We start from the raw sequence: 126,170 nt of genomic DNA, 5'->3' as shown, positions 1-126,170 counted from the left end.
TAAGCTAATTATTGAAAACGAAGTCGCATGCAATCGACAGCAGGACCCCTGTAAAACATGCCGAGTTGGCAATCTCTTTACTGTGGAAAAGAAACCTATAAACTTAACGAATATTAATGTTCATTGACTCTAACAGTTAGTTTTATTGCACAATCAGACATATTTCTAGATGTACGCACCTATCCGCGATATCTGCCAGACAAGTAACTCGCGACACCCTTTTTTCCGTGACACCGGAACAAAATTACCAGCTGCCGACACTTTAACGGAACGTTAATAATAGGGGTAGAAATTTGCCTCGGCACCTCCAGTACACAGTAGATTGTCAACAAAACGTGTCGGGGGAGCTAAGGTCGGCGTATACGATTTATCTCGTAGTCAGTGTAATGGACTTTATATAAGAGAATGGTGACATAGCAGGCTGACTCACAGACTATTATTTTTCGAGGAGGCTGAAAAGATGGAAGTCTCGGCGGATGGCGATGTCGTTCTGAAAAATAAACCAAGGAAGAAGTCTTGTCTTGAAAGACTCAGTGACGGATTAATTAGTCTGCTGGAAAGAGCGTTCTACAGGTAAATAATCATGCTGCTATATATTGTAAATAGTTACGTCATTTCTTACGTATTACGGGTATTCCGTGGGACCTTTGTCAGACAGGCGAGTGTTGGTTTTCTCCTACAAAATGTAAATTGCACATATCTTAGTCATAGGCTAGGTCTAAGCTTAGTACTTGTGGGCATCTATGGCTAACAGTAGTATAGCCAGCTAAAAGCCAGCGGACTGATGTGTAGTTCAGCTATTTTATTAAAGATGCACATCACTGTAAATACATATGTAAAGTTTTGTGAAATAACTGAAAATATAACTTCATATGCAATATATAAATGTAGCTGGATTGGACTGGGTCGATCCTCAGTGACCAGGTACATGTATAGCTCAGTCCTGACTAAGTCAGTGTTGTTATTTTTCGGGTCAATCCAAAATATAAGATGGCCGCCATAGCCAACATCTTGAAAACACATTTTGATCTTCTTCTCAAGTTCAAGCAGTGCTGTTTAGCTGAAACTTGCATGAAATGATCCCGACCTGGTACCGGTCCTGACAAAGTGTTGTTGTTTTTTCGGATTGATCCGAAATCCAAGATGGCTGCCATCTTGAAAACACAATTTTAACTTCTTATTCAGTTTTTTGATGCTGTGAAACAGCAATCATAGGTACGCTCAGCAAGCCTGAGCCCATCAAAACAATAATAACAATAAAAAAATTAAATGCTGTTTTGTTACTTTCACACCCTAATTGAAGGTACAAAAAAAATGTATAAGATAATTAAACCCACATGTGCAATGATTGTAACAAGTTTATCAATGTCTACAATTACGCAATCAGTGATGTTTTCCTATGTTTACTTACAACTATTTCGTTTTCATCTCCGTTCAGATCTTGTGTATTCACGAATATCACACACACCACCTTCTTGATTTATTCCTTCGCAGTAGATTTTCTTAGTTTATCTATCAAGTTGAATGATACAAAATTGATGCTATAAATGATGATTATTTATATTCGTTTTAATGATTTATACAGAAAATAAGATTTAAATGTGTTTGCAAAAGTCTTTTATTTGGTTGACGGTGCGAACTATATCTGATGAAATTACTACGCCCTCTTCCATCTAGAGATGTGAAAGCTTGAGTTGCTTCCTTTTAAACATCATTGCTATTAGGCCTAACATTCATGACAGGAATTTTTTATTTATAGCTACATTTTAATAATTTAACTAAGATCAAATCAAACAAAATAACATGTAGAAATTATACATGAGGTGTCAATCTCTAGTCAACATTAATTCCATCTTTTTTTCTGAAAACATGTACGGCCTTTACATTACTATATTATCGTAGTAAACCAATTTACTATGCTCTCTTCCATCTAGAGATGTGAAAGCTCGAGTTGTCATTAGGCCTAACATTCATAGCTATATATATTACCATAGTGAAAGTGCACTAGAAAGCACTTGCTGTTCGACTTGCTCAAGCTGTGTTTAAACAAACATACACAACATATTTGCAACAATGTTTCATTACATCAAATGATTGGTAACCAAATTATGATTTTTATTTTTGAAGTCGGCAAAGCAAAGTGATACACATGCAAGCAGCCATGTTAGTCTTTCTAACAAGGATAGCAATTAATACAGACATTGTGAAATTTGCCGGTCCGACAGACATGTCCGACAAAATTTGACTCGGACCCCCTATTTTAAAATCCAGTCCGGACCACAGGCGTCTGCTGTTATTGAGTACCGGAAGTCGGTAAAAATGGCATCTCTGAAGTATTACACAGGTACTGAACCTGGCAAAAACATAAACAACATAGATAATAATGAAAACAGCTGCCTGGATACTAATAGCAGGAAGTTATCTTCAGCTTAAAAAATTGTCCGGACCGGCTTCGGCAAATTATTGAGTACCGGAAGTGCTCGGTAAAAATGGCATCTGCTGAAGTATTAAAAGGTACTGAATTGGACAAAAACATCCTAAGCTGCCTGATACTAGGTACATGTTATAGCTTCCTTAAAAGCAAAATTCACACTAATGTTTTGGTGCAAAATTTTGGTCAATCCAAAAACTATACAATTGCCATAGAAACCCTGCATTTAGCCAAAAACATCCCTTTTTTAAACACTTTTATTGGGTTCTAACAGGAGATCTAAAAGTTGCCCCAAGACTTTTTTTTATTCCCAAGCGACAACCTTGAGTGAATTTCATTAATTGAGTTGCCACATATTCGCAACAACCTAGGTAATTCTTACAAAATTGAGTAAGGCTTTTTTTCGGATTGATCAACAAAATGGCCCTAATGGCTGCCAGCCTTGAAAACCATTTTAACTTCTTATTCAGTTTTTTTCATGCTGTGTATTACAGCAATAACGTAATAGTGTAAGCTTCAGCAATCCTGATCGGCCCATTAATGAAAAAACAATAAGCTGGCTCTTTCAATAAACAATTAAAAAAATTGGTTAAATGCTGTGAGCATTACAACAAAACACCCTAATTGAAGAATGTACAAAAAAAAGTTATGTTAAATAATTAAACCCATTTTCAGATGTGCAAAACTTTGATTGTAATGGCAGATTTTGGGTAATTGTAACATACGATTACGCAATCATTGAATTTTTTTGGATCCTATTGTTTACATTTTTAAAACTGGAAAAAGTATTTCTTTTTTTTCCGTTTTGATCTTGTGTATTCATTTTTATCACACACAACCTTCTAAAGCTATTTATTCTTGAAAAAGATTTTTGTTGTAAATGAATTTATCTATCAATGGCAAATGGATTCAAAATTTTTGATGCAAATTATTTTTTTTCTCTTCAGATTAATTTATTACGTTTTGAATGATTGTAAATTCAGTTTTTAAGATTTAAAGTGCTTGTTTAAAAAGAACTTTATTTGGTTTACGATTATTGTGAAAGATTATTAAATCCCAGTCAAAATTTCGAACAATAAAACTGCTCCAGAACTGGGAATGTGAATAAAGATGTGACGACTTTTGCAAAACCATCTTCTGCACATAAAACTGACATTCCTTTATTTCTTAGTAAAATTCCAATATGAATGCTAGAGTTTCATCTAAATTCAGGTATCCTATTATAGCTACATTTATCATTAGGCCTAACAATCATAGCTAATATATTTACGTAGTGAAAGTTGCACTAGAAAGCACTTGCTGTTCGACTTGTCTCAAGCTGGGTGTTCAAACAAACATACACAACATATTTGCAACAATGTTTCATTACATCAAATGATTGTTGTAAATAGGTAACCATATTATGATTTTTATTTTTGAAGTCGGCAAAGCAAAGTGATACACATGCAAGCAGCCATGTTAGTCTTTCTAACAAGGATATCAATTAATACAGACATCGTGAAATTTGCCTGTCCGACAGACATGTCCGACAAAATTTGACTCAGACCCCCTATTTTAAAATCCAGTCTAGACCGACCGTCCGGCAATTATTGAGTACTGGAAGTCGGTAAAAATGGCATCTCTGAAGTATTACACAGGTACTGAACCTGGCAAAAAAATAAACTACATAGATAATAATGAAAACAGCTGCCTGGATACTAATAGCAGGAAGTTATCTTCACTTAAAAAATTCACACTAATGTTTGGTCCGGCAAAATCTTGTTCGGTCCGGGTTACTCACAGTCCTTGCCGGTCCAAATGTCCGACCATTTTTTTCAACTTTCGCGATGTCTGTTAATAATCCAGAAATCACAATATTTCTGTTGTTATTTATATGGTGGTTGAATCATATTTAACTATAATAGAATAATTAAATTTTGCTTTTTACAAGCATTTTCATTGGCTTGAAAATTTACTTTATCAGCCCTTAAAGGAAAAAATGGCGTCCTCAGCCGCCATCTTGAAAAACACATTTTGAACTTCTTAAGTTCTACTGATGCGATTTGGCTAAAACCTGCCTGAAATGATCCTGATATGATCTTGACAAAGTGTTGCTTCATCTCTGGTTGATCTCAAACCGAAGATGGCTTCCATGACACCATATCTAATTAATTATCATTATGACTATTGCCAGGTAGTCAGATGATCGTTAAGGCCTTTGGGCCTGTTGTTTAGAGTTAATTAAACAATTACATATTTACATATTAACATTTATAGCTAGAACAAATTAACAAATTTGAATTTCAAAGTAAATACTGTATTCAACTCATTAAGCGCTCAGGGTGCTTAAAAATTGGAAAAAAAGGGTCAGTAATTGTTTAAAAGGACTAGATTTTGGACTATATTTCATTTTTTGTTGTTGTACATTTACATCTATCTATAGTTCCACAAAATTGTTGTACAAGCACATAGTAAACCATAAACATTTTGCAAATGAAATCATGGAAATAGAGAAACTAACACAATTTCCATAGAAACAATTTGCATTTGAATAGAGGTGCCTCAAAAAGGAGGGAGGGGCGATTTAAGGAACAGGGGACTTTTATTGGGTTTAATACGGTAACAATATATCAATAAAAATGCCACCCAAGATACTTTATTTTTATTCCCAGAGCGACAACCAATTGAGTAATTTCATTAATTGAAGTTGATGTAAGATATTCGCAACAATCAAAATCAGGTCAATTCTTATAAAATTGAAAATCAAGGCTTTATCTTTTCTTATTTTTATTATCATAATATATTAAGTGTTTACTGTGTATAAGGGTTTATTTCCAGCTCATTTTAATCCCCTCCGTCTGTTCATCCTCTTGGTTTCCGTGCAATAATCCATAGATAATGTGCCAAGATGAGTTCGCCGGGCATTTTCAGTTATGGCCCTTTGATTAATGAAAAACAATATTTTCAGCTGTTTCTGTTTACTCTCGCAAATATTAATGGATTTTTTTTCAAAATTGGTTTCATGGTTAAATGTTTTGAGGCCTTAGCCAAGTTCGATCAGGATGGACCCTATTTGGCAGAGTTATGGCCCTGTAATTAACAAGAATTGCCATTTTCAGCTGTTTCTGTTCAATAACTTTAGCTATTACTATCAGATTTTCTTGAAACTTGGTAACATGGATAAATGACTGAGGGCCTTGGCCAAGTGTGATCAGTATTTTGATTGGATCCTATTTGACTGAGTTATGGCCATTTGATTAACGAAAAAATGCTATTTTCGCCTGTTTTGGTTCACTAACTCTCGCAAATAAAGCTGTTTTTTCTTGAAACTTGTTAACATTGTTAGGGTAAATGTCTTTGGGCCTTGGCCAAGTTCAATTGGCACTTTCATTGAACCCCATTTGGAGGAGTTATGGGCCTTTGATTAACGAAAGCGGGGAATCTAAATTCCATGAATTTGCTTGTTTTAATAGCAACTTTTCTATTACTGATAACAGGCAATAATCAAATAAATAAAGTAATTTTACCATAGAGAATTATTGGCTTTTATGTGGAATGTAAGAGAAACTACTTGTGTATCCCATCTGCAGTAGTAAAACTTCATCAAAGTCAAATCTTCTGAAGTACAAATTAAAAAATGTGACATTTGACTAAATAATGAACAGGTATCTATAGTACCTTAGACAGTTTATTCTTAATCATTATTTCTGTTTGCAAAGAAACCAGAGTTTGGACTTTTCGAGTTTCTTGATTTTATTTCATTTCTATCCCATAGGTGACATTACTAGTAGTATAGTAAAGATTGGAATTGAATCTAGTGCAATTATACAATGTAGTTGTTGTTTCTTTGGTGGTTGTAATGTTGTTTGTTAAACTATCACTTTTCTAATGTCAGGGCAAGTGGATGTAAGAAATCTTTTATGTTTTATTTTACGAGTAACTGGGAAGAAACCAGGTAACAGACAGAAAAGTGTTTGTTTTCAGGCAAAACTTCAGATTTGGTAAATTTCATAGTCTCTGTCCTATAGCCTCTACACTTCTTGTTATTGGGTATTTAGGGTACAGGTTCACCAAGGTGCATCAAGCTTCAATAGTAGGTCATCATGACCTATGTTTTGATCTTTGACCTACTTTGGTGATAGTAAGCTGTTAAAACAGAAATGTGTGACTTTGGTACCCATGGAAAAGCATTGTAACTCGCTATTTCTTCGTGTTTAATTTACAATAGCCTGACTTTTTCACCACAAACCGGGACTATGTTGTCTACATGTTTATTTTATGATTGGCTGACCTCTTTGTTAGAGATTGGGCCAATGTTATTTACTTGTTTATGTTATGGTTGACCTACCTCTCTGGTACAGATTGGGCTATGTTATGTTTATGTTATGGTTGACTGACCTCTCTGTTACAAATTGGGCTATGTTATGTTTATTTTATGGTTGACTGACCTCTCTGTTACAAATTGGGCTATGTTATGTTTATGTTATGGTTGACTGACCTCTTTGTGTTACAGATCAGGCTATGTTATGTTTTATGTTATGGTTTATGACAACCTCTCTGTTACAGATTGGGCTATGTTATGTTTATGTTATGGTTGACTGACCTCTCTGTTACAAATTGGGCTATGTTATGTTTATGTTGTTTGTTCCACCTGGTTGTACTGATGGCATGACAACCTCAGATTGGGCTCTCTCTGTTACAAATTGGGCTATGTTATGTCTTATTTTTCTGTTATGGTTGACTTGACATCCTCTCTGTTACAGATTGGAGTAGTATTATGTTTATTTTATGGTTGACTGACCTCTTCTCTGTTACAAATTGGGGCTATGTTGTTATGTTTTCGTATGTTTATGGATTGACTGACCTCTCTGTTTACAGATTGGGCTATGTTATGTTTATGTTTATGGTTGACCATTACTGACCTCTCTGTTACATGTTTATGTTTATTGGTTGACTGATCTATGTTATGTTTATCTTAGTTATGGTTGACTGACCTCTCTGGGATATACACTGACTCTTCTGTTACAGATGTTATGTTTATTTTTATGACTGATGTTATTGTGCTATTTTTTTTCCATGTTATGTTTGACTGACCTCTCCTGTTACAGATTGGGCATGTTTTTGTTTACCTCTTCTCTGTTTAACTGATTTGGGCGATGTTAGAATGGGCTGACTGACCTCTCTGTTACAAATAGGGCTATGTTATGTTTTATGACCAACCTCTATGTTACAAGGTTGGGATATGTTATGTTTATGTTATGGTTGACCTGACCTCTCTGAGGGTGACATGTCATCTCTGTTACAGATTGGAGTCATATTTTGTTTATTCTTATGAGTTGACTGGGGCTATCTATGTTCGTGTTAAGTGGTTGAACTGATGTTTTTATTGTTTATTTATTTTATGGTTGACTGAAAGACCTCTTGACTGTTACAAATTGATTGGGCTATGTTATTTTATGTTATGTTTGACGGACTCTCTTACAAATTGGGCTATGTAATGTTTATATTATGGTTGACTGTTCATCTCTGTTACAAATTGGGCTATGTTATGGTTCATGTGATGGTGGACTGACCTTTGTTACAGATCTGGAGTTGGGCTATATTATGTTTATTTATGGTTGACCATGACCTCTCTGTTACAATTGGGCTATGTTTATGTTACGAGTTATATGGTTGACTGACCTCTCTGGTACAAATTGATTGTATGTTGACAGTTATATGTTATGTTTATTTTAATGGTTGACCATCATCCTCTTTGCTACACAATCTGGGCTATGTTATGTTTATTTTATGCTTGACTGACCTCTCTGTACAATTTGGGCTATGTGGATTAATTGTTTATGTTTTATGGTTAACCGAACTATGTTGTACCGTACATGTTTATTTTTTACAGATTGGGCTATGTTATGTTTATGTTATGGTTGACTGACCTCTCTGTTACAGATTGGAGTATATTATGTTTATTTTATGGTTGACTGACCTCTCTATTACAGATTGGAGTATATTATGTTTATTTTATGGTTGACTGACCTCTCTGCTACAGATTGCGCTATGTTATGTTCATCTTATGGTTGACCCGACCTCTCTGTTACAGAAGTGACTATGCTATGTTCATGTTATGGTTGACTGACCTCTCTGTTACAGAAGTGGACTATGTTATGTTTATGTTATGGTTGACTGACTTCTCTGTTACAGATTGGGTTATGTTATGTTTATGTTATGGTTGACTGACCTCTTTGTTACAGATTGGGCTATGTTGTGGCCAGTCACCCAATTCTCACCATTTGTGAGTGTATTCTGATATGTGGGCTATGTGCAATAGGGATGAAGGACTTCAAAGAGACGAATGCAGCAGAGAAACTCTGGGTGCCAGCTACTTCTCGAATCCAAGATGAGAAACGGTGGGTGACGAACAATTTTCCACCATTCACACGTTATGCTTCAACGATTATCACAGCTGACAACATCCTCACCCCTTCGTCACTTAGAGCTGTAAGTAACTCATTATTATCAGTCAGTGTTTCAGGAAGCTGCACAAACAACATATTGTTCTAACCATGAAACGCACATTACTTTTCACACATTACTTTTCAGCCTGCCTCATAAAGAGAGGGGGTAATATAAGTGGGTTATTGAATTGCACTGGTATAGGTGTTGGTCAATACAATTTAAATGCAAGTGCTGAAATGTTTTTATCTGTAAAAAACAACCATTAATAACAATAACTGACACAATCACCATTATGCATTGCTATATGATTACATGTGTTGTTTTGGATACAGCTATTTTGATGTTGAACCTTACGAGTCAAGCTTTGCTGTTTTCAAACAGCTTTTGTTTGAACATCATTTAAATTAAGTTCATTTTGATATCACAAAAGAAAGCATATAAAACTTACTCATCTCAAATTTTTTTGCCTCAAATGAAAAAAATTGTACAATTCATTACAGATGATGGCTTTTTACAAGTCTGCTAATTCCATAGAGAGTGGTTCACATGATCTACAATCAATGTGCTTTCGGTGAGTATTCTAGTGTTGAAACTTTCTTGAAACCTTAACTATTGTTTTTAAAGACTGAGCCAGTTAATTAGTAAAGGAAATGAAAATTCCAGATTTAAATGTCAAATATGTACATTTTCTAATTTATAATTGTCGCCTGCAACGCAAGGACAACACTTAGGTATCACGATGTCGGCTTCAGCATTGACGGCGTCCGGGAAACAGTTTCCTTACGATAACTTGAGTATTTATTGTCCGATTTCAACCAATTTTGGTATATTGCTTTATAAATATCAATGAGATCTCAAATTAGTTTGATAATGATCAAAATCTATCAATATTTACAAGAGTTATGGGACTTTAAAATTGTCAAAACAGATGAATACATGGTTTCTGCTTGGTTATACTGTAGTATTTATTGTCCATTTCAACCAAATTTTACAAATTATTTTATATCAATGAGATCTCGGATGAGTCCGATAGTAGTCAAAATCCATCAATATATGCAAGAGTTACGAGACTTTAAAATTGTCAAAACAGATAAATTCATGGTTTCCACTCAATAACTTTAGTATTTATTGTCCGTTTTCAACCAAATTTGGTACATTGCTTTATATTAATGAGATCTTAGACAGGTTCAATACTGGTCAAAACCTGTCAATATTTGCAAGAGTTATATGACTTTAAAACCATCAAAACAGATAAATGTATGGTTTCCTCTCGATAACTTTAGTACAATTGTATTTAATGTCTATTTTCAACCAAATTTGGTCTATTGCTTTATATTAATGAGATCTTGGAGTGGTTTGATACTGGTCAAAATCTATTAATATTTGCAAAAGTTACGGGACTTGATAACTTCACCTAATTATTAACAATATTCTCAACTGTAAATAACTATTTTTTGTGATGCTGTGGAGTGGACACATCCACTTCCATGGAATTCTTGTATAAGAATATAAGACTCTTTCATATGTGGATATGAAGGATAGGGATATTCTACCCGAGAGTCACAAAATGTAGTAAAACCCGAGGTTTGCTGAGAGTTTGACCTAAAACACCCGCAACATTTTTGTGATCCCGAAGGATCCACATATAAGGATGGTATTTTTCTTTCATACCTTTCTTTCAACACAAATTCCGTTGTTATAGCATATTTTAATAGTAAAACCGGTTTGCATATTTTGTGAAAAAAAATGTGAAAATTATACAGAGGAAAAAGAGATTTTGTTGACTGCCGTGACGTCACGAAGCTTTATTGCATGGTGTAGTTTAGCCATGCAATACAGCCTCAGGCACCGATGAGTGTATTACCCTAGACCAGCCAGTATTACATGTGTAGGTATGAAAGAAAACAGCCTACCGTTTTATAGCCTTTCATCTCTGGCCAGCAGTGGCTACTGGTCATGTGTTGGTACCATATATTCAGTTATTAAAGTGGGTCAAAATTTTCGCGGTTTTAACTTAAAATGAAAAAAAAAAAAAAAATTCAGTGGTTTAAAATTTTTGCAATCATAGAAATATTCAGTGATATTGCAAAAATATCACCCCCATGAAAGTAGGTAAGGATACCATATAGGTAGATACCGTATAGGTATCTGTAGGTAGATACCGTATAGGTATCTGATCTTCTTTCAGTAGCCTCTTCCATCTCAAAGCAGCAGTGACATGACCAAGAGGTTAAATGTATTAGTATACCTCAGTTTGGAGAATAAAGAAACATTAGTTTTTAATATCGGGTTTATTATATGTTAGAATAAACTGTAAGGTCTATCACACATTTAAGACATTTAAGACAACAGACTAATTACCCCAGTAGATAGTTGTCTGAAGCAAACTGTTAACGTACTAAAATCAATAACCTTACTAATACAGCTATATCCAACATGGAGGCCACACACAATAGCCTTTGTTAAGCCAGCTATGGTAGTCAGTAGTACCTCGACCAATATTGATTGATGCCGAAGCAGATCAGCCGAATTAATTAAAGCTATAATTGTAATGTTGTTTGTAATCTTAAATCTGACAGCCTCTCAGATTGTCCGCATAAAATGTGTAAAACAGCTAAAAAAGCAAATATTACATTCTTGTCTAAACTAGAGCAAGATTAATTTAGATTTCAGTTAAATATTAATGCATGAGCTCAGAAACTTAATCCAAGATCTAGTTGAATATAATAAACTCATACCCAGTACATAATATGTATTTATTTTAGTGTCTGAAGAACCACAGGTCTCAAAAAAATATTCTTCACTCTACAACTACTACGTCATAAGGAAAAATTGTCTCTCTTTCAAAGCTTGCTGCTATAAATTGACTGATCCTGTCTGGAGATGAACTCCGAGTCCTAAACTCCACTTGCTACATTACCATTTGATTGGTCAGTGTTGTGGATGACCACCTCATTAATTGGTGTGTTTGATATAGACAATTTGTTTATTGGAAAAGAAAAAAAAAATTTGAATTTGAAAATATGACACATTGAAGACACTTTTAGAAAGACATTTGCCACACCATATTTGGACAAATACCGGTATATATTTGTATATGTATAAAACGTACTAAGGGAGTGACTTGTGTACAGTACAAACACTACCACATGAATAAGAACCAAGATGTAGGCCATGTAACTGAAAACAACTTTTATTGCTGCATGTTTAACCCTAGCAACCAATATAGGCACTTCACACTTGCTGAAGTCATATGTGGCGTTGTACTGCTGCGTGTACATGTTTAATTTTCGGCCTACCAAATATAGAACTGATGAGTGTGTAAACTATATAATCTAATTCAAAACCTTTTGTCTTATTGTTCCTAACTGTTTATAGGGGCTAAAACATACGTGTCAGGAAACCCATAGATTTGTTTCAGGAAATAGTAACTCTAACGTGGCCACCACTTCAGCTTGCCATTATTGATAAGAAGTCAGGACTCCTGTTAAGATGTGTACATGAGTAAAATACCCATTAAAATTTGTCAATTACCCCTAAAGATGGTATGAATGGGTACTTATTATCCATTCAAATATTTGTATTATTAAGCAATTCTATTATTATGAATGAGCTTTTATATCCAGAAATAAAATAAAAAGAAACATAGTAACATAAAAAAAAAAATTCCAGTCAGGCATCATCAGTGTCCTTGTTCCAGATGGATATTTGCACAATTGCTGGCTTGTAACCGATTACAATAACCATAAAACTTTTCAGACATATCTCTATTAAGTTTTTGGTTCTCTCAGAGATCAGGGTTGTATTCCTCCCACCCTTTTCAAAAGTGTGAATACAATTACCCACACCTCCAAAAAATATCTGGGGCACTGGGAAGTGTTGCATGTTTGTGCCACAAATCAAACCTCAACCCCCCCTTTTTTGAAACATGGAAATGTTACTATTCATTGTCGTTTGCGTTAACTTTTACTCCACAGAGTGGGCCCAGTCTGTCATGTCACCAGTATCCTAGAGCTTTGGTACTACAACGAAGACCTAATCAATTCACTGACTCAGGACGACATCATTCAGAAAATCAACAACGTCACCATCAGGTTGGTAGTTCTACCACAAATCTATATAAATTCCATGACAATGCAGAATTCAACATTTTTACTCGAATAATTTGTTATTTCAACTTGTCTTTAATATACATAACAAGATCTATCCTCCTTCATAATACATATAGGGTTATATTTGCTGTGCTGATTTCCCCCCGGGGGCCCCATGTGTCCTTGAGTTGTATGATTTCCCTGGAGGGCCCCAATGTCCTTGAATCCAGTGATAATTTCACGGAAATTGTCCTTGAAGCAAGTGTCTGTAGTGTTGTGAGTGATGGTAGATTAATGGTCCTGTTAGGAAGTCTGTCCGAGCTATGTTAAGAACGATTTAGGGTGGGATTCTAACTCTGATTCATGCGGGCCATACAAATGAATTTTGCTTTCAATTCGTATTTCAAGGTAAAATCTGTTGATTAATATGCCACACTTCTGTTCTGTATCTCACACAACTCCGAAAAAATTGGTTTCATAAAAAAAAAAGTGTTCAGTATCTTCTGTATTTTATAGTTGTATATTTTTGCAGGGAAATTTTTTTTCGCTGTTTCATTTTTTGAAACTTATTTGCAGGAAAAACGCTTACACCTTTGTTGATCTAATAAACTCTACTCATTATTTTACTTGTCATTTTTTATTTGCGGATATTTATGATGGTGAACGTCTCCTCTAAATTTGTCAATGTTCTTTTTATAACTTGACAAACTGTAAACAATGAGTAGAATACAGAAGCAAATATTGATCACTAAAATTGGTTACCTTTTACAACAATATGTGATCTAATTCAATATCATATGTCATATGCCACTAACCTTTTAGAGCAGATCTAATATTGCCCACAATACATGTACCATATTTAACCTCAAAAGGGCGCCTCCCCTAATAAGGGCATCTTTGCCTTTTTAGCCCACCATCATCAGATGGTGGGCTATTCAAATCGCTCTGTGTCCGTGGTCCGGCGTCCGGCGTCCGGCCGTAAACAATGCTTGTTATCACTATTTTTTAAAAAACTGCTGCAGGGATTTTGTTCAAACTTCATATGGAGGGTCCCCTTGTTCCATAGTTGTGCCATACAGATTTTGTGGCTGATCGGAAAAACAAGATGGCTGTCAGACAGCCATCTTTGATTTTGGCAGTTGAAGTTTGTTATCGATATTTCTTGAGAACTGCTGAAGGGATTTTGTTCAAACTTCACATGGAGGGTACCCTTGGTCCCTAGTTGTGCCATACAGATTTTAAGGCTGATCGAAAAAACAAGATGGCCGCCAGGCGGCCATCTTGGATTTTGATAGTTAAGGTTTGATATCACTATTTCTCAAAAAGTGCTGAAAGGATCTTTCTCAAATTTAATATGTAGGTTCTGCTAGGGTCCTAGTTGTCCATATTGCATTTTGGGACCGATCCGTCAACAAGATGGCCGCAAGGTAGCCATCTTGGATTTTGTTATTCAAAGTTTGTTAATCGCTATTTCTCAGAAAGTCCTGAAGGGATCTGTCTCAAAATTCATATGTAGGTTCCCCTAGGGCCTTAGTTGTGCATGTTGCATTTTGGGACCGATCGGTCAACAAGATGGCTGCCTTATTTTGATAGTTGAAGTTTGTTACTGCTATTTCTCAAAAGGTACTGAAGCGATCTGTCTCAAATTTTATGTGTAGTGTGTTTGAAAAAGTTTAAAAAGTCGAGAAAAGATCCATCTTTCCATTGTCAGATATAGATCATTCTTTGGTGGGCGTCAAGATCCCTCTGGGATCTCTTGTTTCACTAGGTAGTGATTAAGAAGAGATGTTAATAAGACATCAATTAAACATGTTTCTGTATCTGTCATGACCTAGACATTTGTGCTTTTTCAAGACTAATGTTTTGTCAGATACTAAAACCTTGATTTTAAACGCCAGTTTGCCATCTTCATACATAAGGATTGACTAAAAAATATTTTTAGGAGAAATCATAGTAATAAGTTTAAAAATTGTAATGATTATTATGCATGTGTAATGTGTAAAATTTTCTTATTCTAATCAGCATAAAAATCAAATGGTGAAATTGATTTTACATTTATTTTCAATTATAATTTTAACAGAAAGAATGCAATCATACTATTAAAAGTTGATGAAATAACTGTACCTGAGTCAAGTTTGTGATAAACTATAAAATGTACCGGTATACATGATTTAAATCTGTGAAAAACATGTTTAGAAAAAGTCTTAACTTGCCCACATGTGGTGGATTTCTCATGATTCTGTCTGGCAATTTTGCCCTATTTATGAAGAAATATTCAGTAATATAGATTCAGCTCGATACATAAGACAAATTTCAGTTAATTTGAGACAAAATGCAGATGTTATAAGCATTACTCTGTTGCGAAACTTTGTTTATCAACTCCTTTGAACGGAAGACTACTGGATTTTAATACAGTATAACCCCTCTAACTCGAAACTGGATTCCTCGAATACCCCCTATTTGTCGAACTGGTCGTACGGTCCCGACCGCATCCCTATATAATCTATGTAACAAAACCCTGGATAGCTCGAACAGCTATTCGTCGAATACCCCTTATTCCTTTAACAGAAATATGTTCCCGTTTCATCAGACACATAGTATTTACCCATGTATTCGTCGAACAGGTGTTCGGCCCTTGAGATTGTTTTACCTGTGTCACACCTGACAGCACCGACCAACATGGATAATTGCTCATGATCTTGCATGTGTTCATACAGGTGGCATGTCAAGCCTTAAGGTAATAAAGGGATTAACAGTGTCATTATTACCTACCACCTACACGATTGCAAGTCGTTGTTTGATGCTAACTTTATTTGAACATTTCAGAAATTGATGTTTCTCTCGAGTCGTAATATACGAATGATCCGTGTTAATAGAAAGAACGCATTGTGAAATTACAAAAGAGGCAGAAGATATTTCTGACATCTGCCTAATTATAAAAGGTTTTTTTTTTTATTTCTTTGTTGGTTTCATTCAACAGGCTAACACAATGTTATTTATTGAAAGATGTAAACGATATGCAAAGTACATTTTATCAGTGTGTTCCATATCTTTTCCCGTAAATTGTATTTTGTAACTTTATTCATAAACATATGTTACGTAACATTACGCTTTTACTGAACAGACATCTATAGATATCATTTCTTATGTCCGTAAATATGCTGGTTAATAACTTTATTGTGAGTATATATTTTGTAAATGCTTTAAATAATTTGTGATGAATAAATAATAGAAAATGTACTCTTTGTTGATCAATATGGATTGTACATTGACCTAGAATATCTTATAGATGACGATCGCTTACTCTGCTGTGAATGACATTTGATTAAGGGCTTTCTCGTAAGCATTTTAAACGCTAAATTTATGTTTTACATATTTTTCAACTTGATACCGTTATCAACAAAACACTTGAATAAAGAAATCAAAAATGATGAAAGATAGGGTAATTAAAATGTCATTGCTGTGCATTGTTTGTCATAGTTTAATTGAGACCGGACATTTTGACTGTCGATCGTGACCAACCTTGGATGAGTCGAATACTCCGTATTCCTCGAACTATTGACCTGGTCCCCTGCTGTTCGAGTTATAGGGGTTTTACTGTTAAAGTTTGTTTCACAAAATTAGAAACCTTAACAAGGACGCCCCCTTTCGTCCATTATTAGGTCAAATATGGTATGGGTTATAATCTTATGTTAGAGTGTCGATCAGCTAGACAATTAAGAAATCCTGCATCATGATCATAGATACATTCTACAGTTAAATGTTACACTTGTATAGCCATGCCCAAAGTTTTTCTGAATCTTTAATTGGAATTTTGTTTAGGCCAAAAATATCTCCGATTCCTTGATAGCACAAGTTATAAAGAGTTGCATAATTTGTCACAACATGTAATTATTATGATATATATGCTGTGAGTCATAACTATGCGTTCATGGTAATATAAATGCTGTATCTCTGTTCACAGTCCAATGTATCACAGTAAACTTCATCTGGGCTCCCTATTGGGTCAGATGTGGCGTGACTCGGACGGCCGGATTATTGGAGCCAAGGCTGCCTCTCTGTTGTTTCTGCTTTACGATAAACCTGAGGTAAGTAAAACATCCAGTCTGATATTCAATACACTAATATCACAGTTATCAAGGGCCACATTTGTGAAAAGGAACGACCTTGACATTTATACAAGAAAAGCTGCCAAGTTTGTTTAAATGATTGATCTTGACCTTAATTCCAAATCACATGGGTCAAATACACTGATATTGTAATCACACATATTAAATAACCAAAAGGCCCTTAGACCTGATGTATGCTTGATTGTACTTCCAACAATGATATAGACCTTAAAGGTTGGTTTTGCCCAATGAAACATAAAGACTCTGAAATTGAAAGGAGTAGATATGATAGGACCAGTATTTGGCCTTAATTTTTCAGGTCGAAAAAAATTAACTCTGATCCCCATCAATTTCATATCAATAAATACTCTCATACTTGCCATTCATTAAAACATAATTTTTTATAACCATGTACACGATGTGTCCCACCTATGACGTCATCAAATTGATGATTTTCCTCTTCTCGCCAAATTTTGCTAGAAATTCATCATCTTTAGGTTAGAAAAGGCTTGAAATGGATTTGGCTGCCACCTTGGAGCAACTTTACATTTTGCATGGATATGCGTAAATACACGATACACAACGTGTGAAAATCTCTTTCTGCTCCACGAAGGCGGCCACATTCATTTTAAGAGAAAACCACTCAAAAAGTATGATTTTTCAAGGATTTTTGTTGATGACGTCATAGTGAACATAATTGGCTCATGCGGGATATTTTCGAAATGTAATGTGTTAGCAAATGTATTCAGCTGTTATATGGCAAAATATGTTGTTCTTTACTGGAGAATTAATTTTGAGGCCATATTCGAGCCTTAACGTACCTTCTCCTTTATCATGTTCATAGATATAATCTTCAGATCATTTTTAATGCATACAGCCAACAATATGGGTGGTCAGTTGCCTAGCTTGACCAGGAAAATACTCCTCTAAAAAAAGGGCGAAGTCAAGCTTTACATAGAACATGACATATTTTTAGCTCACCTGGCAGCTTATGTCATGGTGCGGCGTGCGTCGTCTGTCGTCCATCGTCGTCCGTCCGTCTGTCCGTCAACATTTCCTTTAAATCGCTACTAGTCATAGAGTGTTGCATGGATTGTAACCAAATTTGGCCGCAAACATCCTTGGGGGAAGGGGAACAGAATTTGTATTTTTAGCTCTGACCCCCCGGGGACAGGAGGGGCGAGGCCCAATAGGGGAAATAGAGGTAAATCCTATAAATCGCTACTTGTCCTAGAGTTCTGCATGGATTGTGACCATTATTTGGCCACAAACATCTTTGGGAGAAGGGGAACAGAACTTGTATAAATTTTGGCTCTGACCCCCCGGGGGCATGAGGGGCGGGGCCCAATAGGGGAAATAGAGGTAAAACCTATAAATTGCTACTTGTCCTAGAGTTCTGCCATGGATTGTAACCAAATTTGGTCACAATCATCCTTAGGTGGGAAGGGGAACAAAACATCCTCTGACCCCCCCCGGGGGCAGGATGGGACTGGGACCCAATAGGGAACAGAAATCGCTTTTATAATGCATGGATGACCCCACAAACATCAATGGGGGCAGAAGACTTGCATAATTTTTGGCTTCTGACCCCCCAGGGCGGAGGGCGGGCCCAATAGGAGAAATATAGGTAATCCTATAAATCGCTACTTGTCCTAATCTTGCATGGATTGTGAACCATATATTGGGCCACAAACTTGCATCTTTTTGAAGAAGGGAACAGAACTTGCATAATTTTTGGCTCTAGACCCCCCGGGGCAGGAGGGGGAGGGGCGGGGCCCAATAGGAGGAAATAGAGGTAAATCCTATAAATCGCTACTTGTCCTAGAATCCTGCATGGATTGTGACCATATTTGGCCACAAACATCTTTGGGAGAAGGGGAACAGAAACTTGCATAAATTTTGGCTCTGACCCCCCGGGGCAGGAGGGGCGGGGCCCAATAGGAGAAATATAGGTAAATCCTATAAATCGCTACTTGTCCTACAATCCTGCATGGATTGTGACCATATTTGGCCACAAACATCTTTGGGAGGAAGGGGAAACAGAACTTGCATAATTTTTGGCTTCTGACCCCCACGGGGGCAGGAGGGGCGGGGCCCAATAGGAGAAATAGAAAAATCTATAATTTGTATTTTCCTAGAACTGTTACTTGTGACCATTACCAAACATCTTTGGGAGAAGGGATACAGGAACTTGCATAATTTTTGCGATACCCCCCCGGGGTGCAGGATGGGGGGGGGCTTCCCATTTAAATCCTATCACAACGCTACTTCGTTCAGCCATGGATTGTTTACTTGGCCACAAACATTTGGGAGTGTGGAACAAACTTGCATAAAATTATGGCTCATGGCTGAAACTTCGACTACAGTTACAATATATCGGCAGCCTTCATTTGCATTTAGTACTTTTCTGGTCTGACTGACAATGAGCGATACATAAAACCAAGGATTTCCTTCAAGGGGCAGGATTTGTATTCAATTCACATCAGTTCATTTTAGAAATGCTTTTCGGATAATGCAATCCAAGGTGATCGCAGCCCTCATTTTGAAATTTTGTGTTCACTTGAGGTATTTTGTTGAAACATGATATGATAATTTTTTCATCTTCTCTTTTTTTTCTCAATCTTTTCTTTGTCGGATTTTACAAAAAAAATATTTATTCGGTTTGCCGAAACCTACTTTTAAGTCAAGGTTACAGGATATAATTGATTTCTCAAAAAAAAACACACAAAAAAATGACCAAGAGATGTGAGGATCTTGTATTTGGCCTGTAATATGCACCTTATGTTCAGGTAGCAGGTGAGCCATTCAGGTCCTGTGAGCTCTTGTTAAAGTTACTGTTTACTAAGGCTACTTTCAATTTTATTATTAAATTATTGCAAAAGAAAATGGATTGAACAAGACACAGTATCTATCTAAATCCTCTCCAAATTGTAGTTTTTTCTGTTTGTATTGTTCCATTTCATATATCATCCATACATTATTTTTTGCAGTGGAAGAAAGCAGCCATGGATTGGGAACTCCAGATGGTCAGTCTTGCTAAATCAGGTCACAGTGACCTAAATGAAATCTTTATCTACACCACTAGAAGGTAAGAAATTTGAGTTCCCTCTCTCTATAATTATATCTCTTCTAATTGATGTTTTCTTTCATTTATGTATCGCGTTTGATTCTTATCAATATTCAACATCTTCCTTGAGATCATTGCATGTTCAGTCCCCAACACATTATGGCGGCAGTTTCTTAGGTGAAAATCACCCCACTTTACATTATTGATGTGAGCATCTGGTGTTGTATTCAGTGAGAAAACCTCACACTAATGAAAGGTGAACTTGGCTCAAAAGACTGTTCAAAGCAAAAAAATAAAACATAGCAACTGTCTCCTTTGCTCTTCTTTTACTGTTATTGGTTTTTATCCCCAGCTTTCACCAAAACGGAGGATATTAATTTGGGTCCGTCCGTCCATCTGTCTGTAAGGCTAGGTTTCCGTGCAATAACTGCCACAAATCTTAAGCGATTTTTTTGTAACTTGGTCACATGGTTAAATGAACCAAGGGCTCAGATGAGTTGCTTGGTATTTTCAACAAACCCTATTTGGCAGAGTTATGGCCCTTTGATTAATGGAAATCACCATTTTCGTCTGTTTCTATTCAATAACTTTTGCAAATATTATCCAATTTTCTTGAAACTTTGTAACATGGTTAAATTTCTTGGGACCTTGGCCCAGTTTGATTGGCACTTTCTTAAGACCCTATTTTGCGGAGTTATGGCCCTTTGAATAAAGAAAAACGGTATTTTCATGTGTTTTTGTTCAATCAATGTCACAAATATTACCAGATTTTCTCGAAACTTGGTAACATGGTTAAATGTTTCAGGTCCTTGGCCAAGTTTAATTGACACTTTAATTGGATCCTATTTGGCGAAGGTATGGGCATTTGATTAACGAAAGTGGGGGATCTAAATTCGAAGAATTTGCTTGTTTGAAAACTGTTAACTGCAATTCTATATTGTGGTTTACTTTGTATCAGAACTAAAGAAGGTAAAAAAAGGAGTTGATTAACACATTAGTGAACAACTAAGACAAATATTTCTTATTCATTATGTATTAACTTTTTAAATGTTTATTGATATTGTCGATAATGCAAAGGCAACATGTAGGTATCAATTTGTTTTCTGTACTACGTTTACTTGTGTATGTGGTCACTTTGGGTGATGAAACTCAGGACTGAAGGTCAAAGGTCAAGGTTGTTAATACAACAAATATAAATTTCATATTCTTGGGACAAACCAAGTTCCTTTAGGCAGATCATTCTCAAAATTCATGGACACCTTCATTTTGGAAAGTGCTTGTATGGAATTGTTTTCTAAAAATCAAATAAAAATAAAAATGCATACACCTGCTAACAAAGATAGGCAGATTGCCTTGATTATATAAAAAACCATGAAGAGTGTTTTCTCTATTGTATCTATGTACTACGTTGTTGTTACTGAAACCCTCTATGTTAAGTACCCCAGTACCTCTTTTTTGTTCTGATGCAACCAATGATGTGCTAAGTTAAGTGACATCTGACAACTGGTATATACACAGTTACAAATTGTGACTGGTCATGCGACTTTTTGTCCATTTTTTTTTTAATATTTCAAAGATATGTAAAACTTTTGAATTGGATCATTTGTATCATATTGCTAAACCAATACAGCAATGTTACAATTAGGATTAGATTTATACTAAAGTAATTGTTTTCTGACTGAAATGGGGATTGTGAGCTATTGATGGTCAAATATTGTAACAGTAAATAATATCAGGAAGCTTTTACAATTTAACCTGATGATAGATTTTCTGTGTTGATTCTTGGTTAGATAATTTGCCAATTTCATCCTATTGTCAGTCTTAACTTTATTTTTTGTTAGAGTATTCTTGATAATATAATTTACCATTCCATGTTATTGTCAGTTTTAATTTTCAAATAACTTTTAATCCATTTTTTCTGAATTTTTCTTGTGTCAGAGTTGAAGTGCATGGTACTGTTAGGTTCATTGGTTTTAGAATGCTCTAATATCCAATGTTGCTATTAAATTTATGTAAAACGGAAAATTTCAAGATCCAAATAAATTCTTGACTTATGGTTTTAAACTTGATATTTCCCATATTAGCTGCAATATTGTAGCTCTAAAGACTTTAGACAGATAATGGTGTCGTCTTTAGAGCTACAATTGGTCTCTATTCCTGCTAATGGAGCAAAGAAATGATTATCCAAACCATTATTAAAACGCCTGTAGCCATTTTATCGTATTTGTTTTATGTCACTTACCTACCAGGAAATAATACTTAACTGTATAAAATATAAAATGCACAAAAAGGATTTATTTTTTTCACATATAAATTTGAAGGTCCTTTTGAAGGAAATTTTTTACGGCAGGTCTACAATTGTGAATATGACGTCTTGTGAGCGGTACGATAGATATAAAGAAAGGTCGTTATGTTTGTTATGGACAAAAGTAACATATAAATGCATGTATACGCTTAGAATAATTGACAATTTTCAAAAAAGTATAGAAAATTATGCCTGAGTGATTTTCTGAGGCAGTGCTCCACTACGACACATAAGTACCATTTCGTACCCGGCCGAATGGTATAGTAGGCTGGGTACGTATATTCGTTCTACCCATATATAAATCAATAGATAGCACCGGCCTACTGTGCTCTAGTTCATAATATTTAACCCGAGGTGGTGGTAATCAACAAATGTTATATTGCACGAGGCCGAAGGCCGAGTGCAATATAATATTTGTTGATTACCATCACCGAGGGGTAAATATTATGAACTAGAGCACAGTAACCCATGAAATATTTGTTTTATTACATAATCACAAGTTTTTCAGTTGAATATTATTATAAAATGAATACGACAATCACTTAACAAAATCATCAGCACCGTACCGTACGGAAAAGCTTCAAATCCTATTGAAGATTGACGTATAAACCACGTACGTCACGTTGTAACTCCGGTTTGGATGTCTTATTGTCTTCTTTAACAATATTAGACCTGCATGCAGCCTTTTGATCTAATACATTCGCCGTGTCCGTCCTCTACTCGATAAACGTCTACATGACGTGCTTGTTTCGAGATCTATAAAGCTAGCGCGAAATTGAACGTGAACCTTTGTGACGTCATAATAACGTAACTCACTGTTACGCGCGATTCCTCGGAGGTTTTCTACAAAACTAGACAACAACAGCGAGGTGTTCCTAAAGCCGTGCAATATAACATCTCGAACCGTGCAATATAACGTTTCCATGGAAGCGTGCAATATAACTTCGAACTGTGCAATATAACAAGGTTTTATTGAACGGTCGGTGTAATAGTTGAAAAATATTATATTTCTTCATATATAGGATTGGTGTATTCGTTCTACCCATATATAAATCAATAGATAGCACTGGGTTGATTTTAAAAAAATCTATACTTTAGTCGAAAGATTGAAATTGAGATAAATAGTGAATTTAAAGGTAGATTGAATCTTGGTGTCTAGGATGTCCAACAAGATGTTTCGAATCCTGACACTAGGGTGTAAATATTGCACTCTTGTGGTACGCTGTCTAACCTAATCTGAATCATCATTTATCCTAAACTGTCACCTAATCACTTAGATCCATTTTGTACTGGCACCCAATATTGGGTTTAACACAGAAACACATTGGCAATACTGTCCACCAGTGTGAATCTGTGCAGCTTCTGTGATAGGCACATGTTACTGATGTAAGTTGTGATTTTATTATCATTGCTGTTATTTACCAGAAGGTGTACTTTGTCTGGGTTAAATACAATTGTCTGAATTGGAAGATCAGACCTACCACTCGATCTTGGTTAAGTACAGGTATTAGAAATCCGACTGACCACTTGATTGTGGTAAAGTACAGGTATTAGGTTATCAGACTGACTGTTCATTCAGGAGTACATGTGTACTCAACATACTTAATACTTAGAATTGTTCTGTCTGTAGATTAGTACACCTTTCACTGTACATTAGTTTACAACTAATCTACAGGTCCAGGTAAACTAATGTACATACAGTGGAAGGTAGAGAGCAACACTGTATGCAGCATTGTAAAACCTAGACAGGTACATAACAAATAAATCAAATCAAATTTGACAACATTAATGTAATACAACACTTGAGTCATACAAATGATAACAGATTTGCTCTTTTATATGTATTGAAAATCGGCATAAATACAACTACATTAACTACAACACTACAAATTACTCCTTGTGATGAAAATCTTAACTCCTTAGTATTTCAATAACACTTTTACATGATGTTATGATTTTCAATAGTAAGTGCCGGGCCTCAAATTGTCCATTATGTTGACAAGAAATTACTTTTAGTAGTTATAGTGCATACAATGGTCTTGTTCCATTAACAACTTGGAGAAAAAGTGTGATGCATGGGTGATGGCTGTGTATTTAGTACTTGAATGGTTTTTCGATAGACTTAAGCACCAGATAACCCCTTCATTACCACGGTAACGCTGACAGCATTAATGACAGCTGTCACCTAAACATAAATTTCCTAGTACAGTATACAAGTCTATAAACAAATCCCCTTTACTTGAAGAATACACATTTAGAGTTGTCAGTACATTCAAATAAATAAGAATTATATGTGTCTATAAGGAATATAAGTGTTTTGTATCAATTCCCTTGAGCTATCTTATAATTGAACAAATGTGCATTGTACAGGAATTAAACTCATTCTTTTTTTTTTGCATCTGAGATAATTGTAGATATAAAGATATTCTCCCTGAAACAAGGTGTGCATACACCTTTAAGATAAGAGAACACTTTCTGTGGAAATTCACACAGGGGGGCCAGTTCAATGAAAATGGATGTTGTCATACATTTTTTGGATATGGTGGAAGGACTGATGAATATACCTAACAGTTATGTGATTTTTTTCAGAAAATACGTTATTTGAAAAATTATCGAAAAATCAGGATATTTACTATAAAACAGAGAAAGGGACGACAGTCGCCATAGTGAAATTTTTACCCCCGCCTCGATTAAAGTAATTTTTAGCCCACCATCATCAGATGGTGGGCTTTTCAAATCGCCCTGCATCCGTGGTCCGTCGTCCGTCGTTCGCCCTCCGTCGTCTGTCGTCCGTCCGTAAACAATTCTTGTTATCACTATTTCTTAAAAACTGCTGCAGGGATTTTGTTCAAACTTCACATGGAGGGTCCCCTTGGTCAATATTTGTGCCATACAGATTTTGAGGCTGATCGGAAAAGCAAGATGGCCGCCAGGCAGCCATCTTTGATTTCGGCACGTTGAAGTTTGTTATCGATATTATTTGAGAACTTTTGCAGGGATTTTGTTCAAACTTCACATGGAGGTTACCCTTGGTCCCTAGTTGCGCCATACAGATTTTGAGGCTGATCGGACAAAACAAGATGGTCTGATCGGGAAGAAAAATTAAATTTGTTAGGAAGTAAAATATATATATTCTTGTTCATTCAACCTTCACATATGTGGTTTAAGAACACGTTCACAGACTTTTGAGTAATGGTATCATGGAAAAGGTATCCTGATAAACCTTGTTTACTGTGTTTTACAATCATTGGGTATATTTTTTGATAAAAAAATCCATCTCTTTAGTGCCATAATCAGATTTTGGAGGCTGACCTTGCATTAAAGCAAAGTGTATGGTTGAAATGAAAAGAAATAACCGATTCATGGTTCCAAAAGAAATAAAAACTGCCGCTCATTAGTTACAGAAATTCATACAATTTTGTGAAAATGTCGTCAATCACATGGCGAGCATTATATAGATTTTACTCCAACAAGACGAATAGAAAGATCAACAAATGTTTCACTATTTTCAGCCAGGCCGAACGGTAACAATCAAGGCAAATACTGAAGAAATCTTTCTCAAAAATTTCGACATGTAGGTTCCCCTAGGGCTCTAGTTGTGCCTAATTGCATTCAGAAAGTGCAGAAGGGATTTTCTCAAATTTCATGTAGTAGTTCCCCTAGGGCCCTAGTTATGGAAATTGCATTTTGGGACAAATCGGTCAACAAGATGGCCGACCGATGGCCATCTTGGATTTTGATAGTTAAAGTTTGTTACCGCTATTTCTCAGAAAGTACTGAAGGAATCTTTCTCAAATTTCATATGTAGGTTCCCCTAGGGCCCTAGTTGTGCATATTGCATTTTGGGACCAATCGGTCAACAAGATGGCCGACCGATGGCCATCTTGGATTTTGATAGCTAAAGTTTGTTACCGCTATTTCTCAGAAAGTACTGAAGGGATCTTTCTCAAATTTCATGTGCAGGTTCCTGAAGAGGTCTAGTGCATTTTTGGACTTATCGGTCAGCAAGATGATCGACAGGTAGCCATCTTGGATTTTTAAAATTGAAGTTTGTTACTGCTACATATCTCAGAAAGTACTGAAAGGATCTTTCTCAAGTTTCATATATAGTATGTAGTAAAAGTTTGAAAAGCAGGGAAAAGATCCCTCTTTCTGTGTCAGACATAGATCATTCTTTGGTGGACGCCAAGATCCCTCTGGGATCTCTTGTTTAGCTACATGTAGTAGATGTTGTTTTGTTTTGTTTTAACTACACTAATACTGACATGTTTACCCAAAGTCAACTCAAGGCATACTGATCGTCGCCAATACTGGCAGATTCCATTGTTTATTTGTGTGTGATCATGAGTTCTATTCTATCTTCGTTTACGTGTTTGTATAAGAATTAACGCTTATGAATGAGATACCTACTAATTTCAAACGCAGGTAAAACGGCTATAATCTGTTTCACAAAAATAGAGCTGTAATACTTAAAAATACTTTATGGCAGGAAAAGTAATGAAAGTAGAACGATTGTCTGATCCGCGAAAGTAATCTCTGCGAACTTGTTTTGAAACGGAATTCGAGAAATTAAATAGCTACGAATAAAAGTTGGTTTACAGTATTGGAACGATCTCGGATGAGTTCGAAAATCAGCTTGATTCAACAGTTATTTTACGGAGTTGTTGCCCTTTGCACTAATAATTATTATTGGATCTTGTGAATGCGATAACTTGAGTAAATATAAACCAAGCTTCATGAAACTTTGTATGTAAACTAACATTGGAAAAATCTTGGAAGAATTGGAAATCAGCTTGATTCGACAAAAATTTAGGGAGTTATTGCCCTTTGCAATAAAATTATATTTTTGACCTTATAAATGCAATAACTTAAGTAAATATAAAACGAGCTTAATGAAACTTTGTATGTAGACTGACATTGAAAATATTGTGGATGAGTTCGAAAATAAGCTTGATTTGACCGTAATTTATGAATTATTACCCTTTGCACTAATAATTATTGTTGGAGCTTGTGAACGAAATAACAGGCCGCCATCTTGGATTTTGATAATTATATAATCAGAGATTGTTACTGCTATTTCTCAGAAAGTACTGAAGTGATCTGTCTCAAATTTCATGTGCAGGGACCGTAGTTGTGAATATTGCATTTTGGGACTGATCGGTGAACAAGATGGATGACAGGTAGCCATCTTAGATTTTGATAATTGTTTGTTACTTTTATATATCTCAGAAAGTATTGAAAGGGTCTTTATCAAATTTCACATGTAGTATGTAGTAAAAGTTTGAAAAGCAGAGAAAAGATCCCTATTTCAATTGTCAAACATAGATCATTCTTTGCTGACACCGAGGTCCCTCTGGGATCTCTTGTACTAAGTATTGCACACATCAATTTCTGTTTACAGTTTTGATGATGAAGGTTATGGAGCTGTGGATGCAGATGTGAACTTGTTATCTACAGGATTCTCACTAGTAATGGTCTATCTTATCCTAACTCTCGGTAGATTCAACCTCGTACATCAGAAAGTAAGTGGATATTCACAAAAATCCTCACTCTCTTGTATCTCAATAGATGTCTCACACATTCTCACACCACAATTCATGTTTTACAATGCTCACCTGACACCCTCACATCTTTTTTATGTGTCTCACACATGATCAGTCTCCCATAATCTCACACACACTTGTGTCTCACACATACTCACGTCTTCTGTCATCCTTATGTCTCATACACTTTTATGTCTCCCATATGTAATCTCATACACACTACACATACTCTCACACCCTCATGTCTCTCATGTCCCCATGCCATGACACCTTAAACAACCTCATAACTCACACAACCTCATGTCTTGCACTATTGTATGTCTCATCCATCTAATGTCTCCCACATTCTCATGTCTCACATTCTCTCAAACATACCTCTATGTCTTGCAAACCTTCACACAACCTTACACTTATAATCTCTCCAATCCCCTCTCTAAACTGTATACAGACCTAAGCTTCTATATATACTCATGTATGTTTAAAGACACTTTAATGTGTACAAAGATGAAAACATGTTGATGTGTTGTATGTGGTATTTTAGAGAAACTAAATGTGTATGCCCCGAGTGCAACGTGTATATGATTGTAATATTTTCCTACTGTATAATTGTTTGTTTCAGTTTTACCTGTCCATGGCTGGCTTGCTCAGTGTTGGATTAGCTATAGGATTTGCCTATGGCCTAGCCATAACCTGTGGTATACTATATGGCCCTGTCCATGCTCTGATGCCTTTTCTTCTCCTAGGTAAGAACTCATCAAGTATAACTTATGATTTGTTCAGTAAAATTATTAGGTTTGAAAAAAATGATTTCATGAAAAAAAATCTACATGCTACAGCAATTTCCATATTTATTTTTAGACTGTTATAGAGGTATCTCCCAAAAGGACCCCTGTCACAACACACATCATATCTATAGACTGTTATAGAGTTATCTCCCTTAAGGACTTCTGTCACCACACACATCATATCTATAGGCTGTAATAGAGTTATCTCCCTTAAGGACTTCTGTCACCACACACATCATATCTATAGACTGTTATAGAGGTATCTCCCATAAGGACCCCTGTCACCACACACATCATATCTATAGGCTGTAATAGAGTTATCTCCCTTAAGGACCCCTGTCACCACACACATCATATCTATAGACTGTTATAGAGTTATCTCCCTTAAGGACTTCTGTCACCACACACATCATATCTATAGGCTGTAATAGAGTTATCTCCCTTAAGGACTTCTGTCACCACACACATCATATCTATAGGCTGTAATAGAGTTATCTCCCTTAAGGACTTCTGTCACCACACACATCATATCTATAGACTGTTATAGAGTATCTCCCATAAGGACTTCTGTCACCACACACATCATATCTATAGACTGTTATAGAGTTATTCTCCCATAAGGACCCTGTCACCACACACATCATATCTATAGACTGTTATAGAGTTTTCTCCCTTAAGGACTTCTGTCACCACACACATCATATCTATAGACTGTTATAGAGTTTTCTCCCTTAAGGACTTCTGTCACCACACACATCATATCTATAGGCTGTAATAGAGTTATCTCCCTTAAGGACTTCTGTCACCACACACATCATATCTATAGACTGTTATAGAGTTATCTCCCTTAAGGACTTCTGTCACCACACACATCATATCTATAGGCTGTAATAGAGTTATCTCCCTTAAGGACTTCTGTCACCACACACATCATATCTATAGACTGTTATAGAGTTATCTCCCTTAAGGACTTCTGTCACCACACACATCATATCTATAGGCTGTAATAGAGTTATCTCCCTTAAGGACTTCTGTCACCACACACATCATATCTATAGACTGTTATAGAGTTATCTCCCTTAAGGACCCCTGTCACCACACACATCATATCTATAGGCTGTAATAGAGTTATCTCCCTTAAGACTTCTGTCACCACACACATCATATCTATAGACTGTTATAGAGTTATCTCCCTTAAGGACTTCTGTCACCACACACATCATATCTATAGACTGTTATAGAGGTATCTCCCTTAAGGACTTCTGTCACCACACACATCATATCTATAGGCTGTAATAGAGTTATCTCCCTTAAGGACTTCTGTCACCACACACATCATATCTATAGACTGTTATAGAGGTATCTCCCTTAAGGACCCCTGTCACCACACACATCATATCTATAGACTGTTATAGAGTTTTCTCCCTTAAGGACTTCTGTCACCACACACATCATATCTATAGACTGTTATAGAGTTATCTCCCTTAAGGACTTCTGTCACCACACACATCATATCTATAGACTGTTATAGAGTTTTCTCCCTTAAGGACTTCTGTCACCACACACATCATATCTATAGGCTGTAATAGAGTTATCTCCCTTAAGGACTTCTGTCACCACACACATCATATCTATAGGCTGTTATAGAGTTATCTCCCTTAAGGACTTCTGTCAACCACACACATCATATCTATAGCTGTTATAGAGTTATCTCCCTTAAGGACTTCTGTCACCACACACATCATATCTATAGCTGTTATAGAGTTATCTCCCTTAAGGACTTCTGTCACCACACACATCATATCTATAGCGTATATAGGTATCTCCCTTAAGGACTTCTGTCACCACACACATCATATCTATAGACTGTTATAGAGTTATCTCCCTTAAGGACTTCTGTCACCACACACATCATATCTATAGACTGTTATAGAGTTATCTCCCTTAAGGACTTCTGTCACCACACACATCATATCTATAGGCTGTAATAGAGTTATCTCCCTTAAGGACTTCTGTCACCACACACATCATATCTATAGACTGTTATAGAGTTATCTCCCTTAAGGACTTCTGTCACCACACACATCATATCTATAGGCTGTTATAGAGTTATCTCCCTTAAGGACTTCTGTCACCACACACATCATATCTATAGACTGTTATAGAGTTATCTCCCTTAAGGACCCCTGTCACCACACACATCATATCTATAGACTGTTATAGAGTTATCTCCCTTAAGGACTTCTGTCACCACACACATCATATCTATAGACTGTTATAGAGGTTATCTCCCTTAAGGACTTCTGTCACCACACACATCATATCTATAGACTGTAATAGAGTTATCTCCCTTAAGGACTTCTGTCACCACACACATCATATCTATAGACTGTTATAGAGTTATCTCCCTTAAGGACTTCTGTCACCACACACATCATATCTATAGGCTGTAATAGAGTTATCTCCCTTAAGGACTTCTGTCACCACACACATCATATCTATAGACTGTTATAGAGGTATCTCCCATAAGGACCCCTGTCACCACACACATCATATCTATAGGCTGTAATAGAGTTATCTCCCTTAAGGACTTCTGTCACCACACACATCATATCTATAGACTGTTATAGAGGTATCTCCCATAAGGACCCCTGTCACCACACACATCATATCTATAGGCTGTAATAGAGTTATCTCCCTTAAGGACTTCTGTCACCACACAGAGTTATCTCCCTTAAGGACTTCTAGAGTTATCTCCCTTAAGTCACCACACATATCATATCTATAGACTGTTATAGAGTTCCTTTTCAATGTATTTTCGTGGATTTGAAATTGAATGGAAATACCTTTGAATTTAATTTGCAAGAATTGTGGAAAATATTGATTCGTGGAGATAAACTTAATCAAATTTACCTTGAGCATGATATATTGCGAAAATAGATTGCACACGAAAGAAAGTTGGTTTACATTAACAGACTTATCTCCCATTTACGGTATATACAAAGAGTTAGGAGTGGTGTCTGCCAGTACTCGTTGGGATTGGTATAAGGCATGTGCATGTGGTATAAGACAAGGTTTAAACCAGGAAGATGCTTAAATAGTAAATCAGCTGATAAAAACAATGGCTCTTGGGATTAGGAGACTGGTGTATCTACCAGCCACAATGCTTCACACCTACTATCCCTAATTCAGTCTATATTGCATTTGATGAGGCATGTTTAGTAGATTGAGAGGTTGTATTTTTGTGTAGTTTTTCTGTTATTGGTTTTCTGTCTACATGTTATGTGTTTACAAACACCTAAAAAGTCCAGCATATGCTGCTAGTATACTAAGGTTTTTATCAGAATAAAGTTTTAGTCAAACCCATATATGAAACATCCACTAAAAGCAACAGGGGCCAGAAGAACAGTGCATAAAGACTAAATAGATGTCAAGATTTCAAATTGCCTATCGTTTACATACATACATGGTTACTTTGATGGTCAGACCATCTGTCTGTCCTTTCATCCATCTGTCCATTTGTAAACATTAGCTAAACAGTTCTTGTTACTACTCGAGTGTCCTTTCTCAAATTTTCTCCAATATTTTTTTCAGGATCATTTGGCTTAAACAAGAAAGCAAATAAGTCTGCCCCCTCCCCCTCCCATGTCTTATGAATAGGTCCATCTCCCCCTGGATGTTCTGCCTCCCCTGGGGGTTACCTTCCCCTGTAGATGAACTCCTTTTCCAGACCAATTTCTCTGTATGGATGCTTCTACATTTGTATCACCTAATGATGAGTATAAAGAAAAGGTTACCAGATATATTTGTGTTAAGTTCACTTTTCTTCCATTGCTAGGTATTGGAGTGGATGACATGTTCGTGATAGTAGAGGCTTGGAAGAACTTGACCCCAAAGGAACTGAAGCTCCCCCTGGTGGACCGCATGGCACTGTCGCTCAAACATGCCGGAGTTTCTATCACTGTGACTTCCATCACTGACGTTGTAGCTTTTGCTATTGGTGCTTCAACGGTATGTTCCAAGATCCACCTGTTTATATAGCATCAACCAACAAACTGACTTACCTACAAGCTTTGATTATACCATTGTGTCCATTATTCTTTCATCTTCCTTTAATTTGGTTCTCATTGAACTCACCTTGATCTTTTCCTTACTCTGAGTTTAACTTTTAAAAACCAAAGTTTTTAAAGGATGACTTTTGTGGAAAAGATTCATATATGTATATTTAGTTTAAAATCAAAAAACAAAATGAAAGTATGAAATATTTCAGAATTTTGTGATCTGGTTTTAAGAATATATATTGTATATGATTCAACCATTCTTTAATATTTTGCTGTTAAATTTTTTTTGCTATCATAACTGTATAAAAATATAGTCCTCCTTCGAAATAACCAAATATGTGGTATCTATATTTCCTACAAGGTCATCAAGATCAAATTTAATTTTTTGTTAACATGATGGAAGTGACATCTGGATGTTGTTACGGGCCAATATCTATGTAATTTACTGCTATATATAACAAGGTTATACATGTGTGAGAGAGGTTTCTAACTCTGTTCCAGGTCATCCCTGGACTTAGTGGCTTCTGTATCTACGCAGCCCTCGGGATTCTGGCCCTGTATGGTCTCCAGTCAACATTCTTTGTGGCCTGTCTGACCTTGGACCAGAGGAAGGTGGAGGCTTCACGAGATGGTTGTATACCCTGCTATGTACACAAAAACTACACCCCAAACTCCTTCAGTCAGTGGAATATCATGACCACCGCTTTCGAAAAGTACATTGGGCCTATTCTGATGAAATTTCCCGTCAAAGTACGTACTTAAAGTATGATAATTTGTGTAAATGACTGTGATATTAATTTGTAGGATTTTGTATTGCTTGTGTCGGGCAATCTGATGTGTTAATCATTGATCTAAATAACACAAGTGTAGCTGGTTTTAATTGTAAATAGTGATATGTTTGCTTTCCAGCTTTGCATTAGAGAGAATTTCCTTTTAGCTCAGTAGGTAGAGTGGTGAACCAGTAAGTCCAGGTTCGCGGGTCGAGCTCAGTTGGCAGCACAATACTCTTTCCCTGTTACATATTTATTTTACCACTGCTAAACATTTTACATTGAGTTACAAGCTATAATGTACTGAACCATAGTTTTAAAATTTGATTTAACATTTTGAAAAAAAGACCTCTTCAGATGTAAATTGTTCATATTATACCAGCTTGTTACAGGTTCTTGTACTTCTAGTAAAGCAATACTACTTCTACTTGATGTCAATATTTGCAGGTCTTCATAATTGTAAGTCATACCTTGTTTCAGGTTTTGGTGTTACTAGTCACATCTGGTTTGCTTGGTGTAAATGTTTGGGGGTTCTACCAGCTAAAACAGGACTTCAGTCTAACAATGTACATTCCATCAGACTCCTATGCCCACAAGTTCGCCATCGCTAGAGAGAACTACTTCCCTTCTGATGGGGTCAACACTGCTGTGTATTGTAGTAAGTATCTCAATTTAAGAAAATAAAGACCAAACACACAGGGTCCAGTGTAGCAGGATGTTTAAGATGTTCCGAAATTCTAACTCTAGTCCTCCATTTCTGGGTAGGTCCAAAACCAGTAAACTGCGTAGAATTCTATTTCCTGTAGATAGTGAGTTGCTTTCAGTGGTAACTTGGCAGAGTTTCGTCAATTTTGAATTTAATTGTGAATGTGGAGGGTCATTTAAAGTAGACTTGTTACACTGGATTTACTGTTCGTTTAACAATGGCGACTCCAACCAAACCTAGACAGGCCATGGCCACTGAAGAAAAGTTTTAGATCAAGTGAAAGTGATTAAAATGAGTGTAAGTGGATGACCCGTCATCTGAATTCTGATCAGTATTAGTTATTCTATTAAGAGACCACTCTTTATTAAAACACCACTTTTCAATTTCCCTTGGGCGGTCTCTTATTACAGATTGGACTGTACAAGAAACTAGTCGTTTCTTTAACTTGTAGAAGATTTTGAGTACCACAAATAACTAGTTGTTTCTTTAACTTGTAGAAGATTTCAAGTACCACAAATAACTAGTTGTTTCTTTAACTTGTAGAAGATTTTGAGTACCACAAATAACTAGTTGTTTCTTAACTTGTTCTTTAGTACACAAATAACTAGTGTAGAAGATTTTAGAAATTTTGTACCACAATTCTTTAGTTGTAAGATTTCGAGTACCACAAATAACTAGTTGTTTCTTTAACTTGTAGAAGATTTTGAGTACCACAAATAACTAGTTGTTTCTTTAACTTGTAGAAGATTTTGAGTACCACAAATAACTAGTTGTTTCTTTAACTTGTAGAAGATTTTGAGTACCACAAATAACTAGTTGTTTCTTTAACTTGTAGAAGATTTTGAGTACCACAAAAGTCGTGATTTACTTGAGAAGATGTACAATAACATTGTAGAGGATCCATACATTGTTAACGGGTCTGTCAAGTTCTGGTTCACAGCCTTCAATGAATGGTTCGACATGATGAAGGAAGACCCTTCAGTGGCCCCATCCATGAATGGAGGTAGGTACTACTATACAAAATGAAGCTCCTAAACTTTAATTAGTTAAAGTTCCAGTAGGTCAACCTGATTAAAATACTTATCCTTTTTCTCACGTAATTCCATAGAGGATCTGACAACACCCATTCTGGGTCACATTATTATGAACATTCAAATTGACCAATCAAATTACTACATGGTGTATGTACTCCCAAATTTCTTGATGGGGACAATATAGTTGTGAGAGCCTTCAAAATTATTAGCTCGCCTATTCGAAGAATAGGGGGAGCTAATGTTGTCACCCTGGCGTCGGCGTCAGTGTTGGCGTCCCATTTTTTAAGTTTTTGAGCAAGTTTCTGTTTTGTCATTGTTTAAGCTTCAACTTCTTCTGAATAGGCGAGCTTTGCTGTTCTCAACAGCTCTTGTTTTTGTATATGAAGTTATTTTACCCATAGAGCACATCATAGCTATTTGTTTATGTATACTGTGATGAAAAGATGCAAAATAAATTTTACTGTCCAGATATCTATATCAAATATGTCCTCATGCAAAAGGAATCTCATTTCACATTTATTCAATGGACATGTAGATTCCACATCTGAAATACATTGTAAAGCACATTAAGCAAATAAGTTCATAAGTAGCTAAACGTTGCATTTCTGATCAAATCAAGTTTACAGTTGTTTTAAAGAATATAAAACATAATTTTGTTGAAGGAACAAGTGAAGTGTATCATAGTTTTCTTCTTCTTTCAGTATGTTACAGAATATCATTGTAATAATACCAGATAACTAAATTTTGTGTTTTGAAATATAAGTTTGTGTTGGTAAACTTTAATAGAATAATAGTTGAAATGAAATTCCTTTCAGTGTGAATGAGGTGCAAACTTTTGTGCATTTCATTTAATCACAGTAATGTGGATGGCATCCCCTCATACTAAATTCCATTGACAATTCCTATTTTATGTTTCAGATGTTGAGTACCCTTATTCTAAAGCTTGGTTTGCCCTACTTGTACACAGATTTCTCTACCATACACCCCAGGGTCAAGCCTACAGACAGTTTATCAAGTTTCAGAATGCCTCCACGACTGGAAACCCTATCATCCTGGTAAGTCTATACAGGGTTAAAAATTTGTGGTATTAATCTGTTAAATAAATAAAATTTTATAGCTTTTTCATGCTAAAGAGATATAAAAGAACAATATTAACCTTCAGAAATCTCAGAACATTACACTCAGTGTTTATGAAATACAATTATAATGGCTTTTGGTTTCATCAAATTGTAGACTAATAACAAACAAACAAATTTGTGTTAAATCTTTTTAATAATACCAAGGTTTTTAAAAGCTTTAAATTAAAATTGAAATCATATATCATAATAAATTTTGTTTTCTGCCCACCAGTCTTTTAAAAAAAAAAAAAAAAAAAAAATCTAGATCCTTTTATCATTTTGTAAACATGCTATATAATAGGTTAAATGGATCTAAAAACAAATTGTTAGTGAATTTCAGTAAACAAAATCCCTTCAAAATGACTACACCAAAATATCCTGTACTTAAGAAATGTCCACATTTCATCCATTGATCTTACAGGGGACTTACTTTACACTTCAACATACCTATCAACCGGACTCCAAGTCAGAGATCATTGCCATGGAGAGCTTGAGACATATCTTAGACAATTCTGGCCTACCAGGGGGAGGCTGCTTCGCTTACACTGATGTATACCTCACCTACGAAACAAATAAGGTATTTCACATAGTTATTTGATATATTCCATTGCCAGTGTAGTGTTGGCAAGACTTAGTAGAACTTTTTGCAAAAATGTACTGTTGGAAACATTTCCAATATTGTGCTTGTAAGTGTAAATTTACTGGATATCCGTAATAGGAAATCTTTTTCTAGGATCATTAAGGTTTTTTAATTAAAACTGAAACAAGTTGACAGATTTCCTAAAATTCCTTGACTAAAATGTATTTTGCCAGCAGTTTGTGAGCTGACATGTTTTTGTATTCCTTTTTTTCCCCAGATCCTACAGCGAGAGTTGTACCGGAATCTGTTACTGGCTGTTATCTGTGTGTTTATTGTCACACTGATACTGATTGCAAACTTTCGCACAAGTCTCATCGTCTTCACATGTGTCATCTTTACATTGGTAAGGGTCAGGGGTCAAATGGTATATGTCATTTCCACCTTGGTAGTGTTGAGTAGAGTGTAGAGATCAAGGAAAAACTAGAGATCATCTCCACATATCTAGATAAATGACGCATGCAGTTGTATCCAACAAAGATGGGGATGGGGTGTCAAAGTTGAGATTAAAACTGCAATGCTCTGGTAGGAAAGATGTTTAACATTCAAATTCTACATATTTAGCTCCACAGCTGTTGTGAGCTTAATTCAACATTATACACTTTCAAAGTGCTGTTCATTGCTAAAGCTATATCATTGGTTTTTCTAGGTTTTCTCTAGGAACATTGTCATGCATCCTTAATTGGCTAATGTTACTTATAGAACATTAACTACAATCAAAGAATGATGTCATTAATTATTGATAGACAATTGATATAGCTTATAATATGAAAATAGTTTCGTTGCTTCATGTTGAAGAATCAGGTCTCCACTTTAAGCTATATATAGATATCATTTTTTGAAGTCATATAATTACAATGAATCTGTTTAAAATGATGTTAACATCTTATATTGGTGTATTTCAGGTGGATGTGGCTGGCACACTTCACTTTTGGGGTGTTACCATAGATACCGCCAGCAGTATCCTGCTCACCCTGTCTGTTGGCCTAGCAGTAGACTACTCCGCACACATAGGCCACATGTTCATGACAGTACAGGGATCTAGACCAGGTACACATCATCCTTCTAAGACTGACATACATACTGTCAATTTGAATATTTTGAAGATTGGATATTTTGACGAAATTTTATTGATATGGGCAGATTATATTTTGGTTAAATTTGCTGTTTCCTTGTGTTCTGTGTCAGATTTGATGCTGATGCAATTACCAGGTACATACAGCTTTTAAACCCTTATTGCACATATTAACAATCTGATTACGTACATTTCTAGGTAATTATTAGTAAGACAACATGTTTCCAGTTTGGGTTAAAAATCAGACTTGTTTCCCATTTAATACTGAGACAACTAACTCAACATAACAAAAATAACATAGCTAAAATTAATATAGTCATTTTGCCGCTATTGTGCCTTGCTCCAAAAAACCCAAAATGTTACCATATCCAAAAGCTTTGAGGACAATGCCGTCTTTCAATGTTTGATCACAGTGTCCACACTAGAAATGAGCTTTCTACCTTACAGAGCGTGTTGTGGCTACACTAAAGAAGATCGGACCAGCAGTATTCAGTGGTGGCTTTAGTACATTTCTAGCCTTCCTACTGTTGTGTAACAGTTATAGTTACGGGTTCTCTCTGTTCTTCAGGGTAAGTTGTCATAACTTTGCAGTTGCAATTGGTATTCTATTTCTTACATTGTAATAAGTCACATGATTTACGTTTAATTATCTTGTGGTTTCCTTCTCTCACACTCAAAATAGTTTTTCTCCCTCACACTCAAAATCGTTTCCCTCCCTTACACTCAAAATATTTTCCCTCCCTCACACTCAAAATGCAAAATGGTTTCCCTCCCTCACACTCAAAATGCAAAATGGTTTCCCTCCCTCACACTCAAAATGGTTTACCTCCCTCACACTCAAAAAGATTTCCTACCGCACAATCAAAATGGTTTCCCTCCCTCACAATCAAAATCGTTTCCCTCCCTTACACTCAAAATATTTTCCCTCCCTCACACTCAAAATATTTTCCCTCCCTCACACTCAAAATGGTTTCCCTCCCTCACACTCAAAATATTTTCCCTCCCTCACACTCAAAATGGTTCCCTCCCTCATACTGTCCTTCCTTCTTGCCCAAAGTAGCACTCTTACCTGATACCTGATACCCATTGTAGTTTCCCTTCCTTAAACTATAGGTAGTGTTACCCCATGCTAGTCATCCTTGACATGAAACTTAGTTCCCATTTCTCGACCTTGGTTCCCATAGTATTGCCTTTCCACAAATAAATTATTAGTTTTGTACATTTGGTTGTAGGTGTTTTTCACAGTTGTGTTATTTGGGCTGTTCCATGGACTAATCTACCTCCCAGTGGTGCTGAGCTGGATCGGACCAGAACCATATGACACTCACGTAACAGTGGAAGACAGAGCAAATATTTATATTCCAGAGTGTAAATGCCATAGCCAAGGACAGACAAATCATATAGATCCATCAGCACAGGTGAGTTATCTCCCCTCTATCCTTACTATCAAACATGACTTTATAAAATAACACATTATTTTCTTTTACTTTCAAGGGATTTTTGTTTTAGTAATAGATAAGGGGTAATATCCACCATTTGTCAATTATAGAATTATTTTGTATTTTTGCGGATTTTTTTTGTAAGAATTTCAGTAAAATAGCTTAATATAGAGTTTAATATACAATTATTCTCTATGTATAGAAATAATGTGAAATAATTTAACCTGACTTTGTTTATGTTTTGTAACTATCTAGACATTGATTGATGACTACAACACAAGGTTTGTGTGTGATTTTGTTTGTGAATGACTTAATCGTGATGGTGATTTACTGGGTTGGACTTAATCTGTTACATTGGTTGCTATGGATACAATGACTGCATGTCTTTGTGGTTTTCTTTGATTGGAGGAAAAGTACAGACAATATTTCAATGAATGTGGTGTGTGTGGTGAAAGTGCTTCAAGGACGAGGTATTACATTATCCAAGTTATCCTTATGAAATAGTTATAAAAATAACGGTTGATTAAGGAAAATTATATTTAAAATAACAGATTCCAATATTTCAATGTAAAATGAAGAGATATCTGATAAATTGACATTTTAACAGTTATAAATATAAACTTTATTTTTTTTAAGTCAATTGTTAAACAATATAACTTATACAAACCACTTTCGATGGCATGGATAAAAGCTTGCGAGGGCTTTTAACCAATTAGTTATAGATTCATCAAATCGAGGAATTCTATCCTCTTTCTCCATTTTGGTTGTGACCTGTGTCCTATTCCACAGTTTAAGACGATCATTAAAGGACATCCAAACCCCTTGTTGTTAAATGTTAACTTCTGATAAAACTTTAAATTAAATTATCGACAGGGGAATCATTGAGAAATTAAACCCAAACAATCTTGGTCAATGAATAGTGTGTTACTAAATCTCAGCGACAGAATAACTGTTTTTGTGTGAATAATATTCTAAATATCCCTCAAATATTTATCATTTTTATGTGAACGATATTCTTAATATCCCCAAAAGGTTCATTATTTTTGGTGTAAATGATATTCAAAATATTGTCAAAGTATTTATTTTTGTGTGAATGATATTCTAAATACATATGTATCACCAAAATATTCATAATTTTCATATGAAATGATATTCTAAATATTCTTAAAAGTTTAAGTATTTTTTTGAGTGAATAATATTCTAAATATGCCTACAGTGATCATTATTTTTGAGTGAAAGATATTCTGAATATCCCCAAAATATATGCATTTAATTTTTTGTGTGAACAATAATCTAAATATCCCCAAAATATTAATTATTTTTGAGTGAATAATATTCTTAATTTCCTTAAAATTATGAAGTGATCATTATTTTTGAGTGAATAATATTCTGAATATCCCCAAAATATATACATTTAATTTCTTTTGTGAACGATAATCTAAATATCCCCAAAATATTAATTATTTTTGAGTGAATAATATTCTTAATTTCCTTAAAATTATGAAAAGGTAGCTTTAAGACAGAGTGATGAGATATAGTAGAAGTGGTTGTGGGAATATCATACCTTGGGAAGCATGTGCTTGTGTTTTAATATTGTAAGTGGGAAGGAGAGGTTGGTGTGATGAAAACTTTGTATTTTACTCACAGAAATCAACTCTGCGGTAAGTACGACCATCACCAGCGTCATTTGGACTCATCAGACAGACAAACTCAGTTGGTTAAAATGATATTCTGTAGAACCAAAATTCAAAAAATAATTTTTTAAAAAGATGACTACAAAAATGTATTACAAATATCATGGAAATTTTTTTCATAATACAGTATTTTATGTTTGATTTTGTGTTCTATTATACTTCATGTCATTTTAACCAACTAAGCCGCAAACAAATGCATTATCTCACTTACATTTGCTTGCATTTATTGACGTTTTGTTTGCATTTTACTGGTCTGTTTTCTTTGCTTTTTGAAATTTTGTTTGCATTTGATTTTTACTATGTTTCTGGTTCTCAATTTTCTTGACCTATATTTAAGTTTTCCAATGTTATTCTTTTAGTAATATTTTATTATTGTTCTTTACCTTCATTTCATTTACTTGTCTGTAACTTTTTCTGAAGTTATAGCTACCGTAGTGTTTTTACTTTTGTTCTTTAATATCTTCTTGTTATAGGTCTCTCTAACCACTCTTGCCATGGCACAGGACATTTAACACGTTTTCACCACTTGTTCATGTCCGTTACGTTCAGACAAAAAAAAAAAAAAAATCTGAACTAAATTCATTTCAACTTTCCTTTAATGTAAAAGTTAAAATTTGCATGAATTGTGTATTTGGTTGCCTTGGTAACCAGGTAAATAACAGAAAATTTTCAGGTTGCTGATACTCATTAAAAACTTTATAAAAGTATATGATATGATATACAGTTGGGTTGAATGTTACTTTTTAAGCTATCTGTTCGTACAGTTCTAGTACCACATGGGTAAACAGGTTTCTTAACACTCCCATCACCAGGAAAATAAGCATGATTGTGCATGTAAACATTCCCTACTAGTATAGTGGTTGTTTTGAACAGTTATGAAAATGAAGAATCTCTTTATGAATATGTTTGTCATTGGCATCTCATAAAATCACCATCTTCATAAATAGGATGTCCTTTGACATGTTTTAGATGCAGTAGCAGAATAGAATATAACATAGGTCTGTCAAGTTTTCTCCCATATTTAAAAAAAATCAGATTAGGAATTATTTTTATAGTGTTGACAATTAATGGCGTCCTCGACATTAATCTCCGCATGTATCAATGACATCATTGTCAAGCACGTGTGAGCTGTCTTTTCCCTAGCAACCGCTGGATAACCCTTTCAGGTATGGGAGAATGTGATATCAATACATACCCACAAGGGCAGATAACTCTGTAATATATGTAATTACAGAATAGAGGGTATATACACAGAATAGTTTAAACACTGTATCAAAAAAGTACTTAGTGTATAGGGATTTAAAAATGCTACAAACTAAATCTATGAGCTGGTACATTATATCTGCATGGTTTGACTGCTAGTATTGTTTGGTTTGTGTAAGTGAACAAAATATATGGATTGTCTATGCTTGTTGTCTATTATTGTAAACTATTGTATCAGTATTCACTTCTCATCAACAAACAAATTTCATTTCCTGTCAAACAACATCCTAGTTCCTTAGCCTTATTTTCAGCATATGAATTCCACTGCTTTCAATCAACATACAGTATCTGTCCGCCGTCACTTAATACACAAGTTCTACCCCCACTCATTTAAAAACACACAATCCACTCTATTCCTGTCAATAATCATATAATGTTCCACACCTATCAACCCATCAAAAACTCTGACCTCTGCCAATTAACAAAACACACCATTACCTGTCTTTCAATACCATTTCTAGCCCTGTTGATAATACAAAAGCTTCATCCCCTGTCAATCAACACAGAATCTCAACCCCATGTCAGTCAACACAGAAGATCTATCCCCTGTCATTCAACACAAAAGCTCCATCCCCTTGCCATCAACACAAAAAATACCCTTGTCATTCAATGCAAAACTTTATTTGTCATTTAGGACCCGAAACTGCTTAAAGTTATCATTTAGGAATTATATTCTTTTGAGATTGCTTTTACTAAATATCTCATACTGTCTTGTTTTCTTGCTTCAGGTGCCTTTACACACTTCATATTACCGTAGAAATAATAAGATCTAAAGTTAACAAATTTCATCACCTTTTGTCGTACATGTTTTTAGATCTATAAGACTGCTTGAAGTATATCCTTTGAGAAATATCTGGTATTGTAACAGCTAGCTGATGTATCAAGTTCAGACCCTATGGGTCTCCTGTACGCACCATTTCAGAAGTAAACTGTCTGCATGATACAAGAATTTTATCATTGATAGCACATTTTGCACATAAGACAGAAAGTGATTATAAAAACAAAACAAAACAATGTTTATTTTTTCTATCTGATAAGCATAATGAAATAAAATGAAAAAATGATACTGTACCATTTTGGTTGATAAAATATGCATTTGCTTTTTGCTGTGACAGCTAGGATCAGATTTAGCACTTCTTCACTACATTTGTAGGGAATCAAACGATCAGGAAGCTTTGTGGGTTCCACAAGAAGAGGTAGTTGTTGTGGACAATTTGGAGTCAGAATCAACGACAACAGACACAGCCAAGGCCCCTCTTCTAAACAGGTAATGTGTTATATTGAAAAATAGAGTTACAAGATAACAAAATAATAGGATTGGATGTCTTGAAGTCACAAATACTGGAAAGTCGGACTAATCATACTCAAACCATGTCATTTTCCCATTGAAACTGTTGTATTACAGGACATCAGAAAATTTTAATGAGGGATGCCAAGATCCTTCTGAGACATCGTGTACATAAATTTAGGTTTCCAGTCAGTAGATGCAACCCTTCCTAATTAGTTACTATCTGGAGATTTTATTAGTAATTTTCATAATTGTATAATTTCTAATTATGTGTGGCTGTCAAAACAGAAATTTAATGCACAAAATGAATGTAACGTTACCTTTTCTTTTTCCAAATAATGTCCCTTTCAATACATTCCCCTCTATGCACACTTATATGCATATCGTAAATATGTTTTAATGTTCTATTTGTATAGCTCAAAGGATATGATAACCCCACAGGACCTTCAATCATCTCTGACAACTTCCACTTCTATACAACAATCAAATACCATGGAAACAAGTCCCAACCAACAGAAAAGGTAAGGCCACACCACAATAGATACATGTTGTACATGTACAAAACATGGAAGGTAAGGCCACACCACAATAGATACATGTTATATGTGTAACAAACATGGAAGGTAAGGCCACATTAAAATAGATACATGTTGTACGTGTACTCAACATGAAAGATAAGGCCACACTACAATAGATACTTGTTGTATGTGTACTCAACATGAAAGGTAAGGCCACACTACAATACATACATGTTGTTCATGTACCCAACAGGAAAGGTAAGGCCACACCACAATACATACATGTTGTACGTGTACCCAACAGGAAAGGTAAGGCCACACAACAATAGATTTATGTTGTACGTGTACTCAACAGGGAAGGTAAGGCAACAGCACAATAGATACATGTACGTGTACTCAACAGGGAAGATAAGGCAACACCACAATAGATACATGTTGTACGTGCACCCAACAGGAAAGGTTAGGCCACACAACAATAGATACATGTTGTATGTGTACTCAACATAAAAGGTAAGGCCACGCCACAATAGATATATGTTGTACATGTACCCAACATGAAAGGTAAGGCCACACCACAATACATACATGTTGTACGTGTACCCAACATGAAAGGTAAGGCCACACCACTAGAGATACATGTTGTACGTGTACCCAACATGAAAGGTAAGGCCACACAACAATAGATACATGTTGTGGTAAGGCCACACCACAATACATACATGTTGTACATGTACTCAACAGGGAAGGTAAGGCCACACCACAATAGATACATGTTGTACGTGTACTCAACAGGAAAGGTAAGGCCACATAAACAATAGATATATGTTGTACATGTACCAACATGAAAGGTAAGGCCACATAACAATAGATATATGTTGTACATGTACCCAACATGAAAGGTAAGGCCACACCACAATAGATATATGTTTTACCTGTACCCAACATGAAAGGTAAGGCCACACCACAATACATACATGTTGTACGCGTTCCCAACTTGAAAGTTAATTAGGCCACACTACAATACATACATGTTGTACGTGTACCCAACATGAAAGGTAAGGACACACCACTATAGATATATGTTGTACGTGTAATCAACATGAAAGGTAAGGCCACACCACAATACATACATATTGTACGTGTACACAACATGAAAGGTAAGACCACACAACAATACATACATGTTGTACGTGTACCCAACATGAAAGGTAAGGCCACACCACAATACATACATGTTGTACGTGTACCCAACATGAAAGGTAAGACCACACAACAATACATACATGTTGTACGTGTACCCAACATGAAAGGTAAGGCCACACCACAATACATACATGTTGTACGTGTACCCAACATGAAAGGTAAGGCCACATCACTATAGATATATGTTGTACGTGTAATCAACATGAAAGGTAAGGCCACACCACAATACATACATGTTGTACGTGTACCCAACATGAAAGGTAAGACCACACAACAATACATACATGTTGTACCTGTACCCAACATGAAAGGTAAGGCCACAAAACAATACATACATGTTGTACCTGTACCCAACATGAAAGGTAAGGCCACACCACAATAGATACATGTTGTACCTGTACCCAACATGAAAGGCAAGACCACATAACAATACATACATGTTGTACGTGTACCCAACATGAAAGGTAAGGCCACACCACAATACATACATGTTGTACGTGTACCCAACATTGGTAAGGCCACACAACAATAGATACATATTGTACCTGTACCCAACATGAAAGGTAAGGCCACTCCACAATACATACATGTTGTACGTGTACCCAACAGGGAAGTTAAGGCCACACCACAATAGATATATGTTGTACGTGTACTCAACATGAAAGTTATTCAATGTAAAGTATTAAATTGTGTTACATTTGTAGGAAGAAGATATCTCCAATTGGTTCAGATCCAACGAATGGGGTGGAGATGGAGAAGAAAGGGGAAAACACGAGGTGAAAATAAATGATTATATTGATTTGATTATATGATAGGAGGGAAGACAGTATTATGTTGACAAATCAGTCTGATTTCCTATACTTCTTGATTCCACTTATAAAAACTATAAACTAAAGTATAACTATAAGAAATATACATCTGTATGCAAATAAATTCAGCTACAAAAGAAAGCCATCATATTTAGATTTGTAGCTATTAGTTCAAGATAAAATCAAGATTTAATGACAAGCATATTACACAACATTCGACTGGTTTATTTACTATATTTATTTGTACTTTAGACAATTATCTCTCCTTAGTTGGTCTGTGCTACCACTGCAAGTTTAGGTCTCCCAACATTTACCTATTTTTGTATATTGCTGACAATTATCTCCCCTTGGTTATTCTGAGTAACTGAGTCAAATTTTATTGAAATGTCAAATGGAATAGAGTGTCTCGGTCTACTGTCATGATCTTTTCATCACCAGTTTTTAAGGCTCGATACAAATTTCAAATATTTTTCAACCATTGCCCGAGTTTTTGTCCACATATAAGCCACAGAAGAATATAAAGCACTCTCCAGATTTCCAGGTAAAAAGGTGCGACTTATACTCCAAAAAATACTGTATCTCTCATTGGTTGGTCTCTGTCACTACTGCTAGTTTAGATCTCAAAAGTTGATCAGTTAATCTGTATTTCAGCCAACAATCCCATACAGTCCCAGTAGGACAATTCTCAGAGCCGGGTCAGACCCAGTCCCCTCCCAGTATCGTCAGCAAGGGAACCTCCAGAGCCACAACACCCGACTCGGGCATACAAAACGGACAAGACAGTCCAGCATTGTGAGTTTGGTGTTGAACAATTTCGATATTTAAGGGATAATCAACAAAATGGAATATCACTAAATACAAAAGATATGTTACTGATTTGAATGGATAAGCCTTTTGTATATCTCTCCTTGTCTTTGCCCTCCTACCTCTTTATAGATTGTATATATTGTTAATTGTAACGTAAAAATCAACACCATCCCCCACACACACATGCACACATCCCACACCCACGTATAAACTTGAAGTGTTCAATTGTTTAATCTATGTATACATTTATCTAATATTTATTTGTACAGAAAGACTCAGGACTCAGATATTCAGAACTCACCATGGGTGGTGAGCGGGTCCCAGCTCATTCTTGCCCCCGGGTGGAACGACAACATATCTTCGGAAAACAAACTTCCTCAACGCAATGTCATGGACAAGAAACAGACATCCAGGTGAGTCCAAATTTAATCTGATTCTTCATAACTACAATCCCATAAAGTTTAAATCAATCGATCGAAGCAAATCAAATTGAATCATAAATATGATCATTTTCAAACAAAGATCCCGGAGAGTAAAACTTTTCATTTCGACTTTGATCTTAAAAAAAAGTGAAGTAGCAGACATGAAGTGTTAGGAAAACTAGTTAGTCATGTTGAAACTTGCCCCTTGCCTACCAGAATAACATCCTAGAATGAGGCCCACTGTATCCCATTTCTTTGAAAGCCAATGAAAGTAAGTCAATAAAAATGAGTTGTTAGCATGAAGGGCTTCCATGTTATGTGCTGTATTTAGGAAACATGGTACGAAAGATACCCCTTCCATCTTCCACTTTTCCCACTTGCTACTCTACTTGACTTGATTTAGGATATTTCTTGTATGCCCCTTGATGATGTTAGAATGATAACAAAAAATAATAAATGCACCAGTATATATTGATACTATTTCGCAGGTAACCTGTTTAAAGCCTTACTTACCTTGTCTCCCGTGTCTTCGTTGTAGTATTATGGACCCCACAAAGAAATTTTCGTCTAATGCAGACCAATGACATGTGGACATATGCCTGTGGAAAGAAAACGAAAAGGGCTTTTCGACATAACAGAGAATTTTTAAGTCTTTTTAAATTGTTTTATGTTCCCAAGAAAGTGATAACATGCTTATGCATAACTATTTTTGCTAGAGCATTGGAGTCCTCTGTGTAGACAAAGAAAGGAAAGTGCAACCTGGTCTAAAGTAGTCAAAGGCCAGCTCAATGGTCCAAGGGTAGTATGTATGTCACATTGTCTCCATTGAGGGCCATGATACCTTAGGTGTTAGGGCGTTTGGAGCACTATCAGGAAAGCAGGACAGATCTGCTGCTACGATATCTAGGGTAAAATTTGATAGGGTAGTGGATAAGGAGGGTTCTAGTCTAAATTATACCTCTTCATTTACACAGCCAATCTATATTCACCCGCTCTTATGTTTCTTTACAATATGTTTTATTTACGACTTCACGGTATTTGTTATAACAAGTCAAATTTATTTATATGTTTATTAGAGCCTGTTATCTGAATATGACCAATCATAGTGCTAATTGAGAAGCATGATATCTGATTGGTTTAAGTATAATCAATTAGCATGCAGCTTCAGATAGTTTTGTTTCAATAGTTACCAATTAGTTGGTATTCACAAAGCAGATTAAATTACATTTAAAGACATGATCCATTGTTGGAATGAGATCAGCCACATTCTTAAATGTTTCTTTTGTTATAGAAAAGGTTTTGGACTCTAAGAATATTCCCAACTATAAAAGCATTAGGACTAACAGTCACTAATCATACTAATATTTGTATTTTAACTTATTGTTTTGCAAGTATAGCAAGTAAATGCTTTGTCCCATGAAGGTATGTTGAAATCCACCTTTGAAGCCAATTCATGTGGGTATTTCTTTTGAATGAATGGTTTTCGACAGAACACTTTTCAAATAATGCTCATTTTATCTCTAATATTCTTTACTCTTTGTTACTGTCTCTCATTATTTATTTTTTTATGAATAAATTATAATCTATTTGTCTTGTCTCGCCTTTATCTAATATAATCCAATGCTCACCTCATTCTCCACTTATGAGGATATTATCAATTCAAAACTTATATACAAATTATCTCTATGAAATAGAGAAGAGGACAGATATCTGTTCTGGTAACCGGTAATGCATTACATACTGTAAACATACATGTTTTAGCGGTAATGTTATTTTCGCCTGTTTCACGTCAGAAATGATACCGCTAATTGTATTTCTGTATATTGTTTATATATAGCCATCAGATTAGGTGATAGCGCGAATGATTCATTATACCAACCTGTTGAAAATTACGTTATGCTAAAATTTGTTTGCGCTAAAGTAAGTGCATTTACAGTAGACATATTTTCAATTTGGTGTCACTTTTATTATCAATTGTATGCAGATGCAGTTCAATTTTGTGGATTATGTACAACATTTTAGAAGCATTTCTGAAATGCGGTGTTATACTACACTAAGAGTTTATCGAATGTTATGTAGGTTCTTGTCAAGATATGATCTGACTCCATACATGTATAAAGATAATTTCATATCATTGAATTGTACTTCTCATTTTACATTGGTTCTCAAAATAGGGAAACAGTATGAAATCCGTAATCTTAGAAAGATGAAGGAGAAAAGTAGGAAAATGGATTATGGATGTATTCATTAGTTATGGACAGTGCGAAATACTTTTGGAACACATCCATTAAAGAAATATCACAAAGGTAAGCCTTACAAAGGTATATAAACAATTAAACAAATAAATTATAATTTTTTTATCATTTATTCATCTCTAAGGTGAATTTTCATATGCAGGTAAAATTTTCATACTGTGTATGCTTTTGAGGATCTTTTGATTGTATTTATGTAAACTTTTCTTGGTTTACGGAATAGTTCTAGTTTTAGGGGTAGAGAAGCATTCCACTATCAGATTGTTATCGTACAGAAGGCAGATGAACGGGGCTTTTGTCTCATGTAATCATGCATGTGTGATTTTTTGAAAATCTACCGATTCTTGAATATTTTTAAAACATAAAGCTCAACATATGAATGAATTATTGGAGCATTGATGTATATATTACATTTTTAACTGTATTATGTTGACATGGTAAATGTTATTTTCATTTTAGCGTATGTAATGCCAGCTTTCCACTGTGTTAGTATACGTCAGAAATGAGGCTTTAGGACATCTTCTGTCATACTGGTAATGTCTCATGTCTGATGTCGGGGTCTATGAAAAACTCCGAAAATTATACTCAGAGAAGTTTCTCGACTATTTTCAATATTATCACTTTATGAAGTAGTTTTCGTATATTTTAAAGTTTATATAGCCATCATGGTGATAGCGCGAATGATTCATTATACCAACCTGTTGAAAATTACGTTATGCTAAAATTTGTTTGCGCTAAAGTAAGTGCATTTACAGTAGACATATTTTCAATTGGTGTCACTTTTATTATCAATTGTATGCAGATGCAGTTCAATTTTGGGATTATGTACAACATTTTAGAAGCATTTCTGAAATGCGGTGTTATACTACACTAAGAGTTTATCGAATGTTATGTAGGTTCTTGTCAAGATATGATCTGACTCCATACATGTATAAAGATAATTTCATATCATTGAATTGTACTTCTCATTTTACATTGGTTCTCAAAATAGGGAAACAGTATGAAATCCGTAATCTTAGAAAGATGAAGGAGAAAAGTAGGAAAATGGATTATGGATGTATTCATTAGTTATGGACAGTGCGAAATACTTTTGGAACACATCCATTAAAGAAATATCACAAAGGTAAGCCTTACAAAGGTATATAAACAATTAACAAATAAATTATAATTATTTTATCATTTATTCATCTCTAAGGTGAATTTTCATATGCAGGTAAAATTTTCATACTGTGTATGCTTTTGAGGATCTTTTGATTGTATTTATGTAAACTTTTCTTGGTTTACGGAATAGTTCTAGTTTTAGGGGTAGAGAAGCATTCCACTATCAGATTGTTATCGTACAGAAGGCAGATGAACGGGGCTTTTGTCTCATGTAATCATGCATGTGTGATTTTTTGAAAATCTACCGATTCTTGAATATTTTTAAAACATAAAGCTCAACATATGAATGAATTATTGGAGCATTGATGTATATATCTTAACTGTATTATGTTGACATGTGATAGAATTTTGATGAAGTGAGTACTTTTTTATACATTTTAGCGTATCATATAATGCCAGCTTTCCACTGTGGTAGTATCCTATTTTCCTTTCAAACTTACATATGCAACTATAGGCTTTAGGATACGTCATCTTCTGTCATACTGGTAATGTCTCATGTCTGATGTCGGGGTCTATGAAAAACTCCGACTTCTGAAATGTAAATATACTCAGAGAAGTTTCTCGACTATTTTCAATATTTCCAACACTCGATCACTTTATGAAGTAGTTTCGTAATATGCTTCAGCTCAAAAAAAATAAGGACTTAATAACAATATTATGAATTTAGAAAATAATAACTTTTGAAAACATAACAGGGTCTATTGTCGAAAATTTTAATGACTGTGATATGAAAGATCTCCATGATTCAGAAATTTTTTTTTTTAAATACTATCCTAGATAAGCTCTGATTTTTCATTCTTCTCATTGGCTAGTACATGTAACACGTGTATCAATTTTAGTGTTTCTTTTTAATGATTTTGAATCAGTATTACTATTGTGAAGAAACCAGACCCCAAGATCATGAGATAGTCTTAGCCAAAGTTTTAGCCAATCACAGGCGTGGTTTACGACATTTTACTGTACTTCAGTGGCTAAGTAAAAACTTTTGATTATTTTGAGATGATTTCATGATCCTTTAGCCATGTCATTACTGTTTTCGAGAACCCACATTTTCAAGACTTTGAGTTTTTCAGGGTGGTATCCAAATCCCAGAATACAAAGAAATGTGTAGATAAGTTTTTTATATTAGAGCTAGTTTTGAGATTAAGCAAATTGCAATATACAATTGAATGTAATTTATATTTACTTTATATATATCGTTAGAGATTAATTTGCATTTATGACATAGCATATTTAAGATTAATTTAAAATTCTAAGTTATTTAAAACGCAATTGTCTCATATTGATTCTTCTTTGATGAAACTACTTATCAAATTAAATTTAAAAGAAAATGATCAAATAAATTTATCTAATACAATTCTCTTCAGGAACGAATTCCGCTATCCAAATATATTCAATGTGATACTTTCATCGACAAAGTGTCATTTGCTAAGCATATTCAATGTAGTTCTCGCCTTGAAACAATTCAAGCGTAGTCAATACTGTTTGTATTCAAACATTGCTTGTCAAATTTATTCAATACTCTTCTCCATGAAATGATTCAACGTCTGCTTGTTTGTTACAGTATTAATAGAGATTGACTTCCAAGTCATCTTGCCACGATTTTGTACATACATTTAGTGTTTATTTTAATTACATGTCATTAAGTAAGTTGTTGTAGTTTCTGTTACACCTTCGCCTGCCAAGTGTGCTAAACATGTTACCCCCAATCTCCTTTACGATGTGGACATTGGAACTCGTGTTGATTTAGTCACTGTGAACCATGTAATAAAACGCGCTTATTACGGACGCTAGGGTAAACTGAAAAATTATTTCGCTATCCAAAAAGTTCGTTGTATAGATAGAGGGACTGGAGATAAACAGCTCTATTTCATTATGAATTGTTTTGTTCCCATGCAACGACTCTAGCAGAAATACAAAAGTCAATAAAGAAAAGAACACGCATTTATTTTTGATTATATGAAATTTTGTTCAAACTTAGTTCGTTACATTCGAGTTTTATGGTACATTTACATTGTATTGCTATATATAAGGTAAACTTGAAATACTTACCTTTCAGTCAATAAATTTTAGGAATTTTGATGTCATCATCGTGGTTAATGAAACAAAAACTGAAATTCAGAAAGATTTTTTTCACAAAAGGATCTCATATGTAATTTCTTATTTGAAGCAGTATGATTATAAACAGTTATATATATATATATATATATATAGTGCCATAACTATATATTACGCATTGGATGTTTTAAGGATGTAAGTTAACAGTATTAGTTTACCTCTACTGTGGAAGAGTTCCACAAGTAGTTTCTATATTGTTTATGAAACTGTATAATAGGTTGTACGAGCTGTCATGATAAAGATGAAAAATATTTTAAAAAATAACATTTTGTTCATCAACTTTTTGAGTTACAACGAATTTCTGGTATTGACATAGACCATATAAAACAAAGATGTATGTTAGAACTAGTTTTAATACAAGTGCAATGTAGTGAAATGGTATATGTAGAGAACAAGTCTTAACAGAGATCACTTTAATGCTATGTAAAAGGGTCAGCAATACCAGGTCAGCAATACCAGACATATGCTGCACAATTACTATATGATATGAATAAGTAGAACTGTTACAGCTTTGTGTACAAGATAGACCGTCTTATTTACTGCCAGGCCCCATATAATTTGCAAATCATTCAGGCACAGACGTCTGCATCTGGTTCAGAAATATACACTAGACCTACCCATATACTAGTATATGAATATATATAGTATGGGGTTGGCCTAGAGTATTCTTAACGAGATACAGAGGCCTGTACATCATATTTTCAAATGATTAGTATGTCTCTGTTTATTTTATTTGTATCAGACTTCAATGTATATACATACCGGTGTAGATGTATTGGTTAATTTGTATGGTCTTTTTTGAGAACCTATCCCGTTTAGGGGGTATGGACATTACTTTCCTTTTTAGGGATATAAGTTTCATGACTAAGAGCACTTTCCCCAGTGTATATGTGCTCAATGATCTATTTTTATTTGGATAATAAATGGGAATTATATAGTGTACAACAATCACATTAACTACCGACTAATTCTGTGATCATTGTGTACTCATAAAGTGGAAATTGTCATTAAATATGTAACAATAACATCACGTAATGTTCTGTTTTCATTCTTCTACGTCTTATCAACACGAACGCAGCGAATATCGTTTCTTTGACGTTTCTTTAGCGCGCATTATGAAGATTGTCTGCAAAGCTCTGGCATTTATATAACTAAAGATACCATAGGAAGATATTTTAATGCTTAAATGTATACTTAGTTTATGGTTTTTTTTTACTGTTGACTGACATGATGCCAAACTTATTAAACTATACAATATCATAATGATAAACAAATATTATCCAGTCCCCTAACAAACGGCACGTGTGTATGATCAATCTAAGGCAATTCAAGGTTTAAGTATCACTTCCGAGTTCATCACAATCAGGTACACGTGTCGGTTTACATGCTATAGCCCTAGCATAGACATACAACACATGTTGGTTTTCATACGTGGTCATAGGGAACTGATGAAGACTTTTACTTTCCTTATCATCTCTCCTGACAATAAATACGGATTCTTTATCTAAAATTCATACTGATCGAATTTGACGTAAGTTAGATCTAAAAAGATTACAGGTTCAAATTTAAAGCCATGAAGAAAAGTCTGTATAAGCGGTATATTAGCGGATTGAAAATGAATGATAATCGTCAAATGTCAAGAACAATATTTAACCACAAGTTTTAATATTACATACAAAATTAAAATAGTATAATGGCATTACACACAATCGCAAATCATCTGGGTAATATGGTGGCCGGTGAGGACCACCTCGAGATCCCGCAATCCCGTGTAAGGAGGCAGTTATTTGCACGTGCATATTGCCAAATAAGCGTCTAATTGATAGAGTCATAACTGATAATTGATGCTTTTTTATCTGTATTTACACTTCAGTTAAGTTATATTTCTAAAAAATGAAATTTTTTATGGTTTCAGATATATTATTTACTTCTACATCCTTTTTTTAATAACCCAAATAATTGATTTTATATTTTGGTAAGCATGTTTCATTTAAAGATATTGATATTTTGTTTGGTAATTCAAATTTTGGTGAATGTTTTAATCATTTGATTTTACTTTTAAAACAATATATTAATTACTACCGTACATAGAATTGTATTCCAAACTTTGAGATTTGTAATATCGTACGAAAGCCGATTGGGCTCATTTTGGTAGTAGAAAAAAATCGCGTAATAACGCCAAACTTTCGCGTAATTACGCGAAACTTTGTCGTTACTACGCGAAACCTTTGCGTTATTACGCGAAACTTTTGGCGTTATTACGCGAAAAATACTATATATAATTACATTTTTTACCCCATCGGAAGCCACAGTTTGATTCCTGAAGCCACATTTAATATGGACGAGAAAGAACTTTGTCATGTATACCCATGATGTTGTCTTGAATGCCGAAGTTCACTCAAAACAAATGTTGAAACATTGTTTACTAAATCACGTGCATCCACATAATTTTCATGTTCATTTTAGAATAAATTCTGATTACCATTAAACACACAATTTATAAGAAGCAAAATTTCTCTTTGCTTGTATCTATGTATACACTGTTGCTAAAATAACTCCAATGAGTATCTATACTTCCTATCAAATCCATTGAGGTACAATGAATTTCATTTAAACGTTAGCGTTACTGCATATGGCATTTTATTGTTGGAAATCCAAATGTATTAAAATTGATAGTAGTCATCAAAATAAGACAAAAAATCCCATGGTCACGCGGAGGTCAATGTATAGCATACGGACTCGGATTATCCTTTTTCAGAAACATCAATTTAATATTAGTGTTGTGACGTCATAGTCGCATCGGTATTAGACTTTTAAATTCCACTATCTTAACATTGAGTTCATCAGGGTATTGTCTTATGGCCATCCTTTATCTTGTTTAGTAACAAGCACCTCAAATAATCCTATTGACATTCTTCAGAGAAAATTGTCTTATGGCCATCCTTTATCTTGTTTAGTAACAAGCACCTCAAATAATCCTATTGACATTCTTCAGAGAAAATTCTTATCTTATACAAATTAGAGTCCTTTGATTCGGTTAATATGCATAAGGTGTTAATCTGCCCAGGTAAAATATAAAAAAATGACCTATTATGTAGTATAACATCATAAAACTAAATATTAATTGGTTAAAAGTTTCGCGTAATAACGCGATAGTTTCGCGTAATAACGCGATAGTTTCGCGTAATAACGCGATAGTTTAACGTAATAACGCCAAAGTTTCACGTAATAACGATATAGTTTCAAGTAATAACGCGATATTTTCGCGTATTAATGCGAAAGATTCGCGTTATAACGCGAAATATTTTTTTCTTCTACCAAATCGGCTTCCGTAAGATCTTATTGACATAAAAAAAACTGTGAAAATTGGAAAACTATTTGCAATTGTTCATGTATACATAAATGACATTAAAACTAGTTTTTGATGCTGTGAAACAGCATGTACATCTAAAGAATAAAGCCACTTCGCGATGAAAATTAAATGTTGTTTTGTTCATTTTACATATTACTTGATAGTTTGAATAAATCGAACCGTAGTATTCAAAACCACAAACATTAAATTTGTACATACATATGCACTAGAGACGGTATCATAGAGTCCCAACTGAACACTTAATTCATTTATGTATCCCTACGCGTCATGTATGGTCCCAAAAATCACGAATAACGCCTTCTTTGATGTCTTCCTCCGCGCCAGACTTTCGGTCGATTTTGGCTTGTGTATGTCTATTTCAATTTTACGTAATATATGCTACTGATCGATTAATGTAATGAAAAGTTAGGAAGATAACTGCAAAAGAAAGGTCTTATAACGGTTATAGAGTTTTTTTGAATTTGGTTGCATTGAACTATATCTGGTGATATCATTACACAGGTAAAGTTAATAGGTCACTGGGAGTTGTGCCGTTTGTTTATCGACAACTGCGTTATATTGAAAGGGAAAAGGTATAACATTTATCAACATAAACTTACAAAATATAATGATAATATAGATCTATATATATACGAGCTACTAAAAGCGACAAATTAATGAACTTATATTGTCGTGTAATGTACGGTAGCCTTACGAAGACTTTACTAAAGTCCGATGCATTGCATCTAGTTTTCTTGACGTTATCGTTCTTATAAATTAAAAAGAAATTTGAGTGCTATAAGTAGCCGAATAATGTACTTTTTATTTGGCTTTAATACATGTATCTGGCCATGATTTATTATTAATCAACAGTCGGCAAAGCAAATAATCACGATGATATGTTCATCGCGATAATATGTCGCCAACCAGTTACTGCGTCTTTCGAAGACTTGCTTAAGTCCGATGCATTGCATGAAGTTTTTTTTATGTTACCGACTAGCGTTCTTGTGAATTTAAAATAAATCTAAGTGTTATACGCAACGAAATAGTGTACCTTTTATTTGGCAAACGTATCTGGCTGTGATTTATTAGTCAAAAGTCGTCAAAGCAACCCATGTTATTTTTTTAGAAAGGGAACCAAAACATACCCGGAAATGGTAATACATGTATTTCTCATGTTATATTTTTTCCGAAAATATTCTTAAATGTTTGAAGAGATATTGATGAAATTGATAATTTTAGTAATTATTAAAGAATCACAAAAAAACTGATACTCAGGTTCTGATCGGTTTTATTGGTGTTGAAATGGTTATTTCAGAAATAATTTAAAAAATTTATATAAAATTTACTTCAGGAAAATGAGTTATTCAACTAATTGTTCTTGAATCAACTATAAATATCATAAAATAAATACGATATACCGTAAATATATTTTGTTTAACTCCCTAATTTAACACTGTACGCTTAGTATACTAAATTCAATAATTAAATTCAAAACCAATTTCTTTATTCCTTTGTATGAGTTCTTCATTCACAGCATCTATGAGTGGCCTTGGCACTTTGATTTTTTGTATGTTATTCACAATGCAATATAATACGTAATTTTAACAAAAATATTTGAAACAATAACATGTTTTAATTCTTGGAGCTAAACAAAAGTTGGAATAGTGAAAATCATCAATAATCAGATAAAACTCTTTACTCTTATTTCGCATGAGGTCGCGAGATCGCAAGGTTGCGAGGCTTGCAACCTAGCGGCCTGGCCTCGCAACCTCGCAGGTCGCGGTTGCGAGATTACGAAGTGGCCATAACCGGCCATCATAGTGTAAAGAATCAAACAGTGATAGGATGATTTAAATAAATATAAAATATATATTTAAATATTACCCGTGATCATCTCCAATCATCTTGTTATTTTGTTGAAATAAAGCTGATCGTGTGGCTATAGTTACAGGTCATATCGTGTCCTAGTCCGCTAAACCTGCCTATATTATTAGGCTTTTTTTTGATTTTTTTTTTTTTTTTGCCATTAGGCAAAAAAAAAATAATAAAAAAGCCTAATAATATAGGCAGGTTTAGCGGACTAATCGTGTCCGTATACTATCAGGACAACGACCTAACATAAGTTCTGGTCTTGAAAACGGAAGGCAAAGCAATCGAATATTCTCTCTGGATATATGTCATTGGAATAACTACTATCAGGGCAACGACCTAACATATTTTTTGGTCTTGAAAACGGAAGGCAAAGCAATTACATATTCTCTGGATTTCTGTCGTTGGAATAACAGACACTGTTACCGCACATTTCCTCCGTCTTTTCATCGTTATTAGCCTGTAATAAGAATATTTAAACATAGAATGTATAGCATTACTCTACGTACATGTAGCAACCGTCCGCTTGACAGACATCACAACATAACACACATCCTTGTAGCGGAGAACAATAGCCGAATGAGAATCCCTCCTACTTGATTGGCCAATAAAAATAACGGCGGAAGTAGGCGTTCGGTCAATTGATAGTAGTTCATCCTAGAGGAAGCCTACTTTTGTAGACACACTTACAGTATGACTCACATTATGTTATCATTTTATTAGTGGACAACTTCATGTTCACTTTTATGGCTTTATAAATTATCTCCGATTTAACTTCACAAAATACTGCACTATTTGATTAAGATCGTAGGGTATGGGAGGGTCGATTACGCACTTTTGCATTTATAATTCAGGGCCAAAAAAAATCTAGAGACTCGCCCAATTAAGGTGATATGCTATAACGGCCATATCAATGAATTAAAATTTTCGTAAAATAAGTATGAAGTGAAATTTGCCACCAAATGACGTAAACTTTTCTTTAAATGCCTAAGCGACTCGAGCTCATACATTTCAAAATGCTTTGCCATTGTTTCTAGCAAAGACAACCAACAGGAATCCACGATTTGACAAAATCAATGTAATATAAAGTGCATAAAAGACATTTCGAGACATCAAAACGATTGCAAGACGTATGCTGGTGTTTGATAATCGTACCACTCACGTAGTTGGAACAGTCCGAAGGCCATATAAATAGGAATGTCGAAGAGGGAAGAGAACACTTTCTCCAAATATTGCTTGCCAGTGATGCAGTAAGGCGTTATTGTAGTTTAAAGTTAGTTATTTTGAAGCGGCTGATTTTGGTTATTTCTATTCTTGAAATATTCTTATATGATCCAGTAAAATGGGTTCTAATCATGCATGGCGTTCGTATAATAAGTTAACATTTAGTGAAATCTGCGGTAAACTTCCTCTATCTCAGTCACCGTTCCAAACATTATGACTTAAGTTTCCTTTGTTTGATATAGGGAGTAAAAAGGAAAAAAAGTAGCACGGGTATTGCACGCATATAATATTTAATATTTTCAATCCCATCAAAGACAATAGTGTAGATTTAACAAAGTGAACACAAAGATACAAAAAATATTGTAAATGCAATGTTAATATGCCTGATGTAATGATAATTCTAAGATGCGATTTAGATAATATAAGTGATATAAATAAGTGGACAAAATCATGTATATAGTGCAAATGATATAAATCAGTGGACAAAATCATGTATATAATGCAAATGATATAAATCAGTGGACAAAATCATGTAAATTGTGCAAATGACATAAAAAATGGACAAAATCATTTAAACACTGCAAAATATATAACAAATAATATCTGAAATATTACAATACAATTTGTATTAAGTATGAGACAGCTTTTGCATTGTAAAGGCATATCGATATTTCGAGCGTAAATATCATATTTAGCTATTAGCATGTTTCTTGATGTGTAAAAGCTTTTCATTTATTCTAGCTTTTGAATTACTCAAGTACTACATTTCAAAATAGATGGTAAAAATTAAGTTTTTAACATTTTAGTTAATCAATACAAGCCAGAAATACTAAACTCAAAATGGGTGGACAAAACAGATATTCTCAACTCTCAAATACAGATTTGGATGTGAATAATCATCCATCAAACTAATTTGATGCAAAGCAGAAATGAGTGCAATTACTGACTGAAGGTCGATGTGTTTTCTTCGGAAACTCTGACTTTTCGTCACTACCAAAATTTTACACTACCTCATTATATCGTAGCAATCAACATTATACTAAACACAGAAGTAACACTAATGGTTGTAAGTACATTTGTAAAGTTGTCAAAGAATTCGTTCTATATAAACGACTTAATGATGTTTGTAAATTAGCAAATTTTCTTCGGTACACGTATAAGTCGATATTAGCACGTTAAAACTGTAATGAAATTCAAAACCACAACTTTGTATCTGTCATTCACAAACATAATAATACAAATTTCCGTAAAACAACAATTCAATAAAACTTCATAAATTAAACGTAGTTCAATACTTCATGAGTAAAATTCATACAAATGTAATAGAGAATTATATCATCAACAATAATAACATACATTTATCATACTCAAGGACAATGTATATTAACAATAATTGTTAGAAGTTTCTTTTCATTAAACATAATCAATAAATATAGAAAAAAACATACACATGTCAATTGTATGTAGTTGAACTGGGCATCTTTTTTTATGAAAACAATGCGATGTATAAAAGTTGAATATTGTAAAACAATGTAAAACAAAATACGGGATAAATCAAAGTAATGTGACTAGTATATCGTTACAGATATCGTAGGACGGTGTTCGTTCATCCAACCAGACCATTTTGGTGGCGGATAACAAACATGTTATGTTAGAAGCTACCTTTTCTTACAAAATAACCCAATATCTTAATAAAAATAACATAATAAAAATATCTGTCTATGTCAAACATTTCTATCTAAATACTGATCAGCTTATACCAATAATAATACTCGACCACTTTATTATAGGATTTTCGAAAAGTGGATTTAAATTTTAGTAATTGGTCTGTCTTATCTTATTAGCCATATAGCATACCATTTTATCTAAAGAAATTCTTCAAAATATTAATAATAACAATAAATAATAAAAACGTTTTGAGCTGTTAAGAGTGTGTTATTACGATATGTGTTGGACGGAGGAGTTATAGTTTAAGATCGATCTGGGGCTTAGTGAGATTCGCTTACAGGGGCGTTGGTCCATCATATTGAGGAGGGGAACTTTCTACTTCTCTTGCCTTAGCACATGTACAGGCCACCTGGATTTTGATCTCGGTAGGATTATATTGGTAAACGCCATTTTCACAACCTCCTCTCATCAATACAACCTCTGTGACGTAAACAGGCTCGCAGACATTTTCTTCGCTGCGACCATTGCGCTCCAAACAATTCTGACAACGACACCTGACGCTGGGCAGTGTGGTGGGGAACCGGTACGGGTTGTGTTCGCTGACCATGAAGAACGGACATGTGGATCGGTGGCGAATCATCGTGTCCATTGTGCTTTCGATTTCGTTGAGGTTTCCTGGACAAACATTGGTCTCGCCTTCAATCATCGTAACGGTGGTGTTGTCTCCGCGGTTGTCTGTGTTCTCGGACGCAAGCAAGATGGAGTCGGCTGAAATGGCGTTCCTGGCTAATCTAAGCTGAATGGCCAGGTTAACTGTTGCTGGCGTAGAACACCTTGTTGATGAGGTATGGATGCAGGCAGACAAAGCCAGTTTGATGACAACCACCAGTGTACATATGCGTAGGAATCCAATCTTTAACAAAAAGGACAAACTTAATGTTGCGTTTTTCTGGAATTATGTTTGTGTCATTATTGATCCAAGTTCTAATATTTAACAAATTTTAATTTTTCATTTACAATATCATTACATACAATATAAGTAAAAATTAAAAAAAAAATATTTGGATTGCGCGATTATAGCGAACAAAGAATTGTCTATTCAGAACCTGCACGTATTACGTAATTAATGAAATAAAGCATAAATTTAATGCTTGTATTTTCTTTCTTTTTTATATCTAGTTAGACTACAATTACGTTTGTATTTCTGCATTCTTTAAAAATTTCAATCACTATACAATGCATATAAAAATTCGTTAGAACACATTTTGGCAATACATTTAGGAACTTTTTTTTACGTAATGGTAGAAGTCAAAGTAATGGTTTTACGGGTTGCCGGGTTAGTTACCAGTAATTCAATATCCGACATAATGAAATATATATATATATTTTTCAACCTACCTTTAAGTTATTTTACTAAATACTTCATTATTTAATACATTTTAAATCATCTTGTAAAATGATTTCAAATTCTATCTTTTCGTTGATAGGTTTGTTCTCTATACTTCAGTGATAACTATGTTACGCAGGTCTAACACAAAAGTGTGGATGTACTCTAATAATCCGCGTTATGATATGAGTACATTCTGGTTGAATTTTTTATTTTAAACCATAACATGGATTTTGATTATATGTTATGTAGGCCGTCTGCTCAACTATCGCAAAGTTGTCTGAAAAAGTTGCTAATTCTTTTAAAACAGTTTAATCTGCTAGTAGATTGACGCAAAAATACAGAATAGATGCATTTGAACAAGTATTTCTTGTCCATCGCTTACTCACCATCTTGTAATTATCTGTTGTTTAAGATTTGGGTATTGAAAGTCTGGGTAGATGTTTTCTTCAGTGAAAGTGGAACGGTATGATTTTGCTCAGTTTCACTGATCGTTATATACTCGTCCTGTTTGGATTTCGTGTAGTAAAAATAGATGGGGGAAAACACTTGAGTGACGTTGCTTACTTCCGCCAGGCATTGTCTTCAACAACTGACCTATAATATTTCTGTCGCATTTTTTCCCAAAGGACCTCCTATATTCTGGAAAGCTATCCGTGTAGGATGGGGACAATGGATTAATATGATAATAAAAAATATTATCTAATGACGAAGATTAAATTCAATTATACCAGAAGATAATCTGTCACCATACATGATTAGTGTACAGATGTAATGTTTACATCACTGGTCGACAACAATGCTATCGGTATATCGTGTATACAACATGCTTTGATGAGTTGAAAGATAAAGCAACCAAATGTTAAAATAAATTCAATTAAATAACAATTTGTTTTTAAATTATTATTACATTACGTATTTATTTAAAAAAAAAAAGATTTAGCATTTGACATATTTCATGCTTTCATTTCTCTTTCCACTCTAGGATTACGATTTCAAAAACCGCTTGGTGCTTTTGTCAGGTACTGACCGTAGGTTGGTGTTTTTCTCTCTAGTTACTATGGCTTTCCTTCGCCTGTTAGGCCTCTCACGTCCATTAAAGGGACAATTTATTGAGGCTAATTCTGTTACATAAGAACGAAGCAAAATATGACATAAATGTATTGTTCTACATTCCATATGACATATGTAACAAGAAATATTGACAAAATTCACGGCATTTTAATTATTTTGATTGAAACCGTCGAAATTCCAAATCGTTGATTAGGAGATGACCTGGCCCGATACCAACGGGTGTTTTGATATAGGACTGCGCTCTGGCCCTAAACCAGACATCTATCTTTCATAACGTCTAAGTCTGGTGTCAGGGCCATAGTATCTCGGGCTAGTACAGCATGTACGCTGTACCCATATCCGAGCCAAAGTCACGCGCGTTAAACAGATGCAATACATAACCACTGAGGAGTTGATGAAATTATTTTTAGACAAGAACATGCATCTAATAAGGTAAATACACTACTGTAAGAGCGATTTGAGTAGACAAAAATTGCTTTACTGTACTGGCAAGGGCCAGGATTCGGCAAACAAGACATCTGACCACTATGTGAAATGGCGGACAGTAAGCGAGTTTGGACATTTCACATACATTTCACTACAGTGGGCTTTTCTGGCATACCACAGTAAAACCAACTAATCTGGCTTTCATTAGAACTGGTTTGTTTCCTATATATGTGCATTTTAATGTACTCTTAGACTGAATTATTCCTTTAACGATACGAGTTATTGATTGAATATTAAACCAAATAAGCCTAAACCCAAGTCCAAGATGTATATCTCGCTAACTTCAATGTAAACCATAGAAGCATGTCCGGAACAAAGCTATATAATAGTCGAAGTGTTAAGTAGAATATACACTGGGGGTATGCCTTGAAATTCAATAACAAACGTACTGGTTATCACCTTACCAAATCTGAATAAGCATGTCTTTGAGCAAAAAAAAGGGCAAATTATTACAAAATTTGAATAAAAACAAATACTAAATATTGAATAAAATAACACTGTATATTAAAATATAGAATTCCGTTGAAATTAATTCAACAGTTCAAGAATAGAACCGAATGCACCGGAAGTGGAAGCGTCCTCCGCTTCATCGATGACGTCCGCAATATAAACCTCAGAGATTAAAGGTCATCTCTGGGTTAAGTCACGAACTCAAATGAGGATCCCATGGTGACAGAGGAGCCACAAACATATTAAAAGCACTTCACAATCGCCAATCGTGTAATTCTCCAATATCATAAAGTAGACCGTCGATATTTCCCACGGTTTTGTAAACATTTATGGCATAAACTAAGATCCGACATTATTAGCACACTTGTACCCGGATTATACTCTCATTTGAACGAAATTAGCAAACTTCCTGCTCTTGTGACATCATTTCATATTTTTTGTTTTGTTTCAGTCGTTGCTATTAGGGTAACTCTCGGATAATTAAGCTACTGTTATATTCCGATATGTCTTGTAATGTTTTCATGGTTGCCTAACGAAAAGAATGAAAATTGTTAAAATACATTTTATTGTTCAACGTCCTTTGTGGCATCAAAAGATGGAAAAGGTCTGAATGTTTGGTGGTGTTTAACATCTTGTGCATGTAATCGTTTGTTGGTACTTCGTATTTAGCATTTCACATTAAATATGCATTTATATATAAATTGAATTAAATTTTCAATAATAATATATTATATATATAAGTAGGCATTTTTTATTTTGCGTTAAGCAATGAACATTTACAAGCATTTAGTGTGTCGTATTAAGTATTTGACATTTTAATTTGAATAAAACATCCTTAGTAAGTAGTTCAATCTGGACAATGAGGCAAAGATAACACAAAAAGAGTGTAAGGGCATTTTCAACTCAAATAGTCTGACATTAAATCAAAAAGGGACTTTTGTCCTTGATGCCAAGACGTCGTTCGTGAAACGTTTCCATACTATTAATTTTATTTATGATATAAAAATTCTATTATAAGGATTCGACATAGAGTATGTCTGTAATAATCTTATAGTCCCAAAATTAAATTACTTGGAATTACAATAAACACTCTAATGGTTATAAATCATCAACAAGGTTCAACCGATCGTGAATGTGTAGTAAATATCAAGCATGCACTCGAAAGGAAGTTACCACTCGTGGCTACTGATTGGTTAACTATATATTACGCATTATTATATTCGTTGAAAAGAGGACCCCTTGCTGGCGATTTAACCTGTAATCTTGGTAGTTTTTGTTTTTGCTGGTTTTTTTTTTTTATTTGGCATGTTGTTTGACTCAAAATGGAATAAACTGTTGATGATATGTTAAACACTGTAACAAACTAAGAAAACACCGAGATTATACTCTCGTTTGTTTATAATTCAGGAGCACGACTTCCCCTTTTTCCGGTATGTCACTACAATTCAGTAGACGCTTTGGTTTATCAGTGGAATACGAGGCATATTACACATAAATTATGTTGTTTTAAACTACAGTACATGTATATGGGTAATAAGTAATTGAATAAAAAAAATAAAGTGTTTAATTACACTAAAATGATTTTTACCGATTTGTAACAGTTGGTTTGATTTCAAAACTTTTCACCATTCATCACGATTTCCGTGCAGATTCTATGATAACATTAAAATTTAAAAAAAAAAACTTTTGAATTTGTTTGAATTAGAATGAACCGAGTTTATTTTGTTATTTTTCGAAAGGTTACTTGGTCGAAAGCAATCATGACTTCACCGAGAAATTTTCTATTTTCTAACCAAGAAAATTGTGCGTTTTTGATTTTCAATGATATGCTAAGTGATTCATTGACATTCGATTATCATGTAAGATTATGACCTAACCCGGCTTTAACCTAATGCTTGATGACTGGTGTCGTCGATATAGAAGACGACGCTTTCACTTCCTGATCTCATGGGTGTGTCTTACATCCATAGTTAAAATTCCCATAGAAAACTTTATTTCGATTTTATCAATTTTGCGATTGGGTTGTTGTTTTGATGTCGTTTCTCAGTTCCTTTTCATTGATTTAACTAAACTCTTAGGTCCAGGCTTTTTTTGTTTGTTCTAGTACTTCAACTGAGAGGGTAACTATAGCATAGGATATTTTGATAAATCGGAGTAGAAGTTAATTACAAAATACAAATTACACTCTATCGAATATCCGTTTTTGGGTAGTGTATAATTATATACAAGAGTACTTTATACCAAGGGTTGGTGTAAAACTACAACCATTGGAAACGTCCACGGATTGTTTTCTCGTGTAGAACTCAATCTGGTTATTCCATGTGTATTTCAAAGATTTGGTTTGTTAAGTTAACGTTCTTTAAACATGCAAGGGTATGTCAGGTTTTATAGTGGAAGAAAGCAGGAGTACCCGAAGAAAAGGCATCGATTAGCGGTCAGTACCTTGCAACTGCCCTACAGGGTATTCGAACTCGAGATCAAGAGGTGGAAGGCTTGTGGTAATACGTCGGAACACTTTTACCATTCGACCATTGCGGGGAGAAGCCAGTACTAATATAAAGATAGAACAACCATTGAAACGATTAAACCTTTTTTACCGACCACGAAAGAATATGTCTTAAGTTTCTGAAAAAATATATTTGCATTTCAACCACAAAGTTTTAATTGATTTTTTTTTACTTTATCACACGAGATGAATATAATTATATCAAATGAATATCATTTAATGGTGTCAATAAAATATTTAACAAACACTTCCATAAAGTGTTCATCAAACAACAACCTCAGCGCTACATCAATGCCATGACCTAAAACAAACCATGCAATTATCAATTCGTGCTCTAATCGAAGGACATTGTTTGTTGTAGTATTAAGTTATATATTGTTTATTATTGAAGGCATATTATTAGGATTTTCGTTATTAATGCATAGTTGAAAAAAGTTATGGTTATTTTCTTTTAACACACACAAATGCAAATAAAAGAAAAAAAGCAAACAAAGAGAAAATATGAAATGACACTATATAACAAATAGTTGATTAAAATCACATTTAATCTTGTTAATTAAATAATTGATTAATTAATGGAATAAAAGTAGATGATTAAGTAATTAAATATTCAAATAAAAATAAATCAGCAAGGTGCATTGGCTAGGCAAATGTATACAATAAAAAACTATTCAATATAACAATAAAACACAATAAGTAAATAAGAATAAAATAGATAAATAAAATTAAACCGCAAAAACGAAGGGGCGAATCAGCTGGGTGATAAAAATGATGGTTTATTAACAATATACTGAATATAATCACTATTTCCGCGTGACATTGTACACCTCTTATCGTCAAGAAGAGGGCCACTTAACTACCTACACATAAACCACGACACGACATAAACAAATGAATACCCATACATTTTCCTTCCTGGGCCCGTCCTAGGCCAACAGAGTATGTTTAGTCCACCTACATCGTTGACAAGGAACGAGATGTGGAATATCTTCTGTGGCATTTCGAAATGACGGTAAAAATTTTAACTTAAATATATCCAAAACAAACCAATAGGAGTTGTTAGGGGGATGTAAGCAGCCGAAAATGTCCAATAAGGATTGTTGTTGGTTATATTTAAAAAAAAAGTTTGATGATGATAAAATCAATGACACTTAGCTGGGGAGTTGGAAGTGAGAATTAACAAACATTTTCATCCGTAGATTATCATGTCATTTTTGTATACGTGTAACTATAATATTATACTTATATTATTAAAAATTAGTTTTATAATTAACATGAATTAAAGATTTTGCCAGGTTTTTGTCTTATTCATAACACAAGTGAAAAAATCTCCATGTAAAATACAGTCATTTCTTTGTTAATCTTCATGTATAATGCAATATTTTCTTAGTAACTCAAAGAAACTGAAAGCTAAAACAAAACACAACCACAACTACAAACGCATACCAGACTAATAAAAAAAGGCTTAATCCTACAATACTGAATTCAGTGACGGGTTGGATTTTGTTTTGAAGGAAAATCATAGAGCAATACAAATTTATTTTGTCTGTACTTTAGATGGTATGAAATGTCTTGCACCGATCTTGTATTGTGATATACATATGTATGCTAAATGCATTTTGGATCTATTTTGTCTGTATTTTAGATGGTATGAAATCTCTTGCACTGATCTTGTATTGTGATATACATATGTATGTTAAATGCATTTTGGATCTATTTTGTCTGTACTTTAGATGGTATGAGATCTCTTGCACTGATCTTGTATTGTTATATACATATGTATGTTTAATGCAGATATCGTGATGTCCTTTGCTATACTTTGTACATTTTGGTTGGTCTGGTTGGTGCTGTGTGAACAGTATTTATGTTTGGACCAGACGATAACTTTGTATGCATGCTCTTGGAAATTTTGTGATCAGTATCAGCTCAGTTCTTTATTTCTTTGAACCTATATACAATATAGTGCAGACAACAACATCAACGTCACACAATTAACACACTCACACGTTACGTAGTGTAGAGAGACATCTCACAGGACTAATATACAGATATATACAGTATACATACACATATATACAGTACAGTGCTTACAATAACATACAGATACACACAAACAACACACTCACACGTTACGTAGCGTAGAGAGACATCTCACAGGACTAATATACAGATATATACAGTATACATACACATATATACAGTACAGTGCTTACAATAACATACAGATACACACAAACAACACACTCACACGTTACGTAGTGTAGAGAGACATCTCACAGGACTAATATACAGATATATACAGTATACATACAAATATATACAGTACAGTGCTTACAATAACATACAGATACACACAAACAACACACTCACATGTTACGTAGTGTAGAGAGACATCTCACAGGACTAATATACAGATATATACAGTATACATACACATATATACAGTACAGTGCTTACAATAACATACATACACACACAAACAACACACTCACACGTTACGTAGTGTAGAGAGACATCTCACAGGACTAATATATAATATATACAGTACGTATAACAACAATACACAATTTATATACAGTACAGTGTTTACAATAACATACAGATACACACAAAACAACACACACAAACACATCTTATGTAGTGTAGAGAGACATCTCACAGGACTAATATAAAGATTTTTTGTAGTTCCATCATGTGTATAACATGATTCAATACACATAATCAATTTGTTATTTTGAGCTGTTTTTGTATCTATGTGTATAACATGATCAGATGGATTTATTGCGCTTTGTAACAAAACTTTATGCCATTAACCATCAAATAAAATTTGTCTACAGGTATTTTTCATTCTCTCTCCAAAATCTTCTCACCACATTATTACATGATATTCATCTAATAAAGTAGCGTCTCATATTATGTATTTTTTTAACATCTTTAAATTGTGTTATTTATCCATTGTTAGATTATAACATGCATCTGCAATAGCATTATATTTGTATCGTTTATTTTACAATTTGTAATTCTCGTATCGTATTTTGCGTTTACTCTCACATCTCATATATCTCTTTGACACATAGCTTATTCCGACATCCTCAAATCAAATATATATATATATATATTAGCTAATTCTGTAATAGGAATACTGGTAACATACATACCATTATCTAATTGATTACTACATCTAAATGTATACCATTACTAATTGTAGTCAACGTTAACCAATTATAAGAAAAGAAGAAAATGAATTTAACATAAGATTGAAAATAATTTAGGTTAAAACCATCTCGCTTTTGTTACAAAGTCTAATCTACTTTGCTAAGTAAGATACATTATTTTTATGGGTAGTCCTCATTAATTGTACAAATATCAAAACATACTGGGTTGGATAGAATGTTGCATTGGTCATCAATACTTGTCCCTCCAAATTACTGTTTAGGTGTAGTGTGTAAGGGAGAGTGTTATCCACGTATCGCTGTTATCGGTTATCCCGCTATATGAGACTGTACTGTAGTGTTAAGTCGGACTTTGTCCTAGGCTTGGCAAAATCCATTAGGATGATGACAGTTTTGTGTTTGCAGTGGATTTTCATTTGATATTGTTTAGGGAAATGGCGAGTCGTGTTTCATGAGTTCTTGAAGATCAGATTCTATGTTGTAGGTTATATACAATGTAATACAGTAACTAACCTTTTTCAGTTGGAGCTAGAAATGAAGGTTTGGCGAGAATGGATAATATGACGTGCCTTGGTTCTTCTTGAATTTTGTCATGAAAAACCCCTACCTACCACATGTATATTGAAAAAAAACCACCAGAAGGCCACAGGATGAATGACAAAGATAAACAAATAGCAATATGAAGAATATTATTTGGCTTGAGGATATGAAGAAGAAGAAAAAAGAACGAGACCTCAAAATATAACTTTTACCCGCAAATCGGATAAGTAAAGAGTCCCAGTAAAGAGCCTCCTCTCATTCACTGATATATTAAGCATTGAATATTGACAGGATGTATCTGGGACGGAAAATATACATACAGGGATACAAAGATAGTAAGGCTCCGACATAAGTCAAGCCATAATTTACATGCAGGTGAATTGTAAGTAAACTCCCAGGACCACATAGGTAATGGTCCATGTGAAGTATCGACCATTTTGTGCAATGGCCACTAAGGAGAACAGACAAAATACATGCCAACTTAATACTACCAAGAGGCAATCCAAGGTCAAGCGGCGAATATCAAAACAGTCTATGGCTATGAAATTTATATATATATCCATAGAAATATCACAAGAGAACTATTTTTTGTTCATAGCTGACCAACACAAAAAAGGAATCGTCATCGCCATCACTGCTATACAATAACTGATAATTCCTCAGACCACAGTTAAACGACTCCAAACCTCGGTGGATTTATCACTTCAGATTCCTCATGTGTACGCGATATGATACAGGCACAACACCATCGGGAATAACAAATCACCTTGTACTACAGAGACGGCAGTCCACACAGCTATCATGTCGATACGTCCACCAGAGAGAGGTGTAAAGATTGAGGGTGGCGATTTCACCCCAAGACAAATATCTCAACTCACAAGATGTGAAAAACAAGTATCAATATAAACATAACTGTCACAGCATCTCTGAATTATATACTTTTTTTCTCAAGAATATCGCCTTTCCAAAGTAAAATGGGAGAAATGAGTCTAAGTCTTCAGTCATTATCATGTGCAATTTTAACTGATGCGCCATATGCATTAGTTTTCAGGAAAATCTTACGAAACATATTATAGACGGACAATGTATTAAATCTTATCAAGTCAATCTATGACAAGAATTCTGCGACATCTACTGTAAATTATCACTAAAGGAAATAATCAATGGATATGGATGGATTGTTATCCAACAGCACAAAACCAATTCTTTTCTTAAGTAAATCAAACGGTCTGCCGTTGACCGTCAAGTCTGATAATATGATAATACAGAAATATTCACATGTAAATCAAACAATTGCTGGCGATGTTGGGGGTGGGAGGGGGGGGGTCTAATGTTAATAATACGAATGGTAAATATGAGATGCACATAGAAATAAAATAATGCTTCTCCGTTAACAAATTTGGATTTCCAAAGTAAATTCGACTTTGAGTTGTGAAATATCAGTAATGTGCTTACTTAGTTAAATTGAGAAGATGGATGTTAATCAAGAAAAGAAGCTGGAAAACAAGATGCGTAGCCAGTTGCGCATGCGGACTTACCCTACTTATGTGGGCTGTTCTGCAATCTCTCCCAGAATTCATTGCGATCCCTGCTCACTAAAACGATGCAAAGTAATTCATTATTTGCTGCAAACACCTTTTAAAAGATGACCGCTCGAACAGTGAGTTGCAAGCCACAATATGCTTGATAGATATAGCAAGAAATGTGGCAAAATCTCTTAATTAAACTCGAAAATGCGAGGAACGCGAGTTTGAGTCATTGAAGTTATTTTAAACCCTGTCTGTCGCTATATGATCTATACTATTATATATACTGTTCGTCTGTGAATCGCCCACAATCTTCCATTTTGTTCAATTAGTTACACATGTAAATAACTTATCTTTAGCTCAATTGGTCCCCATTTTAAGGAAACTTAATATATCTTATGTTTTTTCTCTTACTTCTCTTCTTCCTAACCTCTCCCTTGACACCACCTCACTTTTGGCCTTCAGCTGAGCGCTCGACCCCTGCGAGGAAGGCTCTAGTTTGTTAAAGGAAGGCTATGGTTTGTTGTCCCCTGGCCGAGACACACTATTGTCTAAGTAGTTTCTGCTTTAGAACTACTGGTTTGTGCATTGTCAGTATGATATGACGGGGATGTGCTGTTTTGTGTCTTTTGTAGCATATTTCATTAAAGATGCTCCACCGCCGACAGAGCATAAATGATGTTAATCATTTGAACAATAATTGGTGTTTAATCGTGTATATATATGCCTAAATAACAGAAAAAATAATATGAAATGATTTATTTCGCCTTTGGTGCATGCGCAATCAGTACTTCATTCCATATCGGATATAGTGTCACGGAATTTTTTCGGGATGCAATTAATTATTTTTCATATTTTTAACTTGAAGTAAAATTAGAAGCTCAAACTTTTCAATGGTGGTAATGGTGTAAAGTAAGTAGCTTTTGTAACTGGAGAAAAATACTAAATCGTCTGCTCCGGTTTTTTTATAGTGAAAAAAAATTCCATTTGACCGCGGTGGAGCATCTTTAAGATAACAGTGTAAAAATGGGCAAAAGAAACTATCAACACAGATAGTGTATTCAAAACATTAGAACATATGATAAAGTTAAAAAAGAGGTCCAGACAACCTTCAGCCGCGAGAATAGAAAATAAGCTCTGGTATTAATATCCCGCTGTCCATTAGCTTCAACACCTCATTAGAAACTAGAACTGTTTCCGTATAATGGGAAACAAATGTCACAGCTATTTATAAGATTGACGAGTATTTATAGTCATCAGTTTGTTGTTCATACGATGTTTTATCACCAAGAATCCAACAAATGGATTATAGTGTCGACATTCGAACTACGTAATGTCCTAGGCGAATTATAAGACTCAGTACTCCTCACTTCACTTTGATCGAAATCAAAACTCAAATTTCGCAAACACTAAAAGCAAATCCTCGCTAAGATGGTCTCCTCGATGTTTTCGGAATATCCATAACCACAAATGGTATACCAATAGATTACTGAACAAGAAACAATAAGGATCCCGTCGTTTTGGCCACCATACTATTTCCATATAAAAGACTTCTTCTCTAAACCTCAGCAAAGACTTCTTCTCTAAACCTCAGCATGGGATATCACCAATAATGCAATGGTAGCGTCCTTATAGGTTGGGGATTCAAAATTATACAAATGATGGGGCTGCCCCCACCCCCCACCTGGGGTCTGAGGGGGTGGAGTCAAAAGGGTCAATTTGGCTATTTCCATATAAACGACTTCTTCTCGGCAACTATGCATGGGAGAGCACTCATAATGCAATGGTAACATACTTTTAGGATGGGAATTCAAAATTGTACAAATGACGCGAGGTCAAAAAGGGTAAATTTGGCTGTTACCATATAAACAACTTCTTCTCTGCAACTAAGCATGGGGTATCACTCATAACGCAATGGTAGCAAATGATGGGGATTCAAAATTGTACAAATGATGGGCCCCCTCGGGGCCTTAGGCGGGGGCCAAAAGGGTCAGTTAAGCAACTATTTTCATACAAATTACTTCCTCTATGAAATTATGTATTGGATAGTATATTCGTATGGCATCTATAGCATCATTACATAGTTTGGATTTAAAATTAAACAAATCGTGGGGTCAATTTTGCTATTTTTTTCAAATTGTACGAGTCTTTGTGATAATTACTAAAAATAAACAGGTGGCCGATACAGGCCCTCTGAGCCTCTTGTTTATTTATGTGACCGATATTCCAGATATTGTTAACTGTGTAACTAAACTATTCGCTGATGACACTAAATTATATTCCAAGAAAACATCTCCAGAAGACTGTCATGAGCTCCAAAATAGCATCGAAAAAATCTCAGAATGGAAGGTGTAATTGCTTATGAAATAGAACAAGGATAAATTGGAAACAATACCAGTAAACGGCCATGACATCATTACAGACGGAAACAACACAGTTATATTGAAAACGATTAATAGTGAGAAAGACCTAGAAGTCACTATGGATGATACCATTAAATTTACAGAACATATCCAAAAGGCAATGTCAAAGGGAAATAGCATTATGAGCATCATTTTACCTACCTGTGAGTTGAGACATTCACAACAATGTACAAGACCTTAGTTAGACCACACCTTGAATATTGCTCGATAGTTTGGACATCCTGGATCAAGATTAAGGTGAGGAATTAAAGACTCGGGGTTTTAAGCACTCCAACGCTTGGATATAGAAGATTTAGGAGGGATATGGTTGAGACCTACAAAATTAATAACAAGATAGACATTGTCAATAGTGATGGTATAATTACTCCAAGGACCAGATGTGACGGAAAAATTATTCAAAAAGCTTTTCCGTCTAAATATATCTAAAACGTATTCAGTAACAGGATTACGGAATGTCCTCTCAGAGCATGTGGTCAACTCTGGAAAAATTACCTTTCAACAAAGACTAAATAACCACTTGAAGAATCACATCAAATTTCTACCATCTACCTACATGTAGACTATGTTAGCCTCTTTGATCCCTGTGATCTTGAATGAAGGTTAATGTCATTCATTTAGAAGAAGGAAGTCCTTCATCCCAGCATGTCACAGACTCAGAAGTTGTTTAAAGATTTTAGCCTTCATCCCAGCATGTCACAGACTCAGAAGTTGTTTAAAGATTTTAGCCATTTTGGCCTCTTTGACCTTGAATGAAGGTCAAGACCATTCTTTTGAACAAACTAGGTAGCCCTTCATCCCAGCATGTCACATGCCCAATATCAGGTCTCTAATCCATTTAGTTATTCCCAAGAAGTCGATTAAAGTCTTTAGCGTTTTGACCCCTGTGACATCGAATGAAAATCAAGGTCATTCGTTTGAACAAACTTGGTAGCCCTTCATCTGTATACTCTTGGTTAAAAAATCGTGCCAGGTTCCTATGTCTTTCGGTTATTGAAAAGAATTAGTTTGAATAGTACAATGTATGATGACTATAGGGTCAGGTCCCGATTTCTCGAAACACAAGTGCAAGGTTTCTTAAAAACATTAATATCATAAGAAAATACATATCGATGGCCTAAGATGAGGTAACAACACAGACATACACTTTATGCAAACTAGATTTCCTGCGTACTAGTAATATATATATGATAACTGTGGAGATTCACTTCGCCGTCTGGCGCAGTGACAGTCAACTACCGGGCAGTTTTTAGGACGACATAAGACGACCTTTGTTATGAAAGTTAACGTTTTATTTATTTTAATTAAACTGTTCATGTGATGATAAGTGTGTTGGTAATAGCGTTAATAACTTTTGCGGCTCTACAAAATTATTGATCTCGTTTACATTCCCATTTTAAATATTAAAATTCGTTTCGGAAAGGTAGTGGGCCTTTAAGTTTTTCATGTTATGAAAAGTTCTGGCTGAAGTTTTGACTTAAGTATGTTTCGAAAAATCGGGGCCGGATGACCTACGGTGGCTGGGAGCGGACATGAAATAAATAAAAATTATTGCGTACGAACGCAATAGTATTGCGTGCGAACGCAAAAGTATTGCGTGTGAACGCAATATTATTGCGTGTGAACGCAATAATTATTGCGTGCGAACGCAATACTATTGCGTGCGAACGCAAAAATATTGCGTGTGAACGAAATACTATTGCGTGCGAACGCAATAATTATTGCGTGCGAACGCAATACTATTGCGTGCGAACGCAATAATTATTGCGTGCGAACGCAATAGTATTAGCACGCAATACTATTACGTTCACACGCAATAATTATTTCGTTCGCACGCAATATTATTGCGTTCACACGCAATAATTATTTCGTTCGCACGCAATAATTATTTCGTTCGCACGCAATACTTTTGCGTTCACACGCAATACTATTGCGTTCGCACACAATAATTTTTTTCTTATTTCATGTCCGCTCCCAGCCACCGTAGGATGACCTAAAAATACTAGGAAATTATACTAAGCATTTTTGAATTTTGAATCCACTTTTTCAGTCGCCTCTATAAAATCCCCATTGTTTCGAATTTTTGACATTATTATATATTCTGTTATCTCGTTGCTATCTTCTTTATTTTAAAACCATTGCCTGATCATAGTCACGTTTAAAAGATTTTTTTATAATATTTAGTTTACCTATTTAGTACCCCAAATCTAAAATACGAAACTCTCACAACCAAAATTCCATATCCGCTTCCGGTTGTTCTGTGTTTACGTTTGGAAGTTGTCGAACGTATCATAATCATGGCTTTAATTATTGAGCGTGTTTACGTTTGAAGTTGCGAAGTTCAAAATGGGCTTTAATTATGTGAGTACAGTGCAGTTAACCATGCTTTATGGCTCATTGTTTGGTTAGACTTAAATGATTCTAGTTAAACAACAGACGAGCCACCAGATCTGATGATTGTTCGTACCGGCTACTTATAAATTATAGGGTTCTTCATTTCCGTGTTCCGCAATATTATCTGTAGTTTATGTTTTAGTATGTGCTTCATTACGATTGAACTAGATTGTAGCCTATTAATATCAAATATTAAATGAAATTCGATGAATTATAGTAACCCACAAGAACTTGATTAAACCTTTCGTAACAGCTGATATCCTGAGCGAATGCCTTTCCTGACAACACTATATAACGTTAGCTAGTGCATTCCCCAGCAACACACATATCTTACCCCCATAATATGAAATTCCAATATCCATAGTCAGCTGATATCCTATACTAGCTCTTGGATACTATTTTGATGTGACTACTGTATGTTTATGTATATATACACACACAACAGTAATTTATAATAAATTATATTGTAGATTGAATTATAAATACATCTCTGAATCGTTTTCAATGGAACCAAAAACACTTACATTGTAGGCCTACTCTGTTCCCATAACACGAGAGTCTATTGCTGGTCGGCTAAACTTCCTTGTGCTTTTAAAAAGAGTATTACTTAATCATTTCATGAGCATGATTCACATGTAATTAAGATTCTATCATCAAGTAATAATGTTGCTAATTTGAATTTGTTTCAGTGTTACAAGTTAATCGAGAAGAGAACAACATGGAAGCTCCGGCTGTCATCAAAACGGAGATAACGCCTCCATCAGAGAAAACACCACTGGTATGAATCAGTAGTCTAGATATGATGTATGAGATTTATTTATCAAAAAGAGAGTACAAACTGAATGAAATTAAGTATATAGTCAATAAAAAATTGTAAATAATCAAAATGTTGAAACACAAATTTTAAAACATAAAATAATGTCTGTTCTAAGGGAAGTAACTCTGGTAGATAATAGTGTATATACTGTAAAGAGACAGTCCCCTTCGATCTTTTGTGATTGCCTTATGTTTTAGAATCTATAATGCATTTTATGCCTTGTGCTTTTATAAACAGTTGAGGCTTTATTCTTCTTTTCAGTATCCTCAATATACTTAAGACATTGTATATTGTCTTCTGTATGTATGCAAACATGTAGAGCTACCAAGCTTGTTCAAAAGAATGAACTTGAATGACCTTGACCTTCCTTAAGAACAACATTATTTAATTACTTCATTACGAACGGGTAGTACTGGTATGCACAGGTTATATTTGTAACCCTGCAGGTCAATACTAGCCTCAAAGGGGTAGGTGTTTAAATTTATTGTAAATCCTATACCCTGTTACATTGGCGCCCATGTAGGGACTTGGGAATGATACTGAACGATACCTGCAAAGGCATTGTTGCGACCCTGGAAACTTGGGGACAAGTTGATTCCTGCAGAGGGAGTAAGTAACCCTGGTAAATACTGGCTGCAATATATCGCTCAGCTACAGAGAACTTCTCTTTAGCTCAATCGGTTGAGTGTCAGACTAGTAATCCAGAGGTCCAGAGTTCGATCCCTGACAGAGGCAGGTATTAAATTTATTGTGAATCCTGCACCCTGTTACATATTGACTGACCACAACAGGTTAATTGGTTGTGAAAAAGAGGAAAGAATTATCTTTAATTCACGATCACATCATTTAGATTTAAGAAGATGTGTAAGGTTTATGTCTTTTGTATGCTAACATTTATGACAAATTATGGTGTGTTAAAAGCAGTTTACCATCAATGGCATGACCTTAACATTGCTACAATGCACCTTAATTACATTTGCAACTACATTTTTGTTTGACAGCCAAAATATAAGGAGAGCGGAACAAGTAGTACTGGTACTCAATCAACAGTAAAGAAAACAACTAAAAGTAAGACCAAACCGCTTTACTTCTGGACGTGTGCTGATGTGAATAAATGGCTCAAGAAACACTGCAGCCAGTTCCACGGTATCTATGGCGATCTACTACTGCAGCAGGAAGTTACCGGTGAGCTGTCCTTCATATAGTTATACATAGTCTGTACATCTGTCCTGTGGGTTATGGCTCAACACATAGTCTACATTTGAATATAGGAATGTCTACAATCTGATCTATCAAAGTTACTTTCCATATTTCGATTTTTCATTTTGTCAGTTTGAACAGAGTGACAAGAAGGGAAGTAACTCTGGTAGTTTAGAATGAATCTTATATGAGTTTTTATGAGAGAGTAAACTTGGTAATGCAAGTGTTGGAAGTTTTCATTTTTATGAGCTGACGTGAGCAAACACTAAAACTTATTCAGAAGATTCATGAAACTCTTATAAAATTAACACAAATTTAAGATACTAACTTCACACTTCTCCAGATAGGCTTAGCTATAAAATCCAATTGTGTTACAAAGTATAAAATGGAGGAAGCCATTTTGCCATTGTTATTGTTTATTTTGTTTATTCCTGATACCATCACGTCGTCACAACTGTATCACATGATCACGAATCCCCCCCCCCCGGCACAGCTCCTGCCAGGGCCATAATACTGCGTGATCCAGAATCTCCATCATAACAAATTAATGTTTCTATAACTGAGCCAAATAAGCAAGTTCTGTCCGCTGGGTGACAAGAAACCATATTTACAATAACACAGTCACCAGCCACTCTGACCAAGTCCTTGGATTTTAGTTTATTCCGTCATTTTTCCCTGTTTCACATTTTACCATGAAAAATTTCCCAATTCAATGGACCATGGACCCAAGCAAAAAATAGTTGGAAAATCCCCTTAACTAGAAAATTTTTATTGCATTTTAATTTATTGCATTAATTTTTGCAATTTCACATTTGACCATATAAAAATATCCCAATTAATTCGACTTTGGACCCAGGAAAAAAAATGTGGGAAACTCCTGTCCTCCCCTGCTTTTCTCAAGACTTCTGAAATCTCCATAAGAGACTCTCAGACAACATTCCATGGATTATTTAGATCGACAACAATGTAGAAGAACAGAGAAAATTCATATTAACAATGAGTACCCCACCAGTTTCTAACTTGTGTCTCTACCAACTTGGCCAAAGAAGCATGCTCCGTCATCTAAGTGACAGAGACCATATTTTACAAGCCAAATCTCCCTGCTCCTTTAGTATATTACCTTACTGTTTTTCTTTCCAATATTAACTGCATGCATAATTCAGCATCGTTTTTATACATACATTTACATTATATGCCACCTCCAATTTTCAGAACACATTCCTTGCATGTAGGGGAAAGGCGATAAATAGAGTGAAAGAGATAATTCTAAGCAAATTCTGTATACATGTACATCCACATGTTGTGTTTAATTCTTTCCTTTATTTGATAAAATAGGATAATGGGATATTGGACTGTGTTATTAACTCTAAACATTAAAACTAACAGTATCAGTCCAGAATTTCTGTTGGGAAAGGGTTCATGAAATCACAATTGATATTTGATTGAGGACATCTTACTAAATAATTACATTTTATTGCATTACTTGCCTTTTTCTTATCCTGATCTTTTAGATACAGTCCTTATTTATACATTATGTATCCTGATATTAATGTCTGCCTTGCAGTTTGGCCCTAAATGACCTTAGTTGTTGATGGGCCGTAAAGCTCAAACAAACAAACATTGTACATTCATGTATTGATAATATATTCGTCAGCAATATTATGTACATACATGTAAACTCTTCTCAATAAGTTATAGACAGATGAAACAACAGCATGAAGAGGTTAATCTATAATTGGTGTATTAAAAATACTTTAAGATTCAGGGTAACACACAATGCATTATAAGTGTACAAGTTATCTCCCCTTGCATGGTCTATCAAAGTTACTTCCCTTCATTTCACTCGGTCTGCTGAATATTTTTGAATGGAGTAACTGATATACCAGAATGATCTCGGATATGATGTAGATTGCTTATTTAGTAATTTTATAAAGCTTCTGGAAAATGTCTCTAAACAATTCGGCATTTCTACACCTCAACATATTGTAGGTATCCTAGAACACCGTATTTTCTCCTAATAAATAGATACGTAGACAAGGTTAAGTATGAAAACTGTAGCATATGTTACCGTCTCATACACATTTACTGCTGTGATGTTTTATTTACTGGTCATTTCTGATGAAGTCGTTATTACGTGTGTCAAACAAAATTAGCTAAGACTTTAGCGCCTATCATTATGATCATGTCCTATATATAGCACGATAATATAAAGCACGTGCACTAGTCCAGACTGACCCAGCGTCTATCGGGCACTCTCTATAACGACGATGAATCTAAATATAGCTCTCTGAGCTAGTTACACCATTGACCACACATATAAATTATTCAGTTATTCAAATATTAAAAGCCACTCTTTCAAAAAGAATATCAGGCTGCATTGAAAGTGATTACATGTCGTGAATAAGGTTATTGTAGCCTTGATAATTATTGTCTAATTATAACTTCAAACATTAATTTATACCTCTGAGTCCAAGCTAGTCTGGTCAGTTCTTGGTCCAAATCAGAAAGAGGCTGCGTTTGCATCGTTTGCCCGTGATTTGGTGTATATCTACATATCTACTATCACTTTCCCGATGTCCTTAGTACATCCAATGTATGTGTGCCATGTAGTAACGACAGTTTAACAGTGATTATCAAATTTAAGACACAAGTAAAAGACATTAAACATCAATGAATCTACTTAAGTGAAGCAAGTTTATGGAATTTATAAACTGGACAGGTTTATTTAGGTATTTTATATTTGAAAATCTGACAGTCTGCGACTTTAAGCAGTAGTCCGATGCCCATGATAAGTAATTTTACAGCCGGGCTAGTGCCAATTGTAATGAACTAGTCTGATTGGACTAGTGGCTCCCCATTTGATTAATATCTTGCGGTGGTCAATTGTATTTTTCACCACATTTTGAGAGCATTCTGTATGCGATTTTTTCTGTCCGGATGCGTCATCTTGCGAGAACTTGTATTCATGAAAGCATCCAGACTGCCATTTGGGTAAAAAAATTGTAAACTGATCATGACTGAATTTGAAGTGCTGAAGCAAAACGGCTGTACAGTGTATATTTAATTTGGACTCGTGATTAAATAGTTGGACTAGTAAAATTTTTAGTTAACTTGTCCAAATGACTAGCAGCTGAAAAAACCCCATCACAGACTGCAATCAACTTCCTATAGGCCTACGTACATGTAGTATATATAGCTACATTGATTTTGGTAAAGAAGAAAGTGATATGTACATTAAATTCAATATTTGATGTACACATGAATTTGTTAAGACAGAATTCAAAGTTTAAGACCAAAAAAATGCAAATGGAGTTTGGCCGTGTAAGTACTGAGTGTATAATCAGGCAGTCCAATAAGTTTTGGTAGAACGGTCACTGCCCAGCTCTCTCTATCAGACTCTTTGGTTTTTCAGAAGCCTTATTATTATGTAGGGTTCTTCACACACATAACAGGAAATATTCTTCCAGGACGTTTTACCAATCCAGAAACAAATATCATAGAGATTAGCAACTCCGCCATTTTTACAAGCGACAGATGTACCTGTGTATGTGCTTTGGGGTTTTAAAATAAACTCATGAATAGCTAAATACAGCAAAATAACTTTGATATGTTATAAAATTTAACTAATTTTCCGATGGTTTGAGTACGATTTTGGAAAGAAAAAATAATATTTTAATATATATATTAATAAAATAAAATGCACTTCCGGTTTTGAATGCATGATTTTAGAAAAAACAGGGAATTTTGCCTATTTCCATGCTTTCAAAAATCATATCTAATAACATCATTTGGGAAAACTGGTCACATCACACCGTAATATAATGTTTAAACTTAGTGTTGATGCAAAAATATAATGTTTGAAAGAATACACTGGAAAGAAGTTAGCCAAGGGAAAATGCCTATATACCGGAGGTCCCTCTGCCTGTCAACATAGATAAAGAAGGAGTTTCCAATCTCTATGTATATATGTTTCTGACCAATGGTATTAGTATATGACTATCAATGCTATCACATCGTTTATAGAATTATCCTCCATATATTCATTTTAATAAAACCAATTCTACTTTTACTCAGTTGACATTGTTAGGTCATCTGACCCGAAGGGTCAAGACGACCTATTGTCATCGTGTACCGTCCATCGTCTTGCGATGTGCGTAAACTTTTCCTTTAATTCACTACTTGTCAAAAAGTTCTTTAAGGATTTTAACCAAATTTGGCCAGAAGCATCCTAAGCGAAAGAGGAACAGATTTTATATAAATGGTGACTCTGACTCCCCTGGGGCTTGAGGGGCGGGCCCAAAAAGGGGAAATTTTGGTAATTCTTTAAAACAATACTTTTCAACAGATTTTGACCAAATTTGGCAAGAAACATCCTTAGGGAAAGGGAACAGATTTTGTATAAATGGTGACTCTGACCCCCCCCCCCCCCCCCCCCCCCCGGTCTGAGGGGCAGGGCCCAATAGGGGAAATTTCCTTCAAAACGCTACTAGTCATAAAGGTCTTATTGGATTCTCTGACCCCCCTGGGGCCTGAGCCCGATAGGGGAAATTTTTAAATTCTTCAAATCGCTACTTGTCAAAAAGTTTTTTACAGATTTTAAACAAATTTGGCCAGAAACATCCTTAGGGGAAGGGGAACAGATTTTGTATAAATGGTGACTCTGTCTCCTCTGGGGCCTGAAGGGCGGGGCCCAATAGGTGAATTTGTGGAGATGATTTTCAGATGACCGTTAAGGCCTATGGGCCTTTTGTTTATAGTTATGCATAAGCTTTCTGGATACAGACGGAAAAAAAAGGAAAATGACCAAAGGGTTTTTTATAGTGAGGTGTCATATAATTTATTGGTTAAGGGTGATTGGTTGTTGTAGTGGTTAAGTCACTCACCTTTCACCTAGCTGGTCGGAGTTCGATCCTCTTCACGTACGTGAAAAGGTTAGGGGTCACCTGCCCAATAACGTGGGTTTTGTCCGGGCATTCCGGTTTCCTGGTTTCCTCCCACACTGAGATCCCTCACGAGCTTACATCCGGGCCAGTGAGAGTGATTTGCATAACTTGTCTTTAATCAACGTAAAACAAAGCTTATATTTTAAAACTTTCCTAATTATCTCCCTTGAATGTAATAAATCTAGCAACTTGTTTGAATTCTTTTTTTTGCATCATGAAAAGATGTTTGGTTTGATAGGAAAAAAATGTTTTTTTTTCTGTATGTACAAATTAACATTAATATGCAATGCAATAATAAAGCAAATTCTGAACATCATTTCAAGGTTCAAGCTACTAATGAAATTGAAATAGTCTATATAAATGTTATACAATGTAACATTGAATTAGTCTAGATAATTGTTATACAACATAATATTGAACTAGTCTAGATAATTGTTATACAACATAATATTGAACTAGTCTAGATAATTGTTATACAACATAATATTGAACTAGTCTAGATAAATGTTATACAATGTAATATTGAACTAGTCTAGATAAATGTTATACAATGTAATATTGAACTAGTCTAGATAAATGTTATACAATGTAATATTGAACTAGTCTAGATAAATGTTATACAATGTAATATTGAACTAGTCTAGATAAATGTTATACAATGTAATATATGTATTTGTTTTCAGGAAGGACGCTGATTCGAATGAATGAAATAAAATTGGAACGAATAGGAATAGCCAAAGCAGAGCATAGGTTTGTTTACAATGTTTACCTATATAACTATTCAACTCATTACCCTATAATATACAACTCTACTACAAAGTGGCAATAGTTCTTTTTTTTCCACTTCACTTCTAAACTTTTGAAGATATCAAAATAGTTAACTTATTTCTGAGATAACATGCAATTTATTGGAATAACATTTTTTCCATATATTTGTGTTTAGGAAATAAATAATTAATGTTCTTTAATTCTGTGAACTCTCTTACAAAACATATCCCTTGAACATAAAATTTAGAATGTTTGAATTACATGTAATCATTTCAGGAATGAATTTATGCAGTATATTTTACGCCTTCGACTCCGGCATGAAACTGGAGATTTAAAGAATTTAGACCAAAAAGGTAAGTTAACAGTTTAGATTGAGGATAAAAAAAGTTTGGTTTGCATGTGAAAATGATTTGGAAATACATATATATATATGTGCACATAAATGTAAGAAAGATTGTTAGAAATGACTATAGATTAGATTTACTAGATTTTGGTACTGTTGTGTTGTCCCATTTAGAGAATGTATCAAACTGTTCAGAATATCTTCAGCTTTATTATATTAGCTTTAATTGTGAGGTTGTCATAGCTAGGTGAAATGAGTGATTTCATTCTACTCAATTCTCCACTTAACTTCTATTTTGTGTTATTGTACATTTCTTGATTTAAATATAAAGATATGGTTATTGTAAAAACTAACGATACTTCTGGCACAAGCTGTCACAACTTTGAATGCATATTGATGCCAACATTAATATTTTACAGCAATCTGCATGATTGTATTGATATATGGTAGAGGAGTTTTGCATGAGATAATTTAATAACATGTTAAATATTTAAATTCAGTTTCTTGACAACAAACAAAGAAATCAATATGTCTCCCTTCTATGTACAGTATTAAAGATTGTTTGCATGCAGTGAAAGGGAAAAAGTGGGTAGAGTATTGCTATGTACATCCTTGATACTTCAGGGGTTACTATCACTGACATTATATCCACCCCTGGACAATCTCATAGTAAAACTGGAAGCCGTAAAAAACGTCAAATTACCTGTGTCTTCTAGATCTGCATTGCCTTAAAGCTTCAGTTTTACTGAGAGATGGTCCAGGGGGATATAACGACAGTGATAGTAGCCCCTGGAGTATTGAGGATAAGCTATGTAATATACATGTATACAGTATAATTGGGATTATAAGTTTCACCTTATGAGTATAGGCCGTAAATTAAAGTCCAAACTAAAGACAAACTCATACAAGATGTAATGGCTATTGTAACTAATTTGTTTCTCTTAAAAAATGTCTATGAGTACCAGGTACTACATGTAGATAGTCTATCCATGCACCTCTGAGACTTCCTGACAATTTAAATAACCTCGATAATTTTGGCCTTTATTTTAGAATCTGTTAGCTAGAACTTTCTACATTGGTTGATTGACCTTTTGAAATGGTTTAATTATTGAGATGAAAGTCATGAATATGATCCAACAGTATATATATATATCAAATAGATAGCGATAGATATAGTGTCTAAGCTATCTTGGGCATCTCGCAGTAAAACTGGAGGCAACAGAAAAGAACAGGTAATTTAGTCCTTTGATGTACATCAAAAGAGCATTATAACGGTACACTGTGGTTGACTGTGTGTCTTTGAAATTGGGCTTCGCTCTCTCTGTAGTCTTCAAAGGAAATCTTTGCAGGTCTGTGATTGGTTCAGATCTGTTCACCTGAGCTGCCTTCATTTTTGCTATGAGATAGTCCAGGGGTGTAGAGATCGTAAGTGATCGGAACCCTTGGAGTATCGAGGATGCTGTAAACCAGGCCCAGCTTGCTCAAACTTAAAATTCAAATTCTCTCCAGAGGAAAGCTATGCAGAAATTTAGAGGGGGAAAAACTTTCTTTAACTTCATTAGTGCTTTCCTTTGAAAATTAAATTCAAAGAATTTTGTTATGAAACTTGGTAGATAGTAACAAAGTAATTGATTGAAATCTGCTTACCTTATATTAGTCTTGTATCCATGTGATATAAGACCAAGACACCAATCTCCTATATTCAGGACTAAGTATCGATAAATTTGTAAGAAATTTTCTTGTTATGTATGTATCATTTTTTAATTATCTTTCTTCTTATTCAATTAAGTTCATTTCCAAATGTAACACATCATAAATCATAAGATATAATACATTACAATCGTTCAGTCAAACAAAGGCAGAGAACACACTTGTCACTATGTATGATTCAATCTTTGTAGAAAGGCAAACAACCAAGTACATAGACCGCTATGTTTCAGGTAAATTAAAGTGTGTAAATACTGTAACCTTAACCACATTACTACCTGGCATAGCTATAACCATACTGATGAACTAAGATCCAGACTATTTAATCAGTGTAATCTTCAGTTACTTTATCGAGTATTTAATCTTTTATCTGTGGTTTGTAACAAATATAATCATAATGAAATGTCAAATCTGTATTGATGGATTTTAAGGACTTTATAAGTTTAATGTATGGTAATGAATTTTATCTTCATTAGAAATGAATATACATATGTACAGTATTTCTGGAAAATAATGATCTGTGTAGTTTGGATCAATTTTAACATCTTACAATGTACTTTTATTATTAGATATTTTATCTTAATTGGGAACTGATACCCCTTAGTATTTTTTTTTTTTTTTGATAAACATTGTCTTCATCAAATATCTTATTTCCAATTGAAATAAGATCCAATCTGTATCAGTAAAGGATCCTTTCTACAGCAAAATCAAATATTTTATCTAAATGTCAATTAAAATTACCCGGTACTGTAAACTTCATCAGATGTTTATCAGACATTGGAATTTAATTAAAAGATTATATAATCTTAATCAAATAATTTATCTGAATATCAAATTGAATGTCTACAATGTTATAAGATATTTCATATCTCAATAGCTATAATCTTATAAGATATTTTATCTCAATAGCTATAATCTTATAAGATATTTTATCTCAATAGCTATAATCTTATAATATATTTTATCTCAGTGGGTATAATCTCATCAAATGGCAATTAAATTGATTATTATCTTCATCAGATTTTCAATTGGATATTACAATTAAAGTGAATGTAATTTATAATTTTAATCTATTTAATCCGAATGGCAATTAAAATGTTAATACTCTTCATCAGATGAGTGTGCATACTCCTGCCATTATTTTAATTAAACAATTTGGGTTGTGGACTGTTCTGTTTGTGGTTATGGGATTAACTACTAACAGTTAAAGCATAATTAATGTATGAGTCAATCTCGTCAAAATCATATGTTAATTAATGAAAAATACTTCCGGCAGTATGAGGTTATGGAGTAATTTAGTTCATATTCACCCCTGAAGTAACATTTAGGCTTTCCTAAACTAAATACTAGACCAGTCTATTATGAAATTTCAGGGGTGAATGAGTTCAGTAAATGTATTTATTCAGATTAATGATATTATGTACCTGTTACTCAATGGAAACATTCCTGTCAGTAAGGAAATCAGTATTACGGTATTATTCAGATTAATGATATTATGTACCTGTTACTCAATGGAAACATTCCTGTCAGTAAGGAAATCAGTATTACGGTATTATTCAGATTAATGATATTATGTACCTGTTACTCAATGGAAACATTCCTGTCAGTAAGGAAATCAGTATTACAGTATAATTATATCTACTTATTAATTGTACCAATACAATTTGTATATCTATTCATGGTTTTTTTTTGTTTTTTTTTTTTTTTTTTTTTATTTGGTTTTTTTTTTTTTTTTTTTTTTTTTTTTTTTATTTGGAGTTCTGTGTGTCGGATCTTTAAATGTGTATTGGCTGTATGATTTTTTGGTGAAAAATCATTATGTATTATGTTGTTAAAAACGCCACACAGAAAAACTCAAACAATTTTAAAAATCTTCTTTCTGATTACAAATTATTTTCATATACAAAATGCAAACTTTTCATGGAAACAATTTTGTTGAAACGAAAAGTCTTTTAGATATGGACAATATTATTTCTGATGAAAAATAAACACATCATAATACAGGGTAATAAAATGTCAGTTACATGATGTAACCATAAAGTGTATAGATGAATGCAAGCTTTATAATATACATTAGTAGTTATTTGCAGGGTGGCTGTCTTCACCTATAATAGGGACAGTATAGGACAAACTTAATGTTTTCTTCTACTGAAGCAGGATACAACATGCTCATTTATAAATATTATCTGTAATTGCAGGAACTGGTTTTGAATTGAAACTGCCAGAGAAGTCACGCTTAATATTTTGTTCTACTGAAGCAAGATACAATGTGTTCATTTATAAATATTAACTGTAATTGCAGGAACTGGTTTTGAATTGAAACTGCCAGAGAAGTCCCGAAATGCCAAAGAACTGAAAGAGAAGCACCCTCCGTAGTAGTATCATCCATGTCTGTGTGATGTTGGGTAGAGATCTTCAAACTTGATATTCACTTAAGGTTGAATTGAATCCTTTCTTCTGTTGCCAACAAAAATCTGTCTAGAGCAACACCCATACTCTTTCAGCCATTTTCTTTTATACAAAATTAGCTATGATTATGATCCAAATGCTGATATGTTTTAATTCATATCCTAGCAGCTACCCTATTCGACCTTATAAGCGCCCATGTTCCTATAAGCCCCCTTTCCCCTTTTTGATACCTCAATTTCAATTGCCCAAGCATAAATAAAGACCAAAACTACACAAAACAGTATAGATTTGCAGTAATAGCGTCTTCTTAACACCTTTTCATTTTTTCAATTTTTTTAACGGGCTGGGTGCTTATTGGGTTGAATACCGTATATCTTTTTACAGAGATCATTTCGAACTCATGATCCCAACCAATTTGGTTGAACTATGATATAAACAAGCTTTTATTTTCTTGTTTTGAGGATCCTTTTGTAACATACACAGTCTATCCATCTTTTAAAGACTTATGGAAGATAGCTATAAGTTATACCGGAATCCTATTAAAAACTGATGGGAATCACAGATGTATTATACCCTTTAAGGATTTTTGTAGATCAGCTTCCTTTTCTTCTGCAGACAGAGGACATAACACCGTTAATGTCAGAGACCATGATCCAACATTGATCATTTTGGTGTTATTTTTGAAATTTTGCAATTTACAACAAGAAAGTTGTTGGGGTATATTGTATGACATACCGGTAAAAGAAAAGTGGCTTTACAAGGCATTATGAAACAGTTAAAAGAAAAGTGGCTTTACAAGGCTTTATGAAACAGTTAAAGATGCTCCACCGCTGACAAATAGTATTTTTTCACTATTTAAAACAGGAGCAGACAATTTAGTATTTCTCTTCAGTTACAAAAGTTACTTACTTCACACCATTACCACCATTGAAAAGTTTGAGCTTTTAATTTTACATCAAGTTAAAAATATATAAAATAATTAATTGCATCCCGAAAAAATTCCGTGGCACTATATCCTATATGGAATGAAGTATTGATTGCGCGAGCACCAAAGGCAAAATCAATTATTTATATTATTTTTTGTGTTAATTAGACATAGATATACACGATTAAACACCAATTATTGTTCAAATGATATACATCATTTATACTCTGTCAGCGGTGGAGCATCTTTAATGACAGATACATCATATATATACATTTGTATGTATTGTCTTTCTGAAGTTATTTAAAATGTCAGAGAGATGGTTTAAAATTAATATTTGTTGAATTCATGTGGTTAATAAGGACATAATACCCATAGTGGCCCTATTTGGCCCCAGTCTTGGAAATGGCATAATGCTAAATGCAGAGAGCTGGACCCTTCAACGTAAATATTCCATTGATTTAATGTGTGTATGAGTGCATAATTGTTACTAGTGTGATATTCCCATGAGCTGTTTTTGTTAGTTGTGTCTGGTACAATGTGAATGACAGGAACAGTGCAGCATTATTATTTCTGCATGATATCTCCACATAGAATGCAAACCAACTTATTTCCATGTGCGATTTAATTTGACAAAATTTGAGTGATTAAAATTTATGAATATAGCTACAGGTCACCACAAAAACGTTTCTCCTACATTAGGTACATAAGTTTTAAACAGAAGATCGTGAAATCGTGATATGGTACCTGTGAAAAAGTTGTTGGACAAGAAAAGTGAAATTAATCATATGTCACCCTGAAAACAAGTCGGTTAAATTCTGTTAAAATGTCATTTTTAATATATGTGTTATGTAAAGTATCCTTATTAATGTATGGCCATTTTTATACAAGATTTTAATTTTTAAAGCTTTGACTGTTATTCATCAAGGCTTACAAAACAATTATGTACATCTAATTACATGATATAAACAGGCAAGTTAAGATCTTGTATATATGTCTGATTTAGCTTGTTATATATCATGAACATTGTCAAGCAAAATATTCTTGTGATAGAATCTATTTATTGTCATTAGATATGAAAGGTAAATTTTTATATACGTTTTAGTCTTAGTATAAACTAAATATTCTTACTTGAAAGCTATTAGGTCTGATTATTATTACTGATTGAATGTACTCCCTTTTTACTCCTAATACATTGTAGATTTATTTTGCAACTGAATGTATTTGTGAATTATAGACACAATTTCTGAATTTGAAATCCATTATTTTATTCTGCCTTTGCATATTACAGAGTTAACTCCCTTGTGAGTAGGTATCTTTTGTGACATCATTGTATTGTCAACATAACTTTCATCATTTTCTCTGAAATGTTTTCCGAATTTGCATATTACAGAGTTATCTGCACTTCAGGGTAGGTATTGATTGTGCGTCATGTGTTTGGGGGCGTAACGTCATACGTTTCGGAGAAAATGACTTGAATTGTGCTCACAAAATAATGACGTAACAATCGATATCTACCCGCAAGGGGGCTAACTTTGTAATGTACAAAGACAGAATAACATTACGCATACAAACACAGATATCCCTGTAATATTCAAATACAGAATACTTTGTATCAAAAACATACAGTACATTATACAATATGGTAAAAAATGGTGCTGTTTATTCATTTAATCATTTTTCCTTGTAATGTACAAAGATTGATGTTACAAATTCAGAATAAGCATGATTTCCACTAATTTTTTTATTTTACTACTAAATTACCAGGTAATTTGTTTTTGTTTGAAATTCCCTGTTAAATAAGGCATTGAACATGGATGGGTTTTCAATGTTTATTAATATTAGATATAAAGGTTTCCTGTACATTTTGTATCATCTGTTTATCACAGAGTGCAATAAACTGTTATCATGACCCCATCATGTTTGTGTTTTTATGTCTATATCTGAAATACTGGATACCGGGTTTGTTTCATTATTTTCAACATCAACATTCTATATCTTATGTGATACTAAAAGTCTGAGCTGTCTCACCAAACTGCCTACATATGGTTTAAGAGGAAAGTACGTTATTATTCAATTTGTGTACTCCATTGCAATAATAGTTCAAATATTGTCATTAACAGATCTATAAAAAAACTGTAATTTTTATATACAATTAAAAATTGTGTATCCCCATATACATTTAGAATTCAATCGTCAAGAATGGGAATAATTCAGGTACCACGCGATACCCAATAACGTTGTGCAGGTATCAGATGGTACGTGAATTTTCTATTAACTGGAAAATGTATTATATTACAGGTATAGAAGAACTTCAAGGATGTAATCTCCATAAGGATATATAAGGGTAGTGAAAAGGATGCAAGAAACATGAAACCAAGTCCCTCCAAAAATATGTAGTTTTACAATATGGTGGAGTTTTAGGATTATTCATGATTTGCAAAAAAAAAATTAAAAATTTGAAGGATGGTTTTTCAATGAGAGCACAACACGTATAATCATTTTTAACTTTTTGATTACTACATATATACCCATAAAATTCAATGCTTGTATATGAACTATTGTGAAGCAATAATTTTATTACATGCCTAACACATGTTGTTCTGTATAGAGAAAGTATGGACGACTTACTACAGTATTTTCCCATCCATATCAGCATTCAGGTAATTGTTAATGTGTTTTCCATATCACAGTTCAAAATTGCTTCTTATGACCAATTCAACAGACGATTGATGAAAAATCACCAGCAATACAGTTTGCATGCACCTATATCATCTCCATTTTATGAAGGCACCAAACGCAATCACAATTTTATCTTGATTATTGGATTATTTGGATCACCCAAATGCTTCACATTCTGAGATCATAGTGTAACCGTCTTGTCCTATATTGACTTCTTTATCAGTTACTACACTTTTCTCTAATGCTTTGTTCTCTTCTGTAATATCCTTAGATGAGTTGCCTCCACTTTGAGCCACTTTAGACAGACTGTTCCTGTCTTTAACCTCTACTGTCACACAGTCCCCATCTTGAACCCCTGAAGACAAAAGGTCTCCCTTGTGGACCTCTTTAGACCAATCTTGAGTCCATTTTTCATTCTCGCCCTCTCCAGACCTGTCGTTCCAGTCCGTATCGAGTACCAGATCTCCGTAGTAAGCGGTGATAGTCTTCAGTTTGTTGTTGAGTAAGTTCTGTTCTACCTCCACTTGACCCCCTAGACCAGCCAAAGCTGTCAACTACAGAAAAGAAAAACAAAATACATCTTCTATTTGTCTACCAGTACATGTATATTGAAATGACCTATATACATGTGTGTACTCCCAAGTACTAAGCAAATAATTGGTGATTTCCTTTGCTTCATTTTATGAAAAAAAAAAAAATGTTCAAAATTTAAGTGAAAAGGCTGGTATCAACTTAATTCAAGCAAGATTTCTTAACTGCCATCAAACTTGTCTAAGCGACCACCTCTGTTTACAAGAGATCCCAGAGGATCTTTGTGCCCACCAAAGAATGATATGGTCCGGACAATGGAAAGAGGGATCTTTTCCCTGCTTCCCAAATTTTTTCAAACATACAACACAGAAAATTTGAGACAAATGGCTTCAGTACTTTGGAGAAATAGTGGTAACAAACTTCAATGATGAAATTCAAGATGGCGGCTGGTTGGCCATCCTATTGACCAATCAGTCCCAAAAGGCATTATGCACAGCTAGGGCCTTAGTTGTGCATAATGCACTCTGGGACAGATCGGGAACTTAGGTATGGAATTTGAGAGAGACCCCTTCAGTAATTTCTCAGAAATAGCGATAACTATCAAAATCCAGGATGGCAGCCAGTCAGCCATCCTGTTTACCGATCATTTACAAAATGCAATATGAACAACTAGGGCCCAGAGGAACCTAAATGTGAGATTTGAACACTCAGCAGGATCATTTCGATACTTTCTGACAAATAGTGGTAACAATCTTAAATTATCTAAATCCAATATGGCAGGCTGTTGGCATCTTGTTGGACAATCAGTCCCAAAATGCAATATGCTCAACTAGGGTCCTAGAGGAACGTTAACCTACATATGAAATTTGAGAAAGATCCCTTCAGCCCTTTTTGATAAAAAGCAGTAGTAAGAAATGTTAACGTACGGAAGGACAGACGGACCACGGACGAAAAGCAATTTGAATAGGCCATTATCTGATGATGGTGGGCTAAACTCAACCAGGTTAACAAGGCCATTTTTTAGGGTCCCAAGTGACCATATATAATATAATTTGGCCTGTGTATAAAGCCACTGTGGGGTAATGAAGGTTGGACTGTACAGTTATTGATTAAAACGTATTTTCTACAAGCACTCACCTGCTCAAAGTCAGAATTTCTCGGAACAAAAAAGGCAATGTTGTTTGTTATCTTCTGTGAAACTTCAAAAATGTCTGAAGTGTGAATGTTAAGGCACAAACATTCATATAAATTAGAAACCACTTTTTACTTCTTATTCTGGACTGTATCTGTATTTTAGTTGTTTACAAGTAATATACAATGTATTTTTCGCAGTGAAATATAAGGTTTTAGTTTTACAGTGAACATAAAAGTGATATACAAATGCAATTCACTCCAGTGAAAATATGAATTTTGATATTTTCACTCGCTTTTGACCAATCAGAATGCAGCATTGAAAAAGTTGCGAAGCACAAGTGAAAAACTTCAAAGTTTCCATCTCATGAGATGAAATATTACTTGTTTTCATCAAGAAACAATGCTGCATCCCATAAAAATTATTAAACTTCACTAAATCAAAAAGGATATGCTTTAAGATCCATCATGGTTTCGAGGTCAAACACTTCTTCATTGAGGTAGTCTGGACCACCCCAGGGAGGACTGAGGAACACCACGTCCGCCTTCACCAGTGGCGCCACCTTCAGGAAGTCAGCACAGATAAATTCTATTCTGTCCTCGACCCCGTACACGGCCGCGTTGTGTCGTGCGCATTCGATCTTAGCTGGGTCTATGTCAACAGCAATTACTACAAAGTCAAATAATACAAACATATTGAATTTTTGAATGGGGAAAAATTACCTCGGTAAGAAAAAAGGAAACCTTAAGTTTAGATTATGTCAAGTTAACATAAGAATATATATATATATATATGGGTGCTACCTTTGAATCAAAATGTTCTCTGTAGCGATACATAAACTCTGAAAGTAACATTGTCAATAATTATGATCTAAAAACTGATCAAGATTTAATACTGAAAAGAAATATGAATACAAGTCAAGAGTCAAATAAATTCCTCAAATAAGTTGATATACAATAAAATACAGGTAAATCACTAATACTAAAAGGATAAAAATATCTGTGATGTTGGGAATTTTTATATTCTATTTTCTATTTAAAATTATCAGGATTTTTTGCTTGTATCTTATTGATATTACCTCTTTCACAAGTAAAAGCAAACTGGATGGCATTGCCTCCCACACCACAAAAGGCATCTAATATAACGTCACAACGACACCTCTCAGCTATATGCTCAGCTATCTTTTCCGGAGTGACCGAAAACCAGCCCTCTACAAAATACAAAACCAACTTGTTACAAGTCACAAAATTAACCCATGTTAAACGTAATTTTTGTGGCCATTTGTTAATAAGTGGTGATTTTCTTTGCATACACAAAAGATTATTATTTGTTATCATATTTTTAATCCAGTAAATCATTATAGAAGTTCAAATACCGTTAATATCAATTTTTTTCAAAAACAAGCAACAATTAATGAATTTAAAAACACAGCATGTGTTCGTGTGAATTATTGATATCAGAGAAAATAAGATGTTCTTTTTATCAGATTGATGTGTTTTTATATGTATACAGTGAACCCACAATAATCTGAACACTTCTGTCCCAGACCAAACCATATTTGATATTTCCGTCCAGCACATGATTTTTCTATCAGCATCTAGATTACATCTGGTTCACTGTATATACCATTAATATTGAAGTCAGACTGAACTTATTTTTGAAAAATATATAATTTATTATGATGACATTCATGTTAATCAGATTGGAAACTTAAAAATATCTACAGACAATATTGTTTTCCCATTAGTAACCAGTATAAATACCTCGATCTAATTTGATGCCGTCATCAAATCGTGTAAACAGGCGGTAGCGTTGTGCCCAATATTTTTTTAATTCAGGGTCACTCTCTACTTCCTTTGGTATTTCAGGTTGTTTTTTCTTCTTTTTCTGTCTTTTTTTCTTCTTTGTAAAACGTGATATAGATTTGGCTTCATTTGGAAAATTGTCATTTTCAGTAACTGGCTCTGAAGAAGGAACTTTATTCACAATTTGTTCATTTTCATCATCCGAGGACACAGACACATCTGACCAATCAACATCTTCTATTCCATTTGCTGCAGCAAAATCAGCAGCAAATTGAAACTCTGTGTTTTCATTGGCTGTTGCAGTATTTTCAGATTCTACAGCGGAAGTTGATGAAACATCATGACTGCACTTATCTAGGAATGTCTTAACTTTATTTAACTTTTTACTTTTGGAAAATTTCATCTCATGTCCGTCACTATCAAATCTAATATGGACGGGTTTTTTACCCAAGTTCAAGTCAGACTTCCTGTGTTTGTCTTTATATGACACATGTCCTTCTGTAATCCGTGGCTTTTTAGCAACCCTGAAATAAATTTGAAGCTTTTAAATATGTTGCTGTTAAAAGTAGCTGGATATCACAAAATTATTCAAAATGAGGCCCATGGGTCTGAATGAGTTATGCCTTATTCAACCTTCACATGCTTAGTGGATGAGGAGTGAGGAGCATATATTTTAACACTTTTAGGTTGAGCTTCCGTTGAATTTATGTTGTAGTTTTGGACAGGACGTCAAGTTTCTGATTTGTTCAAACACAGAGCAGACAATGTATGACACAGGACGAATAATATTTAGAATAGGTCATTAAATACTTTGACTAAGTAACCTAAAACTCTTAAGTCACATTATATTGAACAAGAGCTGTTGGAGAACAGCAAAACTCGCCTATTCAGAAGAAGTTGATGTTCAAGTATTTACTATTTAAACATGGAAATATGACAAATTAACAGACTCAAAAACCCCCTAAAGAGACCCAAATTGGTTGTATTATCACGTTCAGCATCCATACACATTAGGAAAATAAAATCATAAACATTTATGATGACTTAAGCTTAAACAATTGACGAAACAGAAACTTGCTCAAAAACTTTAACATGAAATGGGATGCCAACGCTGACGCTGAAGCCGACGCCGACGCCGACGCCGTGGTGACAACATTAGCTCCCCCTATTCTTCGAATAGGCGAGCTAATAAAGGTATGCAAAACTACAACTTGATAACATTTTCTTGTCTAACTGGAAGTTACATGTCAATACATGTATATGACATACATAGAAGCAAGAAACATTTTATATGCAACATTTTCAAGACACCTTAATGTATTTACAAATTTAAGGCAGAGCTCCAAAACAAATGGATATAAACCAAACAACTCCAGTACAGTATACATACATTATACCTACAATATTCATACAGTTACCTACAGTATGCGTACAGTATACCTACAGTATACATGTTGATACAGTGTACCTACAGTATATACATACAGTATACCTACAGTATATACATACAGTACACCTACAGTATATACATACAGTACACCTACAGTATATACATTCAGTATACCTATAGTATACATACAGTATATACATGCAGTATACCTAGAGTATATACATGCAGTACACCTACAGTATACATACAGTATATACATTCAGTATACATTCAGCATATATACAGTACACATTTAGCATATATTCAGCATACATACAACATATATACAGTATACATTTAGTATACATACCGTATACATTCAGTATACATACAGTATACACTCAGTATACCTACAGTATACATACAGTATACATTCAGTATACCTACGTTTCTGGTGTATCAGCCTGATCCTCTAGGACTGAGAATCCCATGTATCTGAGCTGGTCTTGTACTGTACTCTCTTCATTTGGGTATTCATCTTCATCCATCTCATGGCTGAAACACATTATAGCACAGGGTTATATCTCACTGAGCTAGGAAACACTGACATCCTAACTGTCAGGGCAATTTCAGGAAATGTCAGATCAATACGTGGTAATTGGCCCACATGGGTTTCATTTTGCCACCTAGAGATGAAGGGGTAGAGGTAATGACACCACTGCAACCCACTATCCCCAAGATTAACCAAGCCTTGGTGAATCTGTTACACAAGTAATGTAGACGGTATATAGTCTGGAGTGGACAATATAATGTACACTATGACTGACTAGACAAACGTGACCCAATTTGATAACAAAGTCATTAGTTTGGAATCAGAGAGATACTACTAATATCCAAATAACAGTAAATATATATCAACTGAGCAGGTGGAGTTTGATGCAATAAAGCAATGTGACAATATATATACCCAATGTGAAAATGTGACGGTGAAAACATCTACCAGTAAGTCTTACATGTAAACTAGAAGGCTACTAACCTGCTAGGTAGGTGTACAGGGCGATCATCTGGAGGGTCGTCATCGCCTCCACAGCCTGACCCCTGACCTTGTGACCACTGGCCTTTATCTCCAACAGGGGTCCCGGAGTCTGGAAATGAAATTACTGTCAAAAGGTCTTACAATTGATGTTGGTTAAGTATTACAAGTCTGACTTTTTAAGCATGAAAATACTATCTACTGTAGATGCATATTTCAATATAATGTAATATTCTGCATGAAAATCAACTATGCATCAGCATGTTTATTTAACATAATGAAGAGAGCCAACAACTGCAGGCACACTTGTTAATTCAATATACAAAATGTACAGCACATGTATGGAGATAAGTCTACACCTAGAGTGTCATACTTACTTCCACTAGTGTTCTGACTACCAGATGCTCTTGATTTATTTTTTCTCTTTTTCCCAGCACCACTACCATCCACCAACTCTTCCTCTTTCCCACTCTCACCATCAGCCCTAAAACAATCTGTCTTGGATCCTTCCTTTATTTCTGTATGCTCAGTACAAATATCCTGGTCACTGTTTGGTTCAGTTTTCAGATCCAAGTCTCTTAAATCATGCACTATTTTATTTCTTTCATCAACTGTACTTTCTGCACCTTGACTACCGTTGTCAAGTATTGTATCACCATGGATACCATCAATATGAGTTGTGACACCTTGACTACCGTTGTCAAGTATTGTATCATCATGAGTATTATCAATATTAGTTGTGTCACCTTGACAACTGCTGCTAAGGACTGCATCAGAATGGATAGAGTCACCTTGAGAGGCATCACCTTGACAACTGTTGCTAAGGATGGTATCACCTTGGATACCATCAGTATGTGAGGAGTAACCTTGGTTATTGTTGTTGATAAGTATTTCGTCACTAGATAAACCCGGATTCTGTATGGCTGGATGTGGTGAATTAATGCTGCCATTGAGACCAAGCCGATCAAACTCTGTTGAGAACTGATTGTAATAGTACCAGTATGTCTCGGTGTAATGGTCATTCCACATCTCCTGCCATTCCACCTCATAATTCTCCTCGTTATCTACATGGTCATCCTCAAATTGACCACTGGTTTCTAACTGACCACTCGGACATGAGGCATAGGAATGCATCATGTGTACTATTTCAGTCCTCTCATTCGACATATTGTCCTCCTCAGCATCAGAAACTTCATCCTGTTGATGCGACTGACCAGTTGTTTGACTTTCCATACAACCTTTCAGTGTGGATTCTATCGCTTGATTGAAAGAGGTTTGAAACCGATTTAATGGTAATCTCTGGTACTTAGAGTGGTCATCACATGGACTAGATGTGTTAACATGTTCACTCTCTGGATGATTTGCTTCATCAACATCATTTGTTCCTTTGCATTGTGTAATGTTGCTGTAATTTAACTTCTTATCACATTGACCCATTTTGACCTCTGAACTATTAGATATGCTTAACTCTGACCTTTCACCTTGACTTGTACTGACATCCTTACCAGTTTTGATATCCTTTGTGCCATCACTCATACTAGAACTTTTGTCTATGTCTCCAGACCCTAATTTCTGATTTGCTAAATTCACCTCTGAACTTTCTTTTGATTTAGCAACCTCTGAGCATTTTTGTAACTCTGTGACCTCTGAACCCTCCACTGAACTTTTAACTGAGGAACCCTCCACCGAATTGGTAACCTCTGAACCCTCTTCTGAGTTGATGACCTCTGACCTATTCCCCATTTGGTCTATCTCTAAACCCTCTTCTGTATTGACTTCCACTTCTGTTGTGTGAGGCACCCCTTGGGAGACCCTAAAGTCTATCTGCTCAGGGTACTTATTGATCCAGCCCTGCCACACTAAGTACTCCCCATATTGGCCCCAATAGCCTTGCCAGGCCTCCTCCAGGTCAAGCTGACGAAACTCCAGTACGCTTTCGGGGGCAAGCTGAGGAAAATCTATTGGAACTTCATAAGTTTCTTCATCTTTCATTTGTTCCTTTCTTTTTCTTTTCTTCTTCTTTTTACTTTTGTGACCATGAGATTTCTTTTTCTTTGACTAAAACAAATAAACAGTACAAGTGTTACCAAACTTTGATGACATGTTTGTGATATGTTAGCTTTATTGCGCTTCTTCAAGAACAAAATAAACAGATTACATGTACATATGTACATCTGAATTTAAGGTTTCCTGGTCATCTAATTCAATCAACTCTTGTAATTTTGAGCAATTTTAATAGTCATGTTAGTAAAGTTAAAACATTTTAGAAATATGTAGTGTCAAAATAGTTCAGAAATAATTCATTTTCATTCCATGGCACTTTAACTAGATAAAAGTCTTATGGGTGAAATTTCATAATGGATTAATCTTGCCTTATCATAATTAGAAATCAAAAGGTTAGATGTGTTTTTTGTGTGTGAATAGGTTAAGAACTTAAGGTCATACCTTTCCAGTAACAGGGGGATTCCCACTACTAAACGATACTGGCAGACCCATCATCTTCATCAATTTGTCCTCTCCTATGTCTTCTTCCTCTTCTTCGTCTTCTAAATCATTCTCTCTATCATCTTCCTCTTCTTCTATTGCACTCTATAAAGTTAACAGATCAAATATCAAAGCGTTCTTCACTTGCCCGATTCATTTATTTCAAAATAGACAACCATGCATTGTTCACATATATAGACCCCACACAATGATTAAACATGTTCAGATTTTTACTTACATTGAATGAGGACAGCTCTTTGGAGGATAAGTAAACCAGATAACGGTACTAATCATTTTATGGTTGTGCTTTTTGTTATATGGACCAAAGCAATAAGATAAAAAGCTTCTTAGTTTAAAAGTATTTTGTACTTTCATTTATACTCATAAAACCTATACAGGTGCTAGATTCTATCATAAGATATACAATACAGCAAATTCAAGTCTTAAAAATACAAATCAAGGGTCAAAATGTCAGACAAAGCTGAGGAAGGCTGGGCACTAAATATGTGTATCAGTCTGCTTTCTCCTAATCAGGGAATGTTTCTCATTTATGTTGGTGGAGTAATTATAAGCCTCACTCCCTCTCTTCCTTTATTTAGGGATGGATTAAATCTTTTTACCTCGTCCGTATTGGAGTCAGATGTTCCCGAGTCTATAGACCATGTCACCATTCCCTGCTTGACCAGTTCACCATCACTAGAAAGAAAACAAAGTAGTTTCACCTATTACACACCTTTTAAGTTTCATTTCTTTTCATACTCTTTATTGTGTAATCTACATGGATGCAAAACTGTTATATGTATTTTGAAAGCAATCACATGGATAACATAAGAAAATGATGAAATTTTCTTTCACTGTAGAGTTAAAGGTCCATGCATTAGATCCTTGAAATAACAGTATGCTCGCGGACTCCTTATTATATTGTTTCATAAAATTAATATTATTACATTACATTCATGATATTCAAGAGTCAAATGATTACTCTAAATCAAAGATTTGGGGACAATTTTTTATGTACCTATACCATTCCAATGCAAAATCATGTAGAAATTTGAAATCAAACTCACCGTATGAAAGCTCGAGTACAGTGACACATGACATTATTTTTGTCCAAAGTTAGCTGAACTTCAGCTAGGTGTCGCCATCGATGACACATCTGTAAGAAATATTCTTTTGATTTTTTAAAAATATTTTACAAAAACGTCTATTTTGTATGACTATCAAAATCATGATTTTCCTATACCATGAAGCATTTGATTTCCATGGATATGGTATTTTCATGATTTTGCCTGACATTGCTATGATCATGAAAATTTTATCCTTAATTCAGTTTCATTAGTTTAATTGCCTGTAATATTAAAAGCCAGGGGACGTGCCAGGTTTGTTGGTGGAGGAAAGCCAGATTACCCGGAGAAAAACCACCGACCAGTGGTTAGTACCTGGCAACTGCCCCACATGGGGTTCAAACCCGTGATACAGAGGTGGAGGGCAACAAAACAGCAAAGAACAGCAAAAGTTACATTTTCTAGTAATTCTGACATGTTTCTGCTACTGGCTAATATTAGAGCGCAGCTCTCTGCGCGGCCGAAGGCCGCAAAGAGCGAAGCTCTACTAACCATAACACGTGTGTGAGCATATAGATTCCAATACATTCCAGTACCCCTTGGACTTTGAAATTGTGTCCCGCGGAAAAAGTCTCGCGCCTCCATGTAGGCAGCCATGTTTAAATTCTCGTAACCAGCACGACGAGATTTGATATTTCTGTACTAGACTAAATGTGTTATCAGTATATGTTTCAAAATTACTGTAAGTAGTTTTAATTTACACATTTACAAGAACAACGCAATAAATGTACTGGTCCTATATATACTGTTTATGTTCTCAAGCGCACGGCACCTCAGCAGTGACGTCACAAAACCTGACGCCAAAGATGACGGCACAGATTCGCGCGTATTTTTGATAGCACCTGCATCTGATAAAAACAAGATTGAAGTATATTGAACTATTCCATTTGGATTATTTTGAATTCTTTCTAACTATCGATAGTATGTGCATGTCAGTGAAAGATTTTATTGTTAATCTCGTAGAAAAATATAGTCAATATAAAGTTATGATGTTATAATCTTTTACATGTAGCTGCGCTCTTCTGAGGCTTTGCCTTAAATTCATATTATTAGAAATTAGAACCATTTTCCTGAAAGTTTTTGCAAATGCATCAAATAAATCTACTTTGTTAATATCGATGAATTGAAAACTACAACTAATCCAAATGCATGAACGTCATCATATATTTCTGATCACTGTCAACAAAGGTGCTCCCAAGACATGTGTTCTGTGTTAAACAGAACGACGACGTTCACAAACGAAATGGAGTGTAGAGGTTGTCCACAATAGCAGATCTAGAGTCCATCCGTAAGTAACTGAGAAATGGCATTCTCATCATAAATTAACCTATATTACATACATATATGCGCATGTCTATCATCTATTCACCTGTTATTTACTTTGGTATGATTGCCGGATACAAACAACACACGTGAGCTGACGAACTGGAAGAAGTGTGGGGAACTAATTGGAATTTATCTACCTTCGTTATAGGAGAGTTCCAAAATGAGGGAGGCATCAGTTATTGCACCAAGGGGCACCAAGGGGTATACAAAAGACGGATCAACCGGTTCGACCGTAATAACTAGACGGACATGCAGTTTTTTTTTATATTATGATAATCAATTAATTGGAATTTTTGAGTAATCATGTGTTGGTGAAATCACAGGCGTCAGGTGATGAAATTATGCTGTAATTCCCAGACATACTGGCTGGCGACATATTATCGTGAAAAAATAGCGATTTTTCTCGATTTTTTTCTAAACGTTGTATTTAAATTTAGATTTTTAGAGTTGTAAATAAGCTTTAGTCCACAACACTTTAAATAAATAAGCTTTAAGTGAATTTTATATGATATTTTACAATATAAATACAGCCCTTTGAAAAAAGTCGGTCAAATAGGTTTTCGTGTCATTTTACTGAACATATTATCGTGATTTTTTTCAAAAAAATATATTAAAAATAGTGAAATCACAGGCGTCAGGTGAAATTATACTGTAATTCCCAGATATATAGAATAATTTAATTAAATCTCTGGTAGTTCCAAATTAATTTTCAGAGAAAGTGCATGATGTTAGATTCTATGAGCGTATGATTCTGTTGCCATGTTTAATCATTTTATATCAACACATAAAATATAAATATGAAGTAAAAATTTAAATTTAGCCACGAATCGCTCAGTACATGTATGTTAACGTCGTGATAGAAAATTATTTTGCAGCAGAGATATCCATTGAAGTTTATCCCGCCAAAAAGTATTGATAATGAGCTAGGCGTAGTATGATGTGTAGTATATTCTTTTCCAAGTTGATTAAGCTTTATTTAACAAACTTAATTTATCTATCATCATGTTTTAATAAAGCCCATTGAAGACATTATTTAGAACAATATGTTACTGTCCTTACAATTTTAAACGTCAGTCAGCTACTTAGGTTTTGAAGAACGAGTTTTGTCCGTTAGAAATTTTAGAAACGGACAGATGGACATTCCATCTGTTCATGTCATTATTGGTAATAGAAGTCGGATACCAACCATATTTGACAAATTGATCACATATTTGAAAAATGTATCAATACAGTGAATTAATAAAAGCCGATATCTTTAAGAAAAGTATACCCTATATTTGGGTTGTAAAGCTTGCCTGGCCTGGAATACGAGTTATACGACATTAAAGTCAAACAATTAAACCGACAAAAACTGACTTTAAACAGTGTCTATTCTATATACCCTTGCTTATAGGTGAAGGATACCGAGGTTTTTAAAACGAATTATACAGGTATATTTAAAATGTATATCCGGGTCACTGATAAAGGGAACGGGCAACAAATATGACAAGAGGTGTTCATTTTTTATTTTGACAAGTTTACTTTAAAAAGTTTTCCTATTTCACAGAGGGTGTTATTCTAGTGATCTCCCAGAAAGTCTGGCGTAGAGTTCCCAAATTGTATGAAGTTTACGAATGACATGTGTAACCACTCTTCCTCAAAAAGCACCGACGTTCATTTGATACAATATTCTATTCATGCAAGTCCAATATTGAGACATCCTCGATACTCCAGGGCTTCCGATCACTTACGAGCGGACAGATTCTAGTATCTCCAGAAAGTCTGGCGTAGAGTTCCCAAATTGTATGAAGTTGACGAATGAAATGTGTAACCACTCTTCCTCAAAAAGCACCTACAATATTCTATTCATGCAAGTCTAATATTGAGATAGATTGAACACACAATTTGATGGACATGCGGTCGTGTTGGGCCTCTTTGTTAGAGTGGTACCATTGTTCATTTTTAAAATGCTCTCACTTAAGCATGCCCGTCAAAGACACGGAGCAAACAAACTTCACCCTATCATTATCATTTTGTACTAGCTGACTACAGCTTAGCCAGTCGCCCCACTCCTCATGCTTGGTGCGGAGTGCTAAGCAGGAACTTTATATACTATGATGTGTCTCAGCCAGAATACAGAATCCAGTGTCTTCTGCACAGGGGTGAGCATTGATCAGCAGAAGACAGAATCCAGTGTCTTCCTCACAGGGGTGAGCATTGATCAGCAGAAGACAGAATCCAGTGTTTTCCTCACAGGGGTGAGCATTGAATTGAAGCCAAAATGGTAATATGCATCTTTCACTTGACTCATCCTTATGACCTCTTCTAAACACGACACTTCTATCTGTCAAAAAGTCTTTTGAGCTACAATATTGCAGTTATCGTTGAGCCAGAAGAATCACTGTTTTATGTCTTTCTTTCATTGAATGACATTTGCCACGGCTTTAGATAGAGGATACAAACACAAATTAAAACAAAGAAATGCTTTATTAAAAATAAATATTAACATTTAAAAGACTCATTCGACAGGTTCATTGCGCATTATCACTGATATCCGTCTATCCTTGGGTACAGGGTGACCATTGAAAACAGACTCCTCATTTGATAGCACTTCATGTGTATAATCATATCTGGCAGCATCCCTGTAAGACAACAAAACATTCTTTATGAACTTTTATTTACATTAGTTTGTAATATAAAGAATTCCTAGGTACTATAAATGTATATGGGAAGTTTATGCATTATACAATATAAGAACAAGGGGGCATGGAGGAACTTATTTTTACCTCGTTATTATAACAGCTAATAATACTTTACACTTCTCAATTGACAATATCCTCAGGGAGAAGGGAGAATACTGTGTAAGTACTACATTAATTCACTTTCCACCAAACCAGATCTGGTCAAATTACTCCCACAGGAATCCCATTTCCCCTTTTCTTTATGAAAAAGACTGTAGTTGTTGGTGTAGGGGGAAAAGCTGAAAATGCATCAATACTTTGGAGTCTGTTTAATTGTCCTGTTAGTCTCCAGACTGACAATTAAGCCAGCTACCAGTGAAACTGTGAAATAGTTTGTTATTAAGACAATCTTTATTTAACTTTTTTCTTCTTTCTTACTTCATTATGTAGAGAGATCTTCTGTCTAGAAGAATGTCTGCCCATCGCTGTTTATCTTTATCGTGGACAAGACGCATCACACAAGGGGATAGTAAACACAACCCTGCTATCGTGCTACCACAAAACTACAATATAAACCAAAATATGGATCTGTGTAGTTTTTACTTAATTATTAGCAATAAGTAATGTACTTCTACAGTGGAATCTTGCTATCATAGACTTTATAACTGGAAAACCCTGCAAAATTTAAATTATTTTGATGGTCATTCTGAATTGGTGACAAGTGTAACATAGTGCAATCAATCCTAAGTCTCCAATGATGTTCTTAAATATTTTGTGTAACAAACAATAACTCATCAAATACAAAAAAAAATCTGTCTATTTCTACCAGTCAGTACAAACTATTGAAGGAAAACAAATCAAAAGGGTTTCTTTGCATTCTTTCATGCGTTTTGAATTAGACAAGATAATTCTTATTTCAGTACATTTGTGTATTTAAAAAAAAATCACTATTGTTTATGTCCCTGTGTTCTCTAATTATAAATATATTTACATGTAAATTTCGCATGTTGTAATTTGAAAAAATAAAACTATCTGTTAAGGAAAAAGTACAAGCAATGAAATCATACTCTAACAGCATCTATGTGTGGTTTTATGTGTCCATCTTTGCTCAGATCTAGGATGTGGACGTGTGCCAAGGGCTGTACATCAGGGGGAAATGCTAGGTCCCCAACTCTCTTTAAAACAGCTTCATTTTTCTTAGTCCATTTTCTCCTCTCAGTTTCTCTGTACCCTTGAATAGCCTGTAAATAATTATACTAGTAATGTATATATACTCAAAGGAAGAAAATGATCACAGTTTATAAATTACATAACAAAGACATTTTGTGTTAAAATCTTTAATAGACATTGATATGTCTCATTCATTCTAAAGGAGGTAACACAAAGTACCTTATTTGACCCAAAAAGTGAAAAAGTACCGTATTCGACTCAATAAGTGCCTCTCCCCTTTTAGGCTTCAATTTCACTTACTTCAAATTTAATACAGACTGAAAATCTTAAAACATTGTTGGTTTCCATTTGTTTCTGTTGTGGGATTAAACTGGGTCAATCATGGGTGACCATGTAGCTCAGTCAGTAGAGCACTCGTCAAGTGTTCAGAGGGTCAAAGGTTCGAATCCTGGTCTGGCCGCAACATTTTCTCCTCTCCTGTTACAAAATTGGACCCCAACTAAATAACTGTTGGTGATGGTGTAAGGGTCTCGTATGTCTTAAGGGTGAAGACTTTGAGAAAGAATGGAGGTGTGTAGCAGGATCGGACTGGGTCAATCATTGGTGACCAGGTAGCTCAGTCGGTAGAGCACTCGGCTCGTGTTCGAAGGGTCCCAAGTTCGTTCTGGCCGCTACACTTTCTCCTCTCCTGTTACATTTTCATTAAGCTCCCCCCTCACTTATTTCCTTCAATTCTATAAGCGCCCTTCAGCGCTTATTGGGTCGAATACAGTACATATATCTATTGAGCTCTTTGTAACAAAACTGCTAAATGACATTTAATGTAAAATTATTTTAAGAATGACAGATAAAATTAATCTTGCATATAATATGAATCACCCATAAAATTAAATTAATGCACTACAAGACTGTCCTGCATTGAATGCACATGCAGTCGTGCACATACTTCAATACACTGACACTTGATGTTTGTCATAACTTAATCAAATATTGATTAAATTCAACTACTTCAGAACTGTTATACTTACACCATCCCAATGGTCGTATTCATACCGAAGTCGTTTCATATATGGCTCGATTTCGTTGAATAATTGTTGTTCTTCATCTGGTGATATGAAGTTTTTATACACATACATAGAAGGTTGGAGTTCTGAAGCAGTTTGTGAATCAGTTGTAGTCATAAAAGACACGGAATCACCGAGAATATGTTCACTTGAATTATTATCACAAGATGTAGCACAATAACGAAAATTTTCTTTACACAATAAATTTGACTTTGGCCATCTTGACTGGTAGGCCAACACGCATTGGTTTGATAGGAGGATATTTCTTGGTGACATGCATTTGTTTAGAAAAGATGTATACATCGAACATGAGGAGCTTGTATGATTAAGTCTTGCCACCGTAAACAAACGAAAGGACCTAAAAATACCGTTTGTTCGACACGGCATACTTATCTCAGTCTTGTTTCGTTTTCGATTCACATCGGAATCTTAATATGTGAAATGTTTGAGTATTACGGCTATGAGTTTAATTAAGCGCAAACATTCAACTGAGCGCGATTTTGATGTCGAAAACCGGAAACGGAAATCCTAATTGCCCGCGCATTGTATCCAACAGCAACCACATTCAACAACTTCAACAGGTATCGATGATACCTTGATTTTAGTGAAAATCCAGCAACTAAGGCAAGTATATGTGCAAGCAATCTAATTTACAGAATAGGAATCAATATCGCTTCATTTGTAATGTAATTAGAATGCGGTAGATCATCTAGAATTTCATTAGAGAATGCAAACGGTGTTTTTTTCACCTGATTCCTAATGTGTTTATGTTTGGTGACAACGTAACGTCGTGCCGTCTAATTTTGTTTATCTCGATATGTTGTTATTGTGATAATCGATCTAGACACACGAATAAAACTGATATAATCAGATGCATATATTGCATCAAACGCATGTATTAGATTTTACCTGTGAGGCTGAATGATCAGTTTTCCTGTACACAGTTGTACACACACCTGCCTGACATGGTGTGTGTACGACATCATAGTACGACAGTCCCGGCATTCCTAATTTTAACGTATATCAGTAATCTGTTACAGATTATACAATCATTTATCCACATGAAACGTAGGCTATGTAAAAGAATAATTTGAATATTATGTATCAGCAGACACTCGTCTGGAAAATAAAATAGAAGGAATCCAAAGTTACATAGTCATATGCATATTGCACATTCTACATACAAAATATGTAGACAATCCTGTAAGTCTATTCATTTTACGTATGTGTCATAAAGAAAGGCATGTTTATTATGTAATTTATGGATCTACTATGTGGAGATCTTAGGTTCTTTCCTTTAATTTACTACCACACATAACTCACACCATTCACGCTTGTTTTTTTTTTTTTTCAAATTGTATGTCTTGGATTTGTGACACTGCTCTAGCTATATATATATATATATATTCATCATCTACTTGTTATCAAAGTCGTGGGTTAGTCAGGGTTACTTAGAAGTTTGTGTATATTATTGGTGACAGATACTGAGAGCTCTCATAAATTGTTTTGTTGTTGATATTGTTAAAATAACACTTTTCCCGATTTACAAATTATATTAAGCATCCGACATAAGGCCACTGAGTACTTTTGATAACTTTTAGTTTTACCATGGGACTCATTCATGTACCATGTGATACCAGATAATGTTTGAGCGGGACTATTGTTTCTATTGGTGATGGTAACGTCATTTCAGTGGAGAGATTAACAAGAGATATTAGTCCCGCACAATCGTTATCGGGTATCACGTGGTATGTGAATTAGTCCCATTATACAGCCACGAGAAAAATTGTTGCCATTATATTGCCCATTGAATGGCATTGATACTGGATGATTAGATATTTAGTTAACTTGAGATAGTTCAGAAATTCTATCGCACCCACCTTCAAATAATCAGCTGCATTATATCAATGGACTTGTTTCTAATAACGTTTTTGTGTTTTCAGGTTGTGAGGAACAATAACAAACATGTCAATAGCAATTGCACAAGCCAAGCACATCTTTGGTCTCAAGCCAGGTGTGACTGGTAACATTTGCTATCATGATGAACAGACCATTGTTTACCCCTCTGGGGCAAATTGTATTCTATACAATATTGACCAAAAATCACAGAAATTCATTCCTGGCACAGATAAAAGTGAAGGGATGACAGCATTAGCTGTCAGTCCTAACAGAAGATATGTAGCAATTGCTGAGAAAGGAGAGAAACCAACAATTACTATTTATGATCTTCATAGCCTGAGGAAAAGGAAGGTTCTGAGCTCACCAGATGTTCAGTCAAATGAATTTGTCAGCTTGGCATTTTCACCAGATTCCAAATACTTGGTTGCTCAAGGCGGAAAACCTGATTATACATTGCTTTATTGGACATGGGAGAAATCAAAAGTAATGGCAGTCACAAAAACATCTAATCCCCAGACCAATCCACCAGTATATCAGGTATACAGACGCTTTGTTAAACATCTTTATCAAGATATTGTCAATGTAATCTTTTACAGCTATGCATGCCTTTTACTTTTTCTCTAAGGTGAAGATATTGACAAATCAAAATTCAAAAGTTTGATCTAATTTTTAATTTCCTTTTCGTTTCATGCAAGATAATTATTTCAAGTTAAAGTAAAATGTCTTTGAAGAATTAAATGAAAATACTGATAAAATAGATAGAAATTTTTTTAATTTCAATTATCTTCATTTTGTTGTAATGATTATCATCTCTTTGTACACAGGTCAGCTTCAACCCTCAGGACAACACTCAGCTTTGTGTTGTCGGAAATGGTATCTTCAAACATTTCCGCTACAGTGAAGGAAACCTTAAAACTTTCAACTTCCAAAAGATGGAACCACAAAACTACCTATGCCACGCCTGGGTTTCTGAGGAACGTATCATTGTCGGTACAGACACTGGGCGACTTCTCTTATTTGAAGCTGGTGAATTGAAGAATGAATTTAATATTGGAGCTCAACAAAGAGAAGCTGGGTAAGTGATTTAAGAATGAATCTAGCATTGGAGCTTAAGAAAGGTGTTTCGATTTAGTGTGACAATATTATTAAAGAAGAGTACATCTTTTTCAAGACAGCTGAGACCCAATCACATTTAATCTAATCTACAAGAGACTGATCCATTCTGATTTGATTTATCAATATATATAACTATAACATTGATAAAGCTACAAAAGTGATTGGTATTAGATTTTAGAAAGTTGCATAATTCATATATACCAATAGGTTTTAGGTATATAATAATAATATAGACCAATTAAAAAGCACATGGCAGAGTCAATAGATTTATTAATTTTACATGTGATTATCTTTTGCTATTTAGACGGGCACATGAAGGAGAGGATGTTTCTACTATCCCAGTCATTCCACAAGTGTCGGCCATTGTTGCTTACTCTAAGGGATTTGCTTGCTCCTGTGGTCCTGGTACCGTGCATTTGTTTGAGAAAACAGACGACAAAGACTTCTTCAAGAAAACAAGAGAAATAAAGGTAAACTGTACTTCTGTTAATAAAATGAAAATAAAAAATTTCATGATCTATTACAAAAAAATCTTCTAGAAAGCTGATATATTATTTTTAATACCAACAAAGATTCTTCATTATTTTGTGAAACTCACATCATATTATCTTAAAAGTGTGACATTATGCATGTATAGGCATGATGTCACAATCAATACCTACCTGAAAAGGCAGATAACTCTGTAATATGCAAATAGAGAATAACATCAAAATTTTTTTTTATGTTAAATTGTACATGTACTTATGACAAATTTGTTGACATAATTTTTCCTTTAGATCCCACCAGATAACAACAGTGCCGACCCGACCAAAGCCCAGCAGCAGCTGATAACATGTCTGACGGTCAGTCCTTCTGAGGAGACCCTTGTGTCTAGTACAGACCTTAGTCAGCTCTACTACCTTACACTGCCAAGTGCTGATCTAGGAAAGGTAAGCTGCAGGAGAGTCTCTGTGATAGATTTACATATTCAAATTCATATTTCACATAAGTTTATTGAAATTTATTTCTCTCACAGCAAAAATATTTCCCACATTTTGTACTATTTGAATACACTGTTTGCTGGTGTTGAAATAAGAATGCATCTCTGATACAATATGACTCTTTTTTTCAGAGCGAGGGTGATCAGGCTCACTTTGAGGTACTAGCCCAGTCGTTCCATTACGGTCAAATCACCGGACTTGATGTTTGTATCAGAAAGCCTCTGATTGCAACTAGCTCTCATGATAGATCAGTCCGCATCTGGAATTATGAGAACTGGTACGAACTAATTCAACTAGATCATGTAAAATTGAGAAATAATTCAAACCAAGGACATCGAATATAAGAAAGCATTTTAGCTACTTGGGTCACAACTGACTCATAATATAAAAAAATCTACTTTTTAATCCTTATATAAATTCCATACTTTAGTACAAAGTCACAGATACTGTTTTCTGTTGCAACCTGGCTTTAATTTGATTCCTAGTTTTTACATGAAAATGTATGAATTTACTTACATGATCATTTTGGATTTCTCTACCTCCCCAATAGTAAGAATCATCCCTTGTATTTTCCCTGGAAAAGACAAGCCATAACTAATGTAAGTTGACACAGAACTTGTTTCACATTTTAAATAATTAAAACAACCTTAATTTTATCTTTGCAGTAACCTTGAGCTGTACAAGGAGTTTGCCGAGGAAGCTTACAGTATTGCCCTGCATCCTTCTGGTCTGTACATCCTTGTTGGCTTCAGCGATAAACTCCGTTTGATGAACCTTCTAATTGATGACATCAGGACATTTAAAGAATTCACCATTAGGGGATGTAGAGAGGTAAATAATTGGCATGCTGTTCAAATATCTTACTGTATAATGCAACAAGAATTGTTTCAGAGTACCCAAAGTTTTATTGATTAGAAAAATGATTTTTTGTGTTTTTATTTTTCAATAAGCAAATATTGAAGTAAGAAATATCCCAGTAGCAGTAATGTTGAACCGTGTTTGACAACACAATTAGAATTTACTTGAAAAACGTGACAGGAAGTGTCATAATTTCTGATGAATTTTTTTTTAAAGGAATAACTTTAACTTATATAAGAAAATTTGGAAAATTAGCCATGGTCTTGTGTGACATCTGTTAATCTTTGTCTACAGTGTGGCTTCAGCAATGGCGGCCACTTGTTTGCCGCAGTACACAGCAATGTGATCCAGATCTACTCCACTTCAACATTCGAAAATACCTCAAACCTGAAAGGTCACAACGGTAAAGTGAGGTCGATTGTGTGGAGCTCTGACGACAGCAAGATGGTGTCCTGTGGAGGGGATGGAGCCGTTTATGAGTGGGAAACCTACTCCGGGAAAAGGGTTGGAGAGAGCGTGCTCAAATCTTGTGGCTATACTGGAGTGGCTGTCACACCAGACGGAAAAGCCACATTTGCCGTTGGTTCTGACAAGACTTTGAAAGAGATTGCAGACTCACAGGTAAATTTTCATATTCAACATTGAACTGAAAATATACCCATAAGAAAATTATCATTTAATTTTGCCCTTATTGACAACATTTATTTTATTAACTCATAATATTCATTATGAAACTGATGTGGAAAAAACCCACATTTATTTAATATCTAGGATTCACTTTTAAATCTTGTTTACAAAAATTTGATTTATCAATATATGATTTTCAATGATATTAAAATTTTATTAATGGAAAACTTGCAGATCCTACGTCAGATTGAAGCAGGAGAAATGACGTTGAGCAGTGTGGCATTGTCCCATTCGGGGAGGATGTTGTTTGCTGGTACTGTGAAAGGAACACTTTGGTCGATGAAGTTTCCTCTTAACCCACCAGGAGAATGGACAGAACATTCTGGTCACGGTAGCCAAATAACCAAGGTAACAATATTAGTGTTATATTGAGGATGTGTATCCCTAAAACATTTAAAAATACTGATTTTAATCAAAGTAGTAATATATGCACTTGTTACTGTAAAAGAACAACAATCAAAAAAGATGATAATTCGCAAATTCACAATTCAATTTGAAGTTTGTTTCTTTATCTGAGTTATTAGAATTCATTTGTACTACTTTTAAGCATTGGATGTCTGTCTTTAAAGTTACACTAAAAGGTTCCTTACATATTTACAAAATTAATATAGTGGTAATTTTGAAAATTCTACAATAGTAATGATACTGAAATTAAAATAATGATTTTATCTGGTAGTGAATTCAACTATCTCAGTTATCTTCAGATTTATTTATATATATTACCCGAAGTTTATGAATTGTTATTAGACTTGAGTTTAACCCATTATATTGTTTTCTTACAGATGAAAATCAGTTATGACGACCAGTACCTAGTTACAGTGTCCGAAGATGCTTCCGTGATCCTGTGGAAGATCCAGGATAAGGAAGGGCGTGGTCTGAAGAGAGACAAGGAAGTGGGCTGGGCAGAGGAGATCCTCATCACTAAAAGTGATTTGGAAGAAAAGGTAACGTCAGATGTGGATAATATAGTGTGAATGTATCGAAAATCATAATCAAGAAAATATTTTCAGAACCATATTATGTATTTAAGAAAAATGCTGGTGAGTCCATAATAAAGATAGGAGACAAAAAAGTTTGTATTTCTTTCCCTTTTTATACATTCATCCATTTTAGCATTTTATGTCATACAGTGTTTTTTGGTGGATTTGTCTATTACAATAATAGAAAAAAATTTAGAAGCAAAAAGAATTAGCTTTATTATCAAAAAGTTCATTTAAGATAAAGCTTAAACATTCTGTCTTTTTATTTATAGAACACCATGATGAGTGATCTGAAGACAAGAAATGATGAACTGAAACTCGAGAACGATTATCAGCTCCGTTTGAAGGATATGAACTACAACGAAAAGATCAAGGAACTCACAGAAAAGTTTATTCAGGAAATGGAGGCCTTAAAAACCAAAAATCAGGTAAATTTATTATATCTGTCACTGCGGTTTATAAATGTTAAAACTATGATGATTTTAAAATATCTTATTCTTGGAAAGTTTATTAGTTATCCTAAATCTTTAGTACCACCTGGTTCTTTTTTTTCTCTATGCATATTTTTTCAAAAGCTAATTATCTCAATTATCCTATTTGAATTCTAACAGGTCCTGAAGACAGATAAAGATAAAGAGGAGGCCAAACATGAGGAAGAAATGAGGGAAGTAATGGACAAACATACTAAGGAACTCCAGGATCTCGGTAAGACAAATTTGTTGGAATCATGACTCCTTGGTTTTTGTTATTTGTAACACGAGTTATCTACCCTGAAGCCAGCATCCAATTGTAATGTCATTACATCTAGTAAAGAAGGGTTGCTGATCTCAGACGGTTGATATAACAATAGTAAACTATCCACAATAATTCAAACTAACTGATAATGACTTTCAGAACTTATCTATGCAAGGAGGTTTTTTTTTTACCATTTATTGATCTTTCATGAAACAAAAGACTTCACTAAAATATGACAATAAGTTGGTCTGTTAAAAAACTGATTGATAGCAACTTTGTTTTCATCTTCCAATTGTTTGATTTTCAGAATCTGCCAATAACCAGAAGTTGATGTTGGAATATGAGAAATTCCAGGAACAACAGAGCAAAACAATGAAGATGCAGGAGGAATATGATCGTCTGCTGCAAGAGAAAGAAGAAAGTAAAATGAGAGCAATGGAAGAATTGACAGAGTATTACGAGACAAAACTTCAAGAGAAAACCACTCAACTGGAACAGGTACTGTATGATATGGCTCGTTGATTAATTAAATCCAGAAATATTTAGCTCTTCTTGACTCAATTCTGAAAAGCGGTAACTTTCTTGTAGGAATATCATTTTGTAAGGTGAGAAAATATCTAATCAGATTTGTATCGGTAGAAAACATATCCGTTTGATAATTGCACCTTAATAATTTTTTTAGCTGGATTCTGTTTTTTATATCAAGATCTCAATAATGTAAATAGTCCGCAATATTTTCCTTCAAAGCTGACCAACACATTTGAAAAGCTGCATTTGATGCTCACTTTCTGAAAAGGCATTAATGAATCCCCAGAAGTTTAATATGTTGAATGAAGGTACATAAATCTTTTCATTAAAATTTTGAAATTGCATTATCTGAATAATACAGGCTCATGATGAAGCAAGACAGTCGCTGAAGGAATACGAAGAGACAAAGAAACAGATCGAGGAAGATGCCGATCGGGAAATCCTCGACATCAAAAATAACTACGAGATCAGGCTTCGTGCTGAAAAGGAGGACAACATCAAACTTAGAGGGGAAAGTGGCATTATGAAGAAAAAGGTAAAGCTTGCTGATTTATGATAGAAAATGAAAATTATATTCATAAAAAGTATAAAAATAAATGAGGTAAATAGGTTATAGCTTCAAAACTTTAACGCATAACATTTTAGAGAGAGTAGACTTGAAGTCTTTTACTGTAGTCATCAATGTACATGATTTCAGTACAAAATGGAAATTCAAACAAGAAAGACGTTAAACAGAATGACAGGATTTTGAAAGTGAAGTTTTCAATACTGACAGAAAGTAATCTTAAGTTATTGTTGTTTATTTACATACAGATAAAGTTGTGGATAGAGAATGATAATCTAATGTTACTGTTGTTTATTTGTAGTTTACAAGTCTACAGCGAGAAATTGATGATCACAAGGAAGAAATTAAGAAATTCCAAGCTGAGACACAAAAACAGACTAATGTGATCCGAAATATGGAGAAGGACATTATGGGTCTTAAGAAGGAGATCCAAGAAAGAGACGATACTATTCAGGATAAGGTCAGAATGATAACTGAATGTTTTGGGAGGGCTGGTAGTTTTGTAAATTGAACTGTATAAGGAAATCTCGCAAGAGTGCAGAGAACTAGTTTATTCAGCCAAATTTTTGTTTCAAATTCATCACTTTGATCATATTAATAAAGAAGAAATGCTCTAAACAGGATGAAAAGTATCAATTCCAGCAAGAATTTTAAAATGATCAAATTTTCTCTCTTTAAAGGGATTAAAAAAACAAGATGAAATGTAAGGGTTTACCATATACTCGTGGGAACTATAGAAAATTTTAAAATTAGTTTCATACTTTCTGTTACAGGAAAAGAGAATCTACGACTTGAAGAAGAAGAACCAGGAATTAGAGAAATTCAAGTTTGTGCTTGACTATAAGATCAAGGAACTCAAGAAACAGATTGAGCCAAGGGAGAATGATATCAAGAGGATGAAGGATCAGATTCAAGAGGTAAAAATCACAATTGTAGAGCATACATTATTATCTTCATTTATCCTGTTCCTATTTCATAAGGAGATTATGGTATTCAAGTCTTTAATGCAGACTTTTCTATATTTTGGATTCACATTTTGGAGTTTGAGCTTTCTAGAAGCTATAATTACACCTGTATATGTAATTACCTGGTTTCCATGGTTACAGATGGAGAGCGAGCTCGAGAGGTTCCACAAACAGAACACACAACTGGAACTCAGTATAAAGGAGCTCACACAGAAACTACGAGCCACAGACAAGGAAATGCACCAGGAAAGACAGAAGGTAGGTCAAAGGTCATCATACTGACCCTCAATACACAATGTCAAGGTCACACTCAAAGAGCATCATCAAGAGCTTTTCTCAGAGGTTTTAAATATTATATATTGAAATGCAAAGTGTTTGTTGATAATTTTTTTTTAAATATTTAATATTTCATTTTAATTTTTTGTACTACTAAGCTTGGATTCTTATGCTAAGTCTTAAAGTTTTACTTTTTCATTGTATACGTATTTTTGGATTCAACCAAATGAAAATAATTTTAATATGCTAATTGATTTGTTTTGTATAGGTGCGTGACGTCGAGGCGGTAGTGAAGAGATTTAAGACAGATCTACACAACTGTGTAGGCTATATACAGGATCCTAAGATGTTGAAGGAGAGCATTAAGGCGCTGTATTCTAAACATGTTCAGGAAGATGTGGTTAGTAAACACGCACACTAATGGTTATCTCTGTTTTAAAGTTATCTAAAAGTTAAAGTTGTCCAAAAATTAAATTTGCTTGTATTCTAGGATCATGATACAGTGATTAATTAAGATAGAAGAGAATAATTACTCTTGAAAAAAGATAAACGATACATTTGTATTCTTGATATTTTAGGTTATACATGAATTCATTGTTCTAAGATCTCTCAATATTGCAAAATGGCAAAAGAAGCATGAATTTCAAATAAAACTCAATCAATAAAACCTAACCATATTTTTTTTAACTACAGACGGAATCTGCCAGTGTGGATGCTGACATACAGAAAGAGTACAGCAGACAGCGAGAACATCTGGAACGATCTGTCGCATCTCTCCGTAAAAAGCTTTCGAAGGATTCAGAAATCCACCGAGCAGACAATGTTAGAATCATGCAGGTAGGTCATAATATCATCTAATTTCTCTTATAAGGGCCGCGATGGCTAAGTGGACCAACATATTACCTCAACTTTTCACCTCTGGGTCAAAAGTTTGAATCCCATGTGGTGCAGTAGCCAGGCACTGATTGCTGGTTGGTGTTTTTTCTCTGGGAACTATGGTTTTCCTTCAGCTCCTAAACCTAGCATGTCCTTAATTGACCCTGGCTGTTAATAGGATTTTTATCCAATCAAATCGAGCAGAACTTCTCAAAAAACTTAAAAAAACAAATTATATACATCTGAAGAATTTTTAGTTAAACTTGTATGAAAGAAATATCTATAAATATTTTTCTCAATTAAGCTTTTATGATAGAAATATTTATGCATAAAATATTTTTGTTTTTCAGGAAAATGTGTCTCTGATCAAGGAGATTAATGACCTTCGTCGTGAGCTGAAGATAGCTAGGACACAAATCCACGATCTTGAGGCAGCCATGGGACTCCACAGCAAGAAGAACAAAAACGACACCGCAGCCATTGCTGCCATCACAGCTAAAGGACCAAGTGCTCTTATGGAAAAGGACATGGAGGAGAAAAGGAAAATTATTGAAATGCAGCAGGTGGAAATCAAGCGTTTACGTTCCGAGATATCCGACCTAGATTTGGGCTCTCGACCTCCATCATCTCATCGTCTGCCACCTGTACAGCTAGTGGCATGATCACACAAACGTTTGACTCTAGTGTTAATATCATGAGAATTCTATGATCTTACTAAAGGCTGCACAGGACACTGATTGGAAAAGATCTGAAAGTTAGCCTTGCGTAGAACATTCACATATTCTCGAAATCTGTGTTTCATATTTGTCAAATTGACCATCTGGTAGAAATCTAATTTTCTGTTGAAATGTGAATTGTGAAAAAATCCTGCTGAATATCTTATTTTCATGTTCATTAATTTTTGTGCTTATCATGTTACTGATTTTAAGGCATTTATTGCCTTTTGAAAATCAGTCTTTCAAAAAAACATTTGGGGGAAAAAATGAAAAAAATATCTATAGATATTGTTTTTCTACATATATACAAATAGCATAACAAACAGATTTTTTTTAAAGTATATCTTTGTTTACATAAATCTGCTGGATAGCTATTGTTAATATATTTAGAATTGTTGTTGTACTGAAACGGTACACTATCTTCTCCTTATCTTTATCTTCATTATCTCTGCCAAATACTGTAATTCTCTGAGAGAATTCCGGATGTATTTGAATATTTATGATAATTTTTTCAAATGACAGACTCCATTGTGACTGTGATAATTCATATATATAGAGATTTTCTGTCACAATTCGTCAGAAAATCTTTTTATATAATTTTACACCAGAATTTCTGTTCTTATCATAAAACAATTATGAAGATAAATCTTACCTGTTGTAGTGTCCTTTTTGAATCTGAAAGTTATCAATTACGTTGTCTATAGATTTAAACTGGCTGTGACTTTTTCCAAACACTTTTTAAGTGAAATGTTAGGACCCTTATTTGGATGCGGAAAACATATTTTCAGATTCGTTTCCCAGTGTGTACAGTATTTTTTTTTTTTGTAAATTGTGTAAATATTTACTTAGTATTTACAGTTGATCACAAACTTTATGTGACAGTGCTGTAAAATCATGTGAAATCTGTGATAATCTTTAATATGTATTAATTTAATAAAAATAAATGTACACAGTACCATTTTTTTTTTATGTTTTATTTTAAGAAAACTTTTAACACAAAACTTGTACAGACTGGACACTGTATAATGAGAAATATAATGTTATTGTATAGTAGGTTTTCACATACTTTTTCTCCGGTTTCAATCTAAGGTCACACTACCCAAATTCAAACACTTTTAAGACATTTGAAAAAAAAATTATTTTGCAATGCAAATAACTTTCCCAAACAAACATTAAGTTGATAGTAAATAGTTACTGAATCGTGCTCTTTTCATCCCTATTGCCTAATGTCTTGATTTAGATTTGAAATAATGAATTTGTAAAAAATAATTAGGGAATGACATGCGTCAACCCTAAAAAAAAAAGAAATGAAAAATGGAGGTTTTTATTTGTAAATTAGTAGGAAAGAAATCCTGGTCCAATTACACTATGTAGAACATTTTCAGAATTATCTTTAGTGTTCCAACTTGGGTAGCATCATGTTACTTGCAGTTATTGCATTTATAGGATACTGACAATATATGCAGGTTATAGACTACATATGTGTTGTTAAAACTTTCCATGAAATTCTTAAACATATGCATATGATATCCCAAAGGGTCAGTAAATAGACATTATTTAACTGGATTTAAACTGTTCTGATGATAGCAGATGTTGATGTATCAACAGTGATTCTTTGACTCCTTCATTTGACCTCTAGTAAACATCAGAAGAAACAATATCTTAATTTTAGTTTAAAACTGTGTTCTAATTTGATTAAGAACACAACTCTCTCACAAATCCAAGTGAGACCCCCTATACAAGATAGATAATTTAGATAAAAAAGGGCCGCTACTTTATAGTAGTACACATAGGTTGTATTAACATATACCCTATGAACAAGAGCCTTCTAATATACATTGTAGCTTCATTACCCCTCCGACTTTACAGTGCTAGCTCACTGAATCATACCTCCGCCAACTTTACAGTGCTAGCTCACTGAATCATACCTCCGCCGACTTTACAGTGCTAGCTCACTGAATCATACCTCCTCCGACTTTACAGTGCTAGCTCACTGAATCATACCCCCGCCGACTTTAGGGTGCTAGCTCACTGAACCATACCTCCGCCAACTTTACAGTGCTAGCTTACTGAACCATACCCCGCCGACTTTACAGTGCTAGCTTACTGAATCATACCTCCGCCGACTTTACAATGCTAGCTCACTGAATCATACCTCCTCCGACTTTACAGTGCTAGCTCACTGAATCATACCTCCGCCGACTTTACAATGCTAGCTCACTGAATCATACCCCTCCGACTTTACAGTGCTAGCTCACTGAATCATACCTCCGCCGACTTTACAATGCTAGCTCACTGAATCATACCCCCGCCGACTTTACAATGCTAGCTCACTGAATCATACCTCCGCCGACTTTACAATGCTACATGCTCACTGAACCATACCTCCGCCAACTTTACAGTGCTAGCTTACTGAACCATACCCCGCCGACTTTACAGTGCTAGCTCACTGAATCATACCTCCGCCGACTTTACAATGCTAGCTCACTGAATCATACCCCTCCGACTTTACAATGCTAGCTCACTGAACCATACATCCGCCAACTTTACAGTGCTAGCTCACTGAATCATACCCCCGCCAACTTTACAGTGCTAGCTCACTGAACCATACCCCCGCCAACTTTAGGGTGCTAGCTCACTGAACCATACCTCCGCCAACTTTAGGGTGCTAGCTCACTGAACATCCATACCCTCGCTGACTTCACAGTGTTAGATCCATGTATACCCTTGCCGACTTCACAGTGATAGCTCACTGAACTATAACTTCGCTGATTTTACTCTGCTAGCTCACTTAACCATACTCCCGCCGACTGAACCATACACTCACTGACTTTACACTGTTAGCTCACTGAGCCATACCCCACTTAATTCAGTGCCAGCTCACTTGGTAATACCCCCACCGACGTCTACAATGCCACCTCCCTGAATCATTCCTCAACCGACGTCTACAGTGCCAGCTCACTGAACCATACCCCCACCGACGTCTACAGTGCTAACTCACTTAATCATACCCCACCGACATCTACAGTGCCAGCTCACTGAATCATTCCCCCACCGACGTCTACAGTGCCAGCTCACTGAATCATTCCCCCACCGACGTCTACAGTGCCAGCTCACTGAACCATACCCCCACCGAAGTCTACAATGCTAGCTCACTGAACCATACCCCGCTGATTTTACTCTGCTAGCTCACTTAACCATACTCCCGCCGACTGAACCATACCCTCACTGACTTTACACTGTTAGCTCACTGAGCTATACCTCACTGAATTCAGTGCCAGCTCACTGGATCATACCCCCACTGACGTCTACAGTGCTAGCTCACTGAACCATACCCGCTCTCTTTACATTGCTAAAACCGTATCGCCCTACACAAATCACACTTCTTTATATCCCATTTTTATGATAGTTTTCTTAAAAAATAATAGCAATGATCTACTTAAGAAATGAATAAGTTTGCGCACAAAATACTTTAGTAACAAGTTTTTAAATAATGGCTAGTTAGTCGAAAAGAAACGCCAAAATAAGTTCCATACCAATTACAAAACACATAAGTACAAAGCTTGAATTCACTAAGTGACGAATAACTTTTACTTTGAAAGACAAAACTAGTTAATAGCCATAAATGCAATGTTCTATTTACAAAGTGACGAGTGTTAAAAAGAGACAAAAAAGTGCTATAACATGTACTATTGTAATTCACTAGTGACGAGTGTTAGAAAGACAAAATAGTTATAACATGTACTATTGTAATTCAATAGTGACGAGTGTTAAAAGACAAAATAGTTATAACATGTACTATTGTAATTCACTAGTGACGAGTGTTAGAAAGACAAAATAGTTATAACATGTACTATTGTAATTCACTAGTGACGAGTGTTAGAAAGACAAAATAGTTATAACATGTATATATTGTAATTCACTAGTGACGAGTACTTAGAAAGACAAAATAGTTATAACATGTACTATTGTAATTCAATAGTGACAAGCGTTAAAAAAGACAAAATAGTTATAACATGTACTATTGTAATTCACTAGTGACGAGTGTTAGAAAGACAAAATAGTTATAACATGTACTATTGTAATTCAATAGTGACGAGTGTTAGAAAGACAAAATAGTTATAACATGTACTATTGTAATTCAATAGTGACGAGTGTTAGAAAGACAAAATAGTTATAACATGTACTATTGTAATTCACTAGTGACGAGTGTTAGAAAGACAAAATAGCTATAACATGTACTATTGTAATTCAATAGTGACGAGTGTTAGAAAGACAAAATAGTTATAACATGTACTATTGTAATTCACTAGTGACGAGTGTTAGAAAGACAAAATAGTTATAACATGTACTATTGTAATTCACTAGTGACGAGTACTTGAAAGACAAAATAGCTATAACATGTACTATTGTAATTCACTAGTGACGAGTGTTAGAAAGACAAAATAGCTATAACATGTACTATTGTAATTCACTAGTGACGAGTGTTAGAAAGACAAAATAGCTATAACATGTTCTATTGTAATTCAATAGTGACGAGTGTTAGAAAGACAAAATAGCTATAACATGTTCTATTGTAATTCAATAGTGACAAGCGTTAAAAAAAGACAAAATAGTTATAACATGTTTATTGTAATTCACTACTGACGAGAACTAGAAAGACAAAATAGATATAACATGTACTATTGTAATTCACTAGTGACGAGCGTTAAAAAAGACAAAATAGTTATAACATGTACTATTGTAATTCACTAGTGACGAGTGTTAGAAAGACAAAATAGCTATAACATGTACTATTGTAATTCACTAGTGACGAGTGTTAGAAAGACAAAATAGCTATAACATGTACTATTGTAATTCACTAGTGACGAGAACTAGAAAGACAAAATAGCTATAACATGTACTATTGTAATTCACTAGTGACGAGTGTTAGAAAGACAAAATAGCTATAACATGTACTATTGTAATTCACTAGTGACGAGTGTTAGAAAGACAAAATAGCTATAACATGTACTATTGTAATTCACTAGTGACGAGTGTTAGAAAGACAAAATAGCTATAACATGTACTATTGTAATTCACTAGTGACGAGTGTTAGAAAGACAAAATAGCTATAACATGTACTATTGTAATTCACTAGTGACGAGTGTTAGAAAGACAAAATAGTTATAACATGTACTATTGTAATTCACTAGTGACGAGTGTTAAAAGACAAAATAAATGTATCACTGACAAAAAATAGCTATAACATGTACTATTGTAATTCACTAGTGACGAGTACTTGAAAGACAAAATAGCTATAACATGTACTATTGTAATTCACTAGTGACGAGTGTTAGAAAGACAAAATAGCTATATCATGTACTATTGTAATTCACTAGTGACGAGTGTTAGAAAGACAAAATAGTTATAACATGTACTATTGTAATTCACTACTGACGAGAACTAGAAAGACAAAATAGCTATAACATGTACTATTGTAATTCACTAGTGACGAGTGTTAGAAAGACAAAATAGTTATAACATGTACTATTGTAATTCACTAGTGATGAGAACTAGAAAGACAAAATAGCTATAACATGTACTATTGTAATTCACTACTGACGAGAACTAGAAAGACAAAATAGTTATAACATGTACTATTGTAATTCACTAGTGACGAGTACTTGAAAGACAAAATAGCTATAACATGTACTATTGTAATTCACTAGTGACGAGTGTTAGAAAGACAAAATAGCTATATCATGTACTATTGTAATTCACTAGTGATGAGAACTAGAAAGACAAAATAGTTATAACATGTACTATTGTAATTCACTACTGACGAGAACTAGAAAGACAAAATAGTTATAACATGTACTATTGTAATTCACTAGTGACGAGTGTTAGAAAGACAAAATAGCTATAACATGTACTATTGTAATTCACTAGTGACGAGTGTTAGAAAGACAAAATAGTTATAACATGTACTATTGTAATTCACTAGTGACGAGTGTTAGAAAGACAAAATAGCTATAACATGTACTATTGTAATTCACTAGTGACGAGTGTTAGAAAGACAAAATAGCTATATCATGTACTATTGTAATTCACTAGTGATGAGAACTAGAAAGACAAAATAGCTATAACATGTACTATTGTAATTCACTACTGACGAGAACTAGAAAGACAAAATAGTTATAACATGTACTATTGTAATTCACTAGTGACGAGTGTTAGAAAGACAAAATAGTTATAACATGTACTATTGTAATTCACTAGTGACGAGTGTTAGAAAGACAAAATAGTTA

General features: G+C 34.6%; 6 protein-coding genes across 17 annotated transcripts; 3 read left to right on the top strand and 3 right to left on the bottom strand.

Moving 5' to 3' along the window:
- The first annotated feature begins 302 nt into the window (after positions 1-302).
- On the top strand, positions 303-49,432 carry LOC138325256 (patched domain-containing protein 3-like). 4 transcript variants are annotated; one of them, XM_069270780.1, is made up of 25 exons: positions 303-573; positions 8,656-8,902; positions 9,361-9,431; positions 12,838-12,954; positions 16,916-17,039; positions 20,051-20,148; positions 27,834-27,954; positions 28,595-28,718; positions 32,599-32,771; positions 33,323-33,571; positions 34,072-34,249; positions 35,133-35,300; positions 36,250-36,386; positions 36,871-37,026; positions 37,307-37,432; positions 37,992-38,136; positions 38,609-38,730; positions 39,394-39,579; positions 41,248-41,261; positions 43,711-43,824; positions 44,262-44,366; positions 46,271-46,342; positions 47,027-47,167; positions 47,452-47,595; positions 48,143-49,432. In XM_069270780.1, exons 1-25 carry the CDS (start codon positions 461-463, stop codon positions 48,186-48,188), a joined length of 3,291 nt encoding a protein of 1,096 aa, XP_069126881.1. In that variant the 5' UTR covers positions 303-460; the 3' UTR covers positions 48,189-49,432. The 4 variants fall into 4 exon arrangements, 3 of the variants coding, with proteins under 3 accessions (XP_069126881.1, XP_069126880.1, XP_069126882.1); XM_069270779.1 differs by lacking the exon at positions 41,248-41,261 and adding an exon at positions 39,856-39,881; XM_069270781.1 differs by lacking the exon at positions 41,248-41,261.
- A 10,422-nt stretch (positions 49,433-59,854) lies between these two features.
- Positions 59,855-63,123, bottom strand: LOC138326301 (interleukin 17-like protein). Its single transcript, XM_069272419.1, has 2 exons — positions 63,028-63,123; positions 59,855-62,164 (listed from the first exon to the last, which is right to left on the bottom strand). Exons 1-2 carry the CDS (start codon positions 63,028-63,030, stop codon positions 61,586-61,588), a joined length of 582 nt encoding a protein of 193 aa, XP_069128520.1. The 5' UTR covers positions 63,031-63,123; the 3' UTR covers positions 59,855-61,585.
- A 4,908-nt stretch (positions 63,124-68,031) lies between these two features.
- Positions 68,032-92,232, top strand: LOC138325255 (protein aveugle-like). 7 transcript variants are annotated; one of them, XR_011208752.1, is made up of 8 exons: positions 77,044-77,126; positions 77,899-77,985; positions 79,026-79,209; positions 84,851-84,917; positions 85,212-85,288; positions 87,180-87,218; positions 89,288-90,131; positions 90,170-92,232. XR_011208752.1 is itself a non-coding variant. In XM_069270772.1 (7 exons), the coding sequence occupies exons 2-7, from the start codon at positions 77,926-77,928 to the stop codon at positions 89,273-89,275; spliced, it is 519 nt and encodes a 172-aa protein (XP_069126873.1). In that variant the 5' UTR covers positions 68,032-68,166; positions 77,897-77,925; the 3' UTR covers positions 89,276-89,281. The 7 variants fall into 7 exon arrangements, 6 of the variants coding, with proteins under 6 accessions (XP_069126873.1, XP_069126876.1, XP_069126872.1 ...); XM_069270772.1 differs by lacking the exons at positions 77,044-77,126; positions 89,288-90,131; positions 90,170-92,232 and adding exons at positions 68,032-68,166; positions 89,184-89,281 and having other exon boundaries at positions 77,897-77,985; XM_069270775.1 differs by having other exon boundaries at positions 89,288-92,232.
- On the bottom strand, positions 91,967-103,954 carry LOC138325254 (trimethylguanosine synthase-like). 3 transcript variants are annotated; one of them, XM_069270768.1, is made up of 12 exons: positions 103,849-103,954; positions 102,423-102,511; positions 101,976-102,051; positions 101,317-101,460; positions 99,249-100,929; positions 98,875-98,998; positions 98,286-98,393; positions 96,428-96,993; positions 95,743-95,874; positions 95,118-95,333; positions 94,670-94,749; positions 91,967-93,555 (listed from the first exon to the last, which is right to left on the bottom strand). In XM_069270768.1, the coding sequence occupies exons 2-12, from the start codon at positions 102,509-102,511 to the stop codon at positions 93,157-93,159; spliced, it is 3,615 nt and encodes a 1,204-aa protein (XP_069126869.1). In that variant the 5' UTR covers positions 103,849-103,954; the 3' UTR covers positions 91,967-93,156. The 3 variants fall into 3 exon arrangements, with proteins under 3 accessions (XP_069126869.1, XP_069126871.1, XP_069126870.1); XM_069270770.1 differs by having other exon boundaries at positions 98,875-98,983; XM_069270769.1 differs by having other exon boundaries at positions 103,860-103,916.
- Positions 103,955-106,252: 2,298 nt separating this feature from the next.
- LOC138325253 (alpha-ketoglutarate-dependent dioxygenase alkB homolog 7, mitochondrial-like) lies at positions 106,253-109,110 on the bottom strand. Its single transcript, XM_069270767.1, has 4 exons — positions 108,664-109,110; positions 107,533-107,706; positions 106,904-107,028; positions 106,253-106,426 (listed from the first exon to the last, which is right to left on the bottom strand). Exons 1-4 carry the CDS (start codon positions 109,084-109,086, stop codon positions 106,303-106,305), a joined length of 846 nt encoding a protein of 281 aa, XP_069126868.1. The 5' UTR covers positions 109,087-109,110; the 3' UTR covers positions 106,253-106,302.
- Positions 109,111-109,241: 131 nt separating this feature from the next.
- Positions 109,242-120,835, top strand: LOC138325252 (cilia- and flagella-associated protein 57-like). The gene is made up of 20 exons (XM_069270766.1): positions 109,242-109,323; positions 110,643-111,135; positions 111,423-111,673; positions 112,019-112,184; positions 112,491-112,643; positions 112,826-112,971; positions 113,360-113,525; positions 113,847-114,173; positions 114,414-114,587; positions 115,022-115,183; positions 115,492-115,647; positions 115,831-115,924; positions 116,262-116,452; positions 116,844-117,017; positions 117,349-117,507; positions 117,821-117,964; positions 118,154-118,270; positions 118,557-118,688; positions 118,982-119,125; positions 119,515-120,835. The coding sequence occupies exons 2-20, from the start codon at positions 110,665-110,667 to the stop codon at positions 119,824-119,826; spliced, it is 3,639 nt and encodes a 1,212-aa protein (XP_069126867.1). The 5' UTR covers positions 109,242-109,323; positions 110,643-110,664; the 3' UTR covers positions 119,827-120,835.
- Positions 120,836-126,170: the final 5,335 nt, after the last annotated feature.

Source organism: Argopecten irradians, chromosome 6 (genome assembly GCF_041381155.1).
Source record: "Argopecten irradians isolate NY chromosome 6, Ai_NY, whole genome shotgun sequence".
Classification (NCBI taxonomy): Eukaryota; Metazoa; Mollusca; class Bivalvia; order Pectinida; family Pectinidae; genus Argopecten; species Argopecten irradians.
Note: the sequence above shows the minus strand (reverse complement) of the source record. Positions and strands in the feature narration are given on the sequence as shown.

Excerpts from the sequence above, each read along its gene's own strand:
- LOC138325253 (XM_069270767.1), bottom strand. The coding sequence starts at position 109,086 with ATGCCGTGTCGAACAAACGGTATTTTTAGGTCCTTTCGTTTGTTTACG. Across the intron at positions 107,707-108,663 it reads AATACGACCATTGGGATGGT|GCTATTCAAGGGTACAGAGA; the intron begins GTAAGTATAACA and ends AATTATTTACAG. Across the intron at positions 106,427-106,903 it reads AGATCTCTCTACATAATGAA|GGATGCTGCCAGATATGATT; the intron begins GTAAGAAAGAAG and ends GTTGTCTTACAG.
- LOC138325252 (XM_069270766.1), top strand. The coding sequence starts at position 110,665 with ATGTCAATAGCAATTGCACAAGCCAAGCACATCTTTGGTCTCAAGCCA. Across the intron at positions 115,925-116,261 it reads TAAGGAACTCCAGGATCTCG|AATCTGCCAATAACCAGAAG; the intron begins GTAAGACAAATT and ends TTTGATTTTCAG. Across the intron at positions 118,271-118,556 it reads TGCACCAGGAAAGACAGAAG|GTGCGTGACGTCGAGGCGGT; the intron begins GTAGGTCAAAGG and ends TGTTTTGTATAG.
- LOC138325255 (XM_069270772.1), top strand. The coding sequence starts at position 77,926 with ATGGAAGCTCCGGCTGTCATCAAAACGGAGATAACGCCTCCATCAGAG. Across the intron at positions 77,986-79,025 it reads CATCAGAGAAAACACCACTG|CCAAAATATAAGGAGAGCGG; the intron begins GTATGAATCAGT and ends TTTGTTTGACAG. Across the intron at positions 87,219-89,183 it reads CATAGACCGCTATGTTTCAG|GAACTGGTTTTGAATTGAAA; the intron begins GTAAATTAAAGT and ends CTGTAATTGCAG.
- LOC138325254 (XM_069270768.1), bottom strand. The coding sequence starts at position 102,511 with ATGTGTCATCGATGGCGACACCTAGCTGAAGTTCAGCTAACTTTGGAC. Across the intron at positions 101,461-101,975 it reads CTGACTCCAATACGGACGAG|AGTGCAATAGAAGAAGAGGA; the intron begins GTAAAAAGATTT and ends TTAACTTTATAG. Across the intron at positions 95,334-95,742 it reads TGCTTTTACTTGTGAAAGAG|TAATTGCTGTTGACATAGAC; the intron begins GTAATATCAATA and ends TTGACTTTGTAG.
- LOC138325256 (XM_069270779.1), top strand. The coding sequence starts at position 461 with ATGGAAGTCTCGGCGGATGGCGATGTCGTTCTGAAAAATAAACCAAGG. Across the intron at positions 574-8,655 it reads CTGGAAAGAGCGTTCTACAG|ATTGGGCTATGTTGTGGCCA; the intron begins GTAAATAATCAT and ends TCTTTGTTACAG. Across the intron at positions 28,719-32,598 it reads GATGCCTTTTCTTCTCCTAG|GTATTGGAGTGGATGACATG; the intron begins GTAAGAACTCAT and ends TTCCATTGCTAG.